We start from the raw sequence: 144179 nt of genomic DNA, 5'->3' as shown, positions 1-144179 counted from the left end.
GAAACAGTTATGAAAGGGAGCACTGATTTTGGTTCCCTTCAAGAGCAATCTTTTCACATAGCTGCTATTTAAAGAAGTTGTCTCCTAAGGGTCTCCAACTTTCAAACTGGCAGAGAGAATAAACTTTGAGTGGTTTTGATTTTAAGGCAGTATTTAAGGGAAGTGGTCAGAGACACATGGGTCTGATTTTCCTCATTGCACAAAAGCACCCCCACCTTTTCTGCTCAGCTTTCAGTGCTCTATGTACCTGCTACAGGTTCTGCTGAAGGAATGCCTGCAGCTTCAAAGCACTACTATTCCTCTTCCTCTATTCCATTCTGCATCTTAAGTTTTCTCATAACTGTGAGCCACAATCTTTCACTCACGAGGACAGTAACTTGTTGATGTGGAAAGCAAAAATAATGGCTTGGATCCCAGATGCTGTTCTTAATTTTTAAGGAAATATAAGCTGCAAAGAACCCAGAAATCAATAATGAATGTTAATAAGATAATTAGAAAAGGCTGTAAGAATAGAAGTGAGGAACATCTGAAGTAGTAGTTGCATTTAGCATTCACTTGGCAAAGCTTTTTCCCCATAAAATACCCTCATTAAAAGGCACAGTGTCAAAACTGAAAGGTAAACCATTTTTCTGTCCCTGGAATGCCTTCTGTGACACTTTCATAACATAAAATAAAATGCCTGTTTAACTAATTGCAATTCAATAAAAAGGAACTGAGAGGCTAATTAATATTTGCTTAATATTTGTCTGTTAATTTTACATAAGAGCAATCTGTGGCATGTGGCCTTTTAATACAGCTTTTTTTGAGTGAATGCTAAATTTTATAGAGCTTCCTCTCCTCTTATTTGCACGAGAAGGTTACCTGAGAGCCTCCTCTTCTCCAGACTGAACAGCCCCAACTCCTTCAGTCTGTCCTCGCAGCAGAGCTGCTGCAGCCCTCTGAGCATCCTCATGGCCCTTCTCTGGACACACTCCAGCATCTCCACGTCCTTCTTGTAATGGGGGCTACAGAACTGGAGATTATGATAATGAAGCACCACATCTACATTCTTCTTGAACACCTCCAGGGATGGTGACTTCACCACCTCTCTGGTTAGCCTGTTCCAACAGAGAATTTGTTTGATTTGGTACATATGTGCATTGGAAAATTGTTTTTCTTACTGAGTTTAAAAACATCTAGTGGAATTAAATGCAGTAGCAGTGCCTCTTCCTGCTAGACAGGCACATTAGAATGAGAAATAACTGTTAATGTCTATGCTTACCAGTTTGAAGAGAGGTCTGAGGTTCCTTCTGGCTTTTTTTTTTGGTCCCAAAAGTCTAATTCCTCAAACTTTTTATCATAGGCTACAATTAGACTTGGTGAATCTCACCCTGAATTTTTGATTTCCTGAATTCTTTTTTGTTGATGAAAACAAGGGAGGTTATTCTGTCCCTGTACTCAACACTGGTCAGGCCACACCTTGAGTGCTGTGTCCAGTTCTGGGCTCCTCAATTCAAGAGAGATGTTGAGATGCTGGAAGGTGCCCAGAGAAGGGTGACAAAGCTGGTGAGGGGCCTGGAACACAAACCCTATGAGGAGAGGCTGAGGAAGCTGGGGTTGTGCAGCCTGGAGAAGAGGAGGCTCAGGAGTGACCTCATTGCTGGCTACAACTACGTGAAAGGAGGCTGTAGCCAGGTGGGGTTGGTCTCTTCTCCCAGGCAAGCAGCAATAGAGCAAGGGGACACAGTCTCAAGTTGTGCCAGAGGAGGTCTAGGCTGGATGTTAGGAGGAAGTTGTTGGCAGAGAGGGTGATTGGCTTTGGAATGGGCTGCCCAGGGAGGTGGTGGAGTCACCATCCCTGGAGGTGTTCAAGAAAAGCCTGGCTGAGGCACTTAGTGCCATGGTGTAGTTGATTGGATAGGGCTGGGTGCTAGGTTGGCCTGGATGATCTTGGAGGTCTCTTACAACCTGGTTGATTCTGTGATTCCAGTAAACCTTCCTGAACATTCCCATTTTCCTATCTAGTCTGTTGAGACTGCAACACCTTTAGGAGACCAGTGGCTCAGTTTTCTGCCTGCAAAACTTGGAGCACACCTGTGCTACTGAAAGAAATGCAAGAGAAGAAAGTGGTATGTGCAAGTCTTTGCAATATGCAAGCATTCTATTTCCTCCTGCAGCATTCAAATAATATCCCACTGTATGGATGAATAATCTATCACATCTGAGTTGCAGTCATTTACAAGGCTTACAAGAATATCCAGATTTATAATCATCCCAGTGTTTTGGAGGAATTCCAGTTTAAACAATTACAGTGTACCAATGCTCTTCAGTTTTCTGATTTCAGCTGATGTACTCAGTTTTGCTTCATTATTCAATAGGCAGTTAAGCCTCTTTCAAGGACAACCCAAGAAGTGGCAGACCTTCAGTGGTACATAGCAGAATTCCTTTGGTTACAATGATTTGCCATTGGAATGGGCTGCATTCATGTTGGAATAGACTTCCAAGATCATCCAGCCCGACCTAGCACCCAGCCCTAGCCAGTCAACCAGACCATGGCACTAAGTGCCTCAGCCAGGCTTTTCTTGAACACCTCCAGGGATGGCGACTCCACCACCTCCCTGGGCAGCCCATTCCAATGCCAATCACTTTCCCTGGCAACAACTTCCTCCTAACATCCAGCCTCGACCTCCCCCGGCACAACTTGAGACTGTGTCCCCTCATTGTGTTGCTGGTTGTCTGGCAGAAGAGACCAACCCCACCTGGCTACAGCCTTCCTTCAGGTAGTTGTAGACAGCAATGAGGTCTGCCCTGAGCTTCCTCTTCTGCAGGCTGCACACCCCCAGCTCCCTCAGCCTCTCCTCACAGGGCTGTGCTCCAGGCCCCTCACCACCTTTGTTCCCCTTTTCTGGACACCTTCCAGCACCTCAACATCTACCCTCATAGTGCCTTTACAAAAAGGTGTTTTGTTTAAAAGTACCTGCAGTGTGTAAGAATGTTTACCAACAGTGGATGTTAGGTTGAAGTCCTTCCCAGAGAGAGTGATTGGCATTGGAATGGACTGCCCAGGGAGGTGGTGGAGTCACCATCCCTGGAAGTGTTGAAGCCAAGCCTGGCTGAGGCACTTAGTGCCATGGTCTGGTTGATTGGCTAGGGCTGGGTGCTAGGTTGGACTGGCTGAGCTCGGAGGTCTCTTCCAACCTGGTTGATTCTATGATTCTATGATAGCCAGATGGTTCTTTAACATCATATGAGAAGAGCAGGCCTCTAAAAACATATTGATCATTGTAATTAAAGGTTCAGTCATAGCTGCAAATGGTGACTGACCTCTGGTTGAAGTATTAATGGCTTTTAACCGTATTCCAGATGGAAGCATTAAAGACATTGCAGTGAATTCACAAAGCACACTTCTCTGACATGCTAGAAAAGTAAATCCAAGGCAATATTTATTCTTTCCAGTGTGTTGTAGCCACAGTGTATCATCTCCAATGGAAACCCAAAGATCAAAAGCTAGACTTGGTACTGCTTGCAAAAGCAACAATATGGGAGCAGAGAACTTGTCAGAGCAGGGGGCAGATTTGGGCTTTGGCTATTCTTGTTTCCCTTTCAATCAATAACTATCATAACTTGGTAAAAGAAAAGCAGTTTATGAGGTATTTTCTTAAGAGCTTCCTCCTTTCCTTAGGCAATAGAATTCTTCATCAATGAGTAAGAACATTTCTGTAGACTACAGTCTGCTGCAGAGCTACTGAGGGTCCCAGAGTGCTTTCTGGCTAAACGAAGTGAAGAACCAAGTGGGAGCACAAAAAGGACAACACAAGCCTTTGATGCTTTAGCTTAATGCAATTCATAACCAGGGCATGCACCTAATAGTTCTGCAAACTGCTGAATGAACAATTCAACAAGCTGATCCATTTCTCATCTTCACATACTGGAATGGGGAGTTTCTCTCCTTTCCTGCCTTCTGGGATGGATTTGCCATTATGTGCTTCAATGCACCTCTGTAATTTTGCACCATTGGTATCTCTGTTCTCTTGTTTTCTTTCACTAGTGGGTAAATGATTTTTGTTCTGTTCTCCTTAGAGGAGGAGCAGTGTTTGAGTTTCAGAACAAATCTTACAAGTGAAATAAACAGTGCACTTCCTATGCCAAAGTGTATGTTTAAGATTAAGCTTCTATTTAATTGCATTGGTGAACTGAATTCCTTTTGATTTATGAGGCAGTGCTAGAGGGAGTAGATTTAGAAACCTGATTTTGTAATTCCCATGCTCACCTACTTTAAGACTATTCATACAAGATGAATGTACAGAATGTCTACAGAGCCTTCACATAGGGTTCAGCTTTGGGCCATTCACTACAAGAAGGATGTGGAGGTGCTGGAATGTGTTCAGAGAAGGGCAACAAAGCTGGTGATGGGTCTAGAGAACAAGTCTTATGAGGAATGGCTGGGGGAGCTGGCATTGTTTAACCTCAAGAAGAGGAGGCTGAGGGTAGACCTCATTGCTCTTTACAATTACCTGACAGGAGGTCGTAGTAAAGTGAGGAGTCAGTCTCTTCTCCATAGTGTCAGATGGTAAAGTAAGAGCAAATGGCTTGGAACTGTGCCAGTTGAGATTTAGATGGGATGTTATGAAAGATATAATCACTGAAAGAGTGGTCAGGCATTGAAATAGGTTGCCTTGGGAGATGGTGGGGTCACCATCCCTGGAGGTGCTCAAGAAATGTGTGGCCATGGTGCTTTATGATGTGGCCATGGTGGTGTTAGATCAACAGCTGAACTCGGCGTCTTAGGGGTCTTTTCCAGTGAAAAGAATTCTATGATTCTAGGGCACTGAGAGTATTTTAGGGGCTGTCTTGCCTGCCTTGGGCTGCTTTATCCCATGAGAGATGGAGCCCATAGTGAATAGATTTCATAGAATCAACCAGTTTGGAAGAGACCTCCAACATCATCCAGTCCAACCTAGCACCCAGCCCTAGCCAGTCAACTAGACCATGGCACCAAGTGCCTCATCCAGTCTCCTCTTGAACACCTCCAGGGACGGTGCCTCCACCACCTCCCTGGGCAGCCCATTCCAATGCCAATCACTCTCTCTGTGAAGAACTTCTTCCTAATATCCAGCCTACACCTACCCTGGCACAACTTGAGACTTTGGCCCCTTGTTCTATTGCTGCTTGCCTGGGAGAAGAGGCCACCCCCCACCTGGCTACAATGCCCCTTCAGGTAGTTGTAGACAGTAATAAGATCACCCCTGAGCCTCCTCTTCTGCAGGCTGCACACCCCCAGCTCCCTCAACCTCTCCTCATAGGATTTGTGCTCCAGGCCCCTCACCAGCTTTGTTGCCCTTCTCTGGACATGTTCCAGTATCTCAACATCTCTCTTGAATTGAGGGGCCCAGAACTGGACACAGGACTCAAGGTGTGACCTGAGCAGTGCTGAGTACAGGGACAGAATAACCTCCCTTGTCCTACTGGCCACACTGTTCCTGATGCAGGCCAGGATGCCATTGGCTCTCTTGGCCACCTGGGCACACTGCTGGCTCATCTTCAGCTTACTGTCTATCAGTACCCCCAGGTCCCTTTCCTCCTGGCTGCTCTCAGCCACTCAGTCCCCAGCCTATAGTGCTGCTTGGGGTTGTTGTGGCCAAAGTGTAGAACCCTGCACTTGGCCTTGTTAAATCTCATCCCATTGGTCTCTGCCCACCCATCCAGCCTGTCCAGGTCCCTCTGCAGGGCTCTCCTACCTTCCAACAGCTCCACACCTGCTCCTAGCTTGGTGTCATCTGCAAACTTACTGATGCTGGACTCAATGCCCTCGTCCAGGTCATCAATAAAGATATTTCTCCATGAAGAATTTCACCCTTCAACTTGTGAGATGAGAAGGGGGCCAGGTAGGTTAGTTCTCACCACCTTGCCTTGCCAGCATCCTGTTGCCTACATAAACGTGTTCAATGCTGTATGCTCATATCGTGCTGTAGATTTGTGAAGCTTCATAATAGCATCTAGCAGTAGGGGGAGGTCTAAGCCAAGCAGCCCTGCTTGAGAGCTTGGCAAGGAAGCTAAGAGAAGCGGCCACACAATGTGAGAGAGACGTGGCCGGAAAAGCTTAAGCAAGTTTCTTAAAGAAGAAAAAAAAAATGAGTAGATGCACAGAGAGATGCTGAGTAGCCAAAAACCAAAAGCAGCCAGAGAGCTAAATGCATGCAGCTGAAGAACTTAAAAAATTCAAGAGGAAGACATGAGAGGTGGCCAGAACAGCACTGACAAAACAGACTCTCCCTTTCCCTTCCCCTTCCCTGATCATCTTTCATTCCACTACATCCTTCTCCTTAGCTCTTGGCTCCCCATCCTTTCCTTCTCTCTCCTCCTAAACACTGCAGAGAACGTCAGCTTCAAAAACTATCAACTCAGCTTTGCAGAGGAATAAGAGCCTGATACAGTGCCAAGATTACTGGGTGAAATTAGGGAAAAAAAGATAATACAACAAACCTAGAATTAAGACACCTACAAAAGTGGAGGGATTTGCCATCCAATATAAAATATTTTTCTCTTTCTATGAAAGGGACACTTGTGAGAGTGTTATAGAATCATAGAATCAACCAGGTTGGAAGAGACCTCCAAGATCATCCAGGCCAACCTAGCACCCAGCCCTAGCCAGTCAACCAAACCATGGCACTAAAAGCCTCATCCAGTCTCCTCTTGAACACCTCCAGGGACGGTGACTCCACCACCTCCCTGGGCAGCCCATTCCAATGTCAATCACTCTCTCTGCCAACAACTTCCTCCTAACATCCAGCCTAGACCTCCCCCAACACAACTTGAGACTGTGTCCCCTTGTTCTGTTGCTGGTTGCCTGGGAGAAGAGACCAACCCCCACCTGGCTACAATGTCCCTTTTGGTAGTTGCAGACAGCAATGAGGTCACTCCTGAGCCTCCTCTTCTCCAGGCTGCACACCCCCAGCTCCCTCAGCCTGACTGTCATTACCTCACTACTGACTAACTTGCCTTCATTTCTGCTCTACAGTTCATCAGAGCTTTAGTTCTGGTGGGAGTTTTCATTATTTTGTACTGTTGGGGTATTTTGTAAGGCTTTTTTTGGGTTTGGTTTGGATCATATGTTGTTCCCAAATCTCTTCTTTGGATTGGACAGATTCAATCAATGCCTGTATTCTTCTGACTCAGCCCTATGTGATAACAACTAGTGCACCACAGAAAAGATGATGTCAGATCACAGGATGTCAGGGGTTGAAAGGGACCCAAGGAGATCATTGAGTCCAACCTCCCTGCCAGAGCAGGACCACACAATCTAGCACAGATCACACAGGAACACATCCAGACAGGCCTTCAAAGTCTCCAGAGAAGGACACTCCACAACCTCTCTGAGGAGCCTGTTCCAGTGCTCTGTGACTCTTACAGTAAAGAAGTTCCCCCTTGTGTTGAGGCAAAACCTCTTTTGCTGCAACTTACACCCATTGCTCCTTGTCCAGACCATTTTTTTCATTCCCTATTCCAAATAGTAAGGTCCTATAATAGCTCACTGATGACTTGTACCTGTTTGGACTTTCTGAAGCCATCAGACATGACAAGTGAGGAGGCTGGTGGATAAGTAAGGCAAAAACACAGCCTTGGAGTTAGAAGAAATGGAATACAAAAACATCTAACTCAAGTTCTTGTGGCAGAGCAGTGCTATCAAGGTGAATGCTGCTGTTGGGTTGCAGATGTTACTATCTCATGAATGAAATGTAAAACTGGAGAAACATCATTAATGATTGCAGAGGTCACATGGGAGCTATTGTAAGGGTGAGGATTAAAGTCTCAGGATGCCAGCCAAGTCCAACTCTGGTAGTTGAATTTTGCCTATCTAAATTTTACAGCAGTTTGATTTGGAAGAGTTCACTTCCCCTTCCTCAAACACAGCTGTGTAGCCTTGCTGGTGAAGACTGTCTGCTGCTTTCCACCCGACAGATCATTTCAGCACTGCTCACTCACAGTGTATCCGTGGCTGCATGCATTGTGGACATTGTCTGTTCACATATGCACGTAAATATGCACACAGATGTATTCTCCTAGAGACCTCTTTGCAGGCTCACCTATACAATAATTCATGTATGAGTGAATGAAAGATAGACTAGACTAGAATCAACCAGGTTAGAAGAGATCTCCAAGATCATCCAGTCCAACCTAGCACTCAGTCCCAGCCAGTAAACTAGACCATGGCACTAAGTGCCCCATCTAGTCTTGTCTTCAACACCTCGGGGATGGTGAATCCACCACCTCCCTGGGCAGCCCATTCCAATGCCAATCACTCTCTCTGTGAAGAACTTCCTCCTAACATCCAGCCTATATCACCCCTGGCACAAATTGAGACTGTGTCCCCTTGTAGATATTCAGTAGATATTTAGGTTATGATGTGTGCTGTTTGAAGTCAAAATGTGATGCTGGCAGCTGCATGATGGTTCATAGAATCATCCGTGTTGGAAGAGACCTCCAAGATCATCCAGTCCAACCTAGCACCCAGCCCTAGCCAGTCAACTACACCATGGCACTAAGTGCCTCATTCAGTCTTTTCTTGAACACCTCCAGGGATGGTGACTCCACCACCTCCCTGGGCAGCCCATTCCAATGCCAATCACTCTCTCTGCCAACAACTTCCTCCTAACATCCAGCCTATACTTCCCCTGGCACAACTTGAGACTCTGTCCCCTTGTTCTGTTGCTGGGTGCCTGGCAGAACAGACCAACCCCACCTGGTTACAGCCTCCCTTCAGGTAGTTGTAGACAGCAATGAGGTCTGCCCTGAGCCTCCTCTTCTGCAGGCTGCACACCCCCAGCTCCCTCAGCCTCTCCTCCCAGGGCTGTGCTCCAGCCCCTCACCAGCTTTGTTGCCCTTCTCTGGACACCTTCCAGCATCTCAACATCTACCCTCATAGTGCCTTTACAAAAAGGCGTTTTGTGTAAAAGTACCTGCAGTGTGTAAGAATGTTTACCAACAGTGGATGTTAGGTTGAAGTCCTTCCCAGAGAGAGTGATTACCATTGGAATGGGCTGCCCAGGGAAGTGGTGGAGTCACCATCCCTGGAGGTGTTCAAGAAAAGCCTGGCTTTAGTGCCATGGTCTGGTTGACTGGCTAGGGCTGGGTGCTAGGTTGACCTGGATGATCTTGGAGGTCTCTTCCAACCTGGTTGATTCTATGATTCTATGTGATAACAGGCAATATCACCACAGGGCTTGAGCATTAAAAGCACAAGGTACTAAACATTTCCCAAGCACTGCACAGTGAGCTGAGAAGAGGATTATAAATTGCAAGTCAATTGATTAGTCTTTAGTGGATCCAGCCGTGGTCTGGACAGCATGCATCTGAAGTGGCTCACGTACGTGTTAATGGTGATTACCATTTACTTCAGTGCACCAGTTTTCATCACAAAGGCTCCCACAGAGCTTTACATCTCATGGCACAGTGTTGCTGACACATAGCTATCCCTGCAGTGGATGATAGAAAATAGATGGGTGTAAAACCCAGCAGAGGATGAATGGGAAACTTTGGCCCGTGACGCTGGGACGGGCTGGTGGGCTCAGGAAAAGCAGCGTGGGAGTTTTAATTTTCACATGAGCTCTGGGTTTTTAAGGGCATAGTTTAAAGACCCCTGTTCAATAAACTGCCTAGTTGTAAAACATAGCTACACAGAAAGATGAAGAGCTTGCTGCTGCTCTGCCAATATTCAAAACTTATGGTTCCAGGATGTCTGTTCAGACGTCAGGTTTAGACCACTAAATTTATCCCCTCTGGCAGCAGCTGCACTGAGCTGTAACAGGCAGCTTAAGGGCTGAATAATTAAACAGTGGCATTGCAACCTTACCTTGTTTCATACCAGCAGAATCTCAGTTCAAGAAAAACATACTTATTTCAGTAAGTGTTTTTATTCCAGTGGCTCATCATACTACAGGCAATTGGTGCAAGAGAGAGAAAACACTCTAGAAAACCAGAGCTGAAAGAACATTCAGGAATGAATCAAACTTCATTTCACTAGTGTACCCTAACAGTGAAATGAATTCCTGTACTCACCTAGGAAGTATTCAAAGATGGCTCATTGTGGTATTATTGACTTCTTTTCAACACATACCAAATCAGACAGAAATGCACATATTTGTGTAAAGATTAATATAAGCCAGCAAAAAAATTCTTCAAACCCCAGCTACTACTTAACACAGAGTAATAAAGGTTGGAAAAGACCTCTAATATTGGCATGTCCAATGTTCTACCCAACACCTCCATGATCCCTAGACCATGTTCTGAATTGCCATATCTACTCATGTATTGAACACCTCTAGGGAGGGAGGTGGTGGAGTCACCGTCCCTGGAGGTGTTCAAGCAAAGCCTGGATGAGGCACTTAGTGCCATGGTCTAGTTGACTGGCTAGGGCTGGGTGCTAGGTTGGGCTGGATGATCTTGGAGGTCTCTTCCAACCTGGTTGATTCTGTGATGATTCCACCTTCTCTCTAGCCAGCCTGTTCTAATGTCTCACCCGTCTTTCAGTTAAGAAATTCTTCCTAACATTCAATCTAAGTTTCCCCTGGTGCAGCTTGAGGCCATTACCTCTTGTCCTGTTGGTTACCCGAGAAAAGAGGCCAACACTAGCCTCACTACAAGGTCTCCTATCCAGTCTCCTTCAGGCTAAACAACCCCATCTCCCTCAGCCTCTCTTCATAAGGTGTGCTCTCCAACCCCCTCACCAGCTTCTTTGCCCTTCTCTGTAGTTGCTGCAGCACTCACTGTCTTTCTTATACTGCAGTGCCCCAAACTGGACACAGTGCTTGAGGTGCAGATCACTTCCTTACTCCCACTGGATATGCCATTGCTGATCCAGGCCAGGATGCTGTTGGCCTTCCTGGCCATCTGGGCACTCTTCTGGCAAATGTTCTGCTGTCTGCTCAGCATCCTCAGGTCCTTTTCTGCCAGGCAACTTTCCAGCCACTTGTCCCCCAGCCTATAGCATTGCATGGGGGTGTTGTAACCAACAGTTGTTGTAACCAAAGTGCAGGACTTAGCACTTGGCCTTATTAAAGCTCATACAGCTGACCTTGACCCATTGATCCAACATATTCAGATTTCTTTATAGAGCTTTCCTACCCTCAAGCAGATCAGCGCTTCCTCCAAGCTTAGTATCATCTGCAAACTTAGTGAGAGTGCATTTGTATCAACCACTGATGACATATAGAATCAACCAGGTTGGAAGAGACCTCCAAGATCAGCCATCACCCAGCCCTAGCCAATCAACTAGACCATGGCACTAAGTGCCTCATCCAGTCCAGTCTTGAACACCTCCAGGGACACAACTCGAGGCTGTGTCCCCTTGTTCTGTTGCTGGTTGCCTGGGAGAAGAGACTGACTCCACCTGGCTACAGTCTCCCTTCAGGTGCATTCCATGCACATAATATTCTAGATTTTGCTTTTCTATAACATGCCTTTCTATTTTTGTCTCAGTCATTCAGCATTTTAGAATAGCATACATCTTCTGGGTCCACTTACAACTCCCCTTTTCAAGTTCATGTCTACAGATATCCTGCTTTATTATATATCCCTTTAGATGGGTGATTTTAAAGAATAAGTATTCTACATTTTGCAGATGGCAGCAATTTTCTCTCATCTAAATGCCCTCAAAATGATGCTACTTACTGAAGGAAAGATTATAAAATAATGTTTTAGGAGTTATGTTGTGATGTGCCTGAAGGGACTTTATGACTTTACTGTAAACCACTGAATCATAGAATCAACCAGATTGGAAGAGTCCTCCAAGATCATCCAGTCCAACCTAGCACCCAGCCCTATCCAGCCAACTAGACCATGGCACTGAGTGCCTCAGCCAGGCTTTTCTTGAAGTCCTCAAGGGACAGTGACTCCACCACCTCCCTGGGCAGCCCATTCCAAAGCCAATCACTCTCTCTGGCAACAACTTCCTCCTAACATCCAGCCTATACCACCCCTGCCTGGAGAAGAGGAGGCTCACGAGAGGCCTCATTGCTCTCTGCAACTACCTGAAAGGAGGTCGTAGCCAGGTGGGGGTTGGTCTCTTCTCTCAGGCACCCAGTGACAGAATAAGAGGACACAGCCTCAAGCTGTGCCAGGGCAGGTTTAGGCTGGACATTAGGAAGAAATTCTTTATGGAAAGAGTGATTTGCATTGGAATGGGGATGTGGTGGAGTCACTATCCCTGGAGGCATTTAAAAGGAGGCTGAATGAGGCACTTAGTGCCACGGTTTAGTTAATTAGAAGGGTTAGGTGGTAGGATGGACTCAATGATCCTAGAGGTCTTTTCCAGCCTGGTTAATTCTGTGATTTGGTGTAAGTTTCCTTCCCATGCTTTTTCTGGGAAATGACTTCGTATCTCTTATCTTAGAGAATATGAAGTTATAGGGAAAAGTTTCCCATATTAGAAAGCTTCTCCTTGTATTTTTATTGTGTTGCCTATACCAACATGGGACCCTTTGATGTGCATAGAACAATGACTTCTTTTTTGCACATTTTAAAAAGAGTCATAGAATTGTTTTGGTTGGAACAGACCTTTGAGATCAAGTACAACCATTAACTCAAAACTGCCAAGTCACTGCTAAAGCATGGCCCTAAGCACCACATCGATATGTCTTTTTAAATACCTCCAAGGTTCATGACTGGGAAACCTGTTCCATGGCTTTAGAACCACTTCTGTTGCAGCTATGAGAACATCACTGTCTACTACCATAGAAATCATTAATCATAGAATCAACCAGGTTGGAAGAGACCTCCAAGATCATTCACTCCAACCTAGCACCCAGCCCTAGCCAGTCAACCAGACCATGGCACTAAAGTGTCTTATCCAGGCTTTTCTTAAACGTCTCCAGGATGACTCCACCACCTCCCTGGGCAGCCCATTCCAATGCCAATCACTTTCCCTGGCAACAACTTCCTCCTAACATCCAGCCTAGACCTCCTCTGGCACAACTTGAGACTGTGTCCCCTTGTTCTGTTGCTGGTTGTTTGGGAGAAGAGACCAACCCCACCTGGCTACAGCCTCCCTTCAGGTAGTTGTAGACAGCAATGAGGTCTGCCCTGAGCTTCCTCTTCTGCAGGCTGCACACCCCCAGCTCCCTCAGCCTCTCCTCACAGGGCTGTGCTCCAGGCCCCTCACCAGCTTTGTCGCCCTTCTCTGGACACCTTCCAGCACCTCAACATCTCTCTTGAATTGAGGGACCCAGAAGTGGACACAGCACTCAAGCTGTGGCCTGACCAGTGCTGAGTACAGGGGAAGAATAACTTTCCTCATCCTACTGGCCACACTGCTCCTGATGCAGGCCAGCATGATATTGGCTCTCTTGGCCACCTGGGCACACTGCTGGCTCATCTTCAGCCTACTATCTATCAGTACCCTCAGGTCTGTCTCTTTCTGGCTGCTCTCAGCCACTCTGTCCCCATCCTGTAGTGCTGCTTGGGGTTGTTGTGGGCAAAGTGTAGAACCCTGCACTTGGCCTTGTTAAGTCTCTTCCCATTGGCTTCTACCCACCCATCCAGCCTGTCTAGGTCCCTCTGCAGGGCTCTCCTGCTCTCCAACAGAAAACTATATGTGCTGAATTGCTCAGTGCTTGCAGAGAAAGGAGTTTGTGATGTCGTGGTCTCTGAAAGCAATCCATGCACCCTAAACCATGCAAATGAGTGGAGCCATCCTTTGCTGTTGTAAATGCTGGTGAGCCCAGCAGATGTGCATGTTTGTGAAGCAAAAGAAGGATACCTGCGTTGTTAGCTTTCACTGGACATCATCCTTAAAATCTCAGATAGTCTTTTGGAATTAAAAATGGCTTTGCCCCCACACTTGATGGTGAATATGAGCCATGTCCTCCCTCTCCCTGCTGCTGGGACCTGCTAAGTGAAAACATACTGCATGTAAAACTGCCTTGCTTCCTTACCTCATACTCCACTTTCTTTTATCTCTGAAGCTGTTTTGTTCCCACTTTATATTCCTTGCCTGAACTTTGCCTATCGTTTCTTCCAGGTCTGCATTCTCCTATCGATGACTGCATATCTTCTCACATCCCTTTCTCCTCATTCACAGGCTCTTTTGCAATCTATGCCTTTTAATAGCCACTCCCATTTATCCCATTGCACCTCTCTCTGGGACTGAGTCTGTGCAGTGGCTTTTTATTGTTCTCTGTCCTCAGAACCATAGAAATCTGAGATGGAAAAGGCTGATGAGGTCATCCTGTCCATTCCTCTTGCCAGTGCTGAATTGTTTCCTACAGTCTAATTTTAAAATTACTCATTCAGCTGGGCTCCTACCTCTTCTCTTAGAAGATTATTCCACAGTATTAGGCTGTATATCACACCATTAGGAAGTTTTTCCTGACAGTTATCTTGGATTTTCCTTCCTATGCTTTTGTTCCATAGTTCATAACTTTGTCCCACTGGCCCACACCAAACAGATGTGGGGGCAGATGTAGCTGGGTTGGAGGGCAGAAGGGCTCTGCAGCGGGCTCTTGACCACCTGGACAGATGGGCAGAGTCCAATGGGATGGGGTTCAATAGCTCCAAGTGCAGGGTGCTGCACTTTGGCTACAACAACCCCATGGAGAGATACAGGCTGGGGTCGGAGTGGCTGGAGAGCAGCCAGACAGGGAGGGATCTGGGGGTGCTGATTGATACTTGCCTGAACATGAGCCAGCAGTGTGCCCAGGTGGCCAAGAGAGCCAGTGACATCCTGGCCTGCATCAGGAATGGTGTGGCCAGCAGGAGCAGGGAGGTCATTCTGCCCCTGGACTCTGCACTGGTTAGACCACATCTTGAGTGCTTTGTTCAGTTCTGGGCTCCTCACTTTAAGAAGGACATTGAGATGCTTGAGCATGTCCAGAGAAGGGCAATGAGGCTGGTGAGAGGCCTTGAGCACAGCCCTACGAGGAGAGGCTGAGGGAGCTGGGATTGGTTAGCCTGGAGAAGAGGAGGCTCAGGGGAGACCTTATTGCTGCCTACAACTACCTGAGGGGTGGTTGTGGCCAGGAGGAGGTTGCTCTCTTCTCTCAGGTGGCCAGCACCAGAACAAGAGGACACAGCCTCAGGCTGCACCAGGGGAGATTTAGGCTGGAGGTGAGGAGAAAGTTCTTCACTGGGAGAGTCATTGGACACTGGAATGGGCTGCCCGGGGAGGTGGTGGAGTTGCCGTCCCTGGGGCTGTTCAAGGCAGGGTTGGACGTGGCACTTGGTGCCATGGTCTAGCCTTGAGCTCTGTGGTAAAGGGTTGGACTTGATGATCTGTGAGGTCTCTTCCAACCCTGATGATACTGTGATACTGTATGCTTCCCTCTTTTAGAACAGGCATCCTTCAACCCCCACCTTTCACTCCATTATTAAACATTAAAGTAGATGTTTTTAGTCTCTTCCCCACCCACAACACTGCACAGTAACATATCTTACTACCTTCTCCCTCTTGCTTCGAAAGGAAGAGGACAGTCCCCCTCCCTTCCAGCTTTTAAAAGAGCAGGTGTCATATGAGGACAAGAACTTGGGTCTGCTCTCCCCTGCCTGTTCACAAGAACACTTTCCCTCATATTCTGCAGACAAGATATGCTATGTGACTGGAGTGAAGGTTTTGCAGCAGTTAAGCCTTTTGCCTCACCTATCTCCTGCTTTTGGTAGACATGCTTAATCTGTCTAGCTCAGGCTCAAGTATAAAGCATAGGCTCCTGCAACTGTCTGAGTGGGATAAAGATTTTCTATGCTGACACATCTTCATTAAAATTCATATAGAATCATAGAATCAACCAGGTTGGAAGAGACCTCCAAGATCATCCAGTCCAACCCATCCCCCAGCCCTATTGAGTCAACTAGACCATCACAATTTTGGCAATGTCAGTTAGTTCTACTTATGCATGTCACATGTATGAAATGTTGATGTTCTCCACAAAAGAAAACCAACCCCAAAAACAGCTCTAGGGAAAATTCTGAATTCAGGCACACAGACTGCTTTGAATCAGAGAGGTTTAGAATTACTTCACTGCATTGAGTGTACCCTCAGCAAATTTACTGATGACACCAAGCTGTGTGGTGCAGCAGGCATGCTGGAGGGCAGGGATGCCATCCAGAGGGAGCTGGACAGGCTGGAAAAGTGGGCACAAGGCAACCTCATGAGGTTCAACAAGATCAAGTGCAAGGTCCTGCATCTGGGTCGGGGCAATCCCAAGCACAAATCCAGGCTGGGCAGTGCCTGGCTGGAGAGCAGCCCTGAGGAGAGGGACTTGGGGGTGCTGCTGAATGAGAAGCTCAACATGAGCCAGCAGTGTGCACTTGCAGCCTGGAGGGACAACCAGAGCCTGGGCTGCATCAGGAGAAGTGTGGCCAGCAGGGCCAGGGAGGTGATTCTCCCTCTCTGCTCTGCTCTGCTGAGACCCCACTTGGAGTACTGCATCCAGTTCTGGAGCCCTCATTACAAGAAGGATGTGGAGATGCTGGAGTGTGTCCAGAGAAGGGCCATGAGGATGTTCAGAGGGCTGGAGCAGCTCTGCTGTAAGCACAGACTGAAAGAGTTGGGGCTGTGCAGTCTGGAGAAGAGGAGGCTCAAAGTGACCTTCTTGTGGTCTTCCAGGATCTGAAGGAGGCCTACAAAAAAGCTGGGGAGAGACTTCTTAGGCTGTCAGGGAGTGACAGGCCTGGGGGGAATGGAGCAAAACTGGAGATGGGTAGGTTCAGGGTTGAGGTGAGGAGGAAGTTTTTCAGCATGAGAATGGTGAGAGGCTGGAATGGGTTGCTCAAGGAGGTGGTTGAGGCCCCATCCCTGGAGGTGTTTAAGGCCATGCTGGATGAGGCTGTGGCCAGTCTGCTCTAGGGTAGGGTGTCCCTGCCCATTTCAGGGGGGTTGGAACTGGCTGATCCTTGTGGTCCCTCCCAACCCTGACTGATTCTATGATTCTATTCTATGGGAGTGAAGGCTATCAGGGAGTGACAGGACTATAGAGAATGGAGCAAAGCTGGAGGTCAAGATGTTCCTTGTGGTCTGTTCCAACCCTGACTGATCCTATGAGTCTATGATTACTTCTGAACATGTATTTGAAGGACCTGAGCCTCTTTCACCTTTTCATATCCAATTCCGAAGTGTTCTGAACCAGTGCACTTTAGCTATGACTTCAGAAGGATCTTGTGCCTTTTTTTGACATTGAAATGAGCAGCCATGCTGTCGGGTGAGCTCTAAGGCTAGAACTGATGTTGTCCAAAAGTACAGAGACTTAGAACACATTTTGAAGATCTGACTTCTGCAGTGGAAATGCAACTCTTGGAAGTTTGGCCACAGATGTCTTTCACAATTTGTTCCCCTACTGTGTGTGCTGAGCACTTCTGGCCATGAAGGAACTTCACGGGGTCGGAGTGGCTGGAGAGCAGCCAAACAGAAAGGGATCTGGGGGTGCTGATTGATACCCGCCTGAACATGAGCCAGCAGTGTGCCCAGGTGGCCAAGAGAGCCAGTGACATCCTGGCCTGCATCAGGAATGGTGTGGCCAGCAGGAGCAGGGAGGTCATTCTGCCCCTGGACTCTGCACTGGTTAGACCACACCTTGAGTGCTTTGTTCAGTTCTGGGCTCCTCACTTTAAGAAGGACATTGAGATGCTTGAGCGTGTCCAGAGAAGGGCAATGAGGCTGGGGAGAGGCCTTGAGCACAGCCCTACGAGGAGAGGCTGAGGGAGCTGGGATTGGTTAGCCTGGAGAAGAGGAGGCTCAGGGGAGACCTTATTGCTGTCTACAACTACCTGAGGGGTGGTTGTGGCCAGGAGGAGGTTGCTCTCTTCTCTCAGGTGGCCAGCACCAGAACGAGAGGACACAGCCTCGGGCTACACCAGGGGAGATTTAGGCTGGAGGTGAGGAGAAAGTTTTTCACTGAGAGAGTCGTTGGACACTGGAATGGGCTGCCCGGGGAGGTGGTGGAGTCGCCGTCCCTGGAGCTGTTCAAGGCAGGACTGGACGTGGCACTTGGTGCCATGGTCTGGCCTTGGGCTCTGTGGTAAAGGGTTGGACTTGATGATCTATGAGGTCTCTTCCAACCTTGGTGATACTGTGACACTGTGATCATTTTCATGGCACTTGACTTTTAAGATATCTTAAGTTCACCTTCATGTCTGCTTGTCAGCTTTTGTCAACCTGATATGGACTGAACCTAGCATGAACTCACAGAGCTTAACTTGCTCACAGCTGTATAAAAAGGTGTTATAGGAAGCGAGAGAGCATACTGGCAAAAACTATCACCTGCTGTTCACTGGAATTTCAGAATCCCTTGGATCCTTTTAGCTAAATAAATATTTTTGGGAAGAGCTTTTCTTAACCAGTTCTAAATCTGACAATTATCTCGGTAGGGTTGGCTCCACAAAGTCCTGTGGAGCATCAGCGATCTGGTCAGGCTAGAAATAGACTGGTCACGAATAGTTCCTGTAGGAGTGAAATGAGAGGGAGGATTTAGATGAGTTCACCACTTAAGAAGCATATGGGCAGGCTGGGAAGCACATAGGCAGTATGGGCATGGCTCACTGGGATACAATTACAGCAGGATATAAGATGTGGCATGTGGAAGTATAGTTATACCAGAACTAAGAGGTAGTGAGGCTTCTCCCCCTGCACAAAAAGCTCTGCAGTTTGCAGTCAACACTCACTGCTCTGTTTGAGATTCATACATATAGAGCCCCTGACTGTTTTCTCAATCACTGCTTCTGCAGTTTGCAAAGGTTTGGGGTTTTTTTTTTTGGCAATCTCTCTCTTGTCCCTTTCACTGCACTTTCACTCTCACTGCAGCTGTAATTGTTGCTGCTCTCTCAAAGTACCTGGGCAGAGCGTGGAGGAATCACACCTCTGAACTGTGCACCAGGTTGCTTGCAATTCCTCTCTTTTCAAGTGCAATTATCTGAGTTCTGTGGTTTCCCTCTGTGCTGTCAGGAGTGCTGTATTTATTCTGAGCAGAGCAAGGCACCTCTCGGAGCCTCTGATCCCAGCCAAGATGAGATGGCTGACATAATGGTGGACCCTTTCCCACCTTCCACCCCTAGCTGCATAAGCTGATACTGTCTGTCTTCATGTTGTCTCTCTCTGTTGTATAGCAAACTGCTACACTGGGAGACCCCACCTATTAAAAATGTGCCTTACTGTACACTGTTGACAGTTATCTGTTTGTGGATTTCAATCTTAGAGAACAGTGAAACATTGTCCATGGCTGTAAGAAGACCATTTTTTAGCTAGGGTGCTACTTCTGTAAAAAATGATTAGTGTTTCAGATTCAAGTCTCTTCAGCTAGCCTATGCAATACCTACTACAGTGCCCTGGTGAGACCTGGAATACTGTGTCCAGCTTTGGGCTCCCCAGTTCAAGTGAGAGAGGAATGTGTTGGGCAGAGTCCAGCAGAGAGCTTAGAGGATGATCGCAGGACATCTCTCCAATGAGGAAAGACTGAGAGAACTGGAGATGTTTAGTCTGGAGAAGAGAGGACTGAGGAGGGATCTTATCAATGTATATAATTACCTGGGGGCTGGGCATCAAGATAGAATCATATCATAGAATCAACCAGGTTGGAAGAGACCTCCAAGATCATCCAGTCCAACCTAGCACCCAGCCCTAGCCAGTCAACTACACCATGGCACTAAATGCCTCAGCCAGGCTTTGCTTGAACACCTCCAGGCACGGTGACTCCACCACCTCCCTGGGCAGCCCATTCCAATGCCAATCACTCTCTCTCACAACAACTTCCTCCTAACATCCAGCCTATACTTCCCCTGGCACAACTTGAGACTGTGTCCCCTGGTTCTGTTGCTGGTTGCCTGGCAGAAGAGACCAACCCCACCTGGCTACAACCTCCCTTCAGGTAGTTGCAGACAGCAATGAGGTCACCCCTGAGCCTCCTCTTCTCCAGGCTAAACGATGATGGTGATGGTCTGGTTTTGGTGGTGCCCAGTGATAGGACAAGGAACAGAGAGTACAGGCTAGAACACAGGAGGTTCTATCTCAAGACAAGGAGACACTTCTTTACTGTGGGAGTAGCAGAGCTACCCAGAGATGTGGAATCTGCTCATTTGAAACAAGCTGGATGTGTTCCTGCCCTATCTGATCCTGCTTTGGCAGGGGGGGTTGGACTTGACATTCTCTGGAGGTGCCTTCCAACTCCTAACATTCTGTGCTTCTGTGAATACAAAGCCTCTGAGTCAAGAATAATCTCTTGGAAACATCATGTTAATAATCTTGTCATTCCCTAAAGAAAAAGAAATAACTTCCTAGGAAGCCTCCTTGAAAAAAAATACCCTTTTTGCTTCCTGCCCTCCCTCCAGTACTTTTGGACACTTGCCTTGAATATCTTAATGCTGATTGATAAGCATTGTAGGAGATCCCACAGCTATTTCCAGAGTTCTTCTGTGCTTTTTGTTGATGGCATTCATTTTGCATCATGTTCTCTCAGCTTGCTGCTTTCAGCAGAGCTGTGTTTTCTGCTAATTGAAAGGTCTCCTCTCTTCATCAAGTGATTATATTTAGATGTTTCTTAAACATATGAATTCTTTTGTTTTCTTCTTCTCCTTTTCCACAATTACCTCCCAGAATGAGACTGTTCCCCATCTTTTTTCCTTCTCCCAGCCACTTTCAGGATTGCTGTCCCACGTTGTAAGAATGTGTTGCTGAAATAGAAGAATAAATACATTAACAAATATGCTTGTTCACATATTTGCCATACAGACTTTGTTTTTCTATCTTGACTGGAGTAATTTTTGGCTCAGGAAATGGCAGCTTAAAAGCCTCAAATAGAGTAAAGTAGATTAATAGAAAGACATTGAGCAGTGAGGACCTCTCTTGTGTAATTTGACTGACTCCCTGGCATTGCTTAAACTCAGACAACTTCTTTTAGTCTTAATTATTCATATTTGAAGTAGGTATTTCTTACCTCTCTTGGAAAGTAAGTGACTGTTAGCTGACTAGGCAGGAGCTAGCCATGAAGCACTGCAGGTGCTGGGAGTCACTAGGCAGCACAGAAATGCTGGAAACCAGGTGCAGCAGACTCAGCACTTTGAATTCTGTTCACAGTGTTGGAGATGGAGCTTCACTTCTGAGCAGGTGTCTGCTGAATGACCTACTGCCTTATATACTTGTTGTCAGTTAAGCCTGGGAAGCACTCCACAGGTTCCTTTTGGCAACAGCTCTTAGAGTCCCTGCTCTGGCCCTGTACTTAGTGATGGAAGAAGCTCAGTTATACTTGGAAATGGTTATTTCATATGGGATGCCTATGAGGGGATGCTCAGAAAGATGTAAGCTATCCTGGGATAGCACTAGGAAAGCTCATCAGTGCTAGCCTAGTTTGCTTGCATATTCCTTGCCTGTCTGCAGGGCCTGTAGGGGGATTTACAGTGTCTGGGCTGCCTTCAAATGCAAGCAAAGAGGAAGAGCTCACATCTGCTCAGAACATTTGCAGAGGCTGTCTGCATTGACTTGCAAAACACTGCATGGCCACACTTTAGATGTTAAGGACAGTGCTGTTCAGACACCTTGCTTCTAACCCAGTGTGTCTCACAAGTGACTAATGCCTGCCAGTGTCTTTGCTTTTTGGATGACTGAGGAGAACCTCTTGAAAAGGGCTGGCTTTTTGGAAAGGGCTGAACATCTGCACTCAGGCTCACAGCCTATCCTGGCTCCTTGAAGCTTTACCACATACAATTGCCCATCGTTTCCAAGGAAAAGCCATCCTGATGTGGGTGAGTCAAGGCTGTGTGGCTACATGCCCTTCAGAAACAAAAACGAGGGAAGAGGCATCCCAGCAGCACCTCTTAAATGGACATGAGCCAGGTCCACCCTCGCTGGGACATGCAAACAAATGAGCCATTCACAGTGTCACAGTATCACCAAGGTTGGAAGAGACCTCACAGATCATCAAGTCCAACCCTTTACCACAGAGCTCAAGGCCAGACCATGGCACCAAGTGCCACGTCCAATCCTGCCTTGAAGTGCCCCAGGGACGGCGACTCCACCACCTCCCCAGGCAGCCCATTCCAGTGTCCATGCCTTTGTTTTCTCAAGAGCCTCACTGCACAAAATGCCCTTCCAGAACAGAGCACAGGGGATTCTCAGCTCTGGATTGTTGCTTCTGAAGGAGGTGCAAATGCTTTTGTCTTTGAAATACATGCTGATTTAGTGCCCAATGCCCACCTCCTGAACAGCAAGATCTTGAGCTGGGCTGCCTGTACCAATGCTGCTGCCACATATTCTTCACTGAGAGAGTCATTGGACACTGGAATGGGCTGCCCAGGGAGGTGGTGGAGTCGCCGTCCCTGGAGCTGTTCAAGGCAGGATTGGACGTGGCACTTGGTGCCATGGTCTGGCCTTGAGCTCTGTGGTAAAGGGTTGGACTTGATGATCTATGAGGTCTCTTCCAACCTTGGTGATACTGTGATATTTTTTCCACAGTAAAATAGTTAATGGGTTTGAGTATAGATGTGAACCTCTATGGAGTTCCATCTCAGAACGTATTTGCTTTGTTCTCATTCACATCAGTCATTTCTCATTCTTTTGCACATATAACATTGCAGGACACAGTTACAAACAGAGACATTTATTCTCTGAACCTCAAGATCATTGTGGTATAAAACTGCACTATGATTAATGCAAGATACTGGAGTGAGGCTTACCTACTGATTGTAAAGACACATGGTCTAGTTGACTGGCTAGGGCTGGGTGCTAGGTTGGACTGGATGATGTTGGAGGTCTCTTCCAACCTGGTTGATTCTATGAGCAGTCTGGCTTGGTGCTGATCACAAGCCAGATCACCAGGATAATGAAGTTGCTACAACTTCTGACAAAGCCAGTGGTTTAGGAAGGAACTGAGGCCATGAGACCACATGTGTAGAGTGGATTTTAAGAACGTGGTGGGGCACTGTAGGAAGTGTGGGGATTTGAATGGTTGTTTTGGGGAACTGCAAGGTAAAGGATATGGGAAGGGAGTTAAGGTTATCACAGCAGGGGATATAGGACAAAACCCCACAGGAAACAAGGTTTCATTAGCCCTGCTGCTTTCAGAACAACTTGTTTTAATTAAGCTTCCCTTCCATTTCTACAGGGAAAATGGAGGAAAGGGGAAAAAAACAAAAGGGAAGGGAAAGGAAAGGGAAAAACCTGAACAAATAAAATAAAACCCATGAATCAACCTTTACACTTTTTTACAATCAACTCCTGTGCCACTCCCTTTCACCCTAGTAACAGCATTAATTACATACATATTCTGTTGCTATTAAAACACGTTCAAAAAGGCATCTGCATGACCTGCAGGTTGCTCCCTCTTGTCTTAGCTAGGTGTTTTTTTTTTCTTGATAAAGGTGTTTATAGTAGAAACTTGTGGTCATTTCTGATAACGAAGAAGTTTAGAGGTAAAGCCTTTTCTCTTTTGAGCTCTGAGGTTTTTCCTGTCTACCTCAATGGGACTGGGATTTTAGTCTATGCCTGCAAGGCAGTGCATCTTTGGTGGTATCTTTCTTGTAATTTAATTTCACAGCATTACATGGTGATGAAACTCTTTCATTCTGCATGGTGCTTTCGTCTTTGAACGTGGGAGATGGTGCTACCCAGAGGTGGACAATGGTTCAGTCATGACAGGGTCAGTGACATGGATGCAGAATCTAGTCTAGAAAGAAGTGTGGGTCCTGGGCTGCATCAGGAAAAGTGTGGTCAGCATGTTGAGGGAAGTGATCCTCCCCCTCTACTCTGCACTGGTGAGATTTAGGCTCGAGGTGAGGAGAAAGTTCTTCACTGAGAGAGTCATTGGACACTGGAATGGGCTGCCCGGGGAGGTGGTGGAGTCGCCGTCCCTGGAGCTGTTCAAGGCAGGATTGGATGTGGCACTTGGTGCCATGGTCTGGCCTTGAGCTCTGTGGTAAAGGGTTGGACTTGACCTATGAGGGCTCTTCCAACCTTGGTGATACTGTGAAAAAGAAAGTGTGCAAAAGCAAGGAAAGAAGAAAGAAGCAATAGAAGGAAGAAAGAGGCAAAACAAAGACTTTGTACTGTGAGGAGCAGCAGAACCATAAAACATCTAATAAGCCCACATGGAAAAAGAATAGAGCTGATTTCCTGCATCTCCCTGAATTATGCTTCAGAAAAATGTATAGCACACAGACCCTGTTTAAAGCAGATTTGACAACATATAAAACATCAGAAATATTATGACATCGGCCAATATTTATGATGTATATTTCCACACGTAAAATATATTGTGTCATGTCATGGATTTTAAAAAGCATGGAAATTGGCCATGTCATAATATTTTAGAGGTGGTTTTTTTTTTAATGTGTTGTCAGAGCTATTTTAAATATACATGCTCAGCATTTTATGAAACTTCCAACACATGGACATAAGGAAAATGTATCCTGGGTTCACAGGAGACCAGGATTTAACGTCTAAAGTTCAGCTAATGCACATTTTCTAACACAGAAACATTTTCTTTGATTTTTTTTTTCCCTTTGTGGGGGGGGAAAATACATTTCTTGAGCTTCAATGTGTTCACCTTATTGCATTTTGTATAGATTTACAGCAGTGGTGCTCAGTGGTTAACAAAGGAGATTTGACCTGAAGTTTTAACGTAGGCGAAGCTTCCTGGGATAGGACAAGGAGCAATGGGTGTAAGTTGCAGCAAAGGAGGTTTTGCCTCAACACAAGGGGGAACTTCTTTACTGTAAGGGTCACAGAGCACTGGCACAGGCTCCCCAGAGAGATGGTGGGGTCTCCTTCTCTGGAGCCTTTGAAGCCCTGTCTGGATGTGTTGCTCTGTGATCTGTGTTAGATAGGATTGTCCTGTTCTGGAAGAGGGGTTGGATTCGATGATCTCCTTGGGTCCCTTCCAACCCCTAACATTCTATGATCCTATGAAGTGGCTTCCTGCTACATTTCAAACAGGGGCTGTAAAGTCAGTTGGGGCATTGTAGCCAGGTGGGGGGTGGCCTCTTCTCCCAGGCAACCAGCAATAGAACAAGAGGACACAGTCTCAAGTTGTGCCAGGGTAGGTATAGGCTGGATATTAGGAAGAAGTTCTTCACAGAGAGAGTGATTTCCCATTGGAATGGGCTGCCCAGGGAGGTGGTGGAGGCACTGTCCTTGGGGGTCTTCAAGGAAAGAGTGGATGAGGCACTTAGTGCCATGGTCTGGTTGACTGGATAGGGCTGGGTGATAGGTTGGACTGGATGATGTTGGAGGTCTCTTCCAACCTGGTTGATTCTATGATTCTAAGCAGGCCTCCTGTGCATCTTTGCAGACACCAAGCATGGAGGCTAATATGGATCCTGTGTGATCTGTGTTAGATAGTATTGTCCTGCTCTGGGAGAGGGGTTGGACTCAATGATCTCCTTGGGTCCCTTCCAACCCCTAATATCCTGTGAGCCTGTGATCCCCACTGAAGCATTGCAGAGTGGGATCATCAGGCATCCTGCACAGCTACAGAAAGCCTCACAGAAAGAAAAGCTCTGTGGTAAAGGGTTGGACTTGATGATCTATGAGGTCTCTTCCAACCTTGGTGATACTGTGATACTGTGATAAAAGGTATTCAGCTGGCAAAAAAACCCTCCAAGTATTACTAATTATTTGCACTCCCTGCTGGAACATTTTGGTGCTAGCCCTCAACTTACAACACTGTGGAACGTTCAGCAATTCCTCTTAGAAGAGCAAGAAGACCCTGAAATGGTTTAGGTGTTTTATCTGTGTGAACATGGAGGAGAAGTTAAGGGGGCTGAAAGTTTAAAGAACTTGCTGAGGATCAGAGGGAAGTTTTGGCATTTTCTTGAAACAAGAACACGATTCCCAATCCTGTGATTTAGCAACAAGGACACCCTTGGTTTCCAAAGTTCTCTGGGAATGATGGCAGCAATTCTGCCAGCAGATTAATCCTAAGCTGTATTATTAAAGTTCATATTTGCCAATACTGCAGGGTGAATATGAAGATGAATACAGCTGATTTTTTCTGATCTTCCAACTTCTTGGTTTAGTGGTGACCTGTCAGTGCTGGGTTAAGAGTTGGACTTGATGATCTTAAAGGTCTCTTCCATCCAAAACAACTCTAAGATTCTTCCTTTCATTTTTCCCCCAAATGTAAACTCTGATGCCGGAAACTTTGCACGATATGCCATGAAACTTCTACATGGCATCATAGAAGCATAGAATCAGCCAGGTTGGAAGAGACCTCCAAGCTCAGCCAGTCCAACCTAGCACCCAGCCCTAGCCAGTCAACTAGACCATGGCACTAAGTGCCTCATCCAGGCTTTGCTTCAACACCTCTAGCGATGGTGCCTCCACCACCTCCCTGGGCAGCCCATTCCAATGCCAATCATGCTCTCTGCCAACAACTTCCTCCTAACATCCAGCCTAGATCTCCCCTGGCACAGCTTGAGTCTGTGTCCCCTTGTTCTGTTGCTGGTTGCCTGGGAGAAGAGACCAACCCCACCTGGCTACAGCCTCCCTTCAGGTAGTTGTAGACAGCAATGAGCTCTGCCCTGAGCCTCCTCTTCTCCAGGCTGCACACCCCCAGCTCCCTCAGCCTCTCCTCATAGGGTTTGTGCTCCAGGCCCTTCACCAGCCTTGTTGTCCTTCTCTGGACACCTTCCAGCACCTCAACATCTCTCTCGAATTGAGGGGCCTAGAACTGGACACAGTATATAGTGTTATCATGCATATTTAGTTAGCCTGCACTTTTCAGTGTCTGTGTGAGGTTACCACAGATGGTAGTAGGGATCCTTTGGTTTGCTTTGGTGGTTGGTTGGGGTTTTTTTTTTTGCATTTACTACTTTTTTTTACATTAGCACATAAGCAGAAAATGGCTGGAAGCAATTGTTTCCAAGGGCACTACGTAATGTATCTCCCAAGGTCTTTGAGGAAACAGAAGTAGCAGATGTGCCACATGTAGGGATAATGTATATGACATTACCAAGTACTAAAGGAGAGTTTCAGTTGTAGGCATCACTGTGAATAAGGATAGGTGGAGGTGGGGTGAAAGACTATGTTTGCTTCAGCAGCTACACTCATGTTGGGCTCTGTAACATGTCCAGAGAAAGGTGACAAAGCTGGTGAGAGGCCTGGAGCACAGCCCTGTGAGCAGAGGCTGAGGGAGCTGGGGGTGTGCAGGCTGGAGAAGAGGAGGCTCAGGGCTGACCTCATTGCTGTCCACAGCTACCTGAAGGGAGGCTGTAGCCAGGTGGGGTTGGTCTCTTTTCCCAGGCAACCAGCAACAGAACAAGGGGACACAGTCTCAAGTTGTGCCAGGGGAGGTATATGTTGGATGCTAGGAAGAAGTTGTTGGCAGAGAGAGTGATTGGCATGGGAATGGGCTGCCCAGGGAGGTGGTGGAGTCACTGTCCCTGGGGGTGTTCAAGCAAAGCCTGGGTGAGGCACTTAGTGCCATGGTCTGGTTGATTGGTTAGGGCTGGGTGCTAGGTTGGACTGGATGATCCTGGAGGTCTCTTCCAACCTGGTTGATTCTATGATTACTCTATGATTCTATGAACTCTACTCTAGAATCATAGAATGTCAGGGGCTGGAAGGGACCTTGAAAGATCATCTGGTCCAGCCCCCCTGCCAGAGCAGGACCACCTAGATCAGATCCCACTGCAAGTAGCTCTTATTTGCTACTTAACTATTACTCTTCTTTTTGGCTCCCAAATATTGGTGTGACAGTGCCTTCAGCTACATATATGCCTGATTGAAACAGCAGTAGTGCTTTAAAAACAGAAATCAATTTGGAGAGTATTTGAAACCCATCTGTGTCCTGTAAATGAGGTTACCCCAATGCCTCAATTAGTTTTGGGGTTTTTTTCCCTCTATACTTCTGACTAATAGGAGAAGTTTCTACAGCATTTGCAGGAGAATTTGGCTTTCAGACTCTGTCCTACTGTTTTAATATAGTTGGTTTTTTTTTTGACTGATTTATTTGAAATATTTTTGAGGATAGCATAAAGACATCAATTCTCCAGAGCAAGTTATTGCTTTCACATATGCTCCATGTTAATGTCTGGATTTTAGCAAAGGGCTTACTTTTGGGGCAGCTGGAGGAGAGGGAAGGTTTGAGCAGCTTATGCATGGTGGCCTCTACTTCTTCCTTGTCTATCTTTTTGTAATTCATTTGTGGTGCTTTGGGTGTTCCCTGCCCCCCATGCTTTGGAAATCACTCAGACTAGACTCAGTCTGCTCTGGAATTTGAATGAAGCTTATCTTTACAGCTTAGCTCAATATACAAGCAGAGATTTACAGTGTTTACATTTATAGACAGAAATAGACAAGGTAAAAGGTAATACAGAAACACAACAGCCCTCCCAGAAACCTGAGTCCCCAGGAGGGGCTCCCAACCACCCTTCCACCTTCTCCCATCCCTCTCAACCTTACCCCAGTCCCAAGGAAGAATGGAGGTTCGGCCAGGGGGTTAGGAAGCAAAGTGGATTAGTCAGAGAGACGGCAGAGAGGCTAGAGAGAGAGAAAAAAAATGCAGCTCTGAGCTCCCCAGCAGAAGAAGGACTCTATCTATGTTTGGATTCTCATTCTTATGCATCTCAGCAAGCCTATGAGTGAATTAGATATCACCATTATCACAGGATCATCAGGGTTGGAAGAGACCATTGTTCTTTTCTCTTTCACAGCCTGTGACCTAATCCTTCTCACCAAAACATTCTATCTAGGCTCAAACTAGCACATCATCCCACATCTTTTCCAACAGATTACCCTTGAAATACAGACTTAACTATATGGCAAAAGAGCAGCTACTGCAAACTTGTACATCCTTGAGATAAACAGCAAAACAAAAGACCTTTAGTGTCTTAGGGGCTAAGAGAACCATATTGTCTCCTGCTGAGAAAGAGGGAAATAAGGAAATGACCTAAACAGTGAAACTTATTGCCAAGTAAGAAAAACACTGTGACAGGATGGTATGTATTTGCAATTACAAACCAAGACTCCAGTTCTTTCCCTCTGTGGACAAACAGTGATCAGAGACAGGAATTTAGAGCAAGCACTTTCCATAGTTCTTAGGGAAACATGCCCAACACAGTGACAATGTAAAGTGGGAATTTCACACATCTTCCTACCCAGAAGATGCCAGCCTCATGCCCCATCAGCAGCAGTATTAAGGGTAAATGTAAAATTTAAGCCAGTGTTGTCAAAAGGAGGTACACATAAGAGGGCAACCCCTTGAAGAAAGTTAAAGCATCAGAGTAAAGATGGCTCACAGGGAAAACTTAAGACATTTGAGTGGAGAGAGGTCATTTAGTGAACTCTGTCCAGCTGTTCAGGGGAAGCAACAAGACCACCACAACGTGTTTTGAAATCTATCTAGCAGAAGTGGGTCTGGGGCCTGTTCTGGAATTGCCCTTTTTAACTCTTCCTCTTGAAAGCAATGTGTTTGCCTTTACGGTGATAGGTTGGACTGGATGATCTTGGAGGTCTCTTCCAACCTGGTTGATTCTATGATTCTATGATTCTACCCTGCAGAGTGACTGTGATATGCTTTCCTTATGATAAACCTAACCCAAGAAAGATTACTGTGAGTGAGCAGAAACCTGAGGAATTCAAGCACAACATTATATTTGAGAGGTACTCTAGCTAGTTTGTGGCATTATAAAGTATGGTTTTTGGTTAGACCTTTGGAGTGAGGAAGACTCCATAAACATTGTGCCAACTCTGGGATGTAAAGCATTGCATACACTATGCCAGCTCTGGGATGTAAAGCATTCCATACACTATGCCAGCTCTGGGATGTAAAGCATTGCATACACTATGCCAGCTCTGGGATGTAAAGCATTGCATACACTATGCCAGCTCTGGGATGTAAAGCATTGCATACCTATGCCAGCTCTAGGATGTAAAGCATTGCATACACTATGCCAGCTCTGAGATGTAAAGCATTGCATACACTATGCCAGCTCTGAGATGTAAAGCATTGCATACACTATGCCAGCTCTGAGATGTAAAGCATTGCATACACTATGCCAGCTCTGAGATGTAAAGCATTGCATACACTATGCCAGCTCTGAGATGTAAAGCATTGCATACACTATGCCAGCTCTGGGATGTAAAGCATTGCATACACTATGCCAGCTCTGAGATGTAAAGCATTGCATACACTATGCCAACTCTGAGATGTAAAGCATTCCATACACTATGCCAGCTCTGAGATGTAAAGCATTGCATACACTATGCCAACTCTGAGATGTAAAGCATTCCATACACTATGCCAGCTCTGAGATGTAAAGCATTGCATACACTATGCCAACTCTGAGATGTAAAGCATTCCATACACTATGCCAGCTCTGAGATGTAAAGCATTGCACACAAACAAGTCGTGTTTCTCAATGCCCGTGGAAGATAGGGAAAGGATACTTAGGATGTGTGTGCTGTACAGCAGGACCTCATCTTGCAATCCTCCCCACCCACACTGACCCCACTTCTTCTCCAGATGTCTTTCCTTTGTGTGCAAAAGCCCTCAGATCCTTCTTCCACAAGGACAAAAAGCTTTGACTGCTTCGGCACTGAGCAGAGAGAGGAACCGTTTCTGCACAAATCCTCTGTTGCAGTGCTTCTGCTCAGCTCACATCTCCTAACACCTTCTTGAGTGTTATTTCTTACCTGGGAGAGTCAGCAGGTTTAGGGCTGAGAGGATCTGGCCATCAGCAGGAATCTTCAACACCACCATGGAAAGGACATCAAACACCTGGCACGGTCCCAGATACATGCAGCCTGGAACATTTAATGGCACTCAAGGGGTAAAATGACTAAACTGTAAACCTCTCTCCCCTCACCCTCCTTTGTATTTTTATTCTTTTGAACATGCACAGCATAGATGTTTTCTAACTTCCTTTGTCTCTCTGTTTCTTACTTGTGAGTCCTTGGGGTCCAATTGAAAAAGAAGTGTTCTGCTCCATTTACTAAGGTTTTTGGCAGGGTTATTCTAGGAAAGGGCAAGGAATGCACTGTTTCTGTGTTGCTTTGCCCACAGGTCACTCCTTGTGCACTGCATGCAGTCTAGGGATTAAAAATGGCAGGATTTCCAGTTTGCTTGCACTGAGAAGGCTACATGAACCTTTCTGTCTCACACATTCATGTGCATACAACCACATAAGCACACAACTTACATTAAGAGAGATGTTGAAGTGCTGGAATGTATCCAGAGAAGGGTGACAAAGCTGGTGTGGGGCCTGGAGCACAGCCCTGTGAGGAGAGGCTGAGGGAGCTGGGGGTGTGCAGCCTGCAGAAGAGGAGGCTCAGGGCTGATCTCATTGCTGTCTACAACTACCTGAAGGGAGGTTGTGGTCAGGTGGGATTGGTCTCTTCTCCCAGGCAATCAGCAACACAATGAGGGGACACAGTCTCAAGTTGTGCCAGAGGAGGTCTAGGCTGGATGTTAGGAGGAAGTTGTTGGCAGAGAGAGTGATTGGCATTGGAATGGGCTGCCCAGGGAAGTGCTGGAGTCGCCATCCTTGAAGATGTTCAAGCAAAGCCTGGCTGAGGCACTTAGTGCCATGGTCTGGTTGGTTGTCTAGGGCTGAGTGCTAGGTTGGACTGGATGATGTTGGAGGTCTTTTCCAGCCTGGTTGATTCTATGATTCTATTCTCTCTCTCCACAGTCTCTGTAGCAACAGTTACTGGGGACATGCCTGTCAATGTCAATGTGGAGTCAGTGACACCACACAAATCTTAGATTAACAATAAACAACTTCTTGACATCAAAGGCAAATAGAAATTGTGCAGTTTCCCTGGGAACAAGGGGGAAAAAATACAGCCAGTAAATTAAAACAAAAGAAATGCCTGGGCCTGAAGGTTACTGATTAAATAACTCTTCACATATTAAATATCTAACTGCTTTCTTCTCTGGGCCTGGTGAGCATTAAGAAATACACAAGTTGTTAGCAAGGTGATGAAGAAGAATACCAAACCCTGAATGGTGTTGGTGCTTACAGTAAATATGTCAGGACTCAGCTATATTTCCATCCCAGCACACTAAGAAATTGTTTCTGATGGAGCAGAACGTGTGGGACTAGTGTGGTTCAGCTAACCTGGGGATCTGGGTGTTTACCAACTCTACAGGCTCCTTGGGTTAACTTTCAAATTTGCCATAAAGCAAACACTTTACAGTGGTAGCCCCACTAACACTTCTGTATATTGCCCTTTGCATTTTTGTTGGCTTGCTGACATCAGCACTTTAATGCTTAATATCCTGTGAACAGTCCTGTGTTTTATAGTTCTATATGTGCTGGAAGAAGGAGGCAGGAGAGGACCTAGGCTTTCTACTAAGGAAACACACATTATTCTTTACTGATATGTTTTTCTTCTGCCTGAATCATTTTTTTCCCCCCTCCTTTCACATAAGCCTGAGGAAGAACTGCTGTCAGAACAGAAAAGGGCAGATGGTAATGTGTATGTGAAGTGTGGTTGTAATTATTTTATTACCTAGTCTCTGCATAAGGCTTGTTTATGTGAAGGAAGGAGATTAATTCCTTTGGGTTACTAGAGAAAAATCCCAGGCCTGTAACTGATTTCTCCAGAGAGCTACTGGATTCTTCAGCTCTATGCTTTTGCCAGATTCTACCTTTCATATGCCACCTCTAAATTCAATAAAGAAATGCTGCCCAGGGAGGTGGTGGAGTCACCATCCCTGGAGGTGTTCAAGCAAAGCCTGGCTGAGGCACTTAGTGCCATGGTGTAGTTGACTGGCTTGGGCTGGGTGCTAGGTTGGACTGGATGATCTTGGAGGTCTCTTCCAACCTGGTTGATTCTATGATTCTATGCTGAAAAAAAGACCCTAGACAGAAGTGCTGCTCCAAAGATGAGGCCTCAACTTCATGCTAAACCAAGGCAAGAGAGCAGGTGCTCCAAAACACAAAAGCTCTTGGAGGCAGCCTGGTAGAGCATCACCACTTAGGACCACACTGTGACCATATAGGTCATTCCCACTGGGCATGCTGCAGGCTCATGCTCTTTGTGATGCAAAATACTTGTTCTGGGAATGTGTTTTAATCTGTTTTGGAGGAGATTTTAGTTTAGCCTGGAGAAGACTGAGAGGAGATGGTATTGCTCTCTACAGCTACCTGAGAAGAGGTTGTAGTGAGGCTGGTGCTGGCCTCTTCTCCCAGGTCGTTAATGATGGGGCAAGCAGAAATGGCTTCAAGCAGCATCATGGGAAGTTTAGATTGGGTATTAGGAAGAATTTCTTTACTGATAGAGTTCTGAGGCATAGGAGCAAGCTGCTCAAGAAAGTGGTGGAGTCCCCATCTGTGGAAGTGTTAAAAAAATGAGTAGATGTGTCACTTCAAGACATGGTCTCTAATGGTCTCATGGCAGTGCTGGGTAGAAGGTTGGGCTTGATGATCTTAGAGGTCTTTTCTAACCTTAATGATACAGTGATGAGGACAGAAGAGAAAGGGTTGGAGTAACTGCCTCTAAAACCTCTGGTTATCATCAATTCAACTTAAAAAGCAACAAAGAAAACCTGACAAAGAGGAAATAGCTGTAGCTTAAATGTTTTGTGTGAAACAGTCAGGGTTGAAAGTGTAGAATATCGTAGGAATGAGATGGGGAAAACCCTTCTTGAAAGAAATGGTGGTTTTTTTGCAAGACACAAAAAAACCCTCCTGTTTTTATTTCATTGCAAATGGATTTGGTTTTAAAGCCATGACCTTTTGAAGTTACAGATCCAGAACAACATCTTCCTTACCTTTCTTCAGGTTGAGATGGTTTGAGAAGAGAGGGAGGAAACAGTTCATAGACATGTCTTGACAATATTGGTGATGCACTGTGGCAGGTAATTGTGATGCTGTAGAATCAAGATGGAGTTAACACAGTCAGTCCTAAAGGGACCCTTTGTTCTTAAACAAGGCAAAACTCTCTTTTGAGGGTGCCAGACCATTGAAACAGGTTGCCTAGAAAGATTGTGAAATCTTCTTCTCTGGAGAATTTCAAACCCCTCTGGGATATTTTCCTATGCAACCTGTATTAGCAGTGGGATTGGACTAGATGATCTCTGGAGGTTCTTTCCATTCCATACTATTCTGTGATTTTGTGACTCAGTTCCTTCTATCTCACTGTCTATTGGAGCACCTACCCTACTTAGATAGATTGATGAAAACCTACTGTGAGGGTTTGGGTGTTGCCTGCCCCCTCTCCCACTTTGGAAATCACTCAGACTAGACTCAGCCAGCTCTGGAAACTGAATGAAGCTTTGTATTTACAGCTTAGCACAATAGATAAGCAGATATCTACAGTATATACAGTTATAGACAGAAATAGACAAATTAAAAGGTAATACAGAAACACAGCAGCCCTCCCAGAAACCTGAGTCCCCAGGAGGGGCTCTCAACCACCCTTCCACCTTCTCCCACTCCTCTACCTTTCCCCAGATCTTGCCTTGTATTTAAGGTAGTTTTGAGGGTCAGCGAGGGGGGTTAGGAAGCAGGTGGATTAGTCACACAGACAGCAGGTTAGGGGGGAGAGAGAGAGAGAGAAGTTCATACAGCCCAAAGAGCAATTATGTTATCTATGTGTTCTTGTTCTTATACATCTCAGCAAGCCTATGAGTGAGGTAGACATCACCATTATTTCCTTTTCACAGCCTGTAATCTAATTCTTTTGGTCAAAACATCCTAGCTAGCTTCAAACTAGCACATCTACTGTCCTTGCTGGAAAGCCTCCTGGTGGCTTCAGTGGCCTCTGGATCGCTTTAATAGTGAGAGGTGGGCAGAAGCCAACCTCATGAGGTTCAAGAAGATCAAGTGCAGTGTCCCATATCTGGGTCGAGGCAATCCAAAGCACAAATGCAGGCTGGGCAGTGAGTGGCTGGAGAGCAGCCCTGAGGAGAGGGACTTGGGGGTGCTGCTGGATGAGAAGCTCAACATGAGCCAGCAGTGTACACTTGCAGCCTGGAGGGACAACCAGAGCCTGGGCTGCAGCAGGAGAAGTGTGGCCAGCAGGGCCAGGGAGGTGATTCTCCCTCTCTGCTCTGCTCTGCTGAGACCCCACCTGGAGAACTGCATCCAGTTCTGGAGCCCCCATTACAAGAAGGATGTGGACATGCTAGAGTGTGTCCAGAGAAGGGCCATGAGGATGCTCAGAGGGCTGGAGCAGCTCTGCTATGAGGACAGACTGAAGGACTGGGGGTTGTTCAAGCTGGAGAAGAGGAGGCTCCCAGGTGACCTTCTTGTGGCCTTCCAGTATCTGAAGAGGCCCTCAAAAAAGCTGGGGAGGGACTTTTCAGGCTCTCAGGGAGTGACAGTACTGGGAGGAATGGAGCAAAGCTGGAGATGGGTAGGTTCTGGCTGGAGGTGAGGAGGAAGTTGTTGAGCATGAGAGTGGTGAGAGGCTGGAATGGGTTGCCCAGGGAGGTGGTTGAGGCCCCATCCCTGGAGGTGTTTACGGCCAGGCTGGATGAGGCTGTGGCCAGCCTGATCTAGGATAGGGTGTCCCTGCCCATTTCAGGGGGGTTGGAACCAGATGCTCCTTGTGGTCCCTTCCAACCCTGATTGATTCTATGATTCTAATAGGAGGTAGCCACAAGAATGATGAAGATACATCTACCCACATGGCTTTCTGTGCTAATGTCATTGTTGGGGAGACCCAACAAAGAAGCAGCAGTGTTGAGCTTTCACCTTAATGCTGGCAGAGGGAATGCACTTAAGAAATCTCTTTGAAGAACAGGAGCAAACAAAGCCCTCACTTGCGGATCCGCCAGGCGCTGGTTAGGACGAGAGCAGTTTGGGAAGAGCTTGTTCCATATTTATGGCATTTTTAAAAATAGATCACACAGCTTAAATATGATACTGCTCCTCGCTTCAGGCAGAGCAAAAAAAATCTTTCCTCTGGAGTATAAAATATTTCCAAAATGGATTGACTGTTAAAATTCAGGAAAAAAAAAACCCAACCCAACCAACAAACCCAACCTCCAACAGTGCCTAAAAACGCTGACGTTGTAAAAAGCAAACCTAACAGTGAGCTTGGAACCCTTTGAGTTTCCAAAAGGCTCAGCTCAACAGAAGAAAAAAGAAATATATATAAAAATGGCATTTTCTTCGTATAAAATTGAGTTGCCTGTCTTGAGTTTTTCCCTCCTGAAAGAAATTTTGGAGAGAAGAAAGCTCACATTGAGCGTTCACAGCCCCATCTCCCCCTCGGTGTGTAATTTAACCACCCAACCCTGTGGCCTGGAACACTTTAGATTACAACTTTAATAGGTGTTTTGGAACAAAAATTGGTAGCCAAATAGTCAACCTTTACAATGTTATGGAGGAGAGTTTTTCTTCTCTTAAATGTCATAGGAAATTCTGATGACTCTGTGTGTGTGTGTGTGTGTGTGCCTAAGCAAAATAAATTCACTAGTTCATGCTACTGGATTCCATTACTTGATACCTTGACAGCTATAGCCCTGGGAGGGGCAAGGAAGTGGAGCCAAATTCTCAATCACTTTAAAATGGATAATATTAATGGTGCTTTAAAGATCATCTCTATAAATAGCCTAGAAAATCAAGTGTTGGGTAGTGCTGGGCTCACCCTGGCCTGGGTTCCATTAGCCCAAGTAAAGGAGACATATTTATGTAGTGGTGTTGCCCTTAAGGATCTGCAAAAGGAAAAAGAAAAGGGAACAGCTAGTGGTATTGTGCAGGAGTCATTTCATTCTATCATGCTTACAGTTAGGCTGAGCAGAATTCCCTGGTAAAATAAGAGCTGCACATTGTTAGCTTTCAAGAGCTGAGATTGCTCACAACTGTTTCATGCTTTATTATTTTCCTGAATTAGCAAACTATATTTCAGCAGTAAAACACATGACATTCCTGATTAATTAGGACCAGGATTAGGTCTTCAAATGAAGAGGTCTGGAGTTCACCATCAGCTTGCAGAGATGGGTTTGAAAAAAACATCTGTTTGGTAAATTTCAACACCACCCCCCCCCCCCCCTTGTCTTTAAAGGAAAAGATCAGAGCTATTAGTGGCTGCTTTTTGTTTCCCCTGCTTGTATATCCAGCCTCGTGGAACTTGAAGAGCTTGTGTAGCTATCTTACCTCAGATCCTGGGTAAAACGAAATGTCTTGTTTTGATGCCTTAAGTGCATTTTGGTGGCTTAAAAATGAATCAGGTGCTGATCATTAGAGACCTGAATGTCCTCTCTAAGCAACCGAATTGGCCTTCCTTTGATTAGTAACTTGCTGGATTTAGCTGTTGACAGCTGAAAAATAAAAGGCCATTTGGTGATAATGTCCATTTGTGTTGCTGTCCTAGGCTGGATTACCTTCCAGTAACAAGTATACCCAGCAGCCACATTCTTCAGTTCAGCTACGCAGCAAAGTGAGGACACTCAAGAACTTCACACTGCGAATAAGGTGAAGAGTTTCCAAAGACAGGTGGTAAGAGAAATTTGATCACTTGCCTTTATTTCTCTGCAATGTCATCTTCTTGTTTTACCATTCTTTCAAGAGAGATGTTGAGGGGCTAGAGCATGTCCAGAGAAGGGCAACGGAGATGGTGAGGGGACTGGAACAGAAACCCTATGAGGAGAGGCTGAGGGAGCTGGGGCTGTGCAGCCTGGAGAAGAGGAGGCTCAGGGCTGACCTCATTGCTGTCTACAACTCCCTGAAAGGAGGCTGTAGCCAGGTGGGGTTGGTCTCTTCTCCCAGGCAACCAGCAAGAGAACAAGGGGACACAGTCTCAAGTTGTGCCAGGGGAGGTCTAGGCTGGATGTTAGGAGGAAGTTGGCAGAGAGAGTGATTGGCATTGGAATGGGCTGCCCAGGGAGGTGGTGGAGTTGCCGTCCCTGGAGGTGTTGAAGCAAAGCCTGGCTGAGGCACTTAGTGCCATGGTCTAGTTTACTGGCTAGGGCTGGGTGCTAGGTTGGACTGAATGATCTCGAAGGTGTCTTCCAACCTGGTTGGTTTTGTGATTCTATGATCTTCAGTATTCACCAAAATGAAACTTGTCTGTGGTGCTTGAGTGTTCTCATTCCTCTGAATTGCAGAAGTAATTAAATGAAAGCGAGGCAGTACTTTTCCAGGACATCTTTTTGTTAAAATTCTAGACTAGATTTATGAAATTAGGAGAAGTCTTAATACATTTGGTACCTATTTTTTTCCTAATTCTTACATACATATTTTTAACTCTATTCCTTGGGGATTTTATTCCCCATCTATGACATTTCACAGCCTACTGCAGTTGTCATTAATGTATGCTCAATCCCCCCTACAGTATTCTAAACAGACTGGATGAGGCATTTAGTGCCATGGTCTAGATGACTGCATAGGGCTGGGTGATAAGTTGGACTGGATGATCTTGGAGGTCTCTTCCAACCAGTTTGATTCTATGATTCTATTCTATGATTCTATGTTCACCTGATCCTGTGCTATAGATGCATTTAACTTAAGTAGGAGGAAGTAAACTCAGTAGAGGATTTTAATGTAATCCTGTGCATACAATGTGTATGCTGTGGTGCTGAGATCACTGTCCTAAATATCACTTATACTCCATTTCTGTTTCCATTGCTGGACTCTACAGCTTTGTTCAAGGTAGGAAGCAGCAGTAGGTTTATGTAGTTATTAGCCAAGACTGGTTTGTTTCCTGTGTACTTTTACCTTTCCAAGAGTGGGTTAAAGCCACCATAGTGGCAGAAGAACAACTTGTCTAACTAGCTGAATCTCTTCCAAGTGATCTTGCATAGCTTCTTGTGCTAGCTGGACAAATCTCACAATACCAGTACTCTGGTAGCATATAATGTTTCCTAGTTTTTATTAGAATTGCTACCAGAATGTGTTTCCCAGATTTTATTAGAAGGGCATGTTCTGTGCTATGAGCAGGAAAGTGTTGCTTATAAACTTAGATTTTTGCCATTATTACCATTTCCCTCTAATGTTGCTCCCATAGAGAGATGATAGTCTATTATTGTCTTCTAGGATGACTCTTTAGCAGAGACCTGATGTGGTTGTAGGATATGTATGGCAGTGTTACACTGCCACAAGAAGCTCCTAGCCAAGCTGGCAGCTTGTGGCTTAGACAGATTCACTCTGTGCTGGGTCAAGAACTGGCTGGATGGCAGAGCCCAGGGAATGGTGGTGAATGGTGCCACATCCAGTTGGCAACTGGCACTAGTGGTGTGCCCCAAGGACCAGTGCTGGGCCCAGTCCTGTTCAATATCTTTATTGATGATCTGGACCAGGGGATTGAGTCCAGCAAGTTTGCAGATGACACCAAGCTAGGAGCAGGTGTGGAGCTGCTGGAAGGTAGGAGAGCCCTGCAGAGGGACCTGGACAGGCTGGATGGGTGGGCAGAGGCCAATGGGATGAGACTGAACAAGGCCAAGTGCAGGGTTCTGGACTTTGGCCACAACAACCCCAAGCAGCACTACAGGCTGGGGACAAAGTGCCTGAGAGCAGCCAGGAAGAAAGAGACCTGGGGGTACTGGTGGGTAGTAGCTGAAGATGAGGCAGCAGTGTGCCCAGGTGGCCAAGAGAGCCAGTGGCATCCACAGTGTGGCCAGCAGGACAAGGGAGGTTATTCTGCCCCTGTACTCAGCACTGGTCAGGCCACACCTTGAGTATTGTGTCCAGTTCTGGGCTCCTCAAGAGAGATGTTGAGATGCTGGAAGGTGTCCAGAGAAGGGTGACAAAGCTGGTGAAGGGCCTGGAACACAAACCCTATGAGGAGAGGCTGAGGGAGCTGGGGGTGTGCAGCCTGCAGAAGAGGAGGCTCAGGGGTGACCTCATTGCTGTCTACAACTACCTGAAGGGAGGTTGTAGCCAGGTGGGGTTGGGCTCCTCTGCCAGGCAACCAGCAACAGAACAAGGGGACACAGTCTCAAGTTGTGCTGGGGGAGGTCTAGGCTGGATGTTAGGAGGAAGTTGTTGGCAGAGAGAGTGATTGGCATTGGAATGGGCTGCCCAGGGAGGTGGTGGAGTTGGCGTCCCTGGAGATGTTCAAGCAAAGCCTGGCTGAGGCACTTAGTGCCATGGTCTAGTTTACTGGCTAGGGCTGGGTGCTAGGTGTGACTAGATGATGTTGGAGGTCTCTTCCAACCTGCTTGATTCTACGATTCTATGACCTCCAGGGACAGCAACTCCACCACCTCCCTGGGCAGCCCATTCCAATGCCAGTCACTCTCTCTGCCAACAACTTCCTCCTAACATCCAGCCTAGACCTGCCCTGGCACACCCTGAGACTGGTCCCCTTGTTCTGCTGCTGGTTGCCTGGGAGAAGAGCCCAACCCCCACTTGGCTGCAGCCTCCTTTCAGGTAGTTGTAGAGAGCAGTGAAACAGTTTGGACTCCTCTCTTTGAAAGCTTAGTGCCACAGTGCTCTTGTTTGGTGACTTTTAGTGCAGAAGGGAAATATTGCTGAGACAAAATTGCTGACAGCTAGGCTTCTAAAATAGTTTTGGATGAACTCAGATTATGAGTAGTTCATACACACTTTCCAAAAATGGACATAACAACTGGAGGCTTTTTTTTTCCCCTATCCAAGAGGTTACTGTGGTTTGTGGGTTTCTTTGTGTGGGAGCTTGCATCTTCACACACAGAAGTATAAGAAAACAGCCTGCAATAAAACACAAAAATAACCCAAAATGTAATATAGAAGTCTTCTGAGGTCTTGAGAATTATGGACCAAGTTAGTCAATAGCATTATGGTGAAGGAACCTATAAAGTGTTCCTGAGGAGATGTGAGGCTCCAGAGAAGCAATCAATTTGAAGATTAGGCATGACAAAAGCAGATTTGAACCAGAACTGTAAATAGATCTTTAGAGTGAGCTAAGTCCCAATGAATAGCTCATTGAAGAGCGAGATTGAAATCCAGACCAAAGAGATTTTAAAGAGATCCTGTGGTGTACACACTGTGCAGGGTGGCAGATGAGATGAGCACAACTCTCACTCTTTCTGTGGTTGTAACTTATGAAGCTATGAACTCTCACTTTGCTGTTCTCTTCAGTGATCAGCTATTTATCTTATGCAAACTCCCAGGCACCACTTTTTCAGTGCTGGAGTCAGCAGGATTATTTCCACTGCATTTGGTGCACATTACTTCAGGTGGTGACTAGCAGCAAAAACCATCAGCACATGTACAAGCAGCACAATGCTACTCTTAGGAGCATAATGTGTGGGCCACCTGGGTCTGGTATAGGACAAGCTAACCTATCCTGACTTCACTTCCCACACCAACACCCAACAGCAGCTACTGTATCCTAAAAAGCTGCAGCAGTTCCCACCAGGGTTGTCATTTATTCAACTCCTCTTTCACCCCAGAGGTTCCTTTTCTTTCAGTTTTGCTACTGGGCATGCCAGAACTGTGCTCCAGCTTTCACTTAACCCATAGCAACATGCAAGACTGGTCAGGCCACACCTTGAGTGCTGTGTCCAGTTCTGGGCCCCTCACTTCAAGAGAGATGTTGAGATACTGGAATGTGTCCAGAGAAGGGCATCAAAGCTGATGAGGGGCTTGGAACACAGCCCTGTGAGGAAAGGCTGAGGGAGCTGGGGGTGTGCAGGCTGCAGAAGAGGAGGCTCAGGGCTGACCTCATTGCTGTCTACAACTACCTGAAGGGAGGTTGTAGCCAGGTGGGGTTGGTCTCTTCTGCCAGGCAACCAGCAATAGAACAAGGGGACACAGTCTCAAGTTGTGCTGGGGGAAGTCTAGGCTGGATGTTAGGAGGAAGTTGTTGGCAGAGAGAGTGATTGGCATTGGAATGGGCTGCCCAGGGAGGTGGTGGAGGCACCGTCCCTGGAGGTGTTGAAGCAAAGCCTGGCTGAGGCACTTAGTGCCATGGTCTAGTTGACTGGCTAGGGCTGGGTGCTAGGTTGGCCTGGATGATGTTGGAGCTCTCTTCCAGCCTGGTTGATTCTATGATTAATGAAAACATCTCACTGGAATATAGTTTCCATTGAAGATGAGCACATCTGACAGCACTTTAGTCAGTTTTCCAGTGGTAGCTGTAGCCACCTGAGAAATTCAGAGTGGAAATTTAAACTTGGTGCAACATAGTCTCTCTGTGCAAGACATGGAAGAACAAGACAACGTGCTTCTTCCAAGTCCATCTTGAATTGATTAAGGATCGGGATCACTGTGTGCCAACTCGCACTTTCAGTCTCAAAACTGCAGTGGAAATTCATCATCCTGTCAACTCTGGTTCCTTTAAATACTCATCAGAGAGAAATTCAAAGGAGGCTAACATTCTTTTTCCGTTGGCACCTTCCTAAGCAACAGTCTAACATTTTGTGGGGTAGCATTTCTATCCAGCATAATGCAGCACCTTGCTGATAAATGAAGTTGCTGGGAAGAAGTGGTAGAGCAGCAGGGATTTCACAGTATCACAGTATCATCAGGGTTGGAAGAGACCTCACAGATCATCAAGTCCAACCCTTTACCACAGAGCTCAAGGCTAGACCATGGCACCAAGTGCCATGTCCAACCTTGCCTTGAAGTGCCCCAGGGATGGCGACTCCACCACCTCCCCGGGCAGCCCATTCCAGTGTCCAATGACTCTCTCAGTGAAGAGAGTCATTGGAGTCATTCCTCTCTGCAGGTATTGAAGCATCGATGTGCTTTTCACTGCTTCTTTTTCTTCTCACCCCCCCCTCAGTATTTTCTGCTAAAAGGATTTTCCAAGAAAAAGAAAGCCCTGAACAAACCCAAAAGCCATGGAACCATAGTGACTGTGACAAGCCATTTCACAAGGAATAGGACAGAAGGAGGTACACATTGACAGTGTTAGGGCTTTATCTTTTATTCTTGCCCACTCTGAGAAAAGAGGTGCAGCAAGCTAAGCTGCCACTGCTGCATTTTGCCTCGATGAACTGGAGATCTGGTGGAAATCCCAAAGCTGATCCAAAGCCTCAGAACAGCACTCTGGACTCTGACTCACCCTGTTTTGCCCAAGCATTTCAGACCCAGTTGTTCATGCCCTTGTCCAGCACACTGCATACTTCTCTCTCAGCACAAATTCTTGGGCAGGATTCAGTGAGACAACTCATGTGCTGACACACGTCAGGGTTGGCAATTCCAACCCTGTCTACTTCTACTTCACTGACAGACAAGCATCGTGCAAGTGCTCTGCAGTGTTAGCACATAAATCAAAACATAAGAAGTGTAGCCAGGATCTTTGTGTTTTGGAGGGGAGCAGCAGGCAGGCACTCATTGCTCTGCCAGCACTAGCTACCAAGACAAGACTTTGCCTGTCTCTACATCACATCTGTGCACTTCTTGCTCAAGTCACTGTAGGGAAACCAAGTTCTGTGAACAGACAGGAGATTCTCTGTGTATCTTCACAGACTTTGCCTGTCTCTACATCACATCTATGCACTTCTTGCTCAAGTCACTGTAGGGAAACCAAGTTCTGTGAGCAGACAGGAGATTCTCTGTGTATCTTCACAGACTTTGCCTGTCTCTACATCACATCTATGCACTTCTTGCTCAAGTCACTGTAGGGAAACCAAGTTCTGTGAACAGACAGGACATTCTCTATGTATCTTCACAGACTTTGCCTGTCTCTACATCACATCTGTGCACTTCTTGCTCAAGTCACTGTAGGGAAACCAAGTTCTGTGAACAGACAGGACATTCTCTATGTATCTTCACCAAAGGGACTGGTGATAGCCTTTATACAAAGCATAAAACCAAAAAGCTCTTCAGCTCTCTCTTAATAAATATCATATGGATTTTTACTTGTAATTTCTCTTATTTTCTCACCCTTATACTTATAAAATACTCACATTGAGAAAGGTCATGTTTTCTTGCCTCATCTAATTAAGAAGATTGTCTTTTCTTCACCTGGCTTTCACAGAATCACAGAATGTCAGGGGCTGGAAGGGACCTCGAAAGCTCATCCAGTCCAACCCCCCTGCCAGAGCAGGATCACACAGGAATGCATCCAGGTGGGTTTTGAGTATCTCCAGAGAGGGAGACTCCACAACTCCCCTGGGCAGCCTGTGCCAATGCTCTGCCACTCTCACAGTGAAAAAATTCCTCATGTTTCCATGAAACTTCCTATTCCCCAACTTCCACCCATTGCCCCTCGTCCTGCCATCAGGCATCATCAAGGAGACCCTGGCTCCATCCTCCTGGTGCTCACCCTTTGCATAAAGAGATTTGCTCTTTTTAAACAGCTGACAAATGCTTACTAATGCTTGCATGCAGAAAGATATTGGAGGGATAAGCTAGGTTTGAAAATGCAGTTTCTCAGAACCCTTCTGTATCTTCCACTTTCATCTTTTACCAAGTTACCTGAGCATGCTACCACAAGCAGAGAGGATGCACCAAATGCATCAGCAGAAGAGAAGGTCTAAGCCTATTTCTCCCTTCTCAGTACTGTTCCTGACTGGTTGGGGTTTTTGTGTGTGTGTGTGGGGGGGGTGTTTTCACTTGGTTGGTTGGTTTTTGATTGTGCTGGTTTGAGGCTAATTGGAATATTTTAGTGAGAAAAATTAGATTATAGGCTGTGAAAAAGAAACAGTGGTGATGTCTGCTTCACTCATGGGCTTGCTGAGATGTACAAAAACAAGGACAAAAGTATAGATAAGTCAGTGTGTCTGGGTCTCTGTTGGTGCCTGTGCTTTCTCCCTGGGCCTTTCTTGTGTAATCCAACTCATTCTGCTTCTAACCCCCCTTGCTGATCCTCACAGCTCACCCTGACAATAAGACATACTCTGGGATAAGGTAGAGGGGTGGAAAGAAGGTGGAAAGGTGATTTGGAGCCCCTCCTGGGGACTCTGATTTCTGGGAGGGTTGTTGTGTTTCTGTATTACTTTTAGCTCATCTATTTCTGTCTATAGCTGTATATATTTGTGATATATTGTCAACCTCTGCTTGTATATTGTGCTAAGCTGTAAATACAAAGCTTCATTCCTTAACTTCTAGCTGGCTGAGTCTAGTTTGGGTGATTTCATCAGAGTTGGGGGGTGGATATAACTCTCAAACCATCACATTGGTTTTGCTTTTGGTTATCCTTTTATCTTTGTTTTTGTTTTGTTTTGTTTGTTTTATTCTCCTCTTTCCCCTGGGAATGCAGATAGCCTCTCCTCCACTGGATTGCCTTCCTTTTTTGTGTCATTCTGAAATGTACCAGAGTATCTGTGTTATCCAACTTGCCTGTTGCACATCTCAACACTCACATGCTTCCACATCTTGTAGAAATTAATCCCTCTGTGATCAACAGTAAGGGGATGTCAAATGGGAGCGTTCACATTTTGATGGGTTATTCATGGGTTTGTAGCTTTCAAGGCGTTTTAAACAGAATAGAGTTCCTGTATGCATCCCCAAAGGGAAAATTCATTTAGGTAAGGAAGGGTAAATCTAAATGGGATTTGGGCACTGCAGTGCTAAGTATCACACAGTATCACACAGTATCACACAGGTTGGAAGAGACCTCACAGATCATCAAGTCCAACCCTTTACCACAGAGCTCAAGGCTAGACCATGGCACCAAGTGCCACGTCCAGTCCTGCCTTGAACAGCTCCAGGGACAGCGACTCCACCACCTCCCCGGGCAGCCCATTCCAGTGTCCAATGACTCTCTCAGGGAAGAACTTTCTCCTCACCTCCAGCCTAAATCTCCCCTGGTGCAGCCTGAGGCTGTGTCCTCTTGTTCTGGTGCTGGCCACCTGAGAGAAGAGAGCAACCTCCTCCTGGCCACAACCTCCCCTCAGGTAGTTGTAGACAGCAATAAGGTCTGCCCTGAGCCTCCTCTTCTCCAGGCTAACCAATCCCAGCTCCCTCAGCCTCTCCTCGTAGGGCTGTGCTCAAGGCCTCTCCCCAGCCTCGTCGCCCTTCTCTGGACACGCTCAAGCATCTCAATGTCCCTCCTAAACTGGGGAGGTGGTGTGGTGCTTCTTCTTTAGGTGCATTGTCAGTTACATGCTTAAGCTGGATTTATAGGAATGGTTTTAGATCTTAAACAGGGTTCACAAAGTCCAGCACACTGAGCTGTAAGCTGCTTGAAATACCCAGGAGTCCATGCTACAAAGGAATGGGGCTTGCACCCTAAATGTCTTCTGACCTGCTCTCCTACCCCTGCTTGCAGGTAGCATCTTCCACCAGTTAGTATTTACAAGTCTGAGTCTGCTTTGCAGTTTGGAAATCAAACATATTTTTTCTACTAGTTCAGTTGGCTTTGAGCAGTTTTTTCCACCCCTCTTTTCACCAAGGGGGCATTCAGTGGGAGTTAACAGAAGTGTCTTTAGTCCTTAAGCTGGGTGAACATCAGTTGTCACAAGATAGGTCAAAAAGTGTTAGCAGAGCCACTTTTGTTCCTGGGGCAACAGGGTTGCTGCCAACACCTCACAGTAGCTCCAGCAAAGCAAACACTGTCTTGTTCAGGCTGTGCATTCGAAGTAGTTCTTAGAGCAATTCTCAGGGCTTTCACTCAAAAATAAATGACTTTCTAATCACTCCAAGAAGGATGCTGAAGAGAATGGGAGGATTTTTCTTGTTTCCATGAGCTGATATGGAATAAAATTTGTTCCTACTCCAGGAGCTCTCTGGTTGCTCATCATCCACTACACAAACAAACAGAAAAGAACGCATGTGGTCTTTTTTTCCCCCCCCCCTCTGCTGTCCCCTTGTCATCAGCACAACATGAAAAGAATACCCTAAAGTTCAGACCTTTCCCTGCCAGTTTCTCTCTTCTTTATTCACAGCAATTATCTCAGAGGTACAAAGGTCTTTCTTTTGCTGCTTGGTGTGTATCAGAACGTATCATATTCCGGATAAAACGATTAGGCAACTGCAGATGCGTGCCTGAGTCACACATATGTCAAGAGCACTGCAAGAGCATTACAACATTAGGAAGAGAGAAAACTCTGGTTTTGATTACTGATAATTATAGATAAGCTGTAGCTGACAGTCATTTTCTGACCACAAACTCGAATCAATCAATTAAAGACTGCATGAGGCAGCACCCATCTTTAATCATTTCCAGGCTCTTTAAAGCGATCCATTACTCTGATTGTATGTCAGAGCTGCTGTGCACCATTTGTTGTTGCTGCTGAGGGTCAAACATGCAGCTACTTTAAAGCTAATTTCAAGAAAGCATTTCACAATCTAATAAGAAATAGCCTCTATAGAAATATTAGCCATAACCATTAAATTAAAGTCTTGGTTTAATTAGACAAGCATCACAGATGGATTGAATATCTTTTGGCCCCGTGGCACATAGGTAAGTGCTGTTGTTGGTTGGTTGGTTGTAGAACTGATTCATGTTGTACCATGGAGAAAAAAAGAAAAAGATAAGTTCAACTCTGTTCCTCCCTGTTCCTATTTTCAAAGATTTTTTTCATGTGGTAGAATCATAGAATCAACCAGGTTGGAAGAGACTTCAAAGATCATTCAGTCCAACGTATCCTCCAGCCCTATCCAGTCAACCAGACCATGGCACTAAGTGCCTCAGCCAGGCTTTGCTTGAACACCAGGCAACCATCAATGGAACAAGGGGGGACAGTCTCAAGTTGTGCTGGGGAAAGTATAGGCTGGATGTTAAGAGGAAGTTCTTGCCAGAGAGAGTGATTGGCATTGGAATGGGCTGCCCAGGGAGGTGGTGGAGGTACCATCCCTGAAGGTGTTCAGGAAGAGCCTGGATGAGGCACTTAGTGCCATGGTCTGGTTGACTGGCTAGGGGTGGGTGCTAGGTTGGACTGGATGATCTTGGAGGTCTCTTTCAACCTGGTTGATTCTATGATTCTATGACTCAGGTTTCTGGGAGGGCTGCTGTGTTTCTGTATTAACTTTTTGCCTTGTATATTTCTGTCTAGAACTGTATATACTGTAAATATCTGCTTGTCTGTTGTGCTAAGCTTCATTCAACTTTCCAGAGCTGCTGAGTCTAGTCTGGGTGATTTTCCAAGGTGTGTGTGGGGGCTGGTAACACCCAAACCATCATAGGGACTTAAATACTTGACCTTGCTTAAGATCCAGATAAAGACTGCTGAATCCAAACCCAGACTCTCAGCTTCCTGACCCAGCCCTTTAAACGGGGTTTGTGACACAGGGAAAGAGCAGCAGAAGCTCAAACATGCTGTTTTCTCAATTGCTGTCTTAAGGCTTGATGTGTGATGAGAACTGGTGCCTAAGACACAAACCCTTCCCTCTGCTTTGCAGGAGTACCCTGGCATCCTGCTTCAGACCTACCTCTGCTGCTTTTTGAAGACAAAAGGCTTGGTATGAAAATATTTCTCCAGGAGGCTTTAGGTAAGTTTTGGTTAGAAATTCACTGTCATCATATGAAGCAAATCCCATCAAGTGCTAGTTTGAGCCACTTTTGTGCAGAGCTTGCTGTGGGTAAACCCTCTGCTGTTCCTGGGAACAGAATCTGACTCCTGCACACATACTGTTCCCTCACTGAAACAGTTTATCCTACTGGCATGCTTGATCCCCTGTGTAGGCACAGTTTATCAGAGCCTCTTTTATTAAAAGGAAAAAAGGAGAAAGGGGTTGTGTGGCCTTTTAAATTCAGTAAAGGTGCTTTGAACAGATTATTGCTGCTCATGTAAGTTAATTTCCCGTTGATCAGAGCTGGGCCCAGTCCTGTTCAATACCTTTATTGATGATCTGGACCAGGGGATTGAGTCCAGCATCAGTAAGTTTGCAGATGACACCAAGCTGGGAGCAGGTGTGGAGCTGTTGGAAGGTAGGAGAGCCCTGCAGAGGGACCTGGACAGGCTGGATGGGTGGGCAGAGGCCAAGGGGATGAGATTTAACAAGGTCAAGTGCAGGGTTCTGCACTTTGGCCACAACAACCCCAAGCAGTGCTACAGGCTGGAGACAGAGTGGCTGAAGAGCAGTCAGGCAGAAAGGGATCTGCCTGAAGAAGATGAGCCAGCAGTGTGCTCAGGAGAGCCAATGGCATCCTGGCCTGCATCAGGAGCAGTGTAGCCAGCAGGACAAGGGAGGTTATTCTGCCCCTGTGCTCAACACTGCTCAGGCCACACCTTGAGTGCTGTGTCCAGTTCTGGGCTCCTCAATTCAAGAGACATGTTGAGGTGCTGGAAGGTGTCCAGAGAAGGGTGACAAAGCTGGTGAGGGGCCTGGAGCACAAACCCTGTGAGGAGAGGCTGAGGGAGCTGGGGGTGTGCAGCCTGCAGAAGAGGAGGCTCAAGGCTCAACTACCTGAAGGGAGGCTGTAGCCAGGTGGGGTTGGTCTCTTCTCCCAGGCAACCAGCAATAGAACAAGGGGACACAGTCTCAAGTTATGCCAGGGGAGGTTTAGGCTGGATCTTAGGAGGAAGTTGTTGGCAGAGAGAGTGATTTGCATTGGAATGGGCTGCCCAAGGAGGTGGTGGAGTCACTGTCACTGGAGGTGTTGAAGAAAAGCCTGGATGAGGCATTAGTGCCATGGTCTGGTTGACTGGCTAGGGCTGGGTGCTAGGTTGGAGTGGATGATCTTGGAGGTCTCTTCCAACCTGGTTGATTCTATGATTCCTGGAGGATTTTGCTTAGCTAAGGCATTTCAGCAGGACCGGGGTGCACAGCAGAAGCTCTCTGCCCTTTCACTGGAACATTATCAGCTGATCCAAATACCCTCTCATGAAATTGTTTATTTATCATATTAATCTCAGAGCATTTCCACTCCACTGATGATGTGAAATGTAAGTAGTTATTTATAATCATGCTAAATAAGACCACATTTCCAGTCCCCTCCTAGGTTCAGTCAGTTATCAGATTACATGCCTGCTTCTCTCCTTTTATCTCTCATACAATGCACTGCTCTCAACAACGGCATCAAATGAACTTAGATGTCCAACTATAAATCATGCACATGTCGAAACAATAATACTGAAAGGATTATCATCACCCTCTGTAATTACAATAATGAAAAACAGATATGGGAAGGACGTTTTCCTGATCCCTGGAAAATCCCTAAAGAGGTCAATTTACTTTTCTCTGGGGAATATTTAACAAAGGGAAAGTTTAGTGGTTTATACCACTGTTGAAAGAACTGAACTTACAATAAGCACAATGTCACAATATAAAGTTAAAGTATATTTTATTGCACTGTTATGGTGGGGGGCTCCAGATGGTCCTGATACACATAGTTTTATAAGTAAGTGCTTTTTCAACTGAGAGCACTGATCACTGTCTGATGAAATGCTCTGTCAAAGCTAAGGCACACTACTCTGTGTGGGAACCTGCTGCAAATAGCAGGGGAGAATATCACCCAACAAGACCTAACTGGCATCTGATTTTTGGAGGTAGGATTGTTGTGGTGTAAAAGACTGGATAAGGCACTTAGTGCCATGGTCTAGTTGACTGGATAGGGCTGGGTGCTAAGTTGGAGTGGATGATCTTGGAGGTCTCTTCCAACCTGGTTGATTCTATGATTCTGTGTAGTACTTGTCTGAAGGTTTTGGAAGAGGAGAATTTCTATTCAAGAATGGATTCCCAGGGAGGTGGTGGAGGCATTGTCCCTGGAGGTGTTGAAGCAAAGCCTGGCTGAGGCACTTGGTGCCATGGTCTAGTTGACTGGCTAGGGCTCGGTGCTAGGTTGGACTGGATGATCTTGGAGGTCTCTTCCAACCTGGTTGATTCTATGATTCTATGATCTATGTGGTGTAATAAAAGAAAAGAAAATGGTAAGAAAAAGAACCCCCTACATAGCATTAATTTATTTTATTGTAAAGAAGAATTCATCCAACTCCTAAGTCCTGAATTTGCAGCTCTCAAGTCTAAACTGGGTCATATATTTTAGGACTTGAGTAAGTCTCTTTGGGTGCACAGACTTTTCTGGTCTTCCTGGCTGCTAAGTCTGCCCAACAGAATCAGGTTTCTCAGTCCTGCTTTTGAGTGCAAAACTTGACTACTGCATCACACAAATTCAGTCTCTCCTGCATTTTGTCATAGAATCAACCAGGCTGGAAGAGACCTCCAAGCTCATCCAGTCCAACCTAGCACCCAGCCCTAGCCAATCAACTAGACCATGGCACTAAGTGCCTCAGCCAGGCTTTTCTTGAACACCTCCAGGGATGGTGACTCCACCACCTCCCTGGGCAGCCCATTCCAATGGCAATGTAGCAAGGCTCAGGACTGTGGGTTGTGTCCAGCCCACTCAACCTTCACTGGAAGTAACTGAGCAGAGACAATTAGGAACAGGAGAAGATCTGCTCCTTAGTCCAAACATCTGTAATTCTTCAGGAGTAACTTAAATGAATCTCCCAGCACCACAAACTTCCAAGGACTTTTGTACTTCACTAAAAAAAGTGTTCAGCTACAGACTGCCAAGGAGAGACATATAACCACTATTTTCTAGATAAAAATAGTCTTGTGACAGATGTCCCTCTGAGCTGGCTTTTACCATAGGCAGGCTTTCATCTCTTCTAAGCAATATTTGTCTGTACTGTTGCTTCCGTGCCACACAGCAAACCATTTCTGAGCTGAATCTAGTGTGAACATGGCCATGCTAACAGCTGTGTCACAGTATCACCAAGGTTGGAAGAGACCTCACAGATCATCAAGTCCAACCCTTTACCACAGAGCTCAAGGCCAGACCATGGCACCAAGTGCCACGTCCAATCCTGCCTTGAACAGCTCCAGGGACGGCGACTCCACCACCTCCCCGGGCAGCCCATTCCAGTGTCCAATGACTCTCTCAGTGAAGAACTTTCTCCTCACCTCAAGCCTAATTTTCCCCTGGCACAGCCTGAGGCTGTGTCCTCTTGTTCTGGTGCTGGTCACCTGAGAGAAGAGAGCAACCTCCTCCTGGCCACAACCTCCCCTCAGGTAGTTGTAGACAGCAATAAGGTCACCCCTGAGCCTCCTCTTCTCCAGGCTATGTGTCAGTACAACTGGGGTTGCAATAACCCTCAGCTTGGGTGTAGACAGAAGCTCAGGTCCACACTTAAATAATCAGACTTTGTCCATCCATGACACATTGACTTCAACAGGATAGAGTGTAGTCATATGGGCAATTTAGCTGCCAGCTGGGGGAACAGCAGCCTCCAGCAGGCAGAAGCAGTAACCTCTTACACTGGCACGGCCAGAGCTAGAAGTCTACAGCCTAAGCCACAAAGCTTTAGTTGTGTAAGTAACAAATCTGCCACTTAAAGTGGGTGGCTGCAACACAACCACACAAAAATGTTTAAAATGAGAGTTGCTATCCACCTACATGGCTGTTTGTAACACAAGCCTCTTCTCTGGTCACTCTAGCACATTCTGAAAACCTTGTCCAACAGTATCTACTGTGGAGGGTACAGTTCTGATGCCTGCATTTGCAGATGGACACAGAGCCTAAGGCAAGGGCAATGAAACTAATACACGAGATAAAAAGGATGCCTTATGAAGAGGCACTGTCAGAGGAGGTTACTGGCACTCATCAGATCTAATTCTGTAAGCCATGGTTTGTGTTTATGATGTCACAAGAGTAGCTCACAGGATCAACTGAGCTAGTCCATAGCCTTAAAACAAATGCTTTGTTTGCAGAATTGCCCACCAATCTACTATGTTCACCTGAACTTGTCCCTCTCACCCTCCAGTATGCCACTGCTACATGCTTGGGAAGCAGCACACACCACTGCCTGTAGTTGGGAAATAGCCCTGCCCAAATTAAGACAGGGTTTGCTTTCTCTCCTTTCTAGCTTGCTCCTTGTCCATCTCCTGGTGCAGCATGTGAGAGGTGTTACGCAATGTGCAATGAGTTGCCAGAAGAAAACGTTGCTGTCGTGTTTGCATGACCCAAGCTCCCCTGAAACAAACCCATAATGGTTAAAGTGAGTACCTTGTGTCCTTCTTCAAAGGATGGCCAGCAAATAGCTCTTCCACCAAGGCTGCAGGCAGAACACTGCTTTGGAGAGACATCACTCGGTCTTTGCTTTTCAACTGGTTATGGGAAGAATAAATTAGATGAGGTTTTTTTCCTGGGCTGGATAACTCCCTGTCAGATAGGTTTGAATTAATGATGGAATGTAGTCCTGCAAAGCCAAGGTACTGACCGTGCTTTGTCCATGCACAGCTGTCAATACAAAGAAGAAATAAGGACCCAGAGAAGTTTTGTCTGCAAATCTAGTCCAAAGATGGTAGAGAAAGGGCCTAAATATAAGCTGGAGAAGCTGTTGTGCAAACCCATCTCTGAGTTCAGGTGCTAATTTCTTTCTCTTATTTTCTAATGACCTGATGTATTTTGTGGGGCTATCCACTTCTAAAATTTGAATGAGTGGCCAGAGATTGGGATTCATCTCTTCTAATTATAGAGATCAGCAAAACAAGTGTGCACTTCAGCTCATCACTGAGACTCCTTTCACAAGCAATAGAGAATCTCTTCAGCACAGACTGGGATCACAGTATCACAGTATCATCAGGGTTGGAAGAGACTTCACAGATCATCAAGTCCAACCCTTTACCACAGAGCTCAAGGCCAGACCATGGCACCAAGTGCCACGTCCAATCCTGCCTTGAACAGCTCCAGGGACAGCGACTCCACCACCTCCCCGGGCAGCCCATTCCAGTGTCCAATGACTCTCTCAGGGAAGAACTTTCTCCTCACCTCCAGCCTAAATCTCCCCTGGTGCAGCCTGAGGCTGTGTCCTCTCATTCTGGTGCTGGCCACCTGAGAGAAGAGAGCAACCTCCCCCTGGCCACAACCACCTCTCAGGTAGTTGTAGACAGATCAGGTGAAATATACCTCAGAGTGCCATGGATAACTAACTGGGTATCAAGTGACTATAAGGAGGGATCACCTGACTATTTCACATACAGCCACATATACTGTAGTCCCCTAAAATTAGGAAAGATGAATCCCACTGAAAGAAGTGAGTATGCTCAGATCTTGAAAGACTGCACTTGTACTATAGACATTGAGTAACTAACTTGTAGTTTTTCCTTCCTTTGCTGGAGTATTGCAGAGTAACCTTACTCTAGATGCTAGTTTGTCTGATGTAGGACTTCTTAGCAACAACTGCCTCTTGTCAGCATAATAAAAGGTCCTGTTGGAGGGCCAAGGATGCTGTTGTAAGAGCTGACAAGTATGGGCTAGTGGAACAGTCCGTTATGCCCTCATCACTAGGAGAGAATCACTGCATAATTCATCCTAGATCTGGAAGAGTCATAAATCAGCCTGGCAGCCACTTCTCTGAGAAAGCAGAATATGATGCTAGGAGATCCTCACGGGCACTGTAAACGTGCCTTGGAGTTAACCATATCTTGCTTAAATCCTGTGAAGGCCTATAGAGACACAACATCCCTGGGTACTTTCCCTGTACTTTCTCCTGCCCCCACAAATACAAACAGGACCTTAGCAAAGAGCTTCTTGCCAGCTCCCAGGTCTCCCAGTCACTTCCCAGACCTCCACCTACTCATTTCCTTAATGGCTCCTTTCAGCAGTTCTTTCCACACCGCTGAAGGAGCAGGTGCTAATTCTAATGCTAAATAAGTATTTCCTGTGTCCTTTACGGTCAAATCTAAACCATAGTAGCCTTCTTCAAATTTCCTGCCATCCCATCCTGGGGAAACAGAGTTCAGGCTGTCTTTTTACGTTTTCCTTCTAGATAACATCACTGTTACTACAATATGAACCCATATCCCACACTACCCTTCCCCTAATTAGACCAAAGGCTAAGAGCACAGCTGATGTTTGTGCTCAGAGTACAGTGCTGTGGACTCAGGATTCAGTTCTCATACTATGTAAAAAGATAGTAATAGGCCAATATCATAGAATCAACCAGGTTGGAAGAGACCTCCAAGATCATCCAGTCCAACCTAGCACCCAGCCCTAGACAGTCAACTAGACCATGGCACTAAGTGCCTCAGCCAGGCTTTGCTTCAACACCTCCAGGGACGGCAACTTCACCACCTCCCTGGGCAGCCCATTCCAATGCCAATCACTCTCTCTGGCAAGAATTTCCTCCTAACATCCAGCCTATACTTCCCCTGGCACAACTTGAGACTGTGTTCCCTTGTTCTGCTGCTGCTTGCCTGGCAGAAGCAACCAACCCCCACCTGTCTACAACCATCAGTCCCATCAGTCTTGTGTTTGACATAGACTTACAATCTGTTGTTGAGACCAGATTGAATATTGGCTGCCCTTTATCTCAGACCATTATGACATTAGGTACACTGGCCAGTTTGCAATCATCCAAATGCATGTAAAAATATATAAACTCACCAAAAAGCATGGTTGCTCTCTGCTGCAACAGCCTTAACCAAGAGAAAAACAACATCTAGAATGCTGTTTTCTGGTCACTCTGCCTTTGCTTCAGTAACACTCAGAGAGGATAACATGGTGTGGTCAGCAGGAGCAGGGAGGTCATTCTGTCCCTGTACTCTGCACAGACAAGCGAGCAGAAAGCAGCAGTTAAACACAGAGGAGCTCAGCCAGCACCCGTGGGTAATGTTAGGCAATCATCAAGCCTAGTCCTACATAGCCGGGGGGCCACCAGGCCCCCCGGCCTTTTTGATCCCCTCCACCACTCACCCAGTGCACTCACCAGGGTGGGGGACTCACCGGTGGTGATGGGAGGAAGATCCTCTGCCCAGCTGGGCAAACTTGGAGCTACTGCTTCTTCTGGGGGCGATTATAAAGGGGAGTGAGCAGGGAGGGCAAAGTGGTCACACCTGGGGTGGGAGGAGACTGCAACAGCACCCAGGTGCTGTGAGTTTGGGAGAAAAAAGGGGGAAATGTGAGGTGGGAAAGAAGTAAAGATTATATTCTTCACAGCAAGAGTGATTGGCATTGGAATGGGCTGCCCAGGGAGGTGGTGGAGTGCCCCATCCCTGGAGGTGTTTAAGAGGAGGCTGGATGAGGCATTTAGTGCTGTGGGTTAGTTAATTAGAAGGGTTAGGTGATAGGTTGGACTCGATGATCCTAGAGGTCTTTTCCAACCTGGTTCATTCTGTGATTCTGTGTGATTCTGTGGTTAGACCACACCTTGAGTCCTGTGTTCAGTTCTGGGCCCCCCAGTTTAGGAGGGACATTGAGATGCTTGAGCGTGTCCAGAGAAGGGCGACACAGCCCTATGAGGAGAGGCTGAGGGAGCTGGGATTGGTTAGCCTGGAGAAGAGGAGGCTCAGGGGAGACCTTATTGCTGTCTACAACTACCTGAGGGGAGGTTGTGGCCAGGAGGAGGTTGCTCTCTTCTCTCAGGTGGCCAGCACCAGAACAAGAGGACACAGCCTCAGGCTGTGCCAGGGGAAATTTAGGCTGGAGGTGAGGAGAAAGTTCTTCCCTGAGAGAGTCACTGGACACTGGAATGGGCTGCCCGGGGAGGTGGTGGAGTCGCCGTCCCTGGAGCTGTTCAAGGCAGGACTGGACGTGGCACTTGGTGCCATGGTCTGGCCTTGAGCTCTGTGGTAAAGGGTTGGACTTGATGATCTGTGAGGTCTCTTCCAACCTTGATGATACTGTGATACTGTGAGAGGAGCATTATGCAATGCACACTAATGCATCACCCTGACCCCACACCTAAGAGAGAGCCTGGCACAGTATTATTCAGTCCAATTGTACTCAGCTTAACACAAGCATTTTAAATAGATGAACCTCAAAGAAGAAATGCTACCCTCAGACATTTCCAAGGCATTTGTGACAAAAATACGACTCAGGATTTTAGAAGGGTTCTTGTTTTCATTACTCTGTGCTAAAGTATTGGCCAAGTATCAAAGCTTCTGAAAGCAGCAAGACAACTGGGATATTCAAAAAGGGAATAGAAGTGCCCTCAAACTGTCCCTTGAAAGAAAGACTTTTGTTCTTTCTGTGAAGTTTTAGACTCTCCTGAAAGGTTTCATTTTTAGTATACTTTAAAATCAATCTACAGTGATTCTTTAATTACACTGTTACCAAGACAACAATAGTATATCCTTAAAGCATTATGCATTCAGACTGAAATTAACCTACCTAGACCCTGGGGTTCAGACTACCATCTGCAGTCTCAACATACAACGCTCCTTTGTTTTTGCCCTTCTGATTTAGCCTTTGGAAAGTCCTCTCTGACAGCCCATTCAAGTGGTTTCAGAGAGTGGCAGTTCTTGCAGCTACTTTTCATCAATCATTTCCACTTTGCTCTCTTTTAAAACAAGTGCATTCAATTTCAGCTTTAATGAAGAGGCTGAAAACACAGGATGAGAAATAAATAACACAAAGAGTGTGGAAAATACATGCCACAGCTTAGAGTTTCTACTGTCTTTAGAAGTGTAATTTACTTTTCAGGTGATGGAAATGCCATTTTTTAACAGCCTCAGATGTTAATTACTCTGTATTACAGTCATATAAAACTTTGTCCTTATCATCATTTGGATAAATCCTAGAATCACAGAATCAACCAGGTTGGAAGAGACCTCTTTTGTAAACCTCTTAGGTTTATCAAGGTTTTACTGATCACTACAATTTATAGAACCACATTACCAACAAGTGAGGTTTTACTGATCACTACAATTTATATAACCACATTACCAGCAAGTGAGAATAATAAGCTAAAATAATAAGAGCAAATCATAGAATCAACCAGGTTGGAGGAGACCTCCAAGATCATCCAGGCCAACCTAGCACCCAGCCCTAGCCAGTCAACCAGACCATGGCACTAAGTGCCCCAGCCAGGCTTTTCTTTAACACCTCCAGGGATGGTGACTCCACCACCTCTCTGGGCAGCCCATTCCAATGCCAATCACTCTCTCTGCCAACAACTTCCTCCTAACATCCAGCCTAGATCTCCCCTGGCAAAGCTTGAGACTGTGTCCCCTTCTTCTGTTGCTGGTTGCTTGGGAGAAGAGCCCAACCTCCACCTGGCTACAACCTCCCTCAGGTAGTTGTAGGCAGCAATGAGCTCTGCCCTGAGCCTCCTCTTCTCCAGGCTAAATGCAACAAAAATGCTCCACCTTACTGTAAAGCAGTGCCAGACTGATACTTAGAGCTGTGGAACAGCTTTTTGATAGTTTTTTTTCCCCCCCATTCTTTGATTTGAATACTTCAAAAGGGGAAAGAGGATTTTATCAGCTGAGAATTTTTGTGAGATGCTAAGGGATTTTTTTTCACTCTTCTATTTTGTAAGGACTTTATCCTCTTGATTATTTTCCCCCAGAATTTTGGAAAGCTCTTCTGAAAGAAAAAGATATCAAAGAACAAACAATAGTGGAAATGTGCCAACTTTTAATCTTTTTAAAAGAGAAATTAAATAGTTTTATTTCAGTGGCCATGGCCCACAGAATGCCTGAGGTCTAGTGGGTCAGAGCCAGGAGCTGCCTTATTTCTCATTTGCTGTATGCATGCCTTTTACAAAGCATTCTGCTGAACAGCATCCTTCCATTATATTTATTTATAGGTTAATGTATGGTGTGGTTGCCTGTGTCAGCAAGGCCCTGGAGCTGATGATTCAGGAGATCCAGTCCTGGGTTTTAGGTTTCTCAGATTTATAGCATCAGCCAGGAGGTACTTATCCCACTTTCAAGTATCCTGGCAACAGTGAAGAAAGCAGTAGTATCAACATCAGCAGTAACCTTCCTTTCCCCATAGGCAGACTACTAGTTACAGCAGAAACAATATTGCTTTTCTATGCACACTACAACTGCCTCACAGCTCTCCCCTCCTAGGAAGTTTTTCTCTCTTTTTCAACCAACAATCTCCTTTGCTTTTATGATTTCCAGCTTGGGTGTGATCAAAGTTTGGACAGCATAACCTAGAGCATGATATATCTTTTTGGGGCGTTGTAGAACAAGCCCACTGCTGTTTCAGGGGCAGAGCCTAAGTCAGCAAAGAAGGAAGGGAAGATTGGTTTTACTTCTGTTAATGGAGGAAGCAGAAAGTGACCAACCTGCTCTGCCAGGGAGAGTCATGAGCATACACTGATGATGGGGTCAAAGGATGATTATTAGTTCACCAGGAAGTCTAGAAAAGCAATTACCTCAAGTCGCTGGACAATGGAGAGTTTAAGGGGGGTTAAAACAGCAGATAACTTGGCTTTGAATGGCAAATCTCCTCTATCAGCCTTGCAATGCTAATTGCCTCACCTATAACTCAGAAGCAATAATACACATCTCACAGGGCTTTCTGGGCTTTTACCAAGCGTTATGTCAATGCTATTCATACAGCACTGACTTCAGTGGTGTTACTTAACATAAACAAGTTCATAAGAGGGACACTTACAGCAAGAAGTGTCTGAATCTTTGCAGTGCAGACAGTACCATAAAATCATAGAATCAACCAGGTTGGAAGAGACCTCCAAGATCATCCAGTCCAACCTAGCACCCAGCCCTAGCCAGTCAACTAGACCATGGCACTAAATGCCTCATCCACTCTTTTCTTGAACCACCTCCAGGGACAGTGACTCCACCACCACCCTGGACAGCCCATTCCAATGCCAATCACTCTCTCTGCCAACAACTTCCTCCTAACATCCAGCCTAGACCTCCCCTGGCACAACTTGAGACTGTGTCCCCTTGTTCTATTGCTGGTTGCCTGGGAGAAGAGACCTGCCTGGGAGGATGTTGTTGCCAGAGAGAGTGATTGGCATTGGAATGGGCTGCCCAGGGAGGTGGTGGAGTTGCCATGCCTGGAGGTGTTGAAGCCAAGCCTGGCTGAGGCACTTAATGCCATGGTCTAGTTGACTGGCTAGGGCTAGGTGCTAGATTGGAGTGGATGATCTTGGAGGTCTCTTCCAACCTGGTTGATTCTATGATTCTATGACTCTATGATCTAGTTGATTGTCTAAGACTGGATGCTAGGTTGCACCAGATGAACATGGAGTTCTCTTCTAACCTGGTTGATCCTATTCTCTTCTCTTCTCTTCTCTTCTCTTCTCTTCTCTTCTCTTCTCTTCTCTTCTCTTCTCTTCTCTTCTCTTCTGTCTTCTATTCTCTCTCTCCCTATTTCTCTATCTCTCTCTTATCTACCTATCCATCTATATCTCTGTCTCTCATCTATTTCTCTATCTCTTACCTCTTTCTCTCATCTCTCTCTCTCTCTCTCTCTCTCTCTCTCTCTCTCTCTCTCTCTCTCTCTCTCATCTATCTATCTATCTGTCTAATATGTATGTAAAAGCTACAAAAGTTTGGCAAGATACAACTCGGATCTTTTCTGACACATAAAGATGGAAGTATGGTCTCACTCTTCATTGCAAAGTACTTGCAAAAACCAGTCAAACATGTTCTGCATCCGTGGAGGCTGAGGATGTTTCACAGCAAAACAGGCAAAGGCAAATGATTCTACGATGTACCCCTGTTGTTCTTGCAAAAGTTTTGGTTTTAGTGCTATAATTATTCTGTAAGTTGGCCTGAAACATAGAAGTTCTTTATGAAAAAATCACCTTTTATTTATGCAAACATACAAACAGGGAAACCTACTATTAAGTTGTGCTACCGTAAGACATTTCAGAGGTAAGGAGGATGATTTCTGAGAAGCAAGGGCTTGCTAAGACTTTCCTACTTCATTATAGAGTGTGAAGCTGTGGACATTCAGCATTATAAGTTGAATTTCCACTTTGGGAAGTACTTCTCATCTGAAAAGTTTAATTTTCACAGCAGTTTTGGAAGGAGGATACGCATGGGCTTCCCAGATACAGTTTGCTTGCTTTTTCTGACAAACTGTTCCTGCATTTCCCAACACACTCCTATTTTTTTTGTCCTGTTTACAATCACAGGGATCAGCTTTTCATAAGACTGTTACCCATAGGGAGGGGAAAGAGCCAAGCAACTCTTGGAGCCCTCCTGCAAAACTCAAACTTCTCCTGAAGTTTTTGCCAATTGCCAGAAAAAGCAAAATCAAAATAATCAAAAGGAAGTTCTATATCTGGGTTCTCTTATTAAAGAGATAAACAACTCTAACTTCAGGAGGACGTTTTGAGTGACTGCTAGAACAACAAAATGCTCTAAACCTTTGTCTCTCCTGGTAACCTCTTACAGTTTGGAAGGTTTTCTGAAGGCATGTCAAAGAAAGTTCAGATTGTCCTCGATCCTGAATTCAGTTTCCCAATAGACTTAGAATAAGTTTGAAGTAGTTGTTGAAGAAAAAAAAAATCACTCTGTATTTGAAAGCATGGTTTAAAGATCCTCTTAGCCAGGTGGGGGGTGGTCTCTTCTCCCAGGTAACCAGCAATAGAACAAGGGGACACAGTCTCAAGTTGTGCCAGGGTAGGTATAGGCTGGATGTTAGGAAGAAGTTCTTCACAGAGAGAGTGATTGGCATTGGAATGGGCTGCCCAGGGAGGTGGTGGAGGCACCGTCCCTGGGGGTCTTCAAGAAAAGACTGGATGAGGCACTTAGTGCCATGGTCTGGTTGATTGGATAGGGCTGGTTGCTAGGTTGGACTAGATTATCTTGGAGGTCTCTTCCAACCTGGTTGATTCTATGATTCTATGAGACATGCTGAAGCACTCCATGTGTCAGAGTCTTCATCTTCAGCATGATTATCTCTGTGGATTCATGCTCACACACACTGCATATTCACACATATATTCCCTGTCTTGTACAGAGTTAAATGGCTCCAGGTACGTAGTTCAGACCACACACAGTTCATTCTTGCTCTCCAGATTAACTGATCAGTAACAGTGTTCTGCTGCCAGACACAAAGCAATCATCAGTTTTTAAGCAGAAGGAGCAGTACAAGTTAGGAACCCAAGGCACTGAGCTGCCTGGGCGTAGGAGCTGATCATAACTTGGTCCTAGCTACTACTGCTTGACTGTACGTGTGGAAGATCCTTAGGGCAGTGGTCTGACTCTCATTGCTGGGTGAGGCTGAGGCACAAAAACACCACCAGATTGAGGGTGCTCTCTGAGTCAGTGGCAGAGAAGAACGAGCCTGCATCACAAAGCTCTTGCTCTACCATTGTCCCTGTGTTTAGTGAAACCAATGCCAACTGGACAGCTGATGGCTCACAGAACAGCACACAACACCCTGCAGCTTTAGTTTTCCACAAAGACCCTTTAGAATTCTGTGGTCATAGCACCTGGGGACAAGGTTTAGTGGGCATAGGAGTGTTGGGTTGCTGGTTGGGCTCCATGATCTCGAAGGTCTCTTCCAACCAAAGCAGTTCTATGATTCTATGATCTGCTAGCATCTGGAAACATTCCCTCTTTTCTTAAAAGTTTCTTAACTTCCAGAACCTAAAATCCAGCCATCCTCATCTACCTGACCACCACAGGTTAATTGGCAGTCACACAAGTGACCACAGATGTTTGCAAGATGTTGTTGAGTCCCCTTGGAGACTATCACTACCTGCCTAGCGTCAGTGCAGCACTGATACGTAATTTATTCCTTTGGAAGAATTCCATCACCTTATAACAAAATAACATAAATCTCCCCACGAATGTCATTGCCTTGGGATAAGCCCAGCATTGAAAGGCTGGAGGGATTGCTTTACATCAACCAAGTTTGCTGCTTGCTCTCGCCGTGAGACAATGATTCTTGAAGTGTTTTTCTAGCGCCTTTATTGGGACTGTGCCTCAAGTGTAGCCTATGGGAAGCCAAACCTGTAAGCACTGCTAATTTTCACGTGTACAAGTACTAGTTAGCAGTGTAAGGATGGAAGAAACCAGCTATTTTTATCCCCCCCTCCCACTAGTCTACTGACACTCGTTAGGAGACAAGAGTGATGGAGAGGTCACAGTCATTTTAGCATCCAGCCAAGAGGTGGCAGTACTCCTCCACCATTCCAGCCCAAGGGATCCCTCATGACACCGCAAGGTTCATTTTTGCAGCATCAGTATCATCAGCTCCTCCTTTGATTTAGTTGTAGTTACGGTGGGGAGAAAAAAGAAACGTTCCTTATTCCTCCTGTGCTGGGATGGCTTCGCTTCAGCAGCTTGGGAGCTACCTTGGCTTTTGGCGTTCTTGAGCGACCTCTGCCACCTCTGAAGCATCGTAAAGCCCATGCATGGGGCTGCAGCAAATCCCCAAGTGTGGAGGTTTTCATTTGGCTGAGGAGCATGGTTCTCGAGATGTCATAAACCATAAACAGGCAGCTGGAGCACTTTATGAACTGCAGAGGAACTCTGGAGTGTTTTAGCCCAAGCATTAATCTGAAGAGCATGCTTTGTTATTTCCTCTTTCGTTGTTGTTTGTGAAATAGCTTAATGGGTAGTGAGCAGCAAACCGTTTAAAATCTGCTGTGCACATTGATGCTTTTTCCTAGTGCTAGAGAGGGAAGGATTTCACTGCTTTGGGTGTGAGGCAGAGAGGAAGATAATCCTGATAATGAAAACCACAAGCAAAGCATTTACTTTGGAACAATTGCTTCAATGACATTACCATGTAGATATTTTAATCAGAAATAAAAGTGATAATCCCCAAATGCAGGCCTGACAACAATCAGAACAGCTGCATACTTTGAAAAGAAGAAAAAAAGGAAGCTTAGCTTTTGGTAATGAGATTTACATGCAGCCAAGGAGAGCATTTTCTGTTCACCAGAAGTGACTCTATTTAAAATATGAAAGAAATGTTTATTGAGAACTGGTAATGACCTAGTGACAGCGTTGGCATGGATCACTACCTTGCAGCATCCAGGCTGTTATACCTGTGACATTTTCTTATGGACATTAAAAACCTCCACAGCACAGGCAGGGTGAAGAAGCCATTGGAATGGGCTGCCCAGGGAGGTGGTGGAGTCACTGTCCCTGGAGGTGTTCAAGAAAAGCCTGGATGAGGCACTTAGTGCCATGGTCTGGTTGACTGGCTAGGGCTGGGTGCTAGGTTGGACTGGATGATCTTGGAGGTCTCTTCCAACCTGGTTGATTCTATGATTAGATAGGGCTGTGTGCTAGGTTGGACTGGATAATCTTGGAGGTATCTTCCAACCTGGTTGATTCTATGATTAGATAGGGCTGTGTGCTAGGTTGGACTGGATAATCTTGGAGGTATCTTCCAACCTGGTTGATTCTATGATTAGATAGGGCTGTGTGCTAGGTTGGACTGGATGATCTTGGAGGTCTCTTCCAACCTGGTTGATTCTATGATTCTAAGAGCAAATGGATTGGCTCACATCCATGTGGCTAAATCCTTTTTATGTCCTCTTTGGCATAATGGACTCATTTGTCCTGGCTTTTGGGAACAGTTCCTGCCATGTGCTTTCCCTTCAGCAGCATCCGGGAATGCTAGCTGGCACAGGACAGCCTAACAATATAGATGTAGGTATAGATATAGATATAGAAGTGAGTGTATTTAGTGTGAGGGTTCTTGAGTAGTGTGGCATGCTCGCAATGGATCAGCAGAGATGGCTGTGCCACAGTGCCCAAGCCCATGTGCTGGTCCTTGTTTGGTTTACTAGTATGGGTGTAGCCAAAGGAGCTATATGTGATCTGGAAGTCCCTACCCACTAACCAGACAACACTGGTATAGGAAACTCTTAGTGTCTGCAACATGCAATCTTGTGTAGCTGGTTCTGTATATTCTTCATTAAGCTTCCTCTGGAAGGCTGAAGCCAGTTAAAAAACTGTTTTCCACTCAGGCCCTTTTTTTTTCAGACCTCACAGCAAGATCTGTGACTGCTCAGTGTACAGTGACTGGTGTGAATTAAATGTTGACCACATTTCTGGTGCTTCTCCATGAAGGCAATGTCTCTTATCCCTGTGGCTCTCCTGATTTACCTTAGTGTCAGACAGAGCAGAATCAGCCTCTAAGCCTGCTTGCAAGATAAATAAAAGGCAGTAAGACCTCCAGCTCCTGCGAAAGGCCAAATACTGAAAGGGAAACTCACAAGAAGAGATCCTTATGCAGCCTGAAATTCCTCTGATCTGAGTGGAGGAAACATAAACACTTTGGAGAAGAGCTGCACAGATTCCTTGTCTAAGTGCCTGTGTATCTTAAAATGGAACAAGGTGTCTTGGCAGAGAGAATCGCTTGAGCTCAACAGCAAAAATGCTGAAGGGTGATTCCAGTGTTTTGGAGAGGCATGGCAAAAAAGCTCTTTTTCTCCAGCTTCTGAAGTATCCAGCCTTCAAAGATCATGGCAAACCTTCTTTTGCTGCATTTTTAGAATGACTGTAATGGAAAAGGCTTTGATAGCAAGGCTAACTTCAAGTATAAATGGAGGTTTGTGAAGAGCTACATTTATCCTTGTTCAGTTTCTATATATTTGCACTTAGTGAAACACTTCAGACATGGACAAAGGGAAAAAGCAGTTTTCTCACAGGAGCTAGGAGCAGTGAGGTGACTTCCCGGAGTTGGCAGCAGAGAAATGTCTGGATTAGGCACATCTGAGTAGCTCTGGATTTTGATCCAGCATCACCACTGACCTGCCAAACATCTATGAGCAAACTGCCTTTTGCTCTTTGTTAGTTTTTACCCTTTGCAAGCTTTTGGAGCAGAGACTGTGATTGTTCCTTCTGTCTTTTGCAGTGGGATCCTGGCTTCAGCTGAAGGGTGCAAGTGATAAGGTAAAGCAGATCACAGGACTGGCAGGCATAAATGCCTCATCAGCAATACAGATCCACTGGATCAGGCAAGATCCAACAGAACTGTGAGCCACAGTATCACAGTATTATCAGGGTTGGAAGAGACCTCACAGATCATCAAGTCCAACCCTTTACCACAGAGCTCAAGGCCAGACCATGGCACCAAGTGCCACGTCCAGTCCTGCCTTGAACAGCTCCAGGGACGGTGACTCCACCACCTCCCCGGGCAGCCCGTTCCAGTGTCCAATGACTCTCTCAGTGAAGAACTTCCTCCTCACCTCCAGCCTAAATCTCCCCTGGTGCAGCCTGAGACTGTGTCCTCTTGTTCTGGTGCTGGCCACCTGAGAGAAGAGAGCAACCTCCTCCTGGCCACAACCACCCCTCAGGTAGTTATGGCTTGTGTGGTCAGATATCTCAGATTCTCAGAGTTGAGGCTGTGTCTGAGTTCTCTCTGCTCTGCAGGGACTTCTGTAACAATTTAGAGCCTGAAGAAACACTGGAAGACATTCTTTTGAAATCAGAGATGACTTTCAGGGAAGCTTCTCAAGACTTGTAACCATTCTAAGTAAGGTAAAAACTCATCTGCAGACTTGTTACAGAAGACTGGTGGCAAATTTCCTCTCCAGATTTACTCACAAGCTTTCTACTACTCAAGCCTTCTCTCTCAGCCTAAAATTCTCCAAGGACCAACTGTCTTTCCTGTGACCTTTGTAACTTTTACTCTCATTCAAGCTAGAAATGCAGACAGCTAATTAACTAATATAACAAGTCATAATTGGAATTGAGGCCAATGCCACACCATTGAACTTCACTGGTGTGTAGAGGCTGCTGTGAGTAACAGGTTTAGTAAGAATTTGGGTTTTGAAAGGTTAGAAAGGACAGGTCAGAGATGGGTTTGTGGTAGGACAGTGATAAGGAGCTGCTAAACAAATGCCTGGAGAAGCACCAACCCTCTTTTGTACTCAAGGGACCTCAGTTCATTCCCAGGGAAGCAGGGATGAATAAGGCAAGAAAGAGTGGAGAGCAATTGCAGTTATGAGGACTGCCACCACAGTCCTCCTCATGAGATCAGGATAGCAAATTCAGGCTCACAAGAGCCATAGGTCTATGCAGGATTCAAGTGCTCACTAATTCAAACACAGCATTTGGCTTAGGTTCAGAGGAGCCAATCTGCCTCCAAAGAGATAGGTGTCCAAGCTTCTAAAAGTAGTTGGTCTAGTTGATTGGATAGGGCTGGGGGATAGGTTGGACTGGATGATCTTGGAGGTCTCTTCCAACTTGGTTGGTTCTATGAAAGTGTGATTCAGATGCTCTGCATATGGAAAGGACAACACCTAAAGCTAGAAAATAGTAAGTGTTTGTCAGAAGAGAAGACCACATCAGGAAAGTGTCTTTCCTCTCTGGAGCCCAGATTGCTACCTATGGGCTGCTATCTATGGGCTGCACTTCAACTGTTGATTATTTGGCTGGGACTAAATATCTACTGAATATCTACAAGGGGACATGGTCTCAAGTTGTGCCAGGGGTGGTGTAGGCTGGATGTTAGGAGGAAGTTCTTCAGAGAGAGAGTGATTGGCATTGGAATGGGCTGCCCAGGGAGGTGGTGGAGTCACCATCCCTGGAAGTGTTGAAGCAAAGCCTGGCTGAGGCACTTAGTGGCATGGTCTAGTTGACTGGCTAGTGCTTGGGTGCTAGGCTGGACTGAATGATCTTGGGTGTCTCTTCCAACCTGGTTGATTCTATTATTCTCTTAGAAAAGGCAACATGACCCAAAATAGTCCTAAAAAATTCAAAGCTTGCTTTATGGTTCTTTAGTAAAGCCCAAAGAGACCTCAAAATTCACATTAAATATTTAAAGCCCTATATGTACATATTTACAGACCAAGGGACAATTCCTTTGTTTTGTTGCCAAACCTTCATTCAGCCTGCAATGAAACGTAGATGTGGATGGGGTCTGTCATCTAGCATCGGTCTCTTCTAGTCGGTGTTGTTATTGTTACAGCCACAAGGACTCACAACTTGGACTTTCCTGACATAGTCAGGAAGAGTAACTCAACCATGGCAATAGTGCATCCATTCCTTTTGGCATGCAGAGATACAGGCTGGGGTCGGAGTGGCTGGAGAGCAGCCAGACAGAGAGGGATCTGGGGGTGCTGATTGATACCCGCCTGAACATGAGCCAGCAGTGTGCCCAGGTGGCCAAGAGAGCCAGTGGCATCCTGGCCTGCATCAGGAATGGTGTGGTCAGCAGGAGCAGGGAGGTCATTCTGCCCCTGGACTCTGCACTGGTTAGACCACACCTTGAGTGCTGTGTTCATTTCTGGGCCCCCCAGTTTAGGAGGGACATTGAGATGCTTGAGCGTGTCCAGAGAAGGGCGACGAGGCTGGGGAGAGGCCTTGAGCACAGCCCTACGAGGAGAGGCTGAGGGAGCTGGGATTGGTTAGCCTGGAGAAGAGGAGGCTCAGGGGTGACCTTATTGCTGTCTACAACTACCTGAGGGGTGGTTGTGGCCAGGAGGAGGTTGCTCTCTTCTCTCAGCACCAGAACAAGAGGACACAGCCTCAGGCTGCACCAGGGGAAATTTAGGCTGGAGGTGAGGAGAAAGTTCTTCCCTGAGAGAGTCATTGGACACTGGAATGGGCTGCCCGGGGAGGTGGTGGAGTCGCCATCCCTGGAGCTGTTCAAGGCAGGACTGGACGTGGCACTTGGTGCCATGGTCTGGCCTTGAGCTCTGTGGTAAAGGGTTGGACTCGATGATCTATGAGGTCTTTTCCAACCCTGATGACACTGTGAAAGGCAGCATAAAAACTGCTGTCAGTGCTTTTCACCTTAAATCCCTGCAGGTATAAGATGCCACAGTCTTTACACAGATAGGCTATCAGACGTTGCCTTGCCATGATAAGGCTCAACAGACATAGTTCCAGACCAAGCAAGCAGGTAAAGTGGAGGTGCCCATCACCATCTTCTCCCTGGGCCCCTTCCTTTCGTTCTCCCTGTCACAAAGTGGAATTCTCAGTTCAGAGTTGGAATGACATGGACTGACAGCTCCCTCTTATCCCCTCCTCACTAAGATTAATTTCTGCTCGACTTGTTTAGAATGAAACTGGGGCCACCTGTGCATGAGCTGTCAGGAAACGTCGTGCTTTCATTTGAACAGCAGGCAGCTATCAAAACAGCAATAAGAGAGGCTATCAGGCTTAATAATGGCATGCATTAAAAGTAAAAGAACTCTCTGAGGTCCAGTAATGTTGCTTTTACCATTTGTCAGGTGTATAATCACTCTGGAGAATAAGAATAGTGAGCTCTTTGTAAAATCATGAATCAATGTTCCCAACAATTCAACTGCTGTGAGTAGGTCAGGTCAATACCCTCACGTCTCAAAAAACTACTTAAGCCCTCCTGTCCCCTGAGACCATTACATCAATGGATGCCTCCAGTACTACTGAAAATGACAGCTTGCAATGTAATACCAGGAGATCCCCTTTAATAGCTCCTCCATACTAGCAGCTGTTGGGTGTTTGTCCCTGTTTCTGAGACCATGCCACATAGAATCCTTTGGTCCTACGTGAGAAGAGCTTTTATCATTTCCAGGAGGATTGCTTTTTGGGTTTAAATCTGGACAGTGGAACAAAGCAGGTAACTCCTAGGAAAGGACAATCAGAGTAGGAATCAAACAGTGGTTAAATAGGTTGTTTCCAAGAATCCAAGACAATTTGGTTAATTCATATAACTATGAACTTTCCTAGCATCATAGCATTGCAGAATGCTTTGGGTTGGAAGGGACCTTAAAGTTCATGTAGATAAATCATTCTGCCACGAGCAGGAACACCTTCCACTAGACCAGACTGCTCAAGACCCCATCCAACCTGGCCTTGAAGACCTCCAGGCACATCCACAACCTCCCTGGGCAATCTGTTCCAGTGTCTCACTACCCTCACTGTGAAGATTTTCTTCCTGATATTCAGTCTAAATCTACCCTCCTCAATCTTAAACCCATTCTCTCTCATCCTTTCACAACAAGCACTTGTAAAAAGTCCCTCCCCAGCCTCCTTGTAGGCACCCTTCAGTCACTGGAAGGTCTCATCTTCTCTTACCTGGGTGGAACAGTCCCAGCTCTTGCAGCCTGTCCCTGCAGGGGAGGTGCTCCATTTTCATGTCTTTGCACTCACTAAGGCTTTTTTTCATCTTTCCCATCCTTTCATTAGGTAAAATCCTGAATCCACTGTCATACATGGCAAAATCTGCTCGACTTCAGTAGATCCAGATTGTAACTACATAGTTTATATAATAATTTGTGTTCCCACCCCTCATAGAATCATAGAATCAAGCAGGTTGGAAGAGACCTCCAAGATCATCCAGTCCAACCTAGCACCCAGCCCTAGCCAGTCAACCAGACCATGGCACTAAGAGCCTCATCCAGGCTTTGCTTGAACACCTCCAGGGACGGTGCCTCCTAGTACCACACTTTTGTTGTTGTATTTGCAGTTTGCCACCTCAGAAAAAGCAATCTTTCTTTTCTCTGCTTTAAAAACTTCCTTTATGTCTTTCACACATGTTGTTAAAATTCAGAGTCTTGGCAATGACTGAAATAATGCTCCTCAAATGAATTCCCTTAAAAGACAGTGGGAAAAGACAAATAGAATGGATTTTTTCCCCCAGTATTTTTACTTCTTCCTTTCCTTTAAGCCAACCCCCACTTTGAATGTCCTTGATGCATCTCTAACTACAAGACAACTACACTGTAGTTAGTCCTGAAGTATATACACAGTGACTGTCTCCTGCCTTTGCCTGGACAGAAAGCCAGAGATTGATTTGCCATTGGAATGGGCTGCCCAGGGAGGTGGTGGAGTCACCATCCCTGGAGGTGTTCAAGCAAAGCCTGGCTGAGGCACTTAGTGCCATGGTCTAGTTGATTGGCTAGGGCTGGGTGCTAGATTGGACTGGATGACCTTGGAGGTCTCTTCCATCCTGGCTGATTCTATGATTAGATAGGGCTGGGTGCTAGGTTGGACTGGATGATCTTGGAAGTCTCTTCCAACCTGGTTGATTCAATGATTCTATGATTCTAAGAAATCCTGGATTATACCTGGATGGTGTAAAGATAATACTAGGTTTGGAAATACCTTACTTAGTATCTTACCTCTTACTTCTATCTACAATATCTCTGAATGCTCCAATATTTAAACTTTCTGTATATGAATATGGTGTTAGTGATGTCAAGCATGGAAACACAATTTTACTAGAAGTTCACCATGAAAAATCACTCTGCCCAGTTCAGAAAGGCACCATTAAAAAGGAAATACATGAGAAGGGAGTTTGACTGATATGTCTTTAATGCATTTATGATCATAATAACTTTGTTCTCTTCCTGACCTCTTGTTTTTAGTTATTTGTTTCTGATGTTAAAAGTTCAGGCTGTAAATGCTCCTTGCAAGCTGTAATCACTTTCCTGAATGATGAAAGAGAACAATAAGATTCTGTAGCAACTGAGATGCATCTTAGCCCTTACTGGTGAAGAATGTAAGCTATAGAAAGTCCTTTTCATCTTTTAGCAAGGGTCCATTATTTCTGTATATCTCTTTTCTGTGCCTTATGAAAAGGTTTGTGCAGCAAAGAATGACTGACTATGTAGTAGTTCTTTCTTCTTTTGCCAAGCTCTTTTTAGCTTTGGCAGCAATTCTATTTTCCCTGTCATCATCTAATGTCTATTTATTTTACATTGCTACAAAGCCAGTGCAATTCCCTCATAAATCCCAGGTTGTGAAGATGAAGAAACAATTCAATTCCTTCAGTGTCCTCTTTCTGATTCCTACTATCTAATTAGGTTTAGAAAGGTCATCACTTTTAAAAACTCTTGGAAAAGAACCAATTGAATTAAGAGATCAGAGTTTGACAAATGCCTTGCATCTTGTGCACTCAAATGCCTGATCAATCTTGGTTGTCACAGGTGCCACAAGAGTGCTTGTCATTGTAAGAATCATAGAATAGAATCATAGAATCAACCAGGTTGGAAGAGACCTCCAAGATCAGCCAGTCCAACCTAGCACCCAGCCCTAGCCAGTCAACCAGACCATGGCACCAAGTGCCTTATCCAGGCTTTTCCTGAACATCCCCAGGGATGGCAACTCCACCACCTCCCTGGGCAGCCCATTCCAATGCCAATCACTCTCTCTGGGAAAAACTTCCTCCTACCATCCAGCCTATACCTCCCCTGGCACAACTTGAGACTGTGTCCCCTGGTTCTGTTGCTGGTTGCCTGGGAGAAGAGACTGATTCCCATCTAACTACAACCTCCCTTCAGGTAGTTGTAGGCAGCAATGAGGTCAGCCCTGAGCCTCCTCTTCTCCAGGCTGCACACCCCCAGCTCCCTCAGCCTCTCCTCATAGGGTTTGTGCTCCAGGCCCCTCACCAGCTTTGGCGCCCTCCTGTGGACACCTTCCAGCACCTCTTGAATTGAGGAGCCCAGAACTGGACACAGCACTCAAGGTGTGGCCTGACCAGTGCTGAGTACAGGGGCAGATTAACCTCCCTTGTCCTACTGGCCACAGGGCTCCTGATGCAGGCCAGGATGCCATTGGCTCTCTTGGCCACCTGGGCACACTGCTGGCTCATCTTCAGCCTACTGCCCTCATAACCTTACTCCTCTCCTTCAGCTCTGCCCTCCTGTGCTCCCTTGCTCTCATGTGCACACAAACACCTGTGTGCATAGGTGCTATCCCCTTCAAACTGGGAAAGATGAAGATCTTTGCATGTTATTTGAACAACTCAACAAGTGATGGGAATAATGACAATGGGAAGCTCCAACGGGAAGCAGTTCTGAAGGCAATATTGTGACAGTTAAATGGCAGCTACAACTATATTACAGCAATCAGAGAAGTGTCTTTTTTTATTATCTATTAGTGTTATAGACAGTTGCAAACATTAGAATTGTTAAATTATTGCCCTCACAGTGTGTGAAGAGAGAAAATGATCTTTTGGATCATGTTCCTTCTCTCAGGGTGATAGATCTCACATGTCCCTCAGGTGTAAGTCTTGGCTTCATTTTTAGGCAAAATTCTTAGGAGCAGACAGACTTAGAGGATGATTTCTGAGCTCATGTGGTGTAGACACTACTTCACAGCTACTTGATCACTTGTGACCTCGCTATTGATGTGCTGTCACACTGAACTTGAAGCTGGGCAGGAGTAACAAACTGCACCAGTAGAGGCTGGGAGGTGATCTGCTGGAGAGCAGCCCTGTGGAGAGGGACCTGAGGGTCCTGGTGGCTAACAAGTTCCCCAGGGCACAGCAATGTGCCCTTGTGGCCAAGAAGGCCAATGGGGTCCTGGGGTGTCTTAGGAGGAGTGTGTCCAGCAGATCAAGGGAGGTTCTCCTCCCCTTCTATTCTGCCCTGCTGAGACCTCATCTTGAATACTGTGTTCAGTTTTGGGCTCCCCAGTCGAAGAGGGACAGAGATCTGCTGGAGAGGGTCCAGCAGAGGGCTACGAGGATGATGAGGGGACTGGAGGGCATGGCTGATGAGGAGAGGCTGAGGGACCAGGGGCTGTTTAGTTTGGAGAAGAGAAGACTTGGAGGGGATTTGATAAATATTTCTAAGTATCTGAAGGTTGCCAGGAGCAGGGGACAGGCTCTGCTCACTGCTCCCTTGTGGTAGGACAAGGAGCAATGGGTGTAAGTTGCAGCACAGGAGGTTCTGCCTCAATACAAGGGGGAACTTCTTTACTATAAGGGTCCCAGAGCACTGGAACAGGCTCCACGGGGAGGTTGTGGAGTCTCCTTCCCTGGAGACTCTTAAGGCCTGTCTGGATGTGTTCCTGTGTGATCTGTGTTAGATAGGATTGTCCTGCTCTGGCAGGGGGGGGGTTGGACTTGATGATCTCCTTGGTTCCCTTCCAACCCCTAACACCCTGTGAGCCTGTGATAATTGACAAGAAGATTCCTAAGGGGCTGCACAATTAAACTGAGAGATAGAAGTGTTGCCTTGCAATGTCAGCAGAAAAAATATGCCTCATCCGAGTGATGAAGCACTGCAACAGGCTGCTCAGAGAGGTGGTGGAGTCTCCTTTTCTGGAGCCTTTCAAAACCTGCCTGGATACATGCTTGTGCAACCTGCTTTTTCATGGGGGTTGTAGTAGGTGATCTCCAGAGGTCCCCTGTAACCCCTCTCATTCTGTGATCCTGTGTGACACATGCAGAGTATTGTAGTTTGCCTTTCATATAGTGACAGACTAACTCTGACACAGCAAACTGGGACCCAACACAGGGGTGTGTGCATAGGCACACCTCACCCCCACATACCTGCTGTGAGAAGTTGAAAGTGACACCATGAGTGTTAGCTGTTCTCTTTGCCTTCCTGCTGTCATTTGAGAGCTCTCTAAGTCTGGCACAAGTTTAATGCATGCCTTGCCTGTGGAAAAACCTCAAGTGATCATAGAGTTACAGAACGTTAGGGGTTGGAATGGACCTCTAGAGATAATCTTGTCCAACTGCCCTGCCAAAGCAGGATCACCTAGGGCAGGCCACACAGGAATACATTCAGATGGACTTTGAAGGAGACTCAGAATTCTCTTTCTCCTCAAGCTGAGGTGGTTATTTTATAGGCAATGATAAGATCCCCTCTTAGACGTCTCAAGACTAAACAGCCTCAGTTCTCTGTGTCTTTCTTCATAGGAAAGATGTTCAAGTCCCTTGATCATCCTCATAGCTCTTCATTGGACTCTTTTCTGGACTCTGCTATCTCTTGCATGCAAGTATTTAGCACCTGGCATCAGATGGATCAGATGCTGTACTCTTAGAATGGATGAAAAATGTACCAGGTTCTTAGATTATCTTTTGCCAAAGAAGTGTTAAATAAAATAGACCTTCCCCAACACTGATAGTGATACACATTCAGAGCCTGAGTTCTTGCAGCAGGACAGAGCAATGATTAGAAACTCATGGGCACACAAATGAAACTCTCTTTCTGAGCTCTCTGCCTTTCTAACAATTAAAGAGCTAAGGAAAAAGCAATCAAATTTATGAGGCCTGAAAAGAACACTAAAGATCATCTACCTCATAAAATGAACTTCTAAACCTGAAGTCGTATTTCTTCTTTGGTTTATCTTTGATACTCTAAATCATCCTCTGTAAAGAGCAGTGGTTGGGAAAGTAGTTGGCAGTAGGTACCACTGGAGTTCATTCTGCTTTATTTATTGAAAAATACTAAAGAGTAAAACACTAAAGCACTTCACATTAACATGGTATGAACCCACCAAGATGACTGCTTGTAACTGTCTGTGTAAAATTATGGTCAGAGTAACCACCTCTGGCTCCAGAACAAACTTTCCATGTATGTTAGAGCCAAATGCATTTGCTTACTCAGATTTTCACTTGAATGATAATCTTTTCCCCCACACTTTTATTTTTTTCATGTCTTTCATTTTTTTTCCCCTCTCCTTTTTTTTTTCTTCATATACATGAAAACCTCTGAAGGAGAGGGGTGGAAACAAAGCACCAAATACCTGTCTTCTTAGGAGATGAAATATCACAACCATGAAGAATCCAGACAAGCCTCACTGTACAGTTCATTCCTCTTCTCCACTGACATCAGTAGCTTGTGAATACACACATAATTACACAGTATAGATCAAATCCTAGGAGAGATATCATTCCTCCCAGAAAACTCTTTTCCAATGCCAAGACCTCAGTCCTCCAATACTGGGATTGGAATGACTAAATGTTGGTATGCACTCCCACTGCAGTGAGTTTTACACCATTAGGCTTTGCAGTGGTGTGCTGAGCTGCTGGTAGCCAGGACAGAGCTGCTCACTGGAGGCCAAATTCTCAGTTCTTACCTTCTGGTGAGTTACATGAATATTATTGTTTATAATACTAAATAACTCACAGGTAAGTGTGCAACTTATTGTGTAGTGAGAGCAAAGCTTTTACATTGTGACTGTAGCTCTGCTCTTCATCCCTTGCCAAAGGACATCATTAGGAAGGCTGCAAATTTTGAATTCCTGGCCATTTTTCTCTAGGAGCACAGCCATGCCTTGGGCTGGGATACTGTTACCTTCATATCTTGGCAAATTTCCAGAGGGTCTGAATTTGTTGGCCCTTAAAGACTGACTCATAGCAAAGGTCTGGTTTATTCACGCAGAAAGCAACGGGGGAGCTTTGGGAAGCTGAGAGCTGCTGCCTGAGGCAGCAGAGTGGTGGATCCCTAAAAAAAGGAGCTTCCCAATCTTACTGGGATTTGGATAGAGTTGGAATCTGCTGCCACTGTGGAAGCAAGATGCTATCAGCAGCTGGTCTTGCTTGTCTGCATCTTGCCTTATTCGCTCATGCCTGCAAGACAGCAGCTTTTGCCAGCTTCAGAAGCACAGCTGCTCCTTCCCTCTCATTTTGTTCCCTGCACAGAGCTTCCAAGTCATAGAGCTGAGACAATGGTGGGTAGCTCTGAAGGGTATATGAAATTCCTGTTTGAGACAGGGTGCAATTCTTCTCCTACATCCCACATTTACTGTGATAACCACTGTGAGAGTGAAACTGGGTGGTCTCTCCCTAGTACATAGGCTCATTTTATTGGTTTACTTGTCCATTCCTAAAAACTTTGCAGCTGGTCCTCAAATTTTTGGAAATGATATTATAAATACTAGAAATAACTGAGTCCTCAGGCTCTTGCAGCTTTTTCATTGTAATAGGATTTGTTTTTAAACCCATCATCTCCTTGCTTATTTATTTGACCACTGATTGAAAGGAGGCTCCAGAATATATAAAATAGAATCAAACAGGTTGGAAGAGACCTCCAAGATCATCCAGGCCAACCTAGCACCCAGCCCTAGCCAGTCAACCAGACCATGGCACTAAGTACTTCAGCCAGGCTTCTCTTGAACACCTTCAGGGATGGTGACTCCACCACCTCCCTGGGCAGCCCATTCCAATGCCAATCACTCTCTCTGCTAACAACTTCCTCCTAACATCCAGCCTAGACCTCCCCCGGCACAACTTAAGACTGTGTCCTCTTGTTCTGTTGCTGCTTGCCTGGCAGAAGAGACCAACTCCCACCTGGCTGCAACCTCCCTTCAGGTAGTTGTGGACAGCAATGAGGTCTGCCCTGAGCCTCCTCTTCTTCAGCCTAAACAATCCCCAGCTCCCTCAGCCTCTCCTCACAGGGCTGTGTTCCAAGCCCCTCACCAGCTTTGTCGCCCTTCTCTGGACAGGTTCCAGCACCTCAACATCTCTCTTGAATTGAGGAGCTCAGAACTGGGCACAGCACTCAAGGTGAGGTCTGACCAGTGCTGAGTACAGGGCAAGAATAACCTCCCTTGTCCTACTGGCCACATTGTTCCTGATGCCATTGGCTCTCTTGGCCAGCTGGGCACACTGCTGGCTCATGTTCAACCTACTATCTATCAGCTATGAGATGCCCCACGCTTTAACGCTCTGAAGGACCTCTCCAGAATCACTAGGGTTCACCAACTGCAGCTACTTTTGGATCCCTGATTCAATTTTTCCTCTGGCTTGGGCATTTTTGGTGAATATATGTCCAAGCATGGTGAGAAGAACAAGCAGTTCTGACAGCCCTTATGTTAGACCCAGCGGGAAGTTCTTTTCTTGCAAGCCTTTGCAAACCTCCAAGCTGACACAGAAGAGTTCATGCCTTAGAGCCTTCCAGGGTTTAAGCACAGACTTCTCTATTTGCAAAAAGCCAGGGCAGACATTGTTTGGATTTCATTAGAAACTCATCAGACATGCTGGATCTGAAACCATTGCTGCCCTTGGCCAGCTGGAAAATACCCGCTTGTTGCAAGGAAACTCTAACCCACTAATTACCCTAAAAAAATACATGTAGGAACTTTCTTGACCCATTTTTTCCCCCTCTCTGTTCCCTTTTTTTTTTTTCCCTGTCTCCTTGAAGACATGGATCAATTACTTTCTTAGAAAAGTTTAGTTGATTTTGATGACATCTGTTTGGAGGTTTAACTATCACAAAAAAAGTATAGTGCTAAGTCATGCAGCATACCCACCACAAATTAACATGAAAATGCCCTTCTGAGTCTTTCTAGCAAGGAGGAGAATGTGAGTTTCATATTAAAAAAAACCCCAAGAAGCAACCAAATTTTTCTTCCTTTCAAAAATCTGAACATGAGGGAAACTTTTAGAACCCAAACCATTCGATTGAGCTGCATTATCCACGATTTCTCATTTTCACATGCATCTGCACTTTTGGTTTCCAGCTGGGACATAAACCAAAGGAAGCCAAAATACCTAGACAGGAACAGATAAAAGCCAAAATACTGAGACAGGAACTGAGAAATGCCAAAATGTTAACCAGAAACAGGAAGTATTGGACATGTCACAAGACAGCCTCCATATTCTTCTGAGATCTCCAGCCAGGGGTGCTGACTGAAGGGGTTCAAATTGTTTGGACAAGCTTTGAATAATTAGCTACATCTTTAGGTATGTAGTTGAAGCAAACTCATAGTCTGAGTCTCTCACAACTTGCCTGTCACTTAATAAAAGGCCATTTCTCAGATATTAAGGCTTACTCTAATTGGGGAAAAAATGCAGTTAAAATGTTGCAGAATAGCTTAATACTACATTCTCTTTACATTCCTTGTAGGGTATTGGAGGAATCTCATTTGTTCAAAGAGCAGTTACAGTATCACAGTATCATCAGGGTTGGAAGAGACCTCACAGATCATCAAGTCCAACCCTTTACCAAGTTAATTCAGTAACTCTATTTGTTGTGCATTTATTGCTTGGATGTTTTGTTGGAGCTGAGTTTTAACAGCTAAGATGTTAAAGAATAGCTTAATACTACATTCTCTTTGCATTCCTTGTAGGGTATTGAGGAATCTGATTTGTCCAAAGAGCAATTATTTTAGTAACTCTAGTTTGTTGTGCATTTATTGTTTGGATATTTTGATGATGTCTTTAGTTTGGAGCTGACTTTTAACAGCTAAGATGTTAAAGAATAGCTTAATGCTACATTCTCTACTTTCTATGTAGAGTATTAGAGGAAGCTGATTTGTCCAAAGAGCAATTAATTCAGTAATTCTAGTTCGTTGTGCATTAATTGTTTGGATATTTTGATGGTTTCTTTAGTTTGGAGCTGACTTTTAACAGCTGAGATGATAAATAATAGCTTGATACTGTATTCTCTACCTTTCTTGTAGAGTATTGAGGAAGCTGATTTGTCCAAAGAGCAATTATTTTAGTAACTCTAGTTTGTTGTGCATTTATTGTTTGGATATTTTGATGATATCTTTAGTTTGGAGCTGACTTTTAACACCTAAGATGTTAAAGAATAGCTGAATGCTACATTCTCTACCTTCTTTGTAGAGTATTAGAGGAAGCTGATTTGTCCAAAGAGCAATTAATTTAGTAACTCTAGTTTGTTGTGCATTTATTGTTTGGATATTTTGATGATGTCTTTAGTTTGGAGCTGACTTTTAACACCTAAGATGTTAAAGAATAGCTTAATGCTACATTCTCTACTTTCTATGTAGAGTATTAGAGGAAGCTGATTTGTCCAAAGAGCAATTAATTCAGTAATTCTAGTTCGTTGTGCATTAATTGTTTGGATATTTTGATGGTTTCTTTAGTTTGGAGCTGACTTTTAACAGCTGAGATGATAAATAATAGCTTGATACTGTATTCTCTACCTTTCTTGTAGAGTATTGAGGAAGCTGATTTGTCCAAAGAGCAATTATTTTAGTAACTCTAGTTTGTTGTGCATTTATTGTTTGGATATTTTGATGATATCTTTAGTTTGGAGCTGACTTTTAACACCTAAGATGTTAAAGAATAGCTGAATGCTACATTCTCTACCTTCTTTGTAGAGTATTAGAGGAAGCTGATTTGTCCAAAGAGCAATTAATTTAGTAACTCTAGTTTGTTGTGCATTTATTGTTTGGATATTTTGATGATGTCTTTAGTTTGGAGCTGACTTTTAACAGCTAAGATGTTAAAGAATAGCTTAATACTACATTCTCTACCTTCTTTGTAGAGTATTAGAGGAAGCTGATTTGTCCAAAGAGCAATTAATTTAGTAATTCTAGTTTGTTGTGCATTAATTGTTTGGATTTTTTTGATGGTTTCTTTAGTTTGGAGCTGACTTTTAACAGCTGAGATGATAAATAATAGCTTGATACTGTATTCTCTACCTTTCTTGTAGAGTATTGAGGAAGCTGATTTGTCCAAAGAGCAATTATTTTAGTAACTCTAGTTTGTTGTGCATTTATTGTTTGGATATTTTGATGATATCTTTAGTTTGGAGCTGACTTTTAACACCTAAGATGTTAAAGAATAGCTTAATGGTACATTCTCTACCTTCTTTGTAGAGTATTAGAGGAAGCTGATTTGTCCAAAGAGCAATTAATTCAGTAATTCTAGTTTGTTGTGTATTTATTCTTTGGATATTCTGATGATGTCTTTAGTTTGGAGCTGACTTTTAACAGCTAAGATGTTAAAGAAGAGCTTAATACTACATTCTCTATCCTCCTTGTAGGGTACTGAGGAAGCTGATTTGTCCAAAGACCAATTAATTCAGTAATTCTAGTTCGTTGTTCATTTATTGTTTGGATTTTTTTGATGGTTTCTTTAGTTTGGAGCTGACTTTTAACACCTAAGATGTTAAAGAATAGCTTAATGCTACATTCTCTACCTTCCTTGTAGAGTATTAGAGGAAGCTGATTTGTCCAAAGAGCAATTAATTCAGTAACTCTAGTTTGTTGTGCATTTATTGTTTGGATATTTTGATGATTTCTTCAGTTTGGAGCTGACTTTTAACACCTAAGATGTTAAAGAACAGCTTAATACTACATTCTCTACCTTCCTTGTAGAGTCTTGGAGAAAGCTGATTTGTCCAAAGAGCAATTAATTCATTAATTCTAGTGTGTTGTGCATTTATTGTTTGGATATTTTGGTGGTTTCTTTAGTTTGGAGCTGACTTCTAACAAGGAAGCAGAAGCAATGAGAGTTCAAAGAGAACCAGTTCACTGGACAAGAACAGCTGATCACTTTCCTCCTGCTCTCACTGTCACCTACCATCATACACTTGACCAGTTGATAGGTCAGCACAATTCATAGAATAGAATCATAGAATCAACCAGGTTGGAAGAGACCTCCAAGATCATCCAGTCCAACCTATCACCCAGCCCTATCCAGTCAACTAGACCATGGCACTACGGTATAGTGTCTGCTCACTTGATATTTGCTGCCTGCACAGAATCTAGTACTGTTTAGGATCAGCAAATAAGATCCCTGTCTGTTATTTGCTATTATTACTACTAGTGTTATATTTGACAATGTCTGTCTTGAAAAGAAAAGCCCCACTCCATCCCTAAACTTATCCTGTGATCCAAATGAAATGGGAAGAATGATGTAAATTGTACTTCTGCATTGAAAAGGATAGAATCATAGAATCAACCAAGTTGGAAGAGACCTCCAAAATCATCCAGTCCAACCTAGCACCCAGCCCTATCCAATCAACCAGACCATGGCACTAAGTGCCTCAGCCAGTCTCCTCTTGAACCACCTCCAAGGATGGTGACTCCACCACCTCCCTGGGCAGCCCATTCCAATGCCAATCACTCTCTCTGCCAACAACTTCCACCTAACATCCAGCGTATGCTTCCTCTGGCACAACTTGAGACTGTGTCCCCTTGTTCTATCGCTGGTTGCCTGGGAGAAGAGACCAACCCCACCTGGCTACAGCCTCCCTTCAGGTAGTTGTAGACAGCAATGAGGTCACCTCTGAGCCTCATCTTCTCCAGGCTGCACACCCCCAGCTCCCTCATTCTCTCCTCATAGGGCTTGCAGTCAAATGTCACCTGTGAGCTGCTGCACCATCAACGAAACAACAGACATCCAGGAGTATGGCATTGAAGTCTCCCCAGACACACCTGCAGAACAAGAGTGCAACCAAAGGCAGCAGTAGTACCAGATGTCTTCTGTAGCCTGAGCCTGCAAGGTGCAGTGGAGAGCCCCACCTTAGTGATGTGCATTAGTCTCCCCTTTTCTGAGACAAAGGATAAGGCTTACACCAAACCCCACCACACCTCCTGGCTGGAGCTTTAGTATAGTCATAGTGCAACTATTCTGCCTCACCTCTAACGGGGTCAAGTTTTCCAGAGCACTGCATCCCCTGCCACTGAGAACCTATGATGAGCTCCTGTGTTCACCAGGAGCTCAGACACTAACCTACTGCCTCAAACCCACGAAGATCTTAAGAGGAGAAACAACTTTGGCAAGACCAAGCTTTAGTTGTGCTGAGTTTCTGGTGACTGAAGTATTTTTCAATGCATATGGAAAGAATCACATTTGGAAATTCACTTTTCTAATAGCTCTTTCACCAGAAAAGGAACCACAGAAAATACTGCTTCATGTTTCTGTACTCTGATAAAACACAGGAAAGTTATGATGCTTACTTAGCTTAGCATCCATCAGCCCTTTCTTTTTCCACCCTTTGAAACTTTGATTGTAATTGAATGTAACCAATGTCATTATAATGGGCCAATGTTGATAAGATGAAAAAGGGTTTTAAAAGAACTCATCTTCTCCAGTAAATTAAAATCTTTAGATAACATACCACTTCAAATGACAAAAATAAACATACCACAATCACTGCAGTAACAAAATGATCAGCTTGAGAACACATTTGGAAGAGAGTTGAGGGGTAAGAGGGCAAAGGAAACAGCTGGTGGAGTGGTTTTCCTTAAAAACACCTATGCTGTTACTACTGGAAAATACATTTCCTTTGTGTGTCTCCAATTTACCAGCCAGAGATGGTAAAGGAATTTGATCATGGTCAGGTTTGGATCAAACCTTATTTACAGGTTAGACACTTGTCATGTTAAAGTTTTGTGAGATGAAATGAGCAGATCGTGGTTATGAACATGAAAAATCTGAAAATAGAATCACAGAATCAACCAGGTTGGAAAAGACCTCCAAGATCATCCAGTCCAACCTAGCACCCAGCCCTAGACAACCAACCAGACCATGGCACTAAGTGCCTCAGCCAGGCTTTGCTTGAACACCTCCAGGGACGGTGACTCCTCCACCTCCCTGGGCAGCCCACTCCAATGCCAATCACTCTCTCTGCCAACAACTTCCTCCTAACATCCAACCTAGACCTCCCCTGATTGCACAACTTGAGACTGTGTCCCCTTGTTCTGTTGCTGGTTGCCTGGCAGAAGAGACCAACTCCCACCTGGCTACAACCTCCCTTCAGGTAGTTGTAGACAGCAATGAGGTCTGCCCTGAGCCTCCTCTTCTGCAGGCTGCACACCCCCAGCTCCCTCAGCCCTTCCTCACAGGGCTGTGCTCCAGCCTCTTCACCAGCCTTGGTGCCCTTCTCTGCACACGTTCAAGCACCTCAACATCTTTCTTAAATCAATACATGTTCTGCCTGCGCCAAGGTCCAGTTTGCTCAGATGAATGCCATTTGCACTGTGGGCCTTTGAAGAATTCCTGAGTGAATCCTCAATCCTGGTGTGTCCACCAGTGAAAAGACTGTGAACCTAGAAAATGTCAGTTCCCAGCGCCAGATAGTTCACTTCCCACAGCTACGCCTGCTCTCCAAAACCCAGCAGTGTCTTTGAACAGCTGACAGCGTTTTAAATGGTGCATCTGGTGAAGCAAAGCCACCAGAAAACATCTGTTTTTGTTGTTGAAGAAAAACAACCACCACAAAGCTGTAAGCTGAGCAGAGAGGAGCTGATGTTCTGCTTGTTGCACAACTCTGTTGATGGGAGTGGATCTCTGATGGGTGGATCCGAGCATTGCTGCTACGTGCTGTAAATGCACGGCTGCTGCTGAGGAGGCTGAGCCAGTTCTCATGGCTGGAGTCATGAAGAGTGAGGAGCAAGGCTGGTGGAAGCCCAGCAAGCAGAATGAGCCTTCCAGCACAGGTGTGACTGCTTTGTGTGGTTCGTCACTCTAAGAGAAGAGGTGCCTGGACTCATCTGTGCTGTGAATGAGAACCCTCAGAAAGGTAGAGGCAGCATATTGGCTGCAGGGCTCCCATCCTGGGAGGCTTATGGAGAAAAAGCAAGACCAGAATGGCTTCAGCATCTGGGTGTTCAAGTCAGACTCTGAACTTCAGAGTGTAACCAGCTACTCACTCCTCCAGCTTCACTTCCATAGCCTCCTCTCTCCATCACCTGTGAAACTTTTAAAGGAAAGTTGGAAAGAGATATTGTGATATCCTTCCCAGCATCTCAACTGGGATTTAAGAGATTGCCTGAATTTTTCAGCAAAAATCTGTAGAGATGCCAGCAGATCTCCTACCATTCCCAAAACGTCTCCAAGACAGAGTTCTTGAGGTGCCGATGCTGATCTTTCCACTCCAATTAAATGAGAGCCATTGCCGAATTCAGAATCTTAGAAACATAGAATCCACCAGGTTGGAAGAGACCTCCAAGATCATCCAGCCCAACCTAGCACCCAGCCCTAGCCAGTCAACTAGACCATGGCACTAAGTGCCTCAGCCAGGCTTGGCTTGAACACCTCCAGGGACGGAGATTCCACTACCTCCCTGGGCAGCCCATTCCAATGCCAATCACTCTCTCTGCCAACAACTTCCTCCTAACATCCAGCCTAGACCTACCCCGGTACAACTTGAGACTGTGTCCCCTTGTTCTGTTGCTGGTTGCCTGGAAGAAGAGACCAACCCCACCTGGCTACAACCTCCCTTCAGGTAGGTGTAGACAGCAATGAGGTCACCCCTGAGTCTCCTCTTCTCCAGGCTGTACATCCCCAGCTCCCTCAGTCTCTCCTCATAGGGTTTGTATTCCAGGCCCCTCACCAGCTTTGTTGCCCTTCTCTGGACACCTTCCAGCACCTCAACATCTCTCTTGAATTGAGGGGCCCAAAACTGTGCACAGCACTCAAGGTGTGGCCTGACCAGTGCTGAGTACAGGGGTAGAATAACCTCCCTTGTCCTACTGGCCACACTGTTCCTGATCCAGGCCAGGATGCCATTGGCTCTCTTGGCCAGCTGGGCACACTGCTGGCTCATCTTCAGCCTACTGTCTACCAGCACCCCCAGATCCCTTTCTTCCTGGCTGCTCTCCAGCCACTCTGTCCCCAGCCTCCATCTGGGAGACTGGAAAGACGGACTTGTGAATCAGCGTTGCTCAAGGAATCAGGTTATGAGGATGAGATGCAGCTGATGAGGAGGTGCACAGAGCCAACAAGATGTTGTGTTATTTCATTTGCACAAGTGCTTTTGAAGCATGAATTTGCACGTTTGCTTTTGAAGCAAAGAGTGGTTAAAAGAGAAGTCACTAAGGTGACAATGAAGCTGGGAGAAGTATTTGTCTAGGTGATGTTGAAATAATGTTTCTATCTCAGCTCAGCTTTGGATAGATCACAGCCTCTCCAAGTTGCTGATTCAGAAGAGAAGATGGCTGGTCTTTTTCTTCAGCAAAGTAAATAAATAGAGCTTTCAAAAATAAATAAATAACTGAAAAGCTCCCTTCTGCTTTCCAGCAGCTCTGCAGGGCTCCTGGGGTTATGGAGATGTTAATTCGAGTGACTGAGAAAACATGATCCAGTTCACTGACAGGCTTTAAAAACAGGCTTGTTTTTGTTCAGTGCAATGGAAACAAAGGCTGAGATGAAAGATTCAAAATAGAAGAGAACAGCCTCTTCTTAAACCATATGATGGTTTGGGTGTTACCTGCCCCACTCCCCCCAACTTTGGAAAATCACCCAGATTAGGCTATCTGGGAATTGAATGAAGCTTTATATTTACAGCTTAGCACAATGTACAAGCAGAGATTTACAGTATAGACAGAAATATACAAGTTAAAAAGTAATACAGAAACACAACAGCCCTCCCAGAAACCTGAGTCCCCAGGAGGGGCTCTCAATCATAGATTCATAGAATCATAGAATCAAGCAGGTTGGAAGAGACCTCCAAGATCATCCACTCCAACCTAGCACCCAGCCCTAGCCAGTCAACTAGACCATGGCACTAAGTGCCTCAGCCAGGCTTTGCTTCAACACCTCCAGGGATGGTGCCTCCATCACCTCCCTGGGCAGCCCATTCCAATGCCAATCACTCTCTCTGCCAACAACTTCCTCCTAACATCCAGCCTATACCTACCCTGGCACAACTTGAGACTGTGTCCCCTTGTTCTGTTGCTGGTTGCCTGGGAGAAGAGGCCAACCCCCACCTGGCTACAACCTCCCTTCAGGTAGTTGTAGACAGCAATGAGGTCACCCCTGAACCTTCTCTTCTCCCAATCATCCTTCCACCTTCTCCCCACCCCTCCACCTTATGCCAGACTTTGCCTTCCACTCAAGGCAGTTTGGAGGGTCAGCCAGGGGGAGTTAGGAAGCAGAAGGCTTAGTCACACAGACAGCAGGTTAGGTTAGAGAGAAGTTCATGCAGCCCCAAGAGACAGCAAGTGACTCTCTTGTCTATATTCATGTTCTTGTTCTTACACATCTCAGCAAGCCTACGAGCGCAGCAGCCATCACCATTGTTCCCTTTTCACAGCCTGTCATCTACTTCTTCTCACCAAAACATCCCAGCCAGGCTCAAACTAGCAGAAATCAGTATAAATTGTCTGTGTGTCATGGCAGTGAACATGTTTCTCTTTTTAATCCATATTTTTTTCTTTCAGGAACTACGTAACCACAGAGTTCCTGTTTACTGTATTTCTTCAGGGTAAAGTTTTCTGTGGTAAGAGACACCTAAGACCATTAGGCACGCACCCTACAGATCTAAAGAAAGTCTATTTACCAGAGCTTCCAGGAAAAATATTGACAGGGCAGTAAAAATACTTTCCTTGATTACTCAGGCTCGTATTTTAAACCTAAAATTACAGGAACTTTTCTCTTTCACCAGTTTATTTTTAGCATCTTCCCCCCCACACCCCATCCCCCCCCTCCTCCTTCTTTTTCTTTTCTATTTTTGTGGTGAGGGGTTGGGGTTTTTTTTTTTGCTCACCTTTTAAAGCATTGCAAGTTTCCAGTGATTTTGTAAACCATGGTTGAATGCAGTAAACGTTTCTAATGCACCTCATGGCCTTTCCACAGGGTTTTCACTGAGTTGGTAGTAAATGATCCATAGAAGGTAAATTTACTTTGCTTCAGGAACTGAGAGATGAAGCTAGAGAGGGTTTCAAAGAAGCCAGCCTCTCCTGCCATCTGTTTTTAAATAACATGCTAGTAGTGATATCTGTGTAATGAAGCTAAGCTGTCTACATATTTATGCAGTGCATATTACTGCAAAATCTGAGCACCAGGCAAACGCTGATGAATTATCCTGGAAAACCTTCAGGAAGAAAAATATTTCCTTTTTAAAGCTATCGAGGTGCACAGATAAGTTAAAATGAATTGCCTTTGGTAGAAAAGGGAAGGTATCCCAGGAAGAGTTCAAGGATGTTGCTAAGTCTTGTAGGGAAAAAAAATTAGAGAGGCTAAAGCCCCTTTAGAACTTAGGCTGGCTCTGCTGTTAAGGAGGATAAAAAAATGTTTCTATAAATATATTAATGGCAAGAGAAGGGGCTGGGGACAGATTGGCTGAGAGCAGCCAGGCAGAGAGGGACCTGGGGGTACTGGTAGATAGTAGCTGAAGATGAGCCAGCAGTGTGCCCAGGTGGCCAAGACAGCCAATGGCATCCTGGCCTGCATCAGGAACAGCGTGGCCAGCAGGACAAGGGAGGTTATTCTGCCCCTGTACTCAGCACTGCTCAGGCCACACCTTGAGTGTTGTGTCCAGTTCTGGGCTCCTCCATTCAAGAAAGATGTTGAGGTGCTGGAAGGTGTCCAGAGAAGGGCAACAAAGCTGGTGAGGGGCCTGGAACACAAACCCTGTGAGGAGAGGCTGAGGGAGCTGGGGGTGTTTAGCCTGGAGAAGAGGAGGCTCAGGGGTGACCTCATTGCTGTCTACAACCACCTGAAGGGACATTGCAGCCAGGTGGGGGTTGGTCTCTTCTCCCAGGCAACCAGCAACAAGGGGACACAGTCTCAAGTTGTGCCAGAGAAGGTATAGGCTTGATATTAGAAGAAAGTCCTTCCCAGAGAGAGTGATTGGCATTGGAATGGGCTGCCCAAGGAGGTGGTGGAGTCACTGTCCCTGGAGGTGTTGAAGCAAAGCCTGGCTGAGGCACTTAGTGCCATGGTCTGGTTGACTGGCTAGGGCTGGGTGCTAGGTTGGACTGGCTGATCTTGGAGGTCTCTTCCAACCTGTTTGGTTCTATCATTTTATAAATGTTGTACTGTTTGCTTTTTATGGACACAGGATCCTTTGTTCTGAGACAGAAGAGGAACTCTAAACTTCTGGACCTCTATTTCACTGCAGAGGTAGGCAAACGCCTTGAGTTGCCATCTCGCACACGCATATGGATATCAAAGGTCAGTAGCTCAGGTGTGCTTCTGCTCAGCTCAAATACTATAGAGTCTGAATGCCCTGTCCCTTGAGACAGAAAATGGGTCTGATTTCTTCAGGCAGTTGTATGGTCTCTGAACCTTAAGATCTACCTTTCTCAAGGGAGAGCTGTATAGAAAGCTACAAAATACAGCAATGTTTCAGAGTAAAATGCAGAGCAAAACTTTGAAGTCCACCAGGAGAAAAAACTACCACTTTCAAAATGAACAGGGCTGGTACCAGCCTTGGCTTTATCTGTTCAGCACTGCCTCTGGGTCTTGCAGAGGAAGTTATTTAAAGTTGGATCTCCAATCTGGCTCAGTAGTTTTTTATTCCCAGGAAAATGACCTACTGCTTCAATAAGGTAAAATTTTGGCATCTTGTTCAGGACCTTTCAAGGTTTTGAAGTGTTCTGTTTATTTGTTTTCAAGCCTCTACATGGATTGATGAACATAAGAAAGACACTGCCACCCATCTCAGCAGCTCATCTTATTTCTAGATTAACTGTCTGCCAGGAGCTACTGCTGCTTCTGATCAAACTCTCCCTCTAACTTCCCAGTTAATATTTATCATCAAATAATCTCCCTTCCCATATTTCATAACTGACACAGATTAGATAACTGTGATGTGATCTTAAAAGAGAGAGAATCACAGAATCATAGAATCAACCAGGTTGGAAGAGACCTCCAACATCATCCAATCCAACCTAACACCTAGCCCTTGCCAATCAACCAGACCATGGCACTAAGTGCCTCAGCCAGGCTTTTCTTGAAGACCTCCAGGGACGGTGCCTCAACCACCTCCCTGGGCAGCCCATTCCAATGCCAATCACTCTCTCTGCCAATAACTTTCTCCTAACATCTAGCCTATACTTCCCCTGGCACTTGAGACTCTGTCCCCTTGTCCTCTTGCTGGTTGCTTGGAAGAAGAGACTGACCCCCACCTGGCTACAGCCTCCCTTTAGGTAGTTGTAGACAGCAATGAGGTCACCCCTGAGCCTCCTCTTCTGCAGGCTGCACACCCCCAGCTCCCTCAGCCTCTCCTCACAAGGTTTGTGTTCCAGGCACCTCACCAGCTTTGTCACCCTTTTACTAGAGGTATTTGTCCTAGTATGTATGTGTGGGTCTATACATACACACACATACACACATTACCTATGGTAACTGTGATTTGTGTGATTGTCTGTGAGGGCTGGAACATGTAAGAAATTAACTTTCTGTGTGTCTGTAACTGCAAACAGGTTCAAGAAGAGCAAGAGAAATGTCAGAAACCTACTTAAAGCTACTAGGTGAAGTGGTGCTCAAAGGGGAGTGTGATTTGAACACAAGTGGTTATTAAATGTTTGAGTTTCGTATTCTAAGAATGGTGAGCAAGTAGGAAAAGAGCTGCAAACACAGGGACACAAGAGTTGCATGAGAGATAGCAATTTAAGACTCAGGTTGGCAGGGTGCTGAGTCAACTACCTGAAAGGAGGCTGTAGCCAGGTAGGGGTTGATCTCTTCTGCCAGGCAACCAACACAGAACAAGGGGACACAGTTTCAAGTTGTGCTGGGGGATGTCTAGGCTGGATGTTAGGAGGAAGTTGTTGGCAGAGAGAGTGATTGGCACTGGAATGGGCTGCCCAGGGAGGTGGTGGAGTCACCATCCCTGAAGGTGTTGAAGCAAAGCCTGGATGAGGCACTTAGTGCCATGGTCTGGTTGACTGGCTAGGGCTGGGTGCTAGGTTGGACTGGATGATCTTGGAGGTCTCTTGCAACCTGACTGATTCTATGATTCCATGATTCTATGATCTCATTTAAACTATATTATCACCTAGAGAGGTTGCACCAGATGATCTCTGGGGTCTTGTCCAACCTGGCACTCTATGATTCAAGCAGGTGTTGCAAAAAGACACTTGCAAACCAAACTGATGGAAAGGAGAAGGGGGGGACTCTAGTTGTTAGGGAGAAGGTTTAGATAATATGAAGTCTCCAAACCAGAAGTCAGCCAGGTACATAATTCACACACCTATTAAACAACTGTCCACTAAGAACAAAACATGGAAAATGAGGGAGAAAAAGATTTTCAACAGAAATTGAATGAGTAGTCAGGGGTGACCTCATTGCTGTCTACAACTACCTGAAGGGACATTGTAGCCAGGTGGGGTTGGTCTCTTCTGCCAGGCAACCAGCAACAGAACAAGGGGACACAGTCTCAAGTTGTGCCAGGGGAGGCATAGGCTGGATGTTAGGAGGAAGTTCTCAGAGAGAGTGATTGGCATTGGAATGGGCTGCCCAGGGAGGTGGTGGAGTCACCATCCCTGGTGGTGTTCAAGCACAGCCTGGCTGAGGCACTTAGTGCCATGGTCTGGTTGACTGGCTAGGGCTGGGTGCTAGGTTGGCCTGGATGATCTTGGAGGTCTCTTCCAGCCTGGCTGATTCTATGAAGACAGAAATGCATTTCCACTGCATAATGGGAATAGAGCTGAGTGAACTAAACTAGGCCATCCTGTCCTATCTGCAGTCTTCCTGCAGAAAGGGTACATTTAGACATGAGAAACAATTCATTTTAAGGAGGGTTGCATGGGAAACCCAGCGATGCCTCACTTAATTTTGAAGACATTTCACTCTGTGAGTGCCCACGACCTCTCTGTGGGATCATGCTAACATTATTATTTGCTTTCAATTATCTCTTCCCAGATAGGTCTCTTTATTTTTGATAAGGGAGGAAGAAATGATCATAGATAGTCACATAGTTCCTGGAGTATCTTGGAATTAGGACAAACACAGACACGTAGTGCCAGGAAAGTCAGTCATAGGCTGAGCTGTGGATGAATACAATTAGACACAAGGTCTCATCTCACAAAAATGTTAACAGAAGGTGGCTATAATGGAAAACAAATGGTATCCCTGAAAGAAAAATAACTCTTGCTAAAGCCTGCTGGGAATTCTGAGTTCATACACAGGCATGCTTCACTGCCTCGCAGTTCATATGATACATTTATATCCAGAAACCCTAGGCCTTCCTTGCACATCTGGTGAAGAAGCAAGAATCAAATACTTTATTTTCCCTGGTTCAGTTGAGAATATGTCACCAAAAATAAAGAGCACAGCAACCTCAGGTCTTGAAATGGGAAATTTTCCATGGGACCAATCCCATTCTGATCCTGACTGTCCAATAGCTTCTCATATAAGCTGGGAGGGAAAAAAAATGACCATCAGAAAATGTTTCTACAATGAGCACAGTGTGTTTCCTGCCTCGTGAGTCAGTGCTCAACAAGGGAGGAATAGACATATGTCTTCCCAGTGAAGGTATACGGACCCAGCAGTGTGCATACATTTGCAGCTAACAGGCTGGATTAGGTCTGACTCAGTACTGCACCTTCAAGACCTATGCTCTTGCAAAATCTTTCCAGACAAGGCTTGCCACGGGGCTAAAACACACCCTAAAGATACTCAAGCAAATAGGTTTTACTGTCCAGGGCAAACTCTGTAATTTGACTGCTATTTAAAACCAAATAGACTTGAGCTCTTCCCAGAAGACTTTATGGTGGGTATCAAAGAATGTCCAAACTAGAAGGTCAGATTCTAGCATGTTGGGAAAAAAAAACCAACAACCCAGAAGTTGTCTTTCTTTGCCTTCCCCTCCCCCCCTTAGAATATCACTTATTCTAATTCAGGTATTCAGAGTGCAACCCTCAACTCCCTCAAGCATTAGCCAGATTAAAGCTTTTGAGGAAGCAGTGTTGCTTTTCGATTACAATGCAGCCCTGCTCTTGCTATAATGAGTGTGATAGAATCATAGAATCATAGAATCAACTAGGTTGGAAGAGACCTCCAAGACCATCCAGTCCAACCTATCACCCAGCCCTAACCAATCAACTAGACCATGGCACTAAGTGCCTCATCCAGGCTTTCCTTGAAGACCCCCAGGGACGGTGCCTCCACCACCTCCCTGGGCAGCCCATTCCAATGGGAAATCACTCTCTCTGGGAAGAACTTCCTCCTAACATCCAGCCTATACCTACCCTGGCACAACTTGAGACTGTGTCCCCTTGTTCTATTGCTGGTTGCCTGGCAGAAGAGGCCACCCCCCACCTGGCTACAATGCCCCTTCAGGTAGTTGTAGACAGTAATAAGATCACCCCTGAGCCTCCTCTTCTCCAGGCTAAACAGGCCCAGCTCCCTCAACCTCTCCTCATAGGATTTGTGCTCCAGGCCCCTCACCAGCTTTGTTGCCCTTCTCTGGACACGTTCCAGCACCTCAATATCTTTCTTGAATTGAGGGGCCCAGAACCGGACACAGTACTCAAGGTGTATGGATATAAAGGTCAGGAGATAGAGATGTAGATCAAGATTTAAGCAGATACAGACATAGAACAGGTGCAAAATCTATTCCTGCTAACTTGGGGATGGCATTCAGATGCTTCACTGGGGGAAAATGATGATGTCATACAGAAGTGCTACTTTTAATTCTTCAAATGCTTATTTCTGCTAAGTTGAGGATGGCATTCAGATGCTTTAAAGGTGAAAATGATGATGTCTTACAGAAGCTCTACTACTAATTCTTCAAATACTTCAAATGCTTAAACATTTCTGCTAATTTGAGGATGGCATTCAGGTGCTTTACTGGGGGAAAATGATGATGTCTTACAGAAGTGCTACTTCTAATTCTTCAAATGCTTATATATTTCTGCTAATCTGAGGATGGCATTCAGATGCTTTATTGGGTGAAAATCACAGGCTCACAGGATGTTAGGGGCTGGTAGGGAACCAAGGAGATCATCGAGTCCAACCGCCCTGCCAGAGCAGGACAATCCTATCTAACACAGATCACATAGGAACACATCCAGACAGGCCTTAAGAGTCTCCAGAGAAGGAGACTCCACAACCTCCCCGTGGAGCCTGTTCCAGTGCTCTGTGACCCTTACAGTCAAGAAGTTTCCCCTTGTGTTGAGGCAGAACCTCCTGTGCTGCAACTTACACCCTTTGCTCCGTGTCCTATCCCAGGGAGCAGTGAGCAGAGCCTGTCCCTCACTCCTGGCAGCCTTCAGATACTTAGAAATATTTATCAAATCCCCTCCAAATCTTCTCTTCTCCAGACTGAACAGCCCCAACTCTTTCAGTCTGTGCTCACAGCAGAGCTGCTGCAGCCCTCTGAGCATCCCAGTGGCCCTTCTCTGGGCATGCTTCAGCACATCCACATCCTCCTTGTAATGGGGGCTCCAGAACTGGATGCAGCACTCCAAATTACACCTGATGTCCTGAACTATTACCCTTTTTTTTTCCCAGCAACAGATGTCATTACAGAATCTGAAGCATCTTATGGGTCGCTGCTTCCCATCTCTTTGGAGTCCGGGATTTCTCATCGAGGGTTACAGCCAAAATGGATAATATTTCATTTTAGATAAATGATGTGCTTCAGATTCTTATCTCACTGTTGTCAGACTGAAAATGGAAGGTTTGGAAAATGGTATTTCCCAGGTTTCCCACCTGACCTGCTCCTGGTTTAGGAGTGTCTAGGGAGAGAAAGCCTTAAAAATCATGACATTTTTGTGTATAAAAGCAGGGAGTTGAGATCACTACATGAAGTTTTAATGGCTTCCACTGAGTCCAAGACAGCTGGAGCTGGCAGCTAAAGCACCTGGGCTCTTAAGCATAAAGTATACACAAGAAAAAGGTCTGAAATTTGTGAAATCTAAACATTTTGCACAATGCTCTTCTTAAATAGTATACTCTAAGCTAATAGGCTGAAGATGAGCCAGCAGTGTGCCCAGGTGGCCAAGAGAGCCAATGGCATCCTGGCCTGCATCAGGAACAGTGTGGACAGTAGGACAAGGGAGGTTATTCTGTCCCTGTACTCAGCACTGGTCAGGCCACATCTTGAGTGCTGTGCCCAGTTCTGGGCTCCTCAATTGAAGAGAGATGTTGAGGTGCTGGAAGGTGTCCAGAGAAGGGCAACAAATCTGGTGAGGGGCCTGGAGCACAAACCCTATGAGAAGAGGCTGAGGGAGCTGGGGGTGTGCAGCCTGCAGAAGAGGAGGCTCAGGGGTGACCTCATTGCTGTCTACAACTACCTGAAGGGAGATTGCAGCCAGGTGGGGTTGGTCTCTTCTCCCAGGCAACCAGCAAGAGAACAAGGGGCTCCAGAACTGCACACAGTACTCCAGGTGGGGTCTGAGGAGAGCAAAGCCAAGGGGCAGAATCCCCTCCCTTGCCCTGTTGCCCACACTGCTCTTGCTGCAGCCCAGCACACTGCAGGCTCATGTTGAGCTTTTCATCAACCCAGACCCCCAGGTCCTTTTCCTCAGGGCTGCTCTCAGCCATTCCCCACCCAGCCTGGAGTTGTGCTTGGGATTGCACCGACCCAGGTGCAGGACCTTACACTTGGCCTTGTTGAATGTCACAGGGTTGGCCTGGGCTCACCTTTCCAGCCTGTCCCTTTTGGATGGATCTCTGCCCTCTAGCCAGTCGACTGTGCCACACAGCTTGGTGCCATCTGCAAACCTGCTGAGTTTGAATAGAAGAGAAGGAAAGCAGAGCAGATTGTTCGGAGCATCCCTTACCCTTCGGATGTCTGACTTTGAAATTTGGAGTCTTTTTCTTTCTCTCTTTCTTTCTCCTGTATGAAATGATATCATACTTCCATGCAGATGGTTGATGGCAAATGTGCATACACAAAAAAGATAAGTCTTTATGTTTCAGCAGAAGTGCATGATACATGCCTGTGTAAGTAACATTAAAAGGAGTTTCCCCAGAGCCCCCTTTTCATTCCCTACCTCCAATGCCTCTGCTTTCTCCCTGGTCTTGCCTCCCTGTTTTGAGGGTTACCTGAAGATTTATTTTCAAGAGTGAACTCATATGGTGAGTGCAAATGGAGCATTATATCTACTTTGAGAGGTATATGCTGCTCTTGATAACGTAGTATATCATGATATTACGCTCTTAGCTAAAAATATTGCTTCACTTCAGCTTCCAAAAGAGTTGAAATATAAACAGAACTAAGGAATGCAGTGAAGAATAGTTCTGATGAAAACATATTTTTGTGGGTTGTTAAAGTGATAACTCAATACCACTAGGATTTTTTTTGCAATAGTATACTGAAATGAACTCATTGCTGTCTACAACTATCTGAAAGGAGGTTGTAGCCAGGTGGGGTTGGTCTCTTCTCCCAGGCAACCAGCAACAGAACAAGGGGACACAGCCTCAAGTTGTGCTGGGGGAGGTCTAGGCTGGATGTGAGGAGGAAGTTGTTGGCAGAGAGAGTGATTGGCATTGGAATGGGCTGCCCAGGGAGGTGGTGGAGTCACCGTCCCTGGAGGTGTTGAAGCAAAGCCTGGCTGAGGCACTCAGTGCCATGGTCTGGTTGACTGGCTAGGGCTGGGTGCTAGGTTGTTCTGGATGATGTTGGAGGTCTCTTCCAACCTGGTTGATTCTATGATTCTATGAATACCTTTTATCCTCAAAATATTTGTCTTAATTAAAAACATCTTATTGTGTGCTGATGGTTCACATGAGGTTCAGTTTGTAGTCATAATGATGGCACTACCACACATACATGTGAATGTATGTTCCTTAGCAACAGAAGTACGAGGCTGCCATGAGACAATCATCACATTTGCAAACCTATTGTAGAATTATAGAATCAAGGGGAAAAAAAAATCAATCTGATTATCAAATGTCATATTCAGAGAAGGTTGTTTGAGTTCAGTCTGATCTATGGGTGTACACAGAGTTTCAGTGTTCCTTAATAAATTACCTTTCCTTGTACCAATTAACCCCCTTCTGTGAGCCTTCAGTGTTTACTTGGGGCTGTGCCAGTGCTAACAGCTATGGTTTAACATCCTTCTTAGTAGCTTGCAATTACTGCTGAGAGAGAAGGCTATATAAAATATTAATGCTTAAGCATCTTTCACAGCCCTTTGAACATTAGATTGTGTGTGTAATAAAAGTGCCTTTCCGTTCTTACAAACCTGCTGTTTGCTTAGAGTGCCACTGGACCTGTGAAAATGTTGCAGTTAAGAGGTTGCTGTTGATTTATGAACTTCTCTCCAAATCTGGTGGAAGTCATTCCATGCAGAATATTGAAGGCACTTTGGTCTTCAGATTGTTGCAGAGAAATCCCAGAAGAAGGAGGATTTCCACCTTTTAAAGAGGTAAAGTAACTTTGATAGTAACATTTACATCATATTTGTTTGGTCTTTCTTTCTTTCTCTCTCTCTCTCTCTTTATTACTTTCTTTCTTTCTTTCTTTCTTTCTTTCTTTCTTTCTTTCTTTCTTTCTTTCTTTCTTTCTTTCTTTCTTTCTTTCTTTCTTTCTTTCTTTCTTTCTTTCTTTCTTTCTTTCTTTCTTTCTTTCTTTCTTTCTTTCTTTCTTTCTTTCTTTCTTTCTTTCTTTCTTTCTTTCTCTTTCCTTCTTCCTTTCTTTCTTTCTCTTTCCTTCTTCCTTTCTTTCCTTTTTTCCTTCTTTCCCTCTTTCTCTTTCTTTCTCTTCCCTTCTTCCTTTCTCTCTTTCTTCCTTTCATTCTTTCTTTTGTTCTTTCTTTCTTCCTTTCTTTCCCTCTCTTTCTTCCTTTCTTTCCCTCTTTCTTCCTTCCTTTCTTCCTCTCTTTCTTCCTTCCTTTCTTCCTCCCTCTTCCTTCCTTCCTTTCTTCCTCCCTCTTCCTTCCTTCCTTTCTTCCCCTTCCTTCCTTTCTTCCCCTTCCTTCCTTTCTTCCCCTTCCTTCCTTTCTTCCCCTTCCTTCCTTCCTTCCTTCCTTCCTTCCTTCCTTCCTTCCTTCCTTCCTTCCTTCCTTCCTTCCTTCCTTCCTTCCTTCCTTCCTTCCTTCCTTCCTTCCTTCCTTCCTTCCTTCCTTCCTTCCTTCCTCTCTTCCTCTCTCTCTTCCTCTCTCCCTTTCTTTTTCTTTCCCTTTCTCTTCCTTCCTTCCTTCCTTCCTTCCTTCCTTCCTTCCTTCCTTCCTTCCTTCCTTCCTTCCTTCCTTCCTTCCTTCCTTCCTTCCTTCCTTCCTTCCTTCCTTCCTTCCTTCCTTCCTTCCTTCCTTCCTTCCTTCCTTCCTTCCTTCCTTCCTCTCTCTCTCCCCTCTTTTCTTTCTTTCTTCCTTCCTTCCTTCCTTCCTTCCTTCCTTCCTTCCTTCCTTCCTTCCTTCCTTCCTTCCTTCCTTCCTTCCTTCCTTCCTTCCTTCCTTCCTTCCTTCCTTCCTTCCTTCCTTCCTTCCTTCCTTCCTTCCTTCCTTCCTTCCTTCCTTCCTTCCTTCCTTCCTTCCTTCCCCTTCCTTCCTTCCTCTCTCTCTCCCCTCTTTTCTTTCTTTCTTTCTTTCTTTCTTTCTTTCTTTCTTTCTTTCTTTCTTTCTTTCTTTCTTTCTTTCTTTCTTTCTTTCTTTCTTTCTTTCTTTCTTTCTTTCTTTCTTTCTTTCTTTCTTTCTTTCTTTCTTTCTTTCTTTCTTTCTTTCTTTCTTTCTTTCTTTCTTTCTTTCTTTCTTTCTTTCTTTCTTTCTTTCTTTCTTTCTTTCTTTCTTTCTTTCTTTCTTTCTTTCTTTCTTTCTTTCTCTTTCCTTCTTTCTTTCTTTCTTTCTTTCTTTCTTTCTTTCTTTCTTTCTTTCTTTCTTTCTTCCCCTCTCCCCTTTTTTCCTGCTGTGCTACCAACTGAGATAAAATTACCCAGATGTGATGGCTCAGGAGTTATCTGCCCCCCCCCCCCCCCATCTCATGAAATCACCCAAGCTAGACTCAGCCAGTTGGAAGTTAAAGAATGAAGCTTTGCATGCAGCTTACAGCTTAACACAATACACAAGCAGATATTTACAATATCTACAGCTATAGACAGAAATATACAAGTTAAAGGCAATACAGAAACACAACAGCCCTCCCAGAAACCTGAGTCCCCAGGAGGGACTCCCAACCACCCTTCCACCCCTCTAACTTACCCCAGAGTTTGCCTTACGTGCAAGGTGAGTTTGGAGGATCAGCAAAGGGGCTTAGGAAGCAGAAGGATTAGTTACACAGAAGCATCCCAGGGAGAAAAGCACAGGCACCAACTGCAACAGAGACTCACACACTCTGACTCTCCTGATCTGTCTTATCTATATTTGTGCTCTTGTTATACATCTCACCAAGCCTATGAGTGAAGTAGACATCACTACTGTTTCCTTTTCACAGCCCATAATCTGATCTCTCTCATTAAAATATTCCAATTAGCCTCAAACTAGCACACCAGAGAAGAGCTACTGCATTTGAAGAATCAGTGCTGTGACTGCTGATTGCATAGAAAAAAAAATAAGAGAGGAGGAAGCTTAGAGACCCAACTGCTACTTTGGATCTGAGCTTCACAGCAGGTTCCCACCTTGAGAATAAAACTGATGGAAGCTGCAGGCACAGGTATCCTCCCTATGCTCACATTCTGTTGTGCATGGGTTGTCCCTGCAGATAAGCAACATTTTGCCTGGGTCTCTGGTTGAAAAGCATATTCAAACAGGAATCCCATCCCCTCTTGGCTCTCCCATTGGTCTCATCAGCTGTTCTGTATTTCAAGGGAAAACAGACTTACTTCATCATTTCAGGTTCAGTGGGCCATTAAGACAAGTGATAGAAAATTCTGAACATCTTGGAACTGATTCTGGATAAGCTCTCAAATTTTTGTAGCTTACATAAATCACTGAAACATCTGGGATCTACAAAATCATCAATAAATTTCCAGCAGTATGGATTTCTCATGATTTTCTTTCCATGTTCAGCTTCTGTTAGGTCTAGAAACATTTGAAATTCATCTTCCTCACAGTATTTTGGCACATTTTTTAGCCCTGGCTGGACTTTAGAAATGTACAATATTGGAATTAAAAAATAAAACAACCCAAACCCTACATGCTGCTGAACTTGGAAAGAATTTCACCAGTGATTTGTTTTCTAGTCTTCTTCTAACTGGTAGTGTCTCCAGAGTTCTGGAAGAGGTTAAGAAGGATACTCCCTCCCACTAGAATAGGTGACTCAAGACCTCACCCAACCTGGCCTTGAACACCTCCAGGGAGGGAGCAGCCACAACCTCCCTGGGCAACCTGTGCCAGTGTCTCACCACCCTCACTGCAAAGAACTTCTTCCTAACATCTAGTTTAAATCTCCCCTCTGCCAGTTTAAACTCACTGTCCCTTGTCCTGTCATTACAAGACCTTGTCAATAGTCCCTCCCCAGACTTCCTGTAGGTCCCCTTCAGATAATGAAGGGCTACTGCAAGGTCCCCTTGAAGCCGTCTCTTCTCCAGACTGAAGAGCCCCAACTCTCCAGCCTTTCCTCATAGCAGAGCTGCTGCAGCCCTCTGATCATCTTTGTTTTCATCCTCTGGATTTACTCTAACAGTTTGATGTCCTTCTTGTGTTGGGGGCTCCAGAACCGCACACAGGACTCCAGGTGGGGTCTGAGGAGGACAGATTAAGTCCTTTGTGGAGATGCCTAAATAAGAGCATGTGATGAACATGAGCCAGCAGTGTGCCCAGGTGGCCAAGAGAGCCAGTGGCATCCTGGCCTGCATCAGGAATGGTGTGGCCAGCAGGAGCAGGGAGGACATTCTGCCCCTGGACTCTGCACTGGTTAGACCACACCTTGAGTGCTGTGTTCAGTTCTGGGCCCCCCAGTTTAGGAGGAACATTGAGATGCTTGAGTGCGTCCAGAGAAGGGCGACGAGGCTGGTGAGAGGCCCTGAGCACAGCCCTACGAGGAGAGGCTGAGGGAGCTGGGATTGGTTAGCCTGGAGAAGAGGAGGCTCAGGGGAGACCTTATTGCTGTCTACAACTACCTGAGGGGTGGTTGTGGCCAGGAGGAGGTTGCTCTCTTCTCTCAGGTGGCCAGCACCAGAATGAGAGGACACAGCCTCAGGCTGCACCAGGGGAAATTTAGGCTGGAGGTGAGGAGAAAGTTCTTCCCTGAGAGAGTCATTGGACACTGGAATGGGCTGCCCGGGGAGGTGGTGGAGTCGCCGTCCCTGGAGCTGTTCAAGGCAAGGTTGGATGTGGCACTTGGTGCCATGGTCTAGCCTTGAGCTCTGTGGTAAAGGGTTGGACTTGATGATCTGTGAGGTCTCTTCCAACCCTGATGATACTGTGATACTGTGATACATGATATATTTCTTTGCATTTAAGTTAGATAGCTGCCACCTTCTCACCTTAGAAACACGTTATTGTATTGTCAGTATTCATACCCATCTGCAAGGGCTCATGAACCATGAATGCATCACTTACTTCACAATCATATTTGTGGTTGAAACCACCATTATCAGAAGACTGGTTTGGAAGGAAGAGTTTTCCTTCCCTTCCCAGTTGCTATTATGTCTCCAGCTGTAGGTTAAGATGACACTCTGGGATGTGAGAGCGTTCTCTTTCACTTGTCCTTTTGCTCCTGCTGATAGACTACGCTGAGGCTCAAAATCTGCCACACCTCTTTGAATCAATTTGCTCAAATTTCACTTTTATTCCCAGTAGATTTTCTTTTCTGTTGGTTTATCAGGTCTTAGTGAGTTGAATCAGTACAGAAGCTGGCCCAAGAAGAGAGAAGGAGCACCTGGGCTGGAGAAGAAAGTGGTGGTGGGGGACCACCATCCTTTGGAAATAGCAACAACAGTGAGTTTATCATGGAACTGCACTTTGAGGTGCTTCAATTCCTGCATTTTATATGCACAACATTGCATAATTTTGATGCTTGAAAGAATGGAAAATCTATGTCATGACTGCACAGTGCCCTAAGCCTGTCCAACAACCTAAGCACATTGTTTATGAAACATGACCTCTTTCCAAGGTTAAGCCTCTCAAGGGATGTGCTTCTGCTTACTTGAGACTCCAGACTGAGAAAGCTATCACTCAAGTGTTGTAATTCTTCCACAGCACTTGACAAAGACTCAGCTTTCCTTGTTTGGTGGTATCACATCATCTCTACAGTCACAATGCCTGAGAGCAAGAGGCCCACACTCCGTGCTGCCTCTCTACAAGAGCCCATCAGGCTTTTCCGTACGGGTATAGCTCCCCATGGTGCGCTCTGCACAGAACCTGAGCTTCAAAGGAACCAGAAACAGAGAGTCAAGATTAAAACCAAAAACAAATGTCAGGGAAAACTAAGTCTGGATTTAATACAACTCCAGATAAAATTATTACACAATTAAAGGAAAGCCTGGACCCTGTACACATGCTTAATTTTATACACTAAGCCTATTCACCTTGTAAAGCTGAACAAATGCATAAGTGTTGTCAAAACTGAGGGCTGTCACACTAGCAGGAGAGATGCATGCCATTTCCACAAGCCACAGCAGCAAAGCCATCATTTCACATAAAAGACTTTTGTTCATGTCTATTAAAAGAAATCTATAAATCTTCCAAATAGTGCATTTAGGATGTGGTCCAAAAGTTACTTAAGCCAATGGAAAAGCTGTTATTGATTTTAATAGCTATTTATTATGTTTGGCAATTCCTTCAGCTGTCACTCTTACCCTCTCTGTCATCTCAGCTGAGTTCCAGCCTTGTAGTTCTTCACAGAGAGATTTACCATTGGAATGGGCTGCCCAGGAAGGTGGTGGAGATGCCATCCCTGGAGGTGTTGAAGAAAAGCCCAGATGAGGCACTTAGTGCCATGGTCTAGTTGACTGGCTAGGGCTGGGTGCTAGGTTGGACTGGCTGATCTTGGAGGTCTCTTCCAACCTGGTTGATTCTATGACCTTACCACTGTGTGGACAGCACATGTTGTTTAAATGAGTTGACTTGATCATTAGTTTATGTCTGAATCATGCCAAGCATGTCTTAATCCTAAATGAATGTTATGATGACAGTAATGGATGACATAATTACAGCAATAATGAAATACTGTGTTCATCCATGTCACACTATTTTGTTCCACAATCAACAAAGAAGAGGAACCAACATGCTCAGAACAGGGAAAAAATATACCTAAGCAAAAGCACAGGAGTGAGTATACCTTCCCTATTTTATTGTAACCTGTAAGTGTTAAAATGATTTGGTTTGTGTAAATTCATCATTCCCTTGATCTTGGAAAGAGCTGTTTGAGTATCTCACTCTTCTGAATGGTTCTTCTGTTTTCATGACCATGCAAGAACAAATAGGGGATTGTAAAAACTTGATGAGGAAGAGAAGAGTTCACTTTTTATTTTCCAGGTATTAACCCTGCTTTTAAAAACCTAAATCAAAGCTCATAAAAAAAAAAGCTTGTAAATTTTTGGTTAATGTTTACTGCTTTTTCCTGTGTGGTAGCTGAGACTTACAAACTAGGCTATTTGTTGGGAGGTTTTATTTTTCAGTCACAGCAAGTATGAGCTTCAGATGATAAGAGAGTCTGGGTTTGGATTCAGCAGTCCCAGGATGGATTTTAAGCAAGGTTAAGTATTTAAGTCCCTGTGATGCTTTGAGTGTTCCCTGCCCCCCATACTTTGGAAATCACCCAGGCTAGACTCTGTCAGCTCTGGAAATTGAATGAAGCTTATATTTACAGCTTAGCACAATAGACAAGCAGAGATTTACAATATCACAGTATCATCAGGGTAGGAAGAGACCTCACAGATCATCAAGTCCAACCCTTTACCACAGAGCTCAAGGCCAGACCATGGCACCAAGTGCCACGTCCAACCTTGCCTTGAAGTGCCCCAGGGACGGCGACTCCACCACCTACCCGGGCAGTCCATTCCAGTGTCCAATGACTCAATATATGCAGTTACAGACAGAAATAGACAAGGAAAAAGGTAATAGAGAAGCATAACAGCCCTCCCAGAAACCTGAGTCTACAGGAGGGGCTCCCAACCACCCTTCCACGTTCTCTCCCCCCTCCCCCACCCCCCCTCAACCTTACCCCAGTCCCAAGGAAGAATGGAGGTTTGTACAGGGTGTTGGGAAGCAAAGTGGATTAATCAGAGAGATAGCATAGAGGTTAGAGAGAGAAATGCAGCTGGGAGCTCCCCAGCAGAAGTGACTTACCTATGTTTGGATTCTTGTTTTTATCCATCTCAGCAAGCCTATGAGTGAAGTAAACATCACCACTGTTTTCCTTCCACAGCCTGTAATCTAATTCTTCTCACCAAAACATTCTAGCTAGGCTCAAACTAGCACACTCCCTTTAAAACAAACATATTTTCTTGAATGATTTTACCAAACAGATCAACAGCTTCAAATCCATATTCGTGAGCAGCTTCTAGGAGGCTGAGCTTGCTTTTAGGTGATTACAGTTGCATGGTGCTCCAGAGCAGCACTCCAAAATAATCTGCACATTGACCAGGGAATTTCCTAGATGGTTTGTACAATTGCAACCCTCTGAGGGCAATACTCTGTCTTACCTCAGCTTTTGTCTGAAGCTTGGATGCCAAAGGGGAAATCACTGTGCCCTTGCCTGAAAGGAGTGTCACTGTCTGCCCTTTCCAAGCCAAAGCACAGTCAGGCTTTGCTCTTAAAATAGCAGCCAGAAGGCACAGTATTCCTGTGAATGCAGGAGTCCTGGGCTCAGCTCCCACTTTTGTCTGAACTTGCTGCAGTTGGTACCTATCAGATCTTTGAGGCCACCAGGCTTCTCCTGCTGGAGTCAGGAGAGGGAATCACTCCTGTAGCTCTGCAGTACTCAGCAGGTAACACAGACCTAGGTGCCAATTCCTGCTTTGTAGCTTGTTCTACATCTAGCAGCCAAGTGGACAAACCATCTACAAACCTCCCTTAGGAACTGGAGTTTCTCTGCTAGCCCAGGGAGTGATGTTACTAGTAGCTCCATATTTCCTCTTGGGGAAAAAAAAGGTAGAATTAAAAATGTGCTAATGGAACCTTAATATCTCTCTGAAAAGTGGAGACCAAGCAGGAGCTGGAGTCATCATCCCTGGAGGTGTTCAAGAAAAGACTGGATGAGGCACTTAGTGCCATGGTCTGGTTGACTGGCTAGGGCTGGGTGCTAGGTTGGACTGGACAATCTTGGAGGTCTCTTCCAACCTAGTTGATTCTATGATTAGCTTTTAGGATCAGACTTTGGGATTGTTATCTAACAGCAGCTTTAGCTATTTCTCTTCTCATCCTGCTCAATTGGATCTTTCAGCTCCCATTGACATCAAGATGATCTGAAGTCATATATGACTGAAACTTCTATGAATGTCATGAGAAGATAACAAGCAGAATACATAATATGAGATAATTAAAGGAAAGAACTCCAAAGCCAACCAGGCAAAAAAAACCCAAAAAATCAACCCAACCAATGAACAAACAAACCCAAAGCAAACAAAAAACTCAAACCAAAAAGGAAAATTGCTGTCTACAACTACCTGAAGGGAGCTTGCAGCCAGGTGGGGTTGGTCTCTTCTCCCAGACAATCACCAACAGAACAAGGGGACACAGTCTCAAGTTGTGCCAAGGGAGGTCTAGGCTGGATGTTAGGAGGAAGTTGTTGGCAGAGAGAGTGATTGGCATTGGAATGGGCTGCCCAGGGAGGTGGTGGAGTCACTGTCTCTGGAGGTGTTGAAGAAAAGCCTGGATGAGGCACTTAGTGCCATGGTCTAGTTGACTGGACAGGGCTGGGTGCTAGGTTGGAGTGAATGATCTTGGAGGTCTCTTCCAAGCTGGTTGATTCTATATAAAAAGAAAAGCATTAGGGCTTCATCATGCTGATGGATTTAGTCTGTAAGACAGATTTTCCTTTCTGAAATGAATTTGCTGAGAAGTCTGTCATAACCCACCAAAGAGTGGGTTTCTAAAGCAGAAAGGAGGCACTTCCAGAGAGCTCAGAAAAACACTGGGAAGAAAAAAAGAGATTACATTGATGTTTTAGCCTTTGTCTTAATTCTGAGAGTAGCTGATGAGCAGCATTACTTTTCTGAGAGCACAGGACAATCTTTGTCATTCATAGAGAAACAACACATGTGCAGAGCTTCTCTTTCTCTAGGACAGCTCCCTAGGGAGTTCCATCATACCTGACTTTATGAGCCTTGGATCACCTATGGCTAGTGGATTTAGCAATAACCAGAGTGGAAATGTTCCTCATCAGAGTTCAAAGTAGATTTCTACTGGCCCCTGCCAGACGTTGCTTCCCCCTGGCCCCTCAGCATTTTACTCTAATGGCTTCCTGTGAATGGAAAGAACATAGAAAAGAACACATCTTGAAAAGGTGTCCTGAAAGCTCTGTAAACCAAAGGGCATTGGGATGGTTTTACAAGTGCAGCTTTTCAGGGTCTTTTTGCCCTGCTGGAAATACAGTGCCTGGGAAACACATGCAGCACAGTGAGCATGTGAGACTGAGGGCTGCACAAAGGAGGTTGAGTTAGATATGTAAAGAAAAGGTTGCACTGTGTTGGTTGTATTGTCTGTTATAGTCTTTGACCATTGGAAATTTGCCTCACCTGGGCAAGGGCTGAAGTCCCACCTTAGCACCTAACAAAATGTTATGCAGTTCCACTCTAAATCCCACTGGACATAGCACATCTATGCATAAAAAAACAAGGACAATCAATGCTGTTACCTCAATCTACTTCATTTTCTAATGACACTCAGAGGTACTAAGAGCTCCTCACCCTTCTGCATGTGGGCAGGTTTAAATTTCTCCATTAATTTACAAACTTCAGACACTGCATCAGGAACAGTGTGGCCAGTAAGATAAGGGAGATTATTCTTCCTCTGTACTCAGCACTGGTCAGACCACACCTTGAGTACTGTGTCCAGCTCTGAGCTCCTCCATTCAAGAGGGATGTTGGGGGACTGGAACGTGTCCAGAGAAGGGTGACGAAGCTGATGAGGGATCTGGAGTACAGCCCTGAGAGAAGCAGCTGAGGGAGCTGGGGGTGTGTAGCCTGAAGAAGAGGAGGGTCAGGGCTGACCTCATTGCTGTCTACAACTACCTGAAGGAAGGTTGTAGCCAGGTGGGGTTGGTCTCTTCTGCCAGGCAACCAGCAACAGAACAAGGGGACACAGTCTCAAGTTGTGCCAGGGAAGGTCTAGGCTGGATGTTAGGAGGAAGTTGTTGGCAGAGAGAGTGATTGGCATTGGAATGGGCTGCCCAGGGAGGTGGTGGAGTCACTGTCCCTGGAGATGTTGAAGGAAAGCCTGGCTGAGGCACTTAGTGCCATGGTCTAGTTGATTGTGTAGGGCTGGGTGCTAGGTTGGACTGGATGATCCTGGAGATCTCTTCCAAGCTGCTTGATTCTATGATTCTGTAATTATGGCCTTTATTTCCACGGGCTCTATGTTGAAATCATAACACAGACGTTTTAAAAGGCCCAGCTTGATTATTTTTATCCAAGGTGTAAAAATACCAGACATGAATTTGTGTCTCCCTTTAAAGGAATCTGTGAAGCAGAGGTAGGTTATAATAGTTCAGAAGAATTGTGAGAAGTGAGACTTATAGGCTCTTCAGAGAATTACCTGTATCACTCTCATAAATCCTCAGGAGGTTTGTCTGAAGATGATGGTGTTTTGGTGAAGGCCATAAAAATACCTGGGACACACACACATATGATAGCAATGCTTTTCTGCCCTGTGACCAGTGAGGGGGTAGTGGGGAGCATGGCAGAAATGGCACACATTAGGTAATGCCCCCCCACCAGACTGCAGATGTGTGAACTAGTTTAAAACTTTTATTAGGACTTTTATTAGCCTGTGATACAGTCTCAGCCTCTTTGCAGTTGTCAAAGTAGCCAATCACTCACAGCTTATAGCAAATTAAACCTACCTAATGCTCAAGCTATTCTATGCTTAGAAGTGGGGGAGTCCCAAACAGATAATATTTTGGGGGGGGGGTTATGACACCAGGTTCCTCCTGTGCCTTGTGATCTTCCTTGTGAGAGCTCATGGTATTAGCCACAGCTGCTTCACTGCTTTGGAACAGCAATAAAGGCTCTACCTAAGAACCAATCTTCCCAAATTGAGGCTGATGATGTAGTTGCTCTTTACAATCTTGATAATGGTTAGGTAGTGGTCACTGTGGGGTTTGTTGATTCAGATTTCTTGGTTTTCCTTGGGGTATTTTTTTGTTTCATTTGGGGTTTTGGTTGGCTGTTAGGTTTTGGTTTTACCTTGTTGTTATGCAGCTATGTATTTAAATCAATGTAACTGACAGATTTGGTACACAGAATGTTCTTTCAGTTTGAAATCCAGGCTTGTGAAAGGCCTGGGGCACACAACATAAAGGAATGGGCTGAGGGAGCTGGGGTTTGGTCAGTCTGCTGAAGAGGAGGCTGACAGGAGACCACATCACTCTCTACCTTACCTGAAGGGAGGGTGGAGCAAGGAGGGGACAGGCAATAGGACGAGAGGAAATGGTTTTAAACTGCTCCAGGGAAGGTTGAGGTTGGATGTTAGGAAATATTTCTTCACTGGAAGGGTTTTCAAACATGGGAATGGTCTGCCCAGGGAAGTCGTGGAGTTGCTGTCCCTGGAGGTATTGAAGCAATATGTGGACCTGGCATTCAGGAATATGGTTTACTGGTGACCTTTCAGTGCTGGGTTGGGCTGGATGATCTTTGAGGTCTCTTCCAACCAGATGTATTCTGTGACAAGTTACAATTTTATTATCAGAAGGTTTCTCGTTTATGTATCTTGTCCCCACCTAACATGAGGTCACAGGATCACACATGATATTAGGGGTTGGAAGGGACCCAAGGCAATCATCGAGCCCAACCCCCCTGCCAGAGCAGGACCACACAATCTAGCACAGATTGGCATTGGAATGGGCTGCCCAGGGAGGTGGTGGAGTCACTGTCCCTGGAGGTGTTGAAGAAAAGCCTGGATGAGGCACTTAGTCCCATGGTCTAGTTGATTGGACAGGGCTGGGTGATAGGTTGGCCTGGATGATCTTGGAGGTCTCTTCCAACCTGCTTGATTCTATGAAGAGATAGGCTGACAACACTTGCAGGGATGATCAGGAGATGGATTCAGTGGTGTCTTATGGCCATGTCTCATGCCCAAAGCGAATTAATTGCTCCAAGTTTCCATCTCTTTTCCCTTCTGTCGTTGGGCATCAAGTCAGGAAGGGAATGTATCCTCTGGGCCCATTTCTGCATTTGCTTTAAGCTTTGCATTGTAAAAGCACTGCAAACGAGCTTTGGTGTAAGTGAGATTTAAGTGTTGCACATATTGTTAGGAAATCATAGGGGACCACAGTGAAATGTGATATATTACTACACACATTTGTTCAATCAGGTCCCTTTAGAACCTGATTAACTTTTTAAACAAATTTTGCAAATGAGCTGTAATATTTTATATGCATTCAAAGCTTTTCAGTCCAAAGCACTTAACAAGCTTAAGGACCTGGTGTGGGAACCAGATTTTTGTTCTGCGTGTGAGCGGCACCTGGCATGAGAGGAGTCAGCCCCTAAGTCAGGTTCCCATGTGTTGCTACAAGAGCAACACCACTAATAATATGAACAAGAGAGTGGAAATACTGTCATTTCTGGGTCAGAAAATGTTAGGCACAGAATGAATGAGGAAAACCTTGACTTTGAAATGAGGAGTTTCAGAAAGTACCCAGAATCCAAGCTAAGAAGACATTGTAGATTTTGAGGTCTGATTAACCTCCACAGAATCAACCAGGTTGGAAGACACCTCCAAGATCATCCAGTCCAACCTATCTCCCAACCCTATCCATTAACATATGTGCATCAGAGCTTATTTGTTATTAAGTCTACTCTGTCAAAATCAAAATATATTTTTAAATAAAGTAAGTCAAGGATGAAGATTTGACAGACCTGTTTACAACATGTAGCTGTGCATTTGTAGACAATGGGTAGGATCTGAAGGATCCCAAGCATGTCTACAGGCTGGGGACAGAGTGGCTGAAGAGCAGCCAGGAAGAAAGGGACCTGAGGGTGCTGGTAGATAGTAGCTGAAGATGAGCCAACAGTGTGCCCAGGTGGCCAGGAGAGCCAGTGGCATTCTGGCCTGTGTCAGGAACAGTGTGGCCAGTAGGACAAGGGAGGTTATTCTTCCCCTGTACTCAACACTGGTCAAGCCTCACCATGAGTACTGTGTCCAGTTCTGGGCTCCTCAGTTCAAGAGATGTTGAGGTGCTGGAATGTGTCCAGAGAAAGGCAACAAAGCTGGTGAGGGGCCTGGAACACAAACCCTGTGAGGAGAGGCTGAGGGAGCTGGGGTTGTTTAGCCTAGAGAAGAGGAGGCTCAGGGCTGAATTCATCACTGTCTACAACTACCTGAAGGGTGGTTGTAGCCAGGTAGGGTCAGTCTCTTCTCACAGGCAACCAGCAACAGAACAAGGGGACACAGTCTCAAGTTGTGCCAAAGGACCAGAACACAACAAACATGGGCACTGTTGGGGAGGCAGGAGACCACTGGATGTCATTATTTCTCCTTTGAAGCTGAAGCAAATCTTCTTTCAAGGTGGAAAACATGGCTATTACAGAAGGTAGTTGAGTTTGATTCTGAATGTTCTTGGTAGTTCAGAATAATTCTTATTAATAATAAATAGCTTTCCAAAGTCAGACTTCTTCATGAGTCAGTGGAAACATACACATCCCTTTGCAAACGCAAGCAAAAACTGTGAATGGCCTAGTTTTGGTACAAATTGGTCAGTCTTCAAAAGGCTCAATTAATTGGACAAGTCTCTTAATCCTCCAGGCTGCTCAGGCGTTCACGTTGTGCTCCCTGAGCTTTTTCCCCCCAATGAATTCGGAGCAGCCAGTTTCATGGTGATATAAAAGCAGGCAAGAAACTAAGTACAAACTTGTCATAAATGTCTCTGAGCATTTAGAATCTTGTCATTAAGGTTATGGAGTCCATTCCTACAGCCACCAGAAGGCCTGTTTATCTGAGTGCAATAGCGGGCACATAAGCAGGATGGAAAGTACCAAAATAGCAAGTATCAGACTTGGTTACATCATAGAATCAACCAGGTTGGAAGAGACCTCCAGGATCATCCAGTCCAACCTAGCACCCAGCCCTAACCAATCAACTAGACCATGGCACTAAGTGCCTCATCCAGGCTTTTCTTGAACATCCCCAGGGACGGTGCCTCCACCACCTCCCTGGGCAGCCCATTCCAATGCCAATCACTCTCTCTGTGAAGAACTTCCTCCTAACATCCAGCCTATACCTACCCTGGCACAACTTGAGTCTGTGTCCCCTTGTTCTATTGCTGGTTGCCTGGGAGAAGAGGCCACCCCCCACCTGGCTACAATGCCCCTTCAGGTAGTTGTAGACAGTAATAAGATCACCCCTGAGCCTCCTCTTCTCCAGGCTAAACAGGCCCAGCTCCCTCAGCCTCTCCTCAGAAGTGTTTCCTCTGAGAAAAGAGTGGCAAGCACTATTGGTGGCTAAATCCTCCTCAGGACTTCATTTTATGCCTTTTGTTTATCTGGTCTAAGATATCAGTGAATGACCAGCAGCTCAAGTATTTCTTTGCTAATGCCTCTCACCACTGAACCATTAATTACTGTAAAATGACTTCCTTGCTTCTGTTGTCACTAGTAGCAATCTTAGCAATCCCTAAGAATAAGCACTGATAAAGAAATATTCTCTTCATGTTTCTTATGTGTATTTTGTAAGCCCTAAAGCAGCAAGCTAGGTTATATTGTCATCTGTAGCAGCAATATTATTCCTTTTTACATTCAAAGTCCTTTGAATGTACTATACCACTGTATATGTGAGGTATAGCTACATCATAGAATCATAGAATCAACCAGGTTGGAAGAGACCTCCAAGATCATCCAGTCCAACCTAGCACCCAGCCCTAACCAATCAACTAGACCATGGCACTAAGTGCCTCAGCCAGCCTTTGCTTGAAGACCCCCAGGGACGGTGCCTCCACCACCTCCCTGGGCAGCCCATTCCAATGCCAATCACTCTCTCTGTGAAGAACTTCCTCCTAATATCCAGCCTAGACCTACCCTGGCACAACTTGAGACTGTGTCCCCTTGTTCTATTGCTGGTTGCCTGGGAGAAGAGGCCAACCCCCACCTGGCTACAGTGCCCCTTCAGGTAGTTGTAGACAGTAATAAGATCACCCCTGAGCCTCCTCTTCTCCAGGCTGCACACCCCCAGCTCCCTCAACCTCTCCTCATAGGATTTGTGCTCCAGGCCCCTCACCAGCTTTGTTGCCCTTCTCTGGACACCTTACAGCACCTCAACATCTCTCTTGAATTGAGGGGCCCAGAACTGGACACAGCACTCAAGGTGTGGCCTGACCAGTGCTGAGTACAGGGGCAGAATAACCTCCCTTGTCCTACTGGCCACAATGTTCCTGATGCAGGCCAGGATGCCATTGGCTCTCTTGGCCACCTGGGCACACTGCTGGCTCATCTTCAGCTTACTATCTATCAGTACCCTCAGGTCCCTTTCCTCCTGGCTGCACACAAGAGGAGGATGCTAAACACCTGTCAGTGATGACATTACTTGACAATATGGGTTATCACAGACATGACTGACTTTTTTGATGCAGACTTTCCATAGTTTGAGAAATAAGGAGAGAACTCAGCTTAATATCCAGACCCTGCTGAATTGAAATGGATGACAATGACAAGAAACAGTTAAATGTTTGCAAATGTGAAGAAAAAGCCTAATGATGGCTTTTGCATAAAGAAGTTGTGAAGGTGAGCTGCTCTGGAAGTCTGTCCTTTTGCTGATAGGACTTGTGCAGTGGGCACAAACTGGGACACAGGAAATTCTATCTGAACATGAGGAAAAACTTACTTCCTTTGAAGCTGCAGGAGCATTGCAAAGGTCTGCCCAGAAAGGTTGTGAAGTCTTCCTCTCTGGAGATTTTCAAAACCCACCTGAATGTGTTGCTGTGTTTGCTTTAGGTGAACCTGGATCCAGCAGGAGTACTAGAAGAAGAAGAAGACGACGACTAGAAGGTTGGACCAGAAGATCTCCAGAGATCCCTTCCAGCCCCTACCACTCTGAAATTCTGTGATTCTGTGACTTTTCACTGTTTAGATCTAAAACCAGAAAGCCCCAAAGAACCTTTGAGCTTGTCTGCATTACCTACCTGTACAATTTGGTGCTTTTTATGCTTAGTGTTTGGTCTTGTAAAAGAAATCATAAAACTTTGATGTCTGCAGAAAGAGAAGAAGTTTTGAAGGTAGAGACTCGTGGGTAAATTCTGATTTTGTAGCAAAATTACAAGTTACACAAGTGAGATTCTCACCATTGTGAGCCATGTGAAGACATTAGGAACCACATCAACTGCACTGAAAAGCTGGGGAAGTCAAGGCAGAAGTAGTTAGTGTGGAAATCATGCAAACAAGAAGAAAAACCCTCAAAATTACCATGCAGAATTTAAGTACATCTCCAGGAGCACTCAAACCAAGAGAATAGTTTTAAGACTGAATGGTTTTTTTTAATCTAGGTATGTTAACAAGCTGGTCATGAGCATTTTAGGATTTTTTTTAATGGCTTTATTATAAAATCATAGAACCATAGAATTGTTTAGGCTGGAAAAGATCATTGAGCCCAACTATTCACCAGACATCAGTATGTCCATTAAACCATATCCCAAAGTGCCATTTCTACACATTTTGTGAACATCCCCAGGGTTGGCAACTTCAGCTGAACAGCCTGTTCCAATGCCTGACTACTCTTTCATTGAAGTATTTGTTCTTCTCTTTCATTAAAGAATTTGTCCTAATATCCAAGGCAAACCTCCCCTGGTGCAACTTGAGGTCATTTCCTCTCATTCTATCATTTCATAGGATCATGGAATCAAGCAGGTTGGAAGAGACCTCCAAGATCAGCCAGGCCAACCTAGCACCCAGCCCTAGCCAGTCAACCAAACCATGGCACTAAGTGCCTCAGCCAGGCTTTTCTTGAACACCTCCAGGGACGGTGACTCCACCACCTCCCTGGGCAGCCCATTCCAATGCCAATCACCCTCTCTGCCAACAACTTCCTCCTAACATCCAGCCTATACTTCCCCCATCACAACTTGAGACTGTGTGCCCGCATTCTATTGCTGATTGCCTGGGAGTAGAGCACAACCCTCACCTGGTGACAACCTCCCTTCAGGTAGTTGTTGACCTCCCACCTCAATATAACCTCCCTTTAGGCAGTGGCACTCTCCCCTCAGCCTTTTTTCCAGACCTAACAATCCCCATTCCTTCAGTCACTGTTCTTAAGGCTTCTTTTCCAGACCCTTCACCATCTTTGTTTTCCTCTTCTGAACATGCTCCAGCAACTCAAAGTCTTTCAGAGCCCCAAAACTGAACACAGTATTTGAGATGGAGCTTCATCAGCACTAAGTACAGGGGCAAAATCACATCCCTACTCCTGCTAAACCATTCCTAATACAGGCCAGGATGCTGTTGGCTTTCTTGGCCACCTGGGCACCCTTGATGGCTCATGTTCATCTGGCTGTCAACCAGCTGCCCTTTTGTTTTCTGGGCTACTTACCAACCACTCTGTCTTGAGCCTGTAGCACTGCATGGGGTTGTTGTGACCCAAGTGTAGGACTTGACACTTGGCCTTGTTAAACCTCATATAACCGACCCTGGCCCATCAATGCAGCCTGTCCAGATCCCTAACTTCAAACAGATCAGCACTCCCACCTAATTTGGCATCATTTACAATCTTAGCTGAGGGTGCACTCAATCTCCTCATTTGAATCAATGATAAAGAGAGAGATGGTCTCAAAACTGATCCTTGGGGGATGCTGCAGCTACGTGTTTGCTGCTGTGGGAGAAATGTGATTGAAGCTCACACAGATCAGTGTGATCAGAGTGATGACACCTGTACTCAGCACTGGTCAGGCCACACCATGAGTGCTGCCCCTCAGTTCAAGAGATGTTGAGGTACTGGAATGTGTCCAGAGAAGGGCAACGAGGTTGGTGAAAGGCCTGGAACATAAACCCTATGAGGAGAGGCTGAGGGAGCTGGGGGTGTGCAGCCTGGAGAAGAGGAGGCTCAGGGCAGTCCTCATTGCTTTCTACAGCTACCTGAAGGGAGGCTGTAGCCAGCTGGGGGTTGGTCTCTTCTCCCAGGCAACCAGCAACAGAACAAAGGAACACAGCCTCAAGTTGTGCCAGGGGAAGTAAAGGCTGGATGTTAGGAGGAAGTTCTTCTCTGAGAGAGTGATTGGCATTGGAATGGGCTGCCCAGGGAGGTGGTGGAGTCACCATCCCTGGAAGTGTTCAAGAAAAGACTGGATGAGGCATTTAGTGCCATGGTCTAGCTGACTGGCTAGGGCTGGGTGCTAGGTTGGAGTGGATGACCTTGGAGGTCTCTTCTAACCTGGTAGATTCTATGATTCAGAGAACTGTGTTCCTGTGCTCTCAGAAAAGTAATGCTGCTTATCAGCTACTCTCAGAATTAAGACAAAGGCTAAAACATCAATGTAATCTCTTTTTTCTTCCCAGTGTTTTTCTGAGCTCTCTGGAACATACTTAATTCTATGATTCTATGGCTTCACACAATTCAGTGTGAATTATACTGGAGACCTTTATTAAGTGTTTTGGCTTTCATTATATAGTCTTGAGCACAGAGCACACACCTACACACCAGCATAATTAGGCAAGAACAACCCAGACTTTTACTTACACCATGCCTTGTTTTTCTCATTAATGAGATGTCCACTTACCTGTCCTTCTCCTCAGACAAGATAGCCTGCAGCTGTGGGAACCAAGGCCAGCATTCACTTATTATGATTCCTCTCACATTGCACTCCCACAAGGGGATGCTGCCATTGACCAGCCACCACCTGGATTGAAGTCCTTTCACCACCAGCCTTTAGACTCGGCCATGCAGACAGGTTTTTACCCTCTGAAGCATCTACCCATCAAAGCGACGTGTAGTCAATTTCTCCAGGACAATGCTGTGGGAGAAGGTGTCAAAGGCTTTAGTAGAGTCCAGCTAAACAATATCCACAGCCTTTCTTCATCCACTAATCAGAACACCTTGTCCTAGAGGGACATCAATATTATCTAACGTTGCATGCTAGATAGCATATCTACAAATGCCAGACCTATTTTCCTCGTTGCCAAAGACACAGTCAAAACATCAAGCTTGGGCTTAGTAGGTGCTTGCACCACCAATGGAAAAACATTTCTTTAATGTATTATTTTCCCTTGAAAACTTTCACAGGAAATATAACCCACCCCAAACCAACTCCACATGTGCCTTATTTGAGTTAAACTGCGTGGAAATAAATCTTAACAAGGGACCAATCTGAAACCTATAGAGATCTCTGGGATATTTTCTCTTCATCTGAGTGGTCTTTTGATCAGGTCTTAAATGAAGAAACACATTTATGACTCCCCAAAATGGAACTCATTAAAATACATTTCCATCATTTTTACATGTGTAGTTTAAATGATTTTGTATTTTATAAGTCCCTGTGAAAATATATTATGATAAGCTACGTAAAGATAGGGAGGTTCTAGTGGTACAGGAACTATCACAGAATGTTAGGGTTTGGAAAAGACCTCCAGAAATCATGAAGTCCAAGCCCCTTGCCAAAGCAGGATCACCAAGGGCAGGCCACATAGGCATGCATCCTATGGGGTTTTGAATGTCTCTAGAGAAGAAGACTCCACAACTCTGAAAAAATATGTTTGCTGGTGAAAATAACTATAGCTCTGTTAGCTTTTAGAATAGCTGTATTATTTGACTAGTGAAAGATCATAGAATGAAACAATCATAGAATGGTTTAGGTTGGAAGAGACCCCATTTCAAGGTTAGAATTCTTCAAGATAACAGAATCTATCCATCTTTATACTGTCTGCAGTGTAAGCACCTTCTCAGCATCAGTAGTGCTACAAACGTGATTAAGCATAGAATAATAGAATGGTTTAGGTTGGAAGGGACCTCAATGATCATCTTGTTCTAACCCCCTGCCATAGGCAGGGACATCTCCCACTAGAACAGGTTGCTCAAGACCTCATCCAACCTGGCCTTGAACATCTCCAGGGAGGGAGCAGCCACAACCTCCCTGGGCAACCTGTGCCAGTGTCTCACCACCCCTACTGGAAAGAACTTCTTCCTAACATCTAGTCTGAATCTCCTCTCTGCCAGTTTAAACCCATTATCCCTCATCCTGTCATTACAAGACCTTGTAAACAGTCCCTCCTCAGCCTTCCTGTAGGTCCCCTTCAAATACTGGAAGGCCACTAGAAGGTCTCCTTGAATCCTTCTCTTCTCCAGACTGAAGAGCCCCAACTCTCATAGCCTGTCCTCATAGCAGAGCTGCTCCAGCCCTCTGATCATCTTCATGGTCCTCCTCTGGACTTGCTCTAACAGTTCCATCTCTTTCTTGTGTTGGGGGCTCCAGAACTGTACAGATATATACATTAGGTCTTACACTCAACAGCACAAACATGATCATCGCCTTTGAGACAGACCTTATATTTAGATAGAAAAGTGGTTCACCAAGATTCACTGTGCAAAGTAAGCTAAAGATATGAGAAGTGGTTTCACCTGAATAAACCAGAAATTCCCCAAACCCTGGCATTATCTCATGGCATTGCTGAACAAATCCAAATCTCTTGTGCAGAACACGAGCATCATCTTATCAGAGGAAAGATGCTCAGCCTTAAGGGTAATATATTTGTGCCACTGTCTAAGAGTATGACATCAGAGGTGGTATGAGATGTAAAGGCCAACACATAGCCATCATACATGGCAAGGATGGAGATCTCTGTAACATAGGAGCCATTGCACACTCAGGGCTGAAAACTTTATGTAAAGTCATGGAAAGGGACTGACATAAAAAAGGAGTTTTTGTTGTATTTTGTTCCTCCTTCTCCCTCAGAGCTGTCACATCAGGAATGTGCTTCTTGGGAAGGGAACCTGAGTTATTGTTTGATTTCTATTGTCTGCCAAGGGTAGAAACCAAGGCTCGCCTGCTCTGAGAGAGGGATTTTCCAATCTTCTTATTTTTTCAACCAATTTCAGCATAAAAGGGCTGAAGGACAGTACAGAATGCCATTTTACAGTTGTTCTGATTAACTGGCTTTTGCAAGCAATAGTTATTTGTCCTGAAAGCTGACTCCATAGCCTATGAATGATACTGAAATTGCTCATATCATCGAATCAGGTTGAAAGAGACCTTCAAGATCATCCAGTCCAACTTAGCACCCAGCCCTAGCCAGTCAACCAGACCATGGCACTAAGTGCCTCATACAGTCTTGTCTTGAACACCACCAGGCATGGTGACTCCACCACCTCCCTGGGCAGCCCATTCCAATGCCAATCACTCTCTCTGCCAACAACTTCCTCCTAACATCCAGCCTAGACCTCCGCCAGCACAACAGGAGACTGTGTCCCCTTGGTCTGTTGCTGCTTGCCTGGCAGAAGAGATCAATCTCCACCTGGCTACAATGTCCCTTCAGACAATTGTAGACAGCAATGAGGTCAGCCCTGAGCCTCCTCTTCTCCAGGCTGCACACCCCCAGCTCCCTCAGCCTCTCCTCACAGGGCTGTGTTCCAGGCCCCTCACCAGCTTTGTTGCCCTTCTCTGGACACCTTCCAGCACCTCAACATCTCTCTTGAACTGAGGAGCCCAGAACCGGACACAGTACTCATGGTGTGGCCTGACCAGTGCTAAGTACAGGGGAAGAATAACCTCCCTTATCCTGCTGGCCAAGCCACACTGTTCCTGATACAGGCTGGTTGCCTGGGAGAAGAGACCAACCCCACCTAGCTACAATCTCCCTTCAGGTAGTTGTAGACAGCAATGAGGTCAGCCCTGAGCCTCCTCTTCTCCATGCTAAACAACCCCAGCTCCCTCATAACAAATATTATTTCAGATAAAGAAAAAAACCTTGGCAAATCTTTTGTATTTGCATGCCAGAAAAATGGAGTCACAAAGTTAAGGGGACAGCTGAATAAAAAACCAAAACAGGGAAGCAGTTTCTTCATGGATCAAACGCAGGAGAACAGCAGAGCTGCTGTTAGATGAGAATCAAACAGACATGCTTACTAAACCCAAACAATCCAAAAGGAGAAAAGAGATAACAACATGACATTGACAGTGTATTTAGTCTCTGTGACAAAGCTTTCTGTGCAAAACTAGAACTTCCCCCTCTCAAAGAAGGACTGGTGGGGGTGACTAATGCACGCTACACACAAAAGGGGGTTAAGTGCATAGGCAAATTTTGAGGTAGAGTTTTAAATTTGTCATTTCATTCTGCCTTTGTATTTAGCATACTAAGATAGTGATCTAGACATGTTGGCTTTTATTCTCCAAGTGGATATGCTGAAGAGGAGAAGGCTTCAAGGAGACCTTGAGTACAGGGGAGGGCCACGAAGATGAACAGAAGGCTGGAACAGCTCTGCTTTGAGGACAGGCTACGAGAGTTTGGGTGCTTCAGCCTGCAGAAGAGAAGGCTTCAAGGAGACCTTATAGTGGCCTTCCAGTACCTGAAGGGGACCTACAGGAAGGCTGGGGAGGGACAATTGACAAGGTCTTGTAATGACAGGTTGAGGAGCAATGGGTTTAAACTGGCAGAGAGAAGATTCAAAGTAGATGTTAGGAAAGGGTTCTCTGCAGTGAGGGTGGTGAGACACTGGCACAGGTTGCCCAGGGAGGTTGTGGCTGCTCCCTCCCTGGAGGTGTTCAAGGCCAGGTTGGATGAGGCCTTGAGCAACCTGTTCTAGTGGGAGATGTCCCTGCCTATGGCAGGGGGTTAGAACAGGAAGATCCTTGGGGTCTCTTCCAACCTAAACCATTCTATGATTCTATTTTGCATGTCAGTAATCTACAGGGCTCAAAATCAACATGTAGGATAACCAAGCCTTGTAAAGAATTCTTTGTTTGTTTCTTTTGTTTCTTATGTCAATATAAGAAGTAAAGGAACTGTATTTAAAAAAAAAAAAGGGCAGGTTAAAAAATTCAGATATCCTCAGTGATCACAGAATCATAGAATCACAGAATGCTTTGATCTGACAAGGACCCTTAAGAGGCCATTGAGTCCAACTCCTTCACAGGTGTCAGTATCCAGCAGTTATCCATTCTAGAAACAGTGACCTGCAGTATATTTGTAATATATTTCCCTATTTAATCCTTGAACAAGTGTGATTCTGTCTTGGTCTTATCTATATCACACGAAGGACTTCATTATATTCATGTTATTTGTCACATCATTAACTCCTTTTACCACTGCTAATGTCTCAAGAGATCGTTTGCACCTGTGTGTTGCCACCCTCTACACCAGAAAGCTTTACAGAGAGCCAATGGCATCCTGGCCTGCATCAGAAACAGTGTGGCCAGCAGAAGCAGGGAGGTTATTCTGCCCCTGTACTCAGCACTGGTCAGGCCACACCTTGAGTGCTGTGTCCAGTTCTGGGCCCCTCAATTCAAGAGAGATGTTGAGGTGCTGGAGGGTGTCCAGAGAAGGGTGACAAAGCTGGTGAGGGGCCTGGAGCACAAAGCCTATCAGGAGAGGCTGAGGGAGCTGGGGGTGTGCAGCCTGGAGAAGAAGAGGCTCAGGGGTGACCTCATTGCTGTCTACAACTACTTGAAGGGAGGTTGTAGCCAGGTGGGGTTGGTCTCTTCTGCCAGGCACCCAGCAACAGAACAAGGGGACACAGTCTCAAGTTGTGCCAGGGGAAATATAGGCTGGATGTTAGGAGGAAGTTGTTGGCAGAGAGAGTGATTGGCATTGGAATGGGCTGCCCAGGGAGGTGGTGGAGTCACCATCCCTGGAGGTGTTCAAGCAAAGCCTGGCTGAGGCACTTAGTGCCATGGTCTGGTTGACTGGCTAGGGCTGGGTGCTAGGTTGGAGTGGATGATCTTGGAGGTCTCTTCCAACCTAATTGATTCTATGATTAATGCTAGCAAAAAAAATAAACAAAGGAAAAATATCCTCTCTTTAAAACAAATATTTAAAGCATAAAGTTCTGAACCCAACTTGTTTTTCTACTTCAACTTCAGAGCGAGAATGAGTATTTAAAATATCCAGGGTCTTTGAAAGAAACAAACTCTTGAAGAGTTCTAATGTGTCTAATACAAACCAAAAAAGGAAAAAAAAACCCAAAACCACCCACACCCTTTGAGTCTCTAAAATAATACTACTTTTGCATGTCAGTTTTTCTTCAACATCAACTTTTCTGACCGTTTTATTGAAACTTCAACAGACAGTAGCTTATTTTTCCACAGACTTAAGCACCTGAGATTTTTGGCTAATGGATATGAGACCAGTAAAATTTCCTATAAAATGTAACTTTATATGAGAACTTACATGATGTTTATAGAATGTATGCCAACATTTTCCCTTCTAAAGGCGAGCTGCCTGATATTCGCAGGAAAAGCATCAGCTGCATTGCAATGCAAAAGTGAAGATGATCAGCTGATGAGTATAAAGCACAGAATCAATCAGGTTGGAAGAAATCTTCAAGATCATCCAGTCCAACCTAGCACCCAGCCCTACACAATCAAGTAGACCATGGCAGTAAGTGCCTCAGCCAGGCTTTGCTTCAACACCTCCAGGGATGGTGACTCCACCACCTCCCTGGGCAGCCCATTCCAATGGCAAATCACTCTCTCTGCCAACAACTTCCTCCTAACATCCAGCCTAGACCTCCCCTGGCACAATTTGAGACTGTGTCCCCTTGTTCTACTGCTGGTTGCCTGGAAGAAGAGACCAACCCCACCTGGATACAACCTCCCTTCAGGTAGTTGTAGACAGCAATGTGGTCTGCCCTGAGCCTCCTCTTCTCCAGACTAAACACCCCCAGCTCCCTCAGCCTCTATTCACAGGGCTGTGTCCAGGCCCCTCACCAGCTTTGTCACCCTTCTCTGAACACCTTCCAGCACCTCAACATCTCTCTTGAATTAAGGAGCCCAGAACTGGACACAGCACTCAAGGTGTGGCCTGACCAGTGCTGAGTACAGGGGCAGAATAACCTCTCTTGTCTTACTGGCTACACTGTTCCTGATGCAGGCCAAGATGCCATTGGCATTCCTGGCCACAAGGAGAGATATTTTCTCCGGAGGCACTACTTGCTTTCTGAGTATCTTTGTTTCTCACTTGAAAAGTGAATAAATATAAAACAAAACACTTGGTGAAATCCTCTCTCTTTCTTTTTAGGAGCTACTGATTAGACCTTAAACTGAAGGCAGAGATGAACAAATTTCTGGATCAGAAGTTATGCAAATTCTGCTGACATTTGCTCTTGTCATTCTGCATGAATTTAACACAAAGATCTATTAGTGGCTATGAATTCACAAATGTTAACTGGCTAAAGGCTAGACTAGAGTTGTATACTACATGCAACATGCAATATAGTTGCCTTAATGAAAACTAATAAGGACAATGGTTCAGAGCCAAGAATGGATGTGCCTGTATACCTTTTCTCCTAATATATCTTAAATTTTGGAAGTGCTTTGAAACACTAGTTGATGTTCTTAGAACTTTCTACCTGTGTCAGTACCCAGTCAAACAGCAATGAACTTCCTGTAGCTCCTGGAGAATAAGTACAGCAAAAATTAGCACAAAATAAAAAATATTAAATCAGTATTTCCCTTTCCTGAAGGAGTGAGGAGAAAGACACCATAAAATGTTATGTGGCCAGAACACTTCCAAAATTGGATTATTCCAGTGTTCAAATTATGTTTCACACCAAGGAAGAGCATATCACAAGGTTACTTGTCTCAGCTGACCCTTGCTGAGCCCACTCCTAACCTGCTGGCTCTTCTTGTAGTCATGTTGCACTCTCCCAGCAGGCTAAATCTGTGGGTAAGGCTGGGGGAACAAAAACCTCATCACATTTCACTGTATACCATCGAGAAAACGTCAGGACAGCTCACATTGATATCAAATCTGCTTGCATCCCTCCCTTCTCTTTCCTCCTCTCAAGCCATGGCCACTCTTCTGACTGTTCTGTTTCTACCTATGTTTTAATCTCCAATTACTTAATTATGCACTGCCAAAGCTTTCCTTTTGCTTAGTGGACAGTGCTTACTGGTGCTTAAGATCTGCACTCACATATTTCAATAGAATCCTTCTATATGATAATAGAAGCCCACTGATCAGAAAGGGCAGCTGGACTGGAAGATGCACAAAAAGCCTTGACTCCTTCATGTTGAGGGTTATGTATGGACTCTGTCTACTCCTTCATAAATAACACAGAGAGATAAAAGCACTTTAGCCCTCAGCTGCAGTCAAGCAGTCTGAGCAGGTCTTGAATCAGTTTTATGTCATAATTTCTCACAGTCATCCCAGTGTTCTGCTGTTTTCATTTCGAATGAATAAAAACTATCCAGGTTTAGTGTGAGTGTCTGCTTTCAGGAGCAGTGCACTTAGGGAGTCACTAAATACGTGAAACAAATTCTCAGGACCAGCTTTTAAACAGGGATTGAGACTAAGTAATGGAAAAAGCAGAACCCAAGGGATTGATTAAAAGCGTGTTGAGTTCTCTAATATTCAAAGCAGAGTAATTAGAGCCCTATATGACACAGAAGTGTAAAATGTAGTTGATGAGATGCTCACGTACGTGGGCTTTCCTCACAGTGCTTAGCTAAGACCAGAAATGTTCCTTGCATGTCATGGAAAAAGCATTACTGCTTACAAACCCAAGGCATTGCGTACTGAATTCAATGTTCCCGTTACAGCAAACTGCTGTTTATCTGGACCACGTCATACTACTCTGAAAGCCCATCCAAGGGCCCATGTTTTATGTCTGAGCAGTCCCTGGTGACTACACTCCTCCATGTCTCATTTGTCTCCCTCTGAAACTGGTGTGTCTAACCGCTGCCCAAAAGAAAGCACAGAGGCTGCAGGTAAGGGAAGGCACAATTATCCCTTCCCTTCACTCAGGATGGGGAAGTTGACACAAGAGTAATGACTAAAAGATATGTCTGACCCACATTTATCATTACATCCATCAGAGACAGTAAAAATGTCTTTAACAATAGTAATTTACAAAGGCCTGGCTTCTGTGGAAAGATTTACTAACAGCCTGAAGTGGAAACTTTACCACGAACCCAACACGTTCATGAAAACAGCAATACAAAGATACAAGACAAATAATGCACGAGGGTGACCCACAGATGCTTCTACTGTAAAACTCAAGAACTAAAAATAAGATGACCTCAAAATGAGTACCATTATTTTTTCCCCTTTCCTTTCCTTTTTTATTTTGCAACACACAAGTACCTCTGGATCATAGAGTCAAAAAAAAAAAAAGGATATTGTGATTGGAACTGAGAATATTTTCACATTGTCCTTCAAAGGTTCCATTCAATTGAATTTTTGTAAGATGTAATTTGGCAGCGTAAGAAAAGGTCTCTTTAAAAATAATAATAAAAAGCCAAAACAAAACAGAAAGAAGAAAGAAAAAAAAACTCAACAATGGGAAAACAAAGGGGAAAAAAACCCCCCACACACAACCAAGGGGGGAAAAACCCCCCCACACACAACCAAGGGGGGAAAAAAACCCCACACACACAACCAAGGGGGGAAAAAAACCCCCCACACAACCAAGGGGGGAAAACCCCCCACACACACACAACCAAGGGGGGAAAAACCCCCCCCCACACACAACCAAGGGGGGAAAAAACCCCCCCCCACACAACCAAGGGGGGAAAAACCCCCCCACACAACCAAGGAGGGAAAAAAAACCCCACACAACCAAGGGGGGGAAAACCCCCCCACACACACAACCAAGGGGGGAAAAAAACCCCCACACACACAACCAAGGGGGGGAAAACCCCCCCCCCACACAACCAAGGGGGGAAAAAAAACCCCACACACACAACCAAGGGGGGAAAAAAACCCCCACACACACAACCAAGGGGGGAAAAAAAAACCCCACACAACCAAGGGGGGAAAAAAAACCCCCACACAACCAAGGGGGGAAAACCCCCCCCCCCCCCCCAACCAAGGGGGGAAAACCCCCCCCCCCCACAACCAAGGGGGGAAAAAACCCCCCACACAACCAAGGGGGGAAAAAACCCCCCACACAACCAAGGGGGGAAAAAACCCCCCACACACAACCAAGGGGGGAAAAAACCCCACACACAACCAAGGGGGGAAAAAACCCCCCACACACAACCAAGGGGGGAAAAATCCACACACACACAACCAAGGGGAAACCCCCCCCCACACACACAACCAAGGGGGGAAAAAACCCCACACACAACCAAGGAGGGAAAAAACCCCCCACACAACCAAGGGGGGAAAAGATCCCCACACACACAACCAAGGGGAAACCCCCCCCCCCACACACACAACCAAGGGGGGAAAAAACCCCCCACACAACCAAGGGGGGAAAAAACCCCACACACACAACCAAGGGGGGAAAACCCCCCCCCACAACCAAGGGGGGAAAAAACCCCCCCCACAACCAAGGGGGGAAAACACCCCCCCCACAACCAAGGGGGGAAAACACCCCCCCCACAACCAAGGGGGGAAAACACCCCCCCCACAACCAAGGGGGGAAAACACCCCCCCCACAACCAAGGGGGGAAAACACCCCCCCCACAACCAAGGGGGGAAAAAACCCCAACCAACCAAGGGGAAAAGAAAAACCCAACCAACCAAGGGGAAAAAAACCCCCAACCAACCCAGGGGAAAAAAAAACCCCAACCAAGGGGGAAAAAAAAAACACCAACCAACCCAGGGGAAAAAAAAAAAAACAAAAACCAACCAACCCAGGGGGGAAAAAAAAAACCCAACCAACAAAGGGGGAAAAACCCCAACCAACAAAAGGGGAAAAAAAACCACAACAAAGGGAAAAAACACACAACAAAGGGAAAAACACCAAAGGGAAAAAACCCACAGGAAAAAAACAAAGGAAAAAAAAAGAGAAAGTAAAGAAAGTAAGAAAGGTCTTCAGGACTGAGTAATACTGTCTGAATTTCTTCATTCTCACTAGTCCAGTTGCTGAGCATTCAAATACTAAAAGAAAACATCCCACTGTCTCCAGAGATGCTGTGTCAACAAAAACTCCTTCCACTGGCATGATACAATATCTGTTTAACTAATCAGGGGAAAATTTATCATACAGGATTTGGTGAGGTTGTTTATGGAGTCATTAGCACAATGGCACTCAGCTCTCGGATATCAGTTGTGCTCCTCGGAAGATGAAATGCTGCAGCTGGTTGGGAAGTGAATGAAGGCCAAAACCTGAGTTATAAAATAGAACCATAGAATCAAGCAGGTTGGAAGAGACCTCCAGGATCATTCAGTCCAACCTAGCACACAGCCCTAGCCAATCAACCAGACCATGGCACTAAGTGCCTCATTCAGTCTTTTCTTGAACACCTTCATTCAAAAAAACATTGTTCCTGGTAGGATTTTGTGGATGGGTTGGTTGGCTTATCTGTTTACTGATTTATTTACTTGTTCTTTCAAAATCATGAGCCCAGAAAGAGGTGGTGTGCTGAATCTTTCATTAATATGGAAAAGCTTTATAGTACTTTCTTCTATGCCTTGCTGTGAGAATATCACACTTTGCTAATGGGCTCATAAAAAAACCTTTTCCAAACATCAAAGTCATGGAACAAATTCCTAGGATAATATTCTTCCTAATTCTCTGTCTCTGATTCCCAATTATAAAAAGTGAGATAGACATTTGAATTCCAAAAATATTGCAACAGAGTGGCTGGAGAGCAGCCAGGAGAAAAGGGACCTGGGGGTGCTGGTAGATAGTAGCTGAACATGAGGCAGCAGTGTGCCCAGGGGGCCAGGATAGCCAATGGCATCCTGGCATGCATCAGGAACAGTGTGGCCAGCAGGACAAGAGAGGTTATTCTGCCCTTGTACTCAGCACTGGTCAGGCCACACCTTGAGTACTGTGTCCAGTTCTGGGCCCCTCAATTCAAGAGAGATGTTGAGATACTGGAATGTGCCCAGAGAAGGGCAATGAAGTTGGTGAGGGGCCTGGAGCACAGCCCTGTGAGGAGAGGCTGAGGGAGCTGGGGGTGTGCAGCCTGCAGAAGAGGAGGCTCAGGGGTGACCTCATTGCTGTCTACAACTACCTGAAGGGAGGTTGTAGCCAGGTGGGGTTGGTCTCTTCTCCCAGACAACCAGCAACAGACCAAGGGGACACAGTCTCAAGTTGTGCCAGGTGAGGTCTAGGCTGGATGTTAGGAGGAAGTTGTTGGCAGAGTGATTGGCATTGGAATGGGCTGCCCAGGGAGGTGGTGGAGGCACCATCCCTGGGGGTCTTCAAGAAAAGCCTGGCTGAGGCACTTAGTGCCATGGTCTAGTTGATTGTCTAGGGCTGGATGCTAGGTTGGACTGGATGACATTAGAGGTCTCTTCCAACCTGGCTGATTCTATGATTCTATTCTATGAAAACTCCACCTCACCAGATGGTATTGAAAAGAAAACAGAACAAAACAATCAGATAAATGGCCAGGAATAATGAGGAAAAGAATAGAATCATAGAATCCACCAGGTTGGAAGTGACCTCCAAGATCATCCAGTCCAACCTATCACCCAGCCCTATCCAGTCAGCTAGACTATGGCACCATTAGAAACCATTAGTCATCATTACACCACTGTATAAATCTGTGCTTCATCTGCCTCATAAGTACTATGCATGATTCTTGTTTCTTCATCATGAAAAAGAGTTGGAAATGGTTTGGGAAGACCTTCAGCCCCACATTTCAGAGAAGGTGTCCTGAGGCACTGTGAATGATGGCATGCCTGCCTTTCCTCTAACTTTTGCTCGTGTATCCCACAATCCATCACCCCTGGAGACAGTGCAGTGAGGTGGCTAGACCTTTGTGCTGGCCTGGCACATCATTTCTCATGTTCCTGACAGAGCTAAAAAAAAATGAAGTGGGAGAGTGGTTTGCTTTAGTCAGTGTGCTTGCCTGGGAATGAAAGCAGGAGTGTCCTGCTGCATACAGAAGAAAGAAGATATTTTCACTCCTGTTAGCACCTTGGTTTACCAGAAGACCCATAGGTTTAGAAGAACCTGCAGATGGAAACATCTTAAAGTGAGTCCCTTTTCTCACCAGTAGTACATCAGTCCTGTCAACATTAGCTACAGTTAAGTGCTCTTCATCCAAACACTGAGACTAAAGGATCTTTTATTCTGGCATCTGTGCAGAATGTTGGCAATGTATTCCATGGGCAGGAGGAAAGAAATGATAGAGTGGACAACGAAACAGAGTGTGAGGGGTTTTGTGTGTGTGTGATGGATGCATTCTGTAACAATTGGAAAGGACTTGAGTACTTCAATGGGATTTCCTGTTGAAAAGATGAGAACTACGGCTTCAGTAACAAAGCAGAGACACAGCACATGCTTGGAAATCAGCTCCATCTCCTGCCCTGCCAGAGACCTGTAGATCCCAGGAATCAAAATGATATTCTGAGTCACAGATCTGGTTTGTCTTTCAACTGGTCCTCTTTTGCAAAGTCCTCAGTGGAAGGCAACAACAGCAGACAGGATAAAAAAAAAAAACCAACCCAAAACCCCCAAACAAGCACAAACAAAAGAACAAACCCCAACAAAACCCAAGCTCAAACAGGAAAAAACCCTGCACCACCAGGCATCCTGGCCTGCATCAGGAATGGCGCGGCCAGCAGGAGCAGGGAGGTCATTCTGCCCCTGTACTCTGCACTGGTTAGACCACACCTTGAGTCCTGTGTTCAGTTCTGGGCCCCCCAGTTTAGGAGGGACATTGAGATGCTTGAGTGTGTCCAGAGAAGGGCAATGAGGCTGGGGAGAGGCCTTGAGCACAGCCCTACGAGGAGAGGCTGAGGGAGCTGGGATTGGTTAGCCTGGAGAAGAGGAGGCTCAGGGGAGACCTCATTGCTGTCTACAGCTACCTGAGGGGAGGTTGTGGCCAGGAGGAGGTTGCTCTCTTCTCTCAGGTGGCCAGCACCAGAACAAGAGGACACAGCCTCAAGCTGTGCCAGGGGAGATTTAGGCTGGAGGTGAGGAGAAAGTTCTTCCCTGAGAGAGTCATTGGACACTGGAATGGGCTGCCCGGGGAGGTGGTGGAGTCGCCGTCCCTGGAGCTGTTCAAGGCAGGATTGGACGTGGCACTTGGTGCCATGGTCTGGCCTTGAGCTCTGTGGTAAAGGGTTGGACTTGATGATCTGTGAGGTCTCTTCCAACCCTGATGATACTGTGATATCACCAAAACTAGAAGTCCAGAAGAAAAGGAATTGTGATCATCCCCCTGAATAAGTTTTGATGGGAGATGAACAACCTCAGGGAGCACAACTTGCTGCATAACCTTTTCTCCAAGTATGTGGCGCTGCTCAAGTTCAAAGACAACCACCAGAAAGACCAGACTCTCATTTGCATGCCCATGGGGTCAGTACCCATGCACAGTCTAAAAGGACTTAGGAACATGCAATAAAAGAGTGCTGTCTTGTGGTTATGGTAATGACATAGCTCATGTACAGTCTGTTTGATGATACTTGAAATCTCATGTTTGGTTTCAGAACAAGAAAGCAGCATAAAGATGTCTGATGTTCTATTTAGCAGTATTATCATTCATTGATTCCCACCACTGCAGCTAAAGCCAAGGGTGAAGGAAACTAGCATGACTACCTTTATATGCAGTTCTTTCTCCACGTGTGAAATGAAGCTAACTCTGCAGCTTTTCCCATACACACTGTCTCTTAATATCATACAGCATAATGCACCAGCAGAAAAACTTCAGTAAAGCATGTGCTGCCTTGCATTAAAGCACTCCACATTGCCCTTGCATGTTGTTTTTACTGGAGTGATAGAATGAAGAGCAAGCCACATCAAAACAGTAATTTATCAGTCACCTTTAAGGTTTAACCATAGAAATGCAACTTAATAAAATTCAGCTAATGGCTCACTGAATTAAAAATCTTCTTCCAAACCTTTTATGGTTTCCAGCTTTAGGAAATGAAATCTTGTTTATACTTGGAAGCACACAGATTTATTCTTTACAAATGTTGAAATGCAGTCCTCTTAACCATGAGTTTGTTAACATTATGAAAGCATCGATAGCAACTCTATAGTCAATGTTCAATTAGGCATGAAAAAAATCCCCAACTGATTAAGCCCAAATTACAACACTGAAGTTCCTCTTACAGATATGATGTGCTTCCCAAGCAAAACATCTGGGAAACTGCCCTAGCAGGGCCACTGAGGCTTTTCTTAATGTCAAGGGATTCCCAGCAATCTGCACAACCTCTAGTCCTGATTTCTGTAAGTGATTGAGAAATGCAGATGTTAGGTTAATGCTTTCACATGCTTTGTGAGCATGAATCCTATTGCACCACTGCAGGTATCACTACATTAAGACAGCTAGCAATTAGTTAATGGGGCTTCAGAGCAGGTTAATAATTTCAGAGGAGTGTTTGACCTGCATCTGAAGGGGTGGCAATTTTTTTTCCATGCCAAAAACATTGTCACTTGCAAGTAGCTTTTCTAAGAGCTTGATTTTTTACAAAAATTAACATTACCCAGAATGTAGAATCACAGAATTTTCCCTTCTAAAGGTGACCTGCCTGATACTTGCAGGAAAAGCATCAGCTGCGATGCAAAGCAAAAGTGAAAACAATCAGCAGATGAATATAAATCATAGAATCAATGGGGTTGGAAGAGACCTCCAAGATCATCCAGTCCAACCTAGCACCCAGCCCTAGCCAGTCAACTAGACCATGGCACTAAGTGCCTCAGCCAGGCTTGGCTTCAACACCTCCAGGGATGGTGACTCCACCACCTCCCTGGGCAGCCCATTCCAATGCCAATCACTCTCTCTGTGAAGAACTTCCTCCTAACATCCAGCCTATACCTCCCCTGACACAACTTGAGACTGTGTCCCCTTCTTCTATTGCTGGTTGCCTGGGAGAAGAGACCAACTCCCACCTGGCTACAGCCTCATACTGAGAAGAAATATATTGTCAAAGCACCTAAAAGTAGGACTACTCACACTGTTACTCACGACTGTTTGCATTAAAGTAATCACTAAGAAAACGAGGAGAGGCTGAGGGAGCTGGGATTGGTTAGCCTGGAGAAGAGGAGGCTCAGGGGAGACCTTATTGCTGTCTACAACTACCTGAGGGGAGGTTGTAGCCAGGAGGAGGTTGCTCTCTTCTCTCAGGTGGCCAGCACCAGAACAAGAGGACACAGCCTCAGGCTGTGCCAGGAGAAATTTAGGCTGGAGGTGAGGAGAAAGTTCTTCACTGAGAGAGTCATTGGACACTGGAATGGGCTGCCTGGGGAGGTGGTGGAGTTGCTGTCCCTGGAGCTGTTCAAGGCAGGATTGGACGTGGCACTTGGTGCCATGGTCTAGCCTTGAGCTCTGTGGTAAAGGGTTGGACTTGATGATCTGTGAGGTCTCTTCCAACCCTGATAATACTGTGATACTGTGAACGTATCACAAATACATCACATCCTTTGAAGCTGTAAAGTGTTAGTGAAGTACAGCACTGGGGAAAGAAAAAATAAGCCAGAGGAAAAAAAAACCTGCAGTTCTGTAAAGAAGAGACATGTTTTCCTTGAAGAGGGACAATATTATCTTTCCTGGATCACAAGAAATCATTGGAGTTGCCTTAAAGTATCCTAGAACTAAGCCTACCCAGAAGGGAGCTACAAGACCATATGTGCTTCACAGACAATGAAACATATTCAGGAGGGAGAAGTGGTGATCAGCAGGATCTTAAACTGAGCCTAGACAGAGAAATTAGACTTAGATTTGTTGTGTGTCCTCCTGCTGCCGAGAGGTCTCAATTCTGTTATTAGTGGGTAATGCAACTGCTTTGCTCTCCTCTTTTTTCCCCGTGGCAAACTCACCAAAAGCAGACCTTTTTGCATGATTTCTTTTCATCAGTCATCACATCCATCCATCAGGTACAGAAACATCTGGGCAAGCTAGTTAACGTGTAGCTGACTTCAGTTAATGTTTATAATTAAGTTGTGAGATTCCACAAGCAGTGCATTTCTGAGGGATTATCACACACCTCAGGTGCGGTGTGAGGCAGCAGCTAAAAGCCAAGTGACTTCAGCTGCTCAAAGAGTGCAATAATCCCTCAGAAATCTATTAACTGTGAGTACCTTATAGCTATTATGGTATGGAAACTCCAAGGTAAAAAGGTCATACCTGTGCTTTTAATGAGAAATATTGACATATGTGTGACATCACTGCCAGCCAATCAGAAGTCACCATTTTTACCCACTGTTCCCAAATCATTTTATAAACCCCAAGAGTTAGGAAGCAGTTTACAGTGCTCTGGAAATGGAGTAGGTCACAGATACGTTGAAAACTCATTTTAGTCAAGATCTACCCTTTCCTCATGTCCCCCTCTGAGTACATAATATGACCAATTCAAGCCAAAGAATTCTTCACATACATCAGTATCTTCACTGATGATCTGGACGAGGGGATTGAGTCCAGCATCAGTAAGTTTGCAGATGACACCAAGCTAGGAGCAGGTGTAGAGCTGTTGGAAGGTAGGAGAGCCCTGCAGAGGGACCTGGCCAGGCTGGATGGGTGGGCAGAGGCCAATGGGATGAGATTGAACAAGGCCAAGTTCAGGGTTCTGGACTTTGGCCACAACAACTCCAAGCAGCACTACAGGCTGGGGACTGAGTGGCTGAGAGCAGCCAAGAGAAGAGGGACCTGAGGGTACTGATAGATAGTAAGCTGAAGATGAGCCAGCAGTGTGCCCAGGTGGCCAAGAGAGCCAATGGCATCCTAGCCTGGATCATGAACAGTGTGGCCAGTAGGAAAAGGGAGGTTATTCTGCCCCTGTACTCAGCACTGCTCAGGCCACACCTTGAGTGCTGTGTTCAGTTCTGGGCTCCTCAATTCAAGAGAGATGTTGAGGTGCTGGAAGGTGTCCAGAGAAGGGCAACAAAGCTGGTGAGGGGCCTGGAGCACAAACCCTATGAGGAGAGACTGAGAGAGCTGGGGGTGTGCAGCCTGGAGAAGAGGAGGCTCAGGGGTGACCTCATTGCTGTCTACAACTACCTGGAGGGAGGCTGTAGCCAGGTGGGGGTTGGCCTCTTCTCCCAGGCAACCAGCAACAGAACAAGGAGACATAGCCTCAAGTTGTGCCAGGAGAAAGTATAGGCTGGATGTTAGGAGGAAGTTCTTCACAGTTCTTGGCATTGGCATGGGCTGCCCAGGGAGATGGTGGAGTCACCATCCCTGGAGGTGTTCAAGCAAAGCCTGGATGAGGCACTTAGTGCCATGGTCTAGTTGACTGGCTAGGGCTGGGTGCTAGGTTGGACTGGATGATCTTGGAGGTCTCTTCCAACCTGGTTGATTCTATGGTTCTATTACTTTAATGAATACCTGTGTCTTATTTTTCAGGAAGACACTCCTGCTTCTGGGCTGACACTGCTTCCAGCATCCTAACTGTATATCCTCGCAAACTGATTGCTGAAAGGATAACGGTCACCAAAATAAAGGTGAGATATTCCAAATCCCCAAAAGTGCATTTCAGTCCAGCTGGTTGAAAGACAAGGAAGGAAATCAATTTGGTTAAATCTTCTCAGGGATGACTCTTGTGCTAGTTTGAAGCAGGCTAGAATGTTTTGGTGAGAAGAACTAGATCACAGGCTGTGAAAGGAAAACAATGGTGATGTCTGCTTCACCCACAGGCTTGCTGAGATGTATAAAAACAAAGTGAAAACACAGATAACTACTCTCACTGGGGCTGCTGGCTGAGCTGCATCTCTCTAACCTCACCCTCCATTTTGGGCTAATCCACTTTGCTTCCTAACCTCTTGGTTGAACCTCCATTCTTCCTTGGGACTGGGGTAAGGTTGAGAGGGGTAGGGGAAAGGTGAAGGGGTGGTTGAGAGCCCCTCCAGGGGACTTGGGTTTCTAGGAGGGCTGTTGTGTTTCTGTATTACCTTTTACCTTGTCTATTTCTGTCTAAAACTGTATATACTGTAAATATCTGCTTGTATATTCTGCTAAGCTGTAAATATAAGCTTCATTCATATTTCCAGAGCCAGATGTCTGGGTGATTTCTAAAGTGTGGGGAGGCAGGGAACACCCAAACCATCACAACTCTGTTGTGCTATGACCTAACAACACAGCAGCACAATACCCTCATCCAATCAAACGCAGCATCCAGGAACCTATCCTTGTGTTGCTTGAATTGCTAATGGTAGGTGTAATCACAAAGGTCAAATGTGAGAAAGGATCTTGCCATTTCCCAAGTGACAGCAAAATACATGTTCTTTTGCATGATGATTAACTCAGAGAACAGCAAAACTATGTGCAGATATTCTTTGAAACCAGAACATTTTCCTGCTTACTGAAAAAAAGTGACAACTTGCAAAACATTTCTATTACTGCACCAGTAACAGACTCCTGCTGTGCTGATGTGCACTGTTGGGCATGGCCAAGTACCACTCAAATGTGATTCTTTATTTTTTAATTCTTAGTTTCATGAATAGGACTGATGAACATTAAGCATTCATTGTGTAATGGCTCAAGAAAATAAGTGGGCCTTTCTTTATGGACTGCAGAGTCAACAAATAGGCTCTGTCAGGCCAGGGAGTAAAAGTGAGTGACAGATCTAAGAAGCTTTTTGGAAGAACACATTGATATTTGAATCTGCAGTTTTCATGCTCTAGCTGGTGTCAGCTATTAAGTGAAAGCCTAGACATCAGGTAGCCAAGACAAGCATCTAGCTGCCACTTAAAAGCTATCTCTTTCAGAGAAGAACTGAAGCAGTGTTCTTTCTATGGCTGTGCCTGCTAGGCAGCAGACAGATGCTTGCTATGCTAGCGAAACCTCCCATACTCTAGAGCACAGTGTGGGATGCGTGAAACTGAGCTATAGATTACAAAGCATGACAGCAAAGGATAGACTCACAGAATCATGCCTACTTCTTGAGTCAAGGGAATGAATGGAAATACAGCTAAGTCAAATGAGAGTGTCACAAAAGCTACTTGGTTGTGGGGTTTTTTTTACACAGTGATGACATTATGAAAGTAGTGGCCATAGAATTGACCAAGTTGGAAGAGACCTCCAAGATCATCCAGTCCAACCTAGCACCCAGCCCTAGCCAGTCGACTAGACCATGGCACTGAGTGCCTCATCCAGGCTTTTCTTGAAGACCTCAAGGGATGGTGCCTCCACCACCTCCCATAGAAAACAACCCTGGATCAAACTGACCACAAGTTGAGTTAAATTACACAGAAAGTGAAACAGACAAACTCAGAACCAGTATTTCTTTGTTTCAGAAAGAGAAACTTCAGGACCTTAATATATCCTATGCAAGAATTCAACTGTACTTCAGAATTCCCAGATATCAGAATGGATGTTCAGCACACTGAAACTCAACATCTTCTGGAGCTTTTAACCTCAGGAAATGGAAACTTGCAGAGAAGAGGTCTGGAGGTAGAATAAAGCACTGACAGATGGCTAGCATAAACAAGGGGATAGAAGAGAACTATGCTGAGGTAGTAGAGGCAAAAAAAAGAATCAAAAACCTTAATGCATTCAGATCAGGAATAATGACTAATATCCTCCTCTGAGCACTGCAAAAATTAGCATGTGAAACATCAGCTTTGGTAGCAAGTGGTTTTGCTGGCCCAGCATATTGTATGAAAAGCTTCCTTGTGATAGGATTGTAGTAGCTGTAACTTGAACTAAGGGACACACAACAGATAGGCACTTGTGCACCAAAACCATGAGAAAATTGGGTAATGGGTTAAAAATTGATGAAGAAAGATTAAAATATATCGTTCTGGTAAGAAAGTGTCATTAAATACAAGGAAAGTGAGTAAGCAAGCAATATTCTAGTAATAAAAAGCTCCTGCAAAGCTGGCAGCTCATGGCTTGCACAGATTCACTCTGAAACAGGTCAAGAAGTGGCTGGAGGGATGGGCCCAGAGTGGTGGTGAATGGTGCCACATCCAGTTGGCAGCTGGCACTAGTGGTGTGCCCCAAGGATCAGTGCTGGGCCCAGTTCATTATCTTCATTGATGATCTGGATGAGGGGATTGAGTCCAGCATCAGTAAGTTTGCAGATGACACCAAGCTAGGAGCAGGTGTGGAGCTGTTGGAGGGTAGGGGAGCCCTGCAGAGGGACCTTGACAGCCTGGATTGGTGGGGAGAGGCCAATGGGATGAGATTTAACAAGGCTAAGAGCAGAGTTCTACACTCTGACCACAACAACCCCAAGCAGCGCTACAGGCTGGGGACAGAGTGGCTGAAGAGCAGTCAGGAAGGAAGGGACCTGGGGGTGCTGGTAGATAGCAGGTGAACATCAGTCTCTTCTCACAGGCAATCAGCAACAGAACAAGAGGATGCAGTCTGAAATTGTGCCAGGGGAGGTATAAACTGGATATTAGGAGGAAGTTGTGGGCAGAGAGAGTGAGTGGCATTGGAATGGGCTGCCCAGGGAGGTGGTGGAGTCACCATCCCTGGAGGTGTTCAAGCAAAGCCTGGATGAGGTACTTAGTGCCATGGTCTAGTTGACTGGCTGGGGCTGGATGCTAGGTTGGACTGGGTGATCTTGGAAGTCTCTTCCAACCTGGTTGATTCTATGATTCCATGACTCTATTCTGAAATATTTCATGTGGGGTCACTTGGGAAGTATTGAAAATACAAAAGGAGAGCATTGGTGCTGGAATGGGCAAATGGGTTCGACTTCCAGATTTGGGTTTAGAGAGCTCTTTTTCTTCAATTCAGATTAGCTAGGACCTTGCTGGCATTCATCTTCCATCGCTGCACGGTCCATGAACTCCTTTTTGTGAAGACATCACTAGAAAATCCTCCACATCCATAGCAAATCTGGGCATGAGTAGAATTCTGATATCTCCTGTTCTTTCTTTCTAACATATACTACCTTAATTTATTATGTAGAGTTGCACCCACTATGAGGGACAGCACACTTGGTGTAGGGGCATTTGGCTGCAATGCACTATCAGAAAAGCAAACTGGATATAACAACCTTGATTCTTTCAGGCTATCAATAGAAACTGCATTTCTGAGTTTTCTGTATGTGCCTTCCTGGCTTTCTTGGATAGGATGTAAATTTCAGATTATTTTTTTCCCCTCACCTCTTCAGAATATGTTTTGCTTCTCTGGATACTATCTAATAAATTACCTGCTGCCTGTGGCATGCCACTGTGCCACTCCTTATGAAATAATTGCTGATAATTAAAACAAGCACCTTCATCTTATTTTTCATGTTTCCAAACGTTTTTTGAGAGAACTATCCTGATATTCCTCCTTCAAGTCTCTGTATTGCTCTTGATGATGTTCCATATTCTTACTGCCTACATTACAGTGCATAACAGGCAATCTGAATGAGCAGTTAAAAGTGTGTTCATGTTCTAAGAGCAGTATCATAGAATCAACCAGGTTGGAAGAGACCAACCAGGTTGGAAGAGACCTCTAAGATCATCCAGTCCAACCTAGCACCCAGCCCTAGACAGTCAACCAGACCATAGAATCAACCAGGTTGGAAGAGACCAACCAGGTTGGAAGAGACCTCCAAGATCATCCAGTCCAACCTAGCACCCAGCCCTAGACAACAGTCAACCAGACCATAGAATCAACCAGGTTGGAAGAGACCAACCACGTTGGAAGAGACTTCCAAGATCATCCACTCCAACCTAGCACCCAGCCCTAGCCAATCAACCAGACCATGGCACTAAGTGCCTCAGCCAGGCTTTGCTTGAACACCTCCAGGGATGGTGACTCCACCACCTCCCTGGGCAGCCCATTCCAATGCCAATCACTCTCTCTGACAACAACTTCCTCCTAACATCCAGCCTAGACCTTCCTCGGCACAACTTGAGACTGTACATGTACCCAGATGCTGAGAGTTCAGACCCTTCCTCAGTTTGAAGAGCACCTCCCAAGCTCCCAGAATGCTTCTGTGACCTGAGCTGACAGAGGTTTTGTCATGTTTGCCCTGATGTGAGCCAGTGGCCCTCCTGCAGATACACAAATAGAACATTGCTAATGTAAATATCCTCATATGACCATTCATAGCTTTCTGACCTCCAGTATTTTCTCTTTGTTTCCTCTTGCCTTCCAAAGAGCTGCTTATCTAACATCTCAAAAGTCACCCAGGGACTGCTGACTTTAGTCCAGCATGCAGCATCCAGGATCTGATTCCTCCTTCAATAAAATGCCTTTTATTTAAAACTGCAGCAACAAATCACAGCGAGTTCAGGAAACAGTGGCACTGTACACTTAAGATTTAAAAGGATGTTAACAGCTGCTCTGTCCAGAAATACTGAAATGGGAATCTATTTTGTAATTCTCTTCCAGAGCCTGGATATATCACAGCAAACACAATTACCACTGTGCTGCCACCAGTGAGGTTACTAAAGCCTTGGAATGCCTTTTATCATACTGAGTCCAGCATTTTTTCAGCATGCTGTCCCCAGAATAGTCATTCCACTACCCTAAGAAGCAATTAGCAAGCCTGAGTTCTCTGGGATGCTGTGACAATAAGCTGATACTGCAGAATTGTACCCCTTGGATCCAGGTTATAGTTGTTTGGAATCTAGACCAACCAATGAGACAAAAATTAGAGTTTTCCAGATGGAAAAAAAAAAATGTAGAAAGAAAAATGTTATTCAGATACCAACTCTTCTGGGCACATCAAACAGCAGTGATTATGAAAGCCAGTGGACTTTTTGAGCTGATACAGACTATTTGTGGGATCAGTTGAGAATGAGGTAGATATTAAATGCACAGGGTGAAATTCTGGTCACACTACCAGAACTCCCACTGATTTAAATTCTTCAGGGCCATCAACTGCTCCAGCAGTTATCTGCACCTGTGACTCTACAGGTTCGATGTCCAAAATGAGAGTGGTCATTAAGAGACCTTTTAAAATAAGACTTTTAATTTCTTTATTATTTTTTTTTTTTTTTAAAGACAGACAAACTCTATAAAAACCCAGTACATGACAGGGTCCATAAAAATGGAATTACTGATCAATGTAAAATGTAACCTGAGGTGATAGCCAGAAAAAAAAGGCTTATAAAACTTTGATATGGAAAACAGGCATCGGCTCCTCTCTGCTGTGTTGTTAATGCATGAGAAGAAAAGAAATCCTATAAGGTCTGTGGGACCTTATTGCAGATGAGTAATATTGAAGGCACCCACATAAAATGCATAATGCAGTTGGTAAGTTTTAGATCTCAGGATTTTTCCTCTTCTCTTTTTTTAATTTTCCTTTTTTATTTTCTTTCATTTTCTTTTATTTTCTCTTTTCTGTTTCCTTTTCTTCTTTTTCTTTTATCTTTTCTTTTCTCTTTTCTGCTTTCTTTTCTTTATTTTCATCTTTTCTTTCTTTTACTTTCTCTTTTTTGTTTTTTAATTTTCTTTTTATCTTTTTTTTCTTTTTATTTTCTCTTTCCTGTTTTGTTTTTTCTTTTCCATTTTTTTTCCTTTTCTTTTCTTTTTTCTTTTCCTTTTTGCTTTTCTTTCATTTTCTTTTCCTTTTCTCTTTCCTTTTCTTTTCCTTTTCTCTTTTCTTTCATTTTCTTTTCTTTTCCTTTTCTCTTTCCTTTTCTTTTCCTTTTCTCTTTTCTTTCATTTTCTTTTCTTTTCCTTTTATCTTTCCTTTTCTTTTACTTTTTTCTTTTCCTTTTCTTTTATTTTCCTTTTCTCTTTCCTTTTCTTTTCCTTTTCTCTTTCCTTTTCCTTTTTTCTTTCCTTTTCTTTTCCTTTTCTCTTCTCTTTCATTTTCTTTTCTTTTCCTTTTCTCTTTCCCTTTTCTCTTTTTTCTTTCCTTTTCTTTTCCTTTTCTCTTCTCTTTCATTTTCTTTTCTTTTCCTTTTCTCTTTTATTTTCCTTTTCTCTTTCCCTTTTCTCTTTTTTATTTCCTTTTATCTTTTTTTCCTTTTCTCTTCTCTTTCCCTTTTCTCTTTTTTCTTTCCTTTTCTTTTTTCTTTTTCCTTTTCTATTTTCTTTCCTTTTGTCTCTTTCTCTTTTCCCATTTCCTCCCTTTTCTTTCCTTCTCTTTTCCCTTCTCCTCCCTCCCCTTCTCTGTTCTTTTCCTTTTGCTCCTTTCTCAACATTTGTTTTAGATTATCCTTGCATCCCACCTTCTCCCCAGGAAAGCAAGACTAGAGTGTGCTCAGCAAAGCACCCCCAAGTACACTGTGCTAGTTTGAAGCAAGCTGGAATGTTTTGGTAACAGAACTAGATAACAGGCAGTGAAATGAAAAACAATTGATGTCAACTTCTCTCACAGTCTCGCTGAGAACTCTGGGAAGAAGAAAGTCTTATTCTCCATTTTGTTTCTCACTCTTGCTTTGGCCTTAGACCTGGTCACATCTCATTAACCCTGCTCCTACTAACCCTGCTCCCTAACCTCTTGGCTGCACCTCTCTTCTTCCTGAGAACTGGGGTAAGGTTGAGAGGGCCGGGGGGAGGTGTTGGGGTGGTTTGAGAGCCCCTCCTGGGGACCTTGGTTTCTGGGAGGGGAGTTGTGCTTTTGTATTGTTTATCCTTTGTATATTTCTGTATATAATTGTATATAGGTGTATATATTGTAAATAGCTGCTTGTAAATTCTGCTAGCTGTAAATAAATTGCTTCATCTATATTCCCAGGGTCCGTCTGAGTTAGCTGGGGCAAATTCAAAAGTGTGGGGGGGCGGGGTAACCCCCAAACCATCACATACACTCACACACACACATTCCCCAAATGACAAATAATCTCCATGTATCTTCCGGGAACAATAAAAATCTTTGGATGCGCTCCCAGAGCCCTCAGGAAGTTCAAAAGATCTTTAGAGGGGGGCTCTAGATTGAGGTTTTATCTGTAGAATTTTACATAACAAACTTGGTAAGTGTTGTGTAACAGTTAATACATATTCAGTGGGCAAGCTGGGGGAAAAGAAAAGAAAAGAAAGAAACCCTCCAACATTAAAAACAACACTGGGGGAGGTCAAGTGAGTCAAAGCCCTGGTGTGTTCTGAGCACTTCATGCTGAGGGCTGGGATTCCTCTGTGTTATCCTATTTATGCCATGCTCACTGGTGCTTTGGAACCACGGCTGCTCCCAGGGATGGTGTGCCACGCAGGGGTGACCTGCTGAAGGTTAGATACAACTGACAAAGCTGAATGTTTTTCACGGGTCCTTCTCCATGCCAAAGTTCCTTTTCTTTCCCATGGTTCCTGTATCATGCAAAGCTCCTTGTCACCTTCTCCATAGTTTTGGATGACACTTTTTGAACTTGTTTAGGCAACTGTTTCCAAGTGTTTTATTAACTGCAGCCTGAGACTGGTCAGCTGAATCACATGGCACCAGTATATATAAGAGTTACGGACACTTGTATAAAAAAGAGGGGTTTGGAAAGATCTGCACAGATGGTTTCCATGTGAATGTTCTGTGTAGATGGCTCTAATGTGAATGTTCCAACATACATAAAAAGACCTATGTATGCAGATGCTTGGAGAGTGTCTCTGAACTCAATTACATGCAAATGGAGAAAAAAGAAATCTTAAAAAGGAAGCAAATGTAACACTGGATCATTTAGCCATGGAAAAAGAAACCAATTTGTTTGCTGCTATTCCTCAGTTTAATGTGTCTCCTGATCACCTCATGAGGAAGGGATAACAGAATATGACCACTATCCACCTGCATTTCACAGAAATGGTGAATAAGTGACATTCACTAGGATCATTCGTACTAATGTTCATGTGTATTCAGGTTATTCTTCTACACTTCTCTCACACACCACACAAGACAGTGTAAATCATAGAATCAACCAGGTTGGAAGAGACCTCCAAGATCATCCAGTCCAACCTAGCACCCAGCCCTAGACAGCCAACTACAGCCTCATGCAGGCTTTTCTTGAACATCTCCAGGGATGGTGACTCCACCACCTCCCTGGGCAGCCCATTCCAATGCCAATCACTCTCTCTGCCAACAACTTCCTCCTAACATCCAGCCTAGACTTCCCCCAGCACAACTTGAGACTGTGTCCACTGCTAAAGATAGCAGTGGGCCAAGACCTCTAACAATAATAAGCTTTTAACCTCTCCAAGTGAGTCCAGTCAAGCTCCAATCATCTCCACCAACAGTTATATCCAAAGTGTGACAGACACAGCTTTAACTTCTGGTAAATTCTTCTCCCATAGTCATGGTCATGTGTGATTCATCTTACAGTAAGTGAAGTGAATCATGGTGCTGATAATGAGGTTTTGATTGATCCTTTTGAAAGAGTGGCAGTTGGGGATTTTACACTCAATCATACCAAGTTTTAATAACAATTGCTTTTAGTGTTAAAGTATGAAACAAGCATGGGTACCAGCACTGGCTAAACATCATCTTATTGTGCTCAGAAGAGGCTAATTTATCTTGCCAGCAAGCAAAAGAGTATTAAAAGGAGGAAATGCTGAGGAATTCCATAAGCATGGAATTCATGCCTGTATAAAAGTCCGGAGTGAGGCCCAGGAGCTATTTTAGTGGAGCTTGAAGCTGTAGCAATTTAAGTGGGATTTAAGCTGTGCATAGACCTGCATTGGCTTCCTGCACAGAAGAGACTTCCAACCAAAAGCATTATGAGGAAGATGCAAAGGGGTTACAAGCATTCTAGGTACATTGCCACCCCTGAGGCTCAGGATATGAATGCACATAGTAAAATGAGCGTGCAAGGTCCTTGTGTGTGTCAGGTATGCAGTCACAATCAATGAGAAGTAGATTTTCTCTAAGGGAATGGAAGTTTCTACAGCACCAGTGTATTTTAAACCAGCTGCTTCTTGAAGCACCTCATCTTTTATGGCAAAACAAAAACAGATCTCCTCTTCCACCAAAATCAGCCCTTGGAGATGCAGGGTCAGTCACTCTAGACTTAAGACCATGACTTAAACAACTCCATGGATTCCAAGCTGAAGTTTGTGTAGAGCTTAGGAGAGGTGAGTGTGTGGTTTCTGCACTCACTTATGCAGATATGTCTCAAGACAGTTAAGCACAGCTTCTGCAAAAGGCAATATACAACTCCAGGAAATCCCTGTGCAATCTAACAACAAATACTCAGAAGTTAAGTGTCACTGAGGCCATAATTCCCTAGTTGCATCAACCACATGAAGTTAGCTTTGCTGCTTTAGCACAGTCAGACCCCTGAAGTCCCCTGTACCACTTGCCTTCACTCCTTCACCACCTCAAGTCTGTTGACAAAAGCAAGATACTGCTTAATGAACCACTTTAAAACCTTTTTCCAGCTGAAAAATGGGGCTGTGAAGATATTCAGAGGGCTGGAGCAGCTCTGCTATGAGGACTGGCTACAAGAGTTGGGGTGCTTCAGCCTGCAGAAGAGAAGGCTTCTAGAAGACCTTATAGTGGCCTTCCAGTATCTGAAGGGGACCTACAGGAAGGCTGGGGAGGGACTATTTGCAAGGTCTTGTAATGACAGGACAAGGGGGAATGGGTTTAAACTGGCAGAGGGGAGATTCAAAGTAGATGTTAGGAAAGGGTTCTTTGCAGTGAGGGTGGTGAGACACTGGCAGGTTGCCCAGGGAGGCTGTGGCTGCTCCCTCCCTGAAGGTATTCAAGGCCAGGTTGGGTGAGGTCTTGAGCAACCTGTTCTAGTGGGAGGTGTCCCTGCCTATGGCACGGGGTTGGAACTGGATGATCCTTGAGGTGCAACCTAAACCATTCTATGATTCTGCATCCTTACTGGATCAATATTAATACAGATACTTTTCCCAACACAGTGGCTTGGGAAGGCAGTGTATTAATGCCAGAGCTTGCACTGGCATAATGGAAAACAGAGTGTGCAAGGAGTATCTGCAGTCAACAAGGAAGGTGGAACAGAAGGAGATCTTGCTTTTTAACAATGTGTAAAGGTTCACAGAATTATATCATGAAATTCTGTCTTTCAATAGAATTTAGATGTCTCTCTTTCCTTAGGAATTAAAATTAGGAAGCTTAAAGCTTAAGGGCAGTGTATATCAGGAAGGGAAGATGATGCCTGTGGTTGTCTTCTGCTTCTCTGGTGGCCCGGTCTACTGTGTTCTTATCTGGGACTTTGATGAGACTCAGCCTTTGCCTATTCTGGAGGTAAGACTGGACTTGATAAGAAAGCCACTGGAAAAAGGCAGATTGTGGCTGTCACTTTCTCCTGAAGATGAGCCAGCAGTGTGCCCAGGTGGCCAAGACAGCCAGTGGCATCCTGGGCTGCATCAGGAACAGTGTGGCCAGTAGGACAAGGGAGGTTATTCCTCCCCTGTACTCAGCACTGGTCAGGCCACATCTTGAGTGCTGTGTCCAGTTCTGGGCTCCTCAATTCAAGAAGGATGTTGAGGTGCTGGAACATGTCCAGAGAAGGGCAACAAAGCTGGTGAGGGGCCTGGTGCACAAATCCTATGAGGAGAGGTTGAGGGAGCTGGGGGTGTGCAGCCTGGAGAAGAGGAGGCTCAGGGGTGACCTCATTGCTGTCTACAACTACCTGAAAGGGCATTGTATCCAGGTGGGGGGTGGCCTCTTCTGCCAGGCAACCAGCAACAGAACAAGGGGACACAGTCTCAAGTTGTGCCAGGGTAGGTATAGGCTGGATGTTAGGAAGAGATTCCTCACAGAGAGTGATTGGCATTGGAATGGGCTGCCCAGGGAGGTGGTGGAGGCACCGTCCCTGGGGGTCTTCAAGAAAAGACTGGATGAGGCACTTGGTGCCATGGTCTGGTTGACTGGCTAGGGCTGGGTGCTAGGTTGGACTGGCTGATCTTGGAGGTCTCTTCCAACCTGGTTGATTCTATGATTCTATATACTTGGAGCATATTGGACACTTGGGAGATTTACTGAGAAAAATTCATCATTTGGAAGTGGCAGCTCTAAGTTTTGGGTGAGATGCCAGAAGTTTAAGTGCTTAAGAACACTTGTGAATTCAGTTCTCAGGATACATGTAAAAGAATTACAGCCATTAGTATGCTAATGGTTAGAAAGAGAAATCTGTCAAAGACCCAGAACAAAATACATTTGCTTGGAAAACACCTTCCCATCACTTTGGCTCTACAGAGCATCAATACTGACTTTTAGCCTTTGTAGTTCTGGAAATCTTTTCACTTATGAATAGTCACATATAGCTGCTGACAGGTTTAGGTACCTAAATGTCTTGCTAGGTGCCTAAGACAACTTTTCTAAAAGATTAGTCAGATTAGCCCTTGATTTCCATTCCTTTTAACTGGAATTCAGAGTAGACATAATTCTACTTAGATGAACATAAGCAATGATTTTAATACTGGTCAGATCAATTGACTACAGTAAAATCATTATATTTTACTGGTGTATATTCTACCTAGTCTAGTGTAAACTGTCTCTGCCCATGTCAGGGGGGGTTAGAACATATAGTCATCACAAAATGAAGGCCATGGACCATGCATTGATGAATATCAACAGGTCCTAGCTAATCTGAACTGAAGAAAGATATCTCTAAATCCAAATCTGGAAGTTGGACCCATTTGCCCATTCCAGCACCAATGCTCTACTTTCATATTTTCAGTGCTTCACAAGTGACACTATATATGAAATATTTCAAAATAGAATCATAGAATCAATCAGCTTGGGAGAGACCTCCAAGATCATCCAGTACAACCTAGCACCCAGCCCTAGCCAGTCAACTAGACCATGGCACTAAGTGCCTCAGCCAGGCTTTGCTTCAACACCTCCAGGGATGGTGACTCCACCACCTCCCTGGGCAGCCCATTCCAATGCCAATCACTCTCTCTGGAAGAACTTCCTCCTAACATCCAGCCTAAACCTCCCCTGGCACAACTTGAGACTGTGTCCCCTTGTTCTATTGCTGGTTGCCTG

The 144179-nt window shown here is 45.2% G+C and overlaps 3 long non-coding RNA genes across 3 annotated transcripts; 1 reads left to right on the top strand and 2 right to left on the bottom strand.

Annotated features, from left to right (window-relative positions):
* Positions 1–40249: 40249 nt before the first annotated feature.
* Positions 40250–95823, bottom strand: LOC135186438 (uncharacterized). The gene is made up of 3 exons (XR_010306866.1): positions 95575–95823; positions 52667–52767; positions 40250–40512 (listed from the first exon to the last, which is right to left on the bottom strand). It is a non-coding gene; the product is annotated as an uncharacterized LOC135186438 (long non-coding RNA).
* On the top strand, positions 65199–68453 carry LOC135186439 (uncharacterized). Its single transcript, XR_010306867.1, has 3 exons — positions 65199–65235; positions 68098–68191; positions 68351–68453. It is a non-coding gene; the product is annotated as an uncharacterized LOC135186439 (long non-coding RNA).
* Positions 95824–111538: 15715 nt separating the features above from the next.
* On the bottom strand, positions 111539–114346 carry LOC135186436 (uncharacterized). Its single transcript, XR_010306864.1, has 3 exons — positions 114122–114346; positions 111698–111748; positions 111539–111605 (listed from the first exon to the last, which is right to left on the bottom strand). It is a non-coding gene; the product is annotated as an uncharacterized LOC135186436 (long non-coding RNA).
* Positions 114347–144179: the final 29833 nt, after the last annotated feature.

This window comes from Pogoniulus pusillus, chromosome 25 (genome assembly GCF_015220805.1).
Source record: "Pogoniulus pusillus isolate bPogPus1 chromosome 25, bPogPus1.pri, whole genome shotgun sequence".
Lineage (NCBI taxonomy): Eukaryota > Metazoa > Chordata > Aves > Piciformes > Lybiidae > Pogoniulus > Pogoniulus pusillus.
Note: the sequence above shows the minus strand (reverse complement) of the source record. Positions and strands in the feature narration are given on the sequence as shown.